This window comes from Podarcis erhardii (assembly GCF_964252035.2).
Source record: "Podarcis erhardii genome assembly, chromosome: 7".
Taxonomy (NCBI): domain Eukaryota; kingdom Metazoa; phylum Chordata; class Lepidosauria; order Squamata; family Lacertidae; genus Podarcis; species Podarcis erhardii.
The window spans coordinates 6,526,353-6,666,290 of record NC_138511.1 but is presented as its reverse complement, the minus strand read 5'-3'; the positions used below and the strand labels follow the sequence as shown (position 1 = coordinate 6,666,290).

General features: G+C 45.9%; 7 protein-coding genes and 2 long non-coding RNA genes across 19 annotated transcripts; 3 read left to right on the top strand and 6 right to left on the bottom strand.

The window, feature by feature from the left end:
• Positions 1 to 8,651: 8,651 nt before the first annotated feature.
• On the top strand, positions 8,652 to 16,993 carry LOC309345431 (low molecular weight neuronal intermediate filament-like). The gene is made up of 4 exons (XM_081868485.1): positions 8,652 to 9,396; positions 12,537 to 12,854; positions 13,511 to 13,635; positions 15,843 to 16,993. Exons 1-4 carry the CDS (start codon positions 8,665 to 8,667, stop codon positions 16,093 to 16,095), a joined length of 1,428 nt encoding a protein of 475 aa, XP_081724611.1. The 5' UTR covers positions 8,652 to 8,664; the 3' UTR covers positions 16,096 to 16,993.
• A 12,567-nt stretch (positions 16,994 to 29,560) lies between these two features.
• Positions 29,561 to 51,694, top strand: LOC309345452 (aldo-keto reductase 1B-like). The gene is made up of 10 exons (XM_081868528.1): positions 29,561 to 29,718; positions 40,507 to 40,674; positions 41,405 to 41,521; positions 43,497 to 43,574; positions 44,283 to 44,399; positions 45,063 to 45,169; positions 46,447 to 46,534; positions 48,775 to 48,858; positions 49,663 to 49,751; positions 51,136 to 51,694. Exons 1-10 carry the CDS (start codon positions 29,647 to 29,649, stop codon positions 51,176 to 51,178), a joined length of 963 nt encoding a protein of 320 aa, XP_081724654.1. The 5' UTR covers positions 29,561 to 29,646; the 3' UTR covers positions 51,179 to 51,694.
• Positions 40,636 to 47,351, bottom strand: LOC309345512. Its single transcript, XR_014158274.1, has 4 exons — positions 46,903 to 47,351; positions 45,191 to 45,329; positions 41,067 to 41,130; positions 40,636 to 40,746 (listed from the first exon to the last, which is right to left on the bottom strand). It is a non-coding gene; the product is annotated as an uncharacterized lncRNA (long non-coding RNA).
• Positions 51,695 to 54,431: 2,737 nt separating the features above from the next.
• Positions 54,432 to 64,912, bottom strand: LOC309345417 (uncharacterized protein C2orf42). Of its 4 annotated transcripts, none has more exons than XM_081868469.1 (9): positions 64,671 to 64,912; positions 60,787 to 61,621; positions 60,377 to 60,487; positions 59,891 to 59,992; positions 58,988 to 59,092; positions 57,745 to 57,852; positions 56,021 to 56,121; positions 55,239 to 55,401; positions 54,432 to 55,061 (listed from the first exon to the last, which is right to left on the bottom strand). In XM_081868469.1, the coding sequence occupies exons 2-9, from the start codon at positions 61,607 to 61,609 to the stop codon at positions 54,853 to 54,855; spliced, it is 1,722 nt and encodes a 573-aa protein (XP_081724595.1). In that variant the 5' UTR covers positions 61,610 to 61,621; positions 64,671 to 64,912; the 3' UTR covers positions 54,432 to 54,852. The 4 variants fall into 4 exon arrangements, with proteins under 4 accessions (XP_081724595.1, XP_081724596.1, XP_081724594.1 ...); XM_081868470.1 differs by lacking the exon at positions 64,671 to 64,912 and adding an exon at positions 62,610 to 63,924; XM_081868468.1 differs by lacking the exon at positions 64,671 to 64,912 and adding an exon at positions 62,657 to 63,923.
• A 2,328-nt stretch (positions 64,913 to 67,240) lies between these two features.
• Positions 67,241 to 93,161, bottom strand: TIA1 (TIA1 cytotoxic granule associated RNA binding protein). 7 transcript variants are annotated; one of them, XM_081868505.1, is made up of 13 exons: positions 92,917 to 93,148; positions 84,915 to 85,011; positions 84,333 to 84,431; positions 83,879 to 83,933; positions 83,673 to 83,705; positions 82,367 to 82,454; positions 76,210 to 76,285; positions 73,564 to 73,672; positions 73,066 to 73,161; positions 72,891 to 72,975; positions 72,084 to 72,207; positions 70,617 to 70,756; positions 67,241 to 70,190 (listed from the first exon to the last, which is right to left on the bottom strand). In XM_081868505.1, exons 1-13 carry the CDS (start codon positions 92,940 to 92,942, stop codon positions 70,043 to 70,045), a joined length of 1,176 nt encoding a protein of 391 aa, XP_081724631.1. In that variant the 5' UTR covers positions 92,943 to 93,148; the 3' UTR covers positions 67,241 to 70,042. The 7 variants fall into 7 exon arrangements, 6 of the variants coding, with proteins under 6 accessions (XP_081724631.1, XP_081724630.1, XP_081724633.1 ...); XM_081868504.1 differs by having other exon boundaries at positions 70,617 to 70,759; positions 92,917 to 93,145; XM_081868507.1 differs by lacking the exon at positions 83,673 to 83,705.
• On the bottom strand, positions 77,799 to 80,805 carry LOC309345513. The gene is made up of 2 exons (XR_014158275.1): positions 80,163 to 80,805; positions 77,799 to 78,798 (listed from the first exon to the last, which is right to left on the bottom strand). It is a non-coding gene; the product is annotated as an uncharacterized lncRNA (long non-coding RNA).
• A 3,752-nt stretch (positions 93,162 to 96,913) lies between the features above and the next one.
• Positions 96,914 to 110,907, top strand: PCYOX1 (prenylcysteine oxidase 1). Its single transcript, XM_081868483.1, has 6 exons — positions 96,914 to 97,055; positions 100,232 to 100,438; positions 103,207 to 103,381; positions 105,645 to 105,856; positions 108,587 to 108,742; positions 109,057 to 110,907. The coding sequence occupies exons 1-6, from the start codon at positions 96,953 to 96,955 to the stop codon at positions 109,704 to 109,706; spliced, it is 1,503 nt and encodes a 500-aa protein (XP_081724609.1). The 5' UTR covers positions 96,914 to 96,952; the 3' UTR covers positions 109,707 to 110,907.
• On the bottom strand, positions 110,865 to 113,972 carry SNRPG (small nuclear ribonucleoprotein polypeptide G). Its single transcript, XM_081868589.1, has 4 exons — positions 113,839 to 113,972; positions 113,474 to 113,496; positions 112,759 to 112,883; positions 110,865 to 111,023 (listed from the first exon to the last, which is right to left on the bottom strand). Exons 1-4 carry the CDS (start codon positions 113,868 to 113,870, stop codon positions 110,973 to 110,975), a joined length of 231 nt encoding a protein of 76 aa, XP_081724715.1. The 5' UTR covers positions 113,871 to 113,972; the 3' UTR covers positions 110,865 to 110,972.
• A 1,121-nt stretch (positions 113,973 to 115,093) lies between these two features.
• On the bottom strand, positions 115,094 to 121,786 carry FAM136A (family with sequence similarity 136 member A). 2 transcript variants are annotated; one of them, XR_014158250.1, is made up of 4 exons: positions 121,626 to 121,786; positions 119,187 to 119,327; positions 116,319 to 117,554; positions 115,094 to 116,255 (listed from the first exon to the last, which is right to left on the bottom strand). XR_014158250.1 is itself a non-coding variant. In XM_081868577.1 (3 exons), the coding sequence occupies exons 1-3, from the start codon at positions 121,710 to 121,712 to the stop codon at positions 117,366 to 117,368; spliced, it is 417 nt and encodes a 138-aa protein (XP_081724703.1). In that variant the 5' UTR covers positions 121,713 to 121,786; the 3' UTR covers positions 115,094 to 117,365. The 2 variants fall into 2 exon arrangements, 1 of the variants encoding a protein (XP_081724703.1); XM_081868577.1 differs by having other exon boundaries at positions 115,094 to 117,554.
• Positions 121,787 to 139,938: the final 18,152 nt, after the last annotated feature.

The following is a 139,938-nucleotide window of genomic DNA, read 5'->3' as shown; positions in this document are numbered from 1 at the left end:
GGACTCGATGGCCCTTGTGGTCTCTTCCAACTCTATGATTCTATGAAAACACCAAACAAAACAATCTAGAATAAAACATTACTGGATGAAGCTAAGTATAAAGTATGTATTCAGAGCAGCATAATTAACAGGGAACTAAAGTATTATCTTAAAGATTTCAAAATAAAACATTACAAAGGCTGTCAACTACAGAAGGCACATTTAATGCAGCGGTTAACCAAATATCTCAAACATTTCAAAGGAGAACATTACTAAAGGAAGTCAATCGTGTCCCTCTTTTTCTCCGTCCCTCCTCTCCTTATTTTTTTGTTTTTTGGAGGCGATAGACATTGCTTAACATTGCTATAATAAGATTGCTTGCAATCGGCTACTAATTGCTAGATTCTGGGAATTCTTAGAGGGTATGCCATTGATCACATGGTGTAAAAAAATCAATGTATGGCTGATAGAAAAACTAATCAACTGAACTAGAAATAGCAAGGGGAATGAAACAAAAAAAGCCTTTATTATGTGCAGTGCAATAGAGGAGAATTAGGGATCTACGCTATATTACTGAACATTTTAGTTGCTGCGATTGGAAATATAAGTAATTTTTTTAAAAAATATTTTTTTATTAGGAATTTAAACAAAACATAATATCTTAAAACATATCATCCTTAATTCCCCATTTCCCCCTCCCCCATAACCCCCCCTCCCCGCCTGACTTCCCTCAGTCCCAATCTCTTGTTTTCTCTATAGATGCTATTCTCTGCATGTTACAAAATTGTATTAATCCTTAATTCATCTGACTGGCTATTATCAATAAAAAGTTTGTGAGTGTTTATCCAGAGCCTGCCAAGGAGTCCAGTTCACTTTGTTGCTTCTTTAAATACTTTGTAAAAGGTTCCCATTCATCTTTAAAGTCACAGTTATCCTTGTCCCATAATTGTGTGTCAATTTTGCCAGTTCTGCATAGTCCATCAGTTTCTCTTGCCATAGTTCTTTAGCTGGGGTTTCCTTGTTCTTCCATCCTCTCGCCGCCGTTGTCGCATACATGAAGATAATTTTCAACTTCCTTGACAGGTCTTTCCATACAATCCCCAACAGAAATGCTTCAGGTTTCTTAGCAAATGTTAGATGGAACATTTTCTTCAATTCATTGTATATCATTTCCCAATTTTTTTAAAATTTCATTACAATCCCACCACATGTGGTAAAATGTCCCCTCCTTTTCCTTACACTTCCAACATATGTTTGAACTAGTTTTATACATTTTCCCTAGCTGCACTGGAAAGATAAGTAACTTAAGGGATGCTCCAGAGAGCAGGACCCAAAGCAATGGATTCAAGAAAGGAGATCTGGAAGATCTTTATGGTGGTAAAAGCTGTTTGACTGTGGAACCAACTCTCTTCTTCTTTCATTCAAGGTTTTTAAAAAGAGGTTGAATTGCTACCTGCCCATATTGCAGGGGGCTGAATTCAATGTCCCCTGATGTCCTTTCCAACTCTACAATTCTGAGATTCCTCCAATGGGGGGAAATAGTTGTGGTGCCCCGCAAGACGAATGCCTCGCAAGACGAAAAACCCGCTAGACGAGAGGGTTTTCCGTTTTGGAGGTGCTTCGCAAGACAAATTTCCCTATGGGCTTGCTTCGCAAGACGAAAATGTCTTGCGAGTTTTTCCGACTTTTTTCCCCTCCCCCCCTTTTTCTAAGCCGCTAAGCCGCTAAGCCGCTTATCCGCTAAAAGCCACTAAGCCGCTAATAGCGCTAATCCGCTAATGGGCTTGCTTCGCAAGACGAAAAAACCGCTAGACGAAGAGACTCGTGGAACGGATTCTTTTCGTCTTGCGAGGCACCACTGTAGTTCTGGTAGTGGGAGTCTGATATAGCAGCAGAGGTAGACTTCCCTCTCCCCCAAGCCACCCAACTGATAATATTGTGCTTTTTGCCTCACAAACCTTCCTGTCCCCCCACTGTGGATCATCTGAAAATTGCTGGTGGTTCTTCTGCCTGTGGCAGCAGTTGTATGTATGCCTTTGCTGTATGCATCTGGCTATATGATTTTAAGTGAATTCAAATTTGCTTCTTTTATTGCTTACACTATATCTTATTGTATTGCTATTTGCATTCCATAGAATTCAAACTGTAATGCAATAAAATACATATGGTTGGCATTCGTCTGTCCTGGCAGACAATGGAGGGGTGCACCTTTGGGGGTGAGACTGAGCTGTTGGAAGGTTGTGGCGCTTGCTGTGGCTGCAGAGACCAATACGGGAGAGACATGTTTTGTTGCAGCTGGGGCAGGTGAAGGCGTCCCGTTGTGCTGCACCATGGTGTATCTTTTCTCTCTTTTAAAAAATGTATTATTTATTAAATTTTCCATTTTAGCAATCCAATAAAAACCACATTAAAACATTCCAAATTATAATACAATTTTTAAAAAGCCAAATATTCAATGCCAAATTGTATTTCTTTTGGGTGACTTCCCATGCTCTGAAGTTTGGGGAGTGATGATCTAATATCATACTGCAGTTCTTTTTTTTTATAATAATATTTATTAAGTTTCAAATTAACACATATAAACACAAATACAAACAACAATAAAAACATACAAAAACCAACAAACAAAACAGAAACAAAACAAGTATAAATTCAGATCTTATTTTCAAAACCTACTTTCACCGACCTCCTCACACCTCCCCCTTCTGTATTCTAATCTCATTTTTTTTTTGTCAGCAAATACATTCCCATATTTCCCATAGTTTTTAATAATTCTATTCTTTTTCCTTAATCAACGCCCCTGCAAACCACTAATTTTTAAACCCATATCTTTTTAGCCTTCATTAATTTTATAATGTTTGTTAAGGTAGTCTTTAAACTTCTTCCAATCTTCTTCCACTGTCTCTTTGTCCTGGTCTCGGATTCTGCCAGTCATCTCTGCCAGTCCCATATAGTCTGTCATCTTCATCTGCCATTCTCCCAGAGTGGGTAGATCTGGTGTCTTCTCTCATACTGCAGTTCTTAATTAGTCCAACTAGTCCAAATAAAACATTTCCGATGTTGATCCTTCATTTTTAGCAGCCTCTGAATTAGTTTAGCAAGCGGGCAGGTTAGTCCATTGTAGTTCTGTGTGAAATATTTTTAGTTTTCTTCTTCTTTACTTTTCTGTTGTAATCCAAAATCCTCTAAGACGCCACTTTCGATTTCTGCACACAAGGGCAAATCTCAGTGCGTCACATCCAAGACAAAGGGAGATCTAGACTTCTGCCATTAGCACCGGGCAAATATCCCAGATTCCCTTCTGTGATCTCGTTCCAGCAGCTAACTAGCTGGTGCATAGTGTGTTCTTTCTCTGCGCTCCTCCCAGTGGTCATTCATCCTGTGGTCACTGCTATGCATACATGACCTGTCTCCAGGCACCTTGGACGTCTGCAAGGGATTCCCACATGGCAGGTGTTGCTAGCCTTCAAGTCATGTTTGCAGATATCTTTGTAATGCAGAGGTGGTCTGCCAACTGGCCTAATGCCTAAACTCAGCCCCCCGTAGATCTCGTCCTTGGGAATTCTGCCATCATGTGAACATGACCAGGCCAGCATAGATGTCGCTGAGACAGGACTGCAAACATGTTGGGAATGGGGCTTGGGAGAGCACATCTCTGTTTGACGCTGTCCTGCCATGTTGATGCCCAAAATCTTCCTGACTCAGCGCATGTGGAAGGCATTGAGGCGTCGCTCCTGATGGTTGTAAGTTGCCCATGACTCCATAAAGCAGTGTGCTTAAGATGCACAATATTAGATATAAAGGAAGCAATTAAAATGCAATTAAAAATACAATTTAATGTAGACATGCCATGGGTCACCTGAATGAAGCTTAGGGACTGCACTAGTGGTCCACAGACTACCAGTTTGGGATTGCCTGGTACATAATTTAAATCAGTATGTATTGCGCAACTTTCCAGGCGCTGTTTTTAAAAGAAATCAAAGAAGTATATTGCATCTAGCTTTGCCAACCTGTGCCCTCTAGATGAAGGAGCGTCTCCACCCCCATCATTCAACCCGGACACTGAGGTCCAGCGCTGAGGGCCTTCTGGCGGTTCCCTGGCTGCAAGAAGCCAAGTTATAGGGAACCAGGCAAAGGGCCTTCTCAGTAGTGGCACCCGCTGTGTGGAACGCCCTCCCACCAGATGTCTAAGAGAAAAACATCTGACATTTAGAAGACATCTGAAGGCAGCCCTGTTTAGGGAAGCGTTTAATGTTTAATAGACTATTCTATTTTAATATTCTGTTGGAAGCCACCCAGAGTGGCTGGGGAAACCCAGCCAGATGGGCGGAGTATAAATAATAAATTATTATTATTATTATTATTATTATTATTATTATTATTATTATTATAAACTAGAACACCCATCAGCCCCCGTGCTGGCTGGGCCAATGGGAGTAGGTTGGCAAAGCCTGGTCTAATAGTTTGCAAGTGATTCATCGCATGTGGAATGAACCTCTGGCCAGCCCACCAATGCTTGCTAAGACCCCACCATCTGCCCCTCCTGCTTAGTCACTCAGCGCTCCAGGAAGATGCTCCAGGTGCCTTTTCCACACAGATACTGCACCAGGATTCCAAACATAGCCGAGTTCATCCTTTTGCCCTCTCACTGCAGTTTATTTTCCTGCCCTGCTGAACAAAGCTGTTTCAACATCCACTTTTGATGCTTTTTAGATTCATCAACCTGACAGCAGACGGGGTCATGTCTGGTTGCTGGTGTCTTGATTCTGTATTTTTGACTCTCTCTCTCCCCCCTAAAAAGAAAATCTCTCGGTTCAAAGCTGGAATTATTTCCCTCACTTATTAAATATAAGAAATAAGAAGTGACCCCAGCTTCCAGTGAGAGAAGGATAATAATAACGATGCTGATTTAAATTATGTATATCCTGCTTTTTAAAACAGCCAATGATCTAAATGGCTTACCAAAAACGTGAATACAGTGGTACCTCGGGTTACAGACACTTCAGGTTACAGATGCTTCAGGTTGCAGACTCCGCTAACCCAGAAATAGTACCTTGGGTTAAGAACTTTGCTTTAGGATGAGAACAGAAAGAAGCAGGAGGCCCCATTAGCTAAAGTGGTACAGTTTCAGGTTAACAACGGACCTCCAGAACAAATTAAGTTCTTAACCCGAGGTACCACTGTAATAGAAATATACTAATATTATATATGAAATGCAGAGCACACATACCCTGGGCTACCAGAAAACACTTCCGCTGAGCCTAATTTCATCAGGGAGGGGTGACTCTAGGGGCCCCAAGGACGGCTTCTGGGGGCAAGCACTACTCCTGGGTAGGCCCTGCCTCCGGGGGGGGGGGACGAGGGTGGTTGTCGAAGGTGGGAGAGTTAAGCTGTCTTTCCGCCATCTCTCCTTGCAATGAGGCTTCCTCACTTAGATTTTTCCATTCCAAGGAACAAGGAGCTCTCTGGCTTTCCAGCCCATTAAATCACTGGTCCATCCCCTCCACACCCCGGCCAGGCTCCGGCCATAATGAGCAGGTGCAACCGATATGGCTGATTCAGCATTAGCTAAAACCTCCTCTTCCCACCCCCACCAAAGCCAGGCTTTGGGTGCGTTCTTGAAAGGAGCATTGATTTATTGCACAAAGAGGAGGAAATTAAATGGGGAAGGGACAGATGGTGCCGGGTCGTGGGGGGTGGGGGCGGCGCCATCGGCCGCTGCAGGGAAGCAGGATGTGAAGAAGCCATCTTTTCATCCTCGTTTTTAAATAGTATTGATTTCTTGGTTGCATGGTAAAATCGTTTGTAGTCGCTCACACACAAAAAGAAGAAAACACCCCTCCCCCCCCCCCAGGATCTTTCCTCTGATCCTGTGGACATGGGGAGATACAATGGGCCACAGATTAAACACACACACAGTGACACCAGCAGGTTCTGCAAGGGCGAAGAACATCAGACCAGGCCAGTGGCCCATCTAGTCTAGGATCCTGTTCTCACAGGGGCTGACCAGGTGCCCCAATGAGAAACCTGCAAACAGGATCCAAGCACAAGAACCTGTGGTTTCCAGTAACTAATATTCAGAAGGATTTACTGTCTCTGACAGTGGAGACAAAGCAGAGCCATCATGGCTTGTAGCCAGGCCCTCTCCATCTCTATTAAAGCCCCCTAGTTTGGTGACCATCAGCATAGCTGTCATCTTTTCCCTTTTCTTGCGAGGAATCCTATTCGGAATAAGGGAATTTCCCTTTTAAAAAAAGGGAAACATTGGCAGCTATGGCCATCAGTGCCTCCTGCAGGTGTGGGTTCCATAGTGAGGAGGAATTAAAGAACCTTTTAATGAGGGTGAAAGAGGAGAGCGCAAAATATGGTCTGAAGCTCAACATCAAAAAAACGAAGATCATGGCCACTAGTCCCATCACCTCCTGGCAAATAGAAGGGGAAGAAATGGAGGTAGTGAGAGATTTTACTTTCTTGGGCTCCATGATCACTGCAGATGGTGACAGCAGCCACGAAATAAAAAGACACCTGCTTCTTGGGAGAAAAGCAATGACAAACCCAGACAGCATCTTAAAAAGCAGAGACATCACCTTGCCGACAAAGGTCCGTATAGTAAAAGCTCTGGTTTTCCCAGTAGTGATGTATGGAAGTGAGAGCTGGACCATAAAGAAGGCTGATCACCGAAGAATGGATGCTTTTGAATTGTGGTGCTGGAGGAGACTCTTGAGAGGCCCATGGACTGCAAGAAGATCAAGCCTCTCCATTCTGAAGAAAATCAGCCCTGAGTGCTCACTGGAAGGACAGATCCTGAACCTGAGGCTCCAATACTTTGGCCACCTCATGAGAAGAGAAATCTCCCTGGAAAAGACCCTGATGTTGGGAAAGATGGAGGGCACAAGGAGAAGGGGGCGACAGAGGACGAGATGGTTGGACAGTGTTCTCGAAGCTACCAGCATGAGTTTGACCAAACTGCGGGAGGCAGTGGAAGACAGGAGGGCCTGGCGTGCTCTGGTCCAGGGGGTCAGGAAGAGTCGGACACCACTAAACGTCTAAACAACAACAACGGTGTAAAGAAGGACTTCCTTTCATCTGCCCTGAATCTCCCAGCATTCAGCTCCACTGGGTGGCCACAAATGGCCTTTAGCGCATTCAGGGCAAAACCAGTGGCAGATCCTGGAGGAATCTGGCAGCCCAGAGCAAAGGCTTCCAAGGCACATCCCAGGGGACGGGTGGTGGCGGAATCCCCTGGGTGGCTCTGGCTTCTCAGACCTCAGGAGTGGTTCCCAACAGTTTTGTGAGTAGAGAAAACCTGGCTGACTAGTTGGCACATCAATGGAAAAATGGGGCAGGCAATATCCTTGGTCCTGCTGCCCCATGGAAAAGGGCTGGGGCCATCTCTTAGGCACATGCTGGTAGTATATTGGGACTTTGCCACCTCCCTTCCACATGCCCCCAGCTCCATTCTAAGCACCTGGGAACAGACTACAGATGTTTGTACAGTCTGTGTGCACAACAGCTGGGTGGCCAAATCAAGCGTTTCACACATACATTTGTACATGTGTAGAGACAGCTTGTGCTTGTGTAAACCTAATGTGGGAACAAGCCATTGGTGATGTGGGAACAACACTCTGTACATGCTCAGATGCACTACACATGGTTCTGTTTTCTTGAGATGAGCAAAGAAGTGGATGGAGGGGATCAAAGTGTGAGCCTGAAAGAACATTTAACAGGCAGGATTCCTGCCTCCCCGGAACATATCAGAGGCACCCGGCTGGCAGCTCTTGGGAGCAGGAGGAAATCAGGACCAGGAGGAAATCAGGACCAGAAGGAAATCAGGACCAGCTTGTTGCCTGTGTCCCAGCAGGGCTTTAGGGGAGCTCGGATTCCCGGCAGGAAAAGTGGCAACTACAAGCAGGTTCCCTTGGGAATATTACTAATCCCTGCCACGCTATTATCGCTGACAGAGCAACGCTATGCAAAGGCTCACTGGGAGTCAAGTCTTGGGTGCCCTGGACGGACCACAGCTCAGCAGGAGAGCATCGGCTTTGCAGGCAGGCAGGTGCAGCCCGGAATGGACAAACCCCGTTGTGCAAGCCGGGAGAGCCCAGAGGACACTGCGCGAGGTGCACCAACGTAGCCTGATTCGGTAAGGGAGCCCCCGATGCTCCCACGGTTGCGATTTCCGCCTCGGGGCCCGATCCGCCTTTCGCCACGCAGCCGCATGGGGAGACCCGAGGGCTCGTCCGCCTCCTGCCACGACACCCCCTCCCAGTGGCGTAGCGTGGGTTGTCAGCACCCGGGGCAAGGCAAGTAATTTGCGCCCCCTAACCCATGGATTTGCGCCCCCTAACCCCCAGATGTTGCGCCCGGTGCGGCCGCCCCCCCGCCCCCTCCCTCTCCATCTAGATTTCGGGGTTCGGTCAGGGCTGATCTCCGCCACATTTGCTGATGAAGCTCTTGGCGGCGGCAGACGGCGAGAAAAACCCTCCTCCTCCCCCCCTGCGCCCCCCTCCTCGCCTTTGCAATTGGCCGCCCGACGTGACTTTGTCGCCGCTGCGCCGCTAGGATTGGCGCCGGCCCGGCGATAAAAGCGCCGACGTGCCGCGCTCCCCGCCCGCTGTCGAAGAGCCTCCGCCGGCGCCGCGACCCTCCTCCCTCCGGCAGGATCGCCCCCTCGCAGCCGCGGCCATGAGCTACAGCCGGGAGCTGCTCTTCGCCGCGCCGTCCTACGGCAAGAAGCCCCTCGCGGGCCGCAGCCTGGCGTACGGCTCGACGGCGGGCCGGGCGGGGGCGTCGGGGGCCGCGGGTCCCTCGGCCTTCTCGTCGTCGTATCGGAAGCTGCCGGCGCCGAGCAGCTCGCTGGACCACCTGGAGGCGCGGCGGGGCGGCGTCGGGGGGGCGGCGGCGGCGGCGTCGGGGCCGAGCGCGCTGAGCAACGAGCTGAAGATCGTGCGCACCAACGAGAAGGAGCAGCTGCAGGGCCTCAACGACCGCTTCGTCAGCTACATCGAGAAGGTGCACCAGCTGGAGCAGCACAACCGGCTGCTGGAGGCCGAGGTGGCGGCGCTGCGGCAGCGGCAGGCCGAGCCGTCGCGGCTGCAGGCGCTGTACGAGCAGGAGGTGCGCGAGCTGCGCTCGCAGGTGGAGGCGCTGCGCCACGACGGCGACCAGGCAGCGCTGGAGAGCCAGCAGCTGGGCCGCGCCCTCCAGCGGCTGCGCGAGCAGGCGGCCCACGAGGCGGCGCGGCGCCAGGAGGCCGAGCTGGCGCTGCGCGAGGCGCGCAAGGACGCCGACCGCGCCGCCCTGGCCCGCCTGGAGCTGGAGAAGAAGGTGGAGGCGCTCCTGGACGAGATCGCCTTCCTGCGCCACGTCCACGACCAGGAGGTGGCCGAGCTGCAGGCCGAGCTCCAGGGGGCGCAGGTGAGGCGGGGAGGGGGCGCGGCGGGGGCGGGCAGGAGGCGGCGGGGGCTCCCGGGGCGGCGCCGTCTGGTCCAGCATCGTGCGCGCACAGTGGAGGGCATCGGGTGCACACTCCTGTCTAAAGGACATGATGGTGGAGGAGGGAAGGTGAATGTAGTGAAAGCAGCGCCCCAAATGTCCTGCTTGAGGAGGTAGAAGAGCCTTCTGACCTGGATCAGGCCAATGGTCCGTCTAGTTCAACATCCTGTTTTGGAAAGTGGCCACTTAGATGCCCCTTTTGGGAAACCTGCAAGTAGGATTTGCGCACAAAAGCCCCCTCCCCTCCTGCTGTTTCCAGAAATTGTAACTGTGGAGACAGAGCATCGCCATGGGTGGCCCTCTCCTCCTTGACTTTGAAAGCCATCTAGGTTGGTGGCCATTCCTGCCTCCTGTGGGAGAGAGTGCCCCTAGTTTAGCTGTGTCCTACTGTTGAAAGAAATACTCTTATCTGTCTTCCAGCATTCAACTTCACTGAATGTCCCTGAGTTCTAGTCTCAGTCCTTTCCCAAGAGTCAAGGCTACATCCTAGGAGGCGCTTCCAAGGATCCGCGTGAAAGATTTAGAAAACTAACCATGGTGTGGACAAAGTAGATGGATGGAGAGAAGTTTACTTAGGGTTGCCATTTCCCCCAAAGTGAAAAGCCAGATGGAGTTGTTGAGCTTTTTCTGCGAACAATTCCCCCCCTCCAAAAACAAACAAACAAAAAAAATTTTTTTGCGCTTTTAAATAAATTTTGGGATTATTATTTTTTAAAATAACCCTACTTGCCACATGTCTGCGTTTTCCTGCACATTTTGCAAATTCAGCAAAAATCCACCTTTGCGCCATTTTCAAGCCCGATTCCCAGATGTGTCCAGGAAAACCTGGACATATTGTGGGCCTAATTTTACTCCTCTTAGCATAATACTAGGACTTGAGGTTGGCCAGTTACCATTGTCTGCCTACACACGATTCATTTAAAGAACGGTTAAGGCAAGTTTTGCCGCCTCATAGAATTGTGGGCAGTGTAGTTTTTTCGGGCTTGCCAGGAACTGTAACTCTGTAAGGAGTAAACTTCAGTGTCTGGAATTCTTTGAGAAGGATCATTGCGCTTTAAAGGAATTGCGTGTGAGAGTCAGGGCAAGCGAAAGCTTCTTTGCGCACGGTGCAGTTATTTGGGGAATTGGTTGCTGCTGCCAGATGTAGCAGTTAGTGGACATCATCCACAGGTGCAGAGGACTCGGTGGGCCTTTGGTCCGATCCAGCAACCTGGCTCTTCTTACCTTCTTCTGTACAGTTGGGAAGCGACATGGATTGTGTGCTTGCGAGCACAACTCCTGCCCTTTAGGGTTACGCAGTGAATTGTTTGACTGGGAGTGCGGCTTCAAGTGTCAGCTGATCAGTGGAACTCACTGCTGCAGGGTGTGGTTGTGGCTGTAGGTTGAAGTGGATTTGGGAAAGAAGTGGTGCCTTCCAGATGTAGTGGACTGTGGCTCCCAACTAGCTGTGACCATTGGCCATGCTGGCTGGGAGCGATGGGACTTGGGAGTCCTGGGTTAGATACGTGGTGAACAGGGCTGTCTGCAGCTTATTGGGAGTGGAGTTTGGAGAGCAGCAACAATGGCTGTGCTATTCCTCTACAGCTGGAGGCAGCAGTGCTTCTGAATACCGGTTCCTGGAAGCCACAGGGGAAGAGTTTCTCTTGTGCTCCGATCCTGCTTGCAGGTTTCCCACTGGAGCATCAGGCTGGCCCCTGTGAGAACAGGATGCTGGACTAGGTTGGCCTGATCCAGCAGGCACTTCTTATGTCCTCATGAGACATTTGCTCAGGCTTTTTTTTTTTTAAATAAATATTTTTATTAAGTTTTAAAGATAACAACAAACAAGAAAAAGAAAAACAAATACACAAAAATACAAAATTATAAAATACATGAAAAAAAGAATAATTTCAAAAAAGAAAAGAAAAAACACATTTAAAAAGAAGAAAAACCCCCGCAAAAATCCCTCTTTTTACTTCTCATCTTTGATTCACTTATTTTCTTGACTTCCTCGCATCTCCCTTTTTTGTATCCCTGTTAAAAATTAATTCAGCAAATTCATATCCAATTAATTTGTCTAGTTATCCATCTAATCTTATTTTTAGCCTCGTTGCTAGAACCCCTTCAGTTCATTTCAATGCCATTAGCATTCAAAAATTTTACAATATTTCTCTAAATAAATTTTAAATTTCTTCCAATCTTCTTCCCCAACTCTTCTCCCTGGTCTCGGATTCTGCCAGTCATTTCCTGACATTTGCTCAGGCTTTGACATCAGATCCCTGGCTGTGGCAACTCTGCTGCCTCCTGAAGCACATGTGATGAGCGACCAGCCTTTCTCCCAGCTTTGAGGCTGCAGGTCAGCGGAGATCACCCCTTGCTGAGTGCCAGGTGCCCCTCCCCCCACCCCCGCTCCTTGGTAGTCCAGTGGCTCTGCATGCAGAAGGTCCCAGGGTCAGCTCCAGGCAGCATCTCTGAGTAGGGCTGGAAATGTCCCCGGAAACCTCCTCACGAAAGCACACTGAGCTCAGTGGACCAAGGTCTTCATAAAGGCAGCTTCCCCCTTCCCTAGGGGTGGGGGCGTTTCAGTTGCTTGGAAGCACAAGGCCTCAGAGCAGCCAATCTGGCAAGCCCTGTTGGAAACAGGAGGGGTTAGCGGGGGCATTCTTGACCTCTGGAAGAAATTTAATTCTGTTCACAGTTAAAGGTGAAATTGCCCAGGTAACCGTTTCTGAAACAATATGCCAGCCGAAATATGCCAACACCCACCCATTGAAATTTGCACCTCTCTGAATTTTGCCTTGCAGTTCTCTATGTTCACCAAAATACATACAATGGAGGAAAGTGTACTTAGGAATGCATATATTAGTGAAAATCTGAGCTTATCCACACAGATCTCACCTTAAGCTCCTTGGAGGGAAAAGAGGATATGACTGTAATCGTAAAGCATGTAATCGTAAAGCATGATAATAACTGCAATCCCAGCCACCACCATAATGAATAGAGCAGATTCCCAGGTCCTCTCATTAGGAAGACTGAACCTCTTCCTGCCGCTGAGGGCCTTCCGTCTATCTGTTCCCCTCCAGGTCTCCGTCGAGATTGACATGAGCAAGCCTGACCTCACGGCTGCCTTGAAAGAGATCCGCACCCAATACGAAGTCCTGTCCGCCCGGAACCAGCAGTCGGCTGAGGAGTGGTACAAATCCAAGTTTGCCAACTTCACTGAAGAGGCAGCTCGCAGCAGCGACAGCATCCGCCAGGCCAAGGAGGAGATTTCCGAATATCGCCGGCAGCTGCAAGCCCGGAACATCGAGATTGAGTCCCTGCGCGGAGCCAACGAGTCCCTGGAGAGGCAGCTGCAGGAGGCCGAGGAGAGGAGCAGCAAAGAGATGCGTGACTTGCAGGTGCGTCACACAGAAGCCACGGTTTGTTGAGCTAAGAGGCGTTAACAAACCGTGGTTTGGTCGTTTTCCAGCTGCCTCTTTAAGTTAATCTGCATAACTCTCTGCCTGTTGCCTTTTTTGTGCTAAAGGCCTCAATGTTGAGTTGTCCTCCACAGATCAGTCAGGGAACATTTGTAAAGATTGTTCTTGCTTTTACTTGTCTATTGTTTTCCTTCTGCCCTTATTTCCCCATCTTCTCTCTGACAATGAACTCCATTCTCCAAGCCCTGCTCTTCCTCTGTCAATTCTCACTTGCTGTCCCAAAGTTCTGCACACCTTAAAATCCGCTTTTTCCAGACAGTCCCCCTGCCCACAGTTCATGATCACATCCCCCCATGCCTGTCTCTTCCATCTTGTCCTGTTCTCTCCTCTGACAACCAGCCAGCCTCATCTTAGCGTATTCAGGAAGGTTAGACTACAGTTCCCAACATCTAGTGCAGTTGGCTGAGGCTAATGGGATGTGTAGTCCACAGCTGGAGTCCACAGTTGGAGAGCACCTGGTTGGGGGAAGGCTGGTTTTGATTGGCAGCACCTCGGGGATGGGGAATCTGCCGTCCTTGTTATGCTTTAAAGTGCTACAGGTATTGATGTTACGTAGAAATTGTGATACATTTCAGGAGACCATCAGCCAGCTGGAAAATGCCCTGAGGACAACCAAGGGGGAGATGGCCCGTCACCTGCGGGAGTACCAGGACCTGTTGAATGTGAAGATGGCTCTGGATATTGAAATAGCAGCGTACAGGTAGGAGGGCCATCTCCCCCTTCCTGCTCACCTGTTGTTCCATTCTTTGGGCTGTTTGGGGTAGAAACGCAGGTTGGGCATCAACGTTTTAGTCTCCAACATGCAGGCCCCATATAAAATAACCCTAATTTTGGGGTGGGGGTGGGGAACCATCCACCAGGAACATCCCCTGCACAAATCATTGAATTATCGAATGGTATAGTTGGAAGGGACCCTGAGAGTCATCTAGTCCAACCCCCTGCAATGCAGGAATCTCAGCCAAAGAATCCATGACAGATGACTAACCCACCTCTGTTTAAAAACATCTGATGAAGAAGAAGAGTCCACCGCTATTGAACAGCTTTTACCCTCAAAAAATTCTTCCTGATGTTTGAGTCCTACCTTCTGTAGCAGAAGGGAACAAGCTTTCTCCATCTCCCATGGGACATATAATTATTGATATTATTTAAATTGATATGCCGCCCTTCATCTGAAGATCCTCACAACAGAAAAATACAGAATGAGTACACAAGATACACAATAAAACCCAAACTAGCCAATGACCAACCTTCCACAAACACATTTTAAAAGCCATAGAATGTTAATCAGCCCAGCACCCGGTTGAAGAGGAACATTTTCACCTGGCACCTAAAGCTGTGTAATGAAGGTGCCAGGTGAGTGTCTCTGGGGAGAGCATTCCACAAATGCGGAGCCACCACAGAAAAGGCCTCTTCTTGTGTTTCCACCCTCTGTACTTCTTGTGGAAGGGGCACACAAAGAAGGGCCTCAGAGGATAATTGCAGGGTCCTTGCCGGTTCTTACAGAAGGAAGTGGTCCTTGAGGTATTGCGGTCATATCCCCTCTCAATCTTCTCTTCCCAACTTCCTCAACTGATCTTGGCTTCTTTTCCAGGCCTTCGATCATCTTGGTTGCCCTCTCCTGACTTTTCCCTTTTTTTAACCTTCTATTTTTAATTGTGGAACCCAAGGTAGATAGCTGTGGTTTCTAGGTAGGTTTCTGTGCATGCGCTGAGAAGACCCAGACCTTCTTAGCTTCAGCAAACTTGCCTGCCCTCTGGCTGCTCCCTGCCACTGTCCTTGGTGCTGACCTTGGCAACATGCTGCAGGGTTTATTTCTCAAAAGTACTTGGTTGGGTTTCTACAGCAGTGGTTCCCAAGCTTTTTGGGGGCCACTGCCCCCTTGGTTCCCTAAACCCATCCCCAGTGACCCCTACCTTATTAAAAGCATTATTTCAGAATAGCAGCTTGAACAAACCACTAAGTAAGATTCACAGAAAATCTAAAAACCTAGCCAGAATTCAACAAAACTGATGCATTTGATCCAGATTTTCAAAGGCTGATAGTTACTGACACCTCCAGTGTCCCCTGTGCCACCCCCTACCCCTTCATACCCCCCTAGGTCATCACACTTTCGCTGCATGAGAATACTTGTGTGTAGGCACCTCGTTAGAAGCTTTTGTCCATTTAGCAGAGTTTCTGGAAACAGTGGTCAGCAATTGAAGTTAGACTCCCAGACACTGTGCAACTCAGTGATTTATCACTTGACTGGTCATAAATGCATCACGGTAGCACTATTTACAATCGTTACAGCAATAGCTGTAACGGCACACTTAAGTTTCAGTCCCTCTTTCTCTTTAGCAGTGACGTAGGCAGACACAGCCCATCGGCAGTCAGGATGCAGCAGTTTGCAGACAGCATTTGTTGGTCAGTTGTCTGCAGAAAGCTAAAACAAAAGTTCTCTTTTTATCAGCGCTTCCAGCTGAAGCTGCGCATGCTCAGAGTGCCACTCCCACTTATACAGTGGTGCCTCGCAAAACGAAATTAATCCGTTCCGCGAGTCTCTTCGTCTTGCGGTTTTTTCGTCTTGTGAAGCATGGCTATTAACGGCTTAGCGGCTTTAAGAAAAAGGAAACAAACTCACAAGACGTTTCGTCTTGCGAAGCAAGCCCATAGGGAAATTCGTCTTGCGGAATGACTCAAAAAACCCCGGAAAACTCTTTCGTCTTGCGCGTTTTTCGGCATTCGTCTTGCGAGGTACCACTGTATACACCTGTTCTGCAATCTTTTCCATGTTTCTGGGTGAATGACTCCCTGACACCACGGCCCCCAGGGGGCGCCACCACCCACTTTGGGAGCCACTGCTCTAAAGCATCGGTGGTGGATCCGTAGTGTTGTTCTGACGTGGTTTGTGTGTTTTTGCCCCTGCAGAAAATTGCTGGAAGGGGAAGAGACCCGCCTGAGCACCATCAGCAGCAGCAGCAGTGCATTCGGCCTGGGCTACCCCTTCTCCTCAAGCCCCCTGGCCGCCTTCAAGGGGTTCTCGGCCAGCACACTGGTGATCCGGAAGGACAAGAAGGCAGAGTCCCAGGACAGCCCCAAGGAGTCCAATGACTCGGGAGAGTCCAAGGACGAGGATGATTCTGGAGACGAGAAGTCTGCAACGGGCGTGCCCAAAACCTAAAACTGTGTCCCAAAGGCAGTCCTCCCCACTCGCCCTCTCACTGAATTTCCTCAGAATGGGGTGAGGGTGTTGCAGGTTTTTCAGACATGGGATGACTCTCGGGATGAGTCCGTCAGGCAGACCACGATAACTGGACACCAAATTACTCCCGCACAGATCCACAAGCCTCTGGCAACTCTCCAGGAGCCAGCATCACACAGATCTGCCCAGAACTCAGTTGCATATCACAAGCAGAGGCTTTAGAGCTCTTGGGCAGCTAGCTGGGCCTCTTAGCTCTCTGGCATCACAAAGCTCTGCAAGTTTACTTTGGAGTAAATCCCACTGTGTTTGTCTGTGAGCGACACACAGAAGCCTTCCCCTGTCTGAAACACTTCCTGCAAAACGTAATCTTCCAAGAGGGAAACTTGGCAGGGGTGTGTATGTGTGTTCTTAAGATTAGCCTGCCCTCCATTCCCCCCCCCCTTGTTGACCATCTTCAGTCTTCTGATCTGGAGGGCACCAGGTTGGGGAAGGCTCATTTAGGTTACATTAGCATTGCCCACTTCTGCTCTGAGGCTGACCTGACTTCAGACAAGGTCCTTGAATGCTGAAGTGCAGCAATTCCCAAATGTTTTTCAGGCCGCTGCCCCCTTGGTTCCATAAATTCAACCCCCACTGCCCCCTCCCCTATGAAAAGCATTATTCCAGAATAGAGGTTTACATGACCCACTAGGGAAAATCACTATGTAGTTAAATTGATTCAACAGAACTGATGAACTGGATCCAGTGAGACCAGCTTTTCAAAGTCTGCTTGTCATTTACACCTCCAGCACCCTCTTCCACCCCCTTGCCTCTTAGTCCCCCCCCCCCAGGAAATGCCACTGCCCCCAGGGGGTCATCCTACCTACTTTGGGAACTGCTGCTCATATTTAATACTCTTTTTGTGCCTCTTTCTCATACAAAACCTCTGACTTTAAAAGCCACAGGGCAGATCATTGTGCTTATGTGATCTCCACCCCTTTGTCTGTCTGTCTGTCTGTTCAGGAAAAGCTGCAGTCAGGAGGAGTGGCAGTCAGTTCCCAGGGGAGAACTGGCTGTTTTACTCTTTCCTTGACAGCTTCTTACTCATTCAAAACTGGTCTTCCTCCCTGTTCTCCAGGTGGACAAGCAGTTTAGAGTGGCTGGGTGCTGACTTACAACTGGCAGGGAAAGGGTTAGGGTTACTCAGATCCTTTGTGGTAGAACTGTAGAGTTGGAAAACATCCAATGAGCTCCTCCCCACCAAACCCCACCACCTCTGCACTTGTAGATTCCCTGCCTGCAGTTAAAGGCGCAGTGCCTTTGGGTGGGGCAGACAGGAAGCCCTCCCTCCTCACCTGTGCATATTAAAATTTTCCTATGTCTTTCTACAGCTGCCGCAGGTGGTCCTCTAGCCATGGAGGGTCAGGGAATTAAAAACCCACCACTGGGCCCTTGTTTTTCCCCACAGGTTTTGCCCTTTTTAACAACGGTCCTAGCCTTGAAGTTATTCTCTTTACCTGTTAGGCTTCCTAAGGTGTGACCGATCTCTGACTTTCTAATTCTTTGTTATCTATTTATAAAAAAAAAAATTAAAAATGGAGGGAGTTTTGGGGTAAACTGATTCTGAAACAGAAGGTAAGTCCCCAGAGGAATATGGATGGCACAAAAGAATTGTTCCTGAGCATCTGTAATGCTTCTGCCTTGATATTCCCATTGTTGAGTCCAGCCTGCCCATTTAACAGGGAAAGAGCAGAGAGGCAGGAGTGTTTGCGTGCTTAAAGCCAGGCCTGCAACTCCCATGATCCCTAGCTAGCAGGACCAGTGGTCAGGGATGCTGGGAATTGTAGTCTCAAAACATCTGGAGAATGTTTGAGGTTGAGGAAGCCCGGCTTAAGCTTTTCCCTGTCCACCATTATCCTGTGTTGCAGTTTACACACACAGTTTGAAATGTGTTTCCCTTTGCAAGCACACATTTGAATGCCATTTGTATCTTGGCTCTAGGAATGTACCCATTGCATGCTGAGCAATTTGTAGGAAGGGTTAGTTGGGTATTCTGAATGTAAAGCCTGTGGTGACTGGTCCACAAGCAACACTTAGAGAGCTGCTAAAGGAGTTGAAGAATTTAAACCACCCATTTTGGGTCCTTTTTAGAGAAAGGAATTAGGCAAAGACATTTACTGGGCAAATGTCATCCCTCTCAGCTGTTTGGTGGCAGGCGCAGTCTGCAAGGAACATCTCCCGGTGGCAACTCAGAAAAGTGGGAGGCAAGGATCAAATTGGAATTAAACATTCCTATTGTAGAATGCCATTTAAATAGGAAGGTGTCAGATATCCAAAAGCATTTAAATAAGAAAAGTTTGTTTTCATTGTGCTCTACTAAAAGTTCCTATAACTTTCTAAAACATAGTCATGTTGTAGAATAAATAGATATGTTAGAAGGATGGATAGTCAGTCTGCCATAACTTGCCTGTACAGTCGTACCTTGGATCTCAAACGCATTGGCTCCTGAACAAATTGGCTCCCGAACGATCAAAACCCGGAGGTGAGTGTTGCAGTTTTTGAACGTTCTTTTGGAACCCGAACGCCCAACGGGACTTCTGCGGCTTCCAATTGGTTGTAGGGGCTTCTTGCAGCCAATCAGAAGCTGCGCTTTGGTTTTCAAACGTTTTGGAAGTCGAACGGACTTGCGGGACGGATTCCGTTCGAATTCCAAGGTACGACTGTAGTAGTATCTGAAGAAGTGTGCATGCACACAAAAGCTCATACCCAGAACAAACTTAGTTGGTCTCTAAGGTGCTACTGGAAGGAATTTTTTTATTTTGTAGTAGTGAAGGTGCCACATAAAGTTAAATACAGTACAGTGGCATCTTGTGTGCATTTAACCTGCGCAATTTCAAGCATATGCAGTTGAAATTGCGCAAGTTAAATCCAAGCAAAGCGGAGAGCTCAAAAGCGTTTTTTTGCGCCAAGTCCTTTTGTGGTTACCCACTACGGAAAGAGCATTTAAGCCTTGCTTTGATGGGGCCAAGACCCAGACAGTGCGCTAGCTCTGGGATGCTCTTGCAAGATCTCGCAGGGAAATCTGAGGTCCGGTGAGATCTTCCATGAGCGTCCCTGGCCTTCCAGAAGTGGTGCGTTGAGCAGGCCTTGTCGCTTCCCCTCCCTCACGCAAGGTGGAGATCTTAAAAGGTAACCCCAAATGAAAAGAGACTTTGAGCTCTCCACCTTGCTTGGGGGGCAAGGCCTGCTGCTCAGCACACCTACTCTAGGAGCCCTGCGGTTCCCCCCCTCACCTGCTGGCTGGGTATGTGCGACCTTTGTGGTATACACAAAACCCTTGGAACCAAAACTCTGAGTAAGATGTGATTGTGCTGTAATCCCATTGGCCGCCTGCAGTTGATCGTGGTCTTCATCTTAACTGCACGAAATTCAATGTCCCAGGTGTTCCTCTGGTTGGGCGTTTTCACCCAAGAGATGCTCCCCACAGATTCTGCCCCAGCTCCCTTTTGAGTGTCCAGAAATACGCAATGCCTATTAGAGAATGCAATGCATGTCCAGATAGAGAGAGAGTTATAAGTGTCTGTGTATAAATGTAGAGGAATGCAAATTGAATGTAAGACAAGGAAGGTCATACAGTCATTTCAGATGCTGCTTATTTAATCATTGGTGTTACCTGTGCATGAAACTACACTCCAGTTGATGTCCTGTGATGGTTATTTATTTATTTATATATTTTCATTGTTTGTTAATTTATTTGGAAGGCAAAAATAAAATGGAAATGAAAAGCCCCGATGAACAGGATTGTGCCTTTCCCCCCCTCCCTCATTTGCCCCGAGTGAAATCGTGTTTCAATGCTGCCAGTATCAATATCCCTTTGGTTTCAAGGGGGGTGGGCTTTAAAGTTCTGCTGGATAAATGTTGAAATCGGCAGGAGTTGGAAATTGCCTAGATTTCCCTGGATTATGCCCCTTCTGCTTTAACCACTGAAATTCAATTGATATAGGCAGAATTTAGAATGGTTATTGAGGCTCAACCCTGGTGCAGAACGCTCGTTCATGGGGCCTGTTTAGGAAATGTTTAGGTGGTGCCTAGTTAATCTACGGAACTGCCTGCCACAGGAGGCAGTGATGGCCACCAACTTGGATGGCTTTAAAACAGGAAGAGACAAATTCATGGAGGAGGTGTGCTCTGCCTCCACAGTTGAAGGCAGCAATGCTTCTGAATCCCAGGTGCTGCAAACCAGAGGAGGGGAGAGCATTGCTTTTGGGCTTCCCTTGGTAGCATCTGGGTGGCCACTGTGAGAACAGGATAATGTGTCAGGAGTGAATGCAGGAGCCAGGCCCTGAGACCAATAGGACTTTGCAGGACGGAGGCCTTCCTAAGTTTGTTCTGAAGAGGCAAGGCGTGGCCCCACAGGTGAGGCCGATTGGTAACTCAGCACCTGGTGGCAAGAGCCGGGAAGGGATATAAGGTCAGCATTTCCCTTTGGCTCTTTGCCACAGCAACACGTTCCCTGCCTTGCTGTGTTTGGCTGCTTGCTTCTTGACCCTTGAACCTTGGCTTCTTGACTCCTTGATCCTTGGACCCTTGATTTTGTGACTCCTTGTTTCTTGGTCCTCGGACCCTTGATTTTGTGACTCCTTGCTTCTTGGTCCTTGGACCCTTGACTTCATGACTCCTTGTTTCCTGACCCCCGGACTCTTGGCTTCCTGACTTTTGGCTTCCAGACCCCCATTCCTGCTCCCACCCCGCCATCATAGAATCATAGAGTTGGAAGAGACCACAAGGGTCATCGAGTCCAACCCCCTGCCAAGCAGGAAACACCATCAGAGCACTCCTGACATATGGTTGTCACGCCTCTGCTTAAAGACCTCCAAAGAAGGAGACTCCACCACACTCCTTGGCAGCAAATTCCACTGTCAAACAGCTCTTACTGTCAGGAAGTTCTTCCTAATGTTTAGGTGGAATCTTCTTTCTTGTACTGTAGTTTGGAACCATTGCTCCGTGTCCGCTTCTCTGGAGCAGCAGAAAACAACCTTTCTCCCTCCTCTATGTGACATCCTTTTATATATTTGAACATGGCTATCATATCACCCCTTAACCTCCTCTTCTCCAGGCTAAACATGCCCAGCTCCCTTAGCCGTTCCATAAGGCATCGTTTCCAGGCCTTTGACCATTTTGGTTGCCCTCTGGACACGTTCCAGTTTGTCACTGTCCTTCTTGAACTGTGGTGCCCAGAACTGGACACAGTACTCCAGGTGAGATCTGACCAGAGCAGAATACAGTGGCACTATTACTTCCCTTGATCTAGATGCAATACTCCTATTAATGCAGCCCAGAATTGCATTGGCTTTTTTAGCTGCCGTGTCACACTGTTGGCTCATGTCAAGTTTGTGGTCAACCAGTCCTGACATCCCCTGCCAGGACTTGGATCGCCCATGAACTGGACCATGACATAATGGATCAGATGGTGCCTCTGGCCTGATCCAGTAGCTGCCTCTTACATCCTAATGCAACTAATGCCGATAGCCTTGGCCTGATTCCTGTATTACTGGAAACTTCTTCGAAGATTATTGCATTAAAACTCAGGCTGCGTTAATGAAATACTCCTGCAGAGGGAAATATATCTCTGGCAAGAAAAAGAGGTGCTTTTCCAGAAACTAATAGATCAGAAAGTGGCCCCCAGTGAGCCATTGGTAGAGCAGCCCAGGAGAGGCAGCTAATGAAACGAGGGAGGTAAGTTTATGGATTATTGATATGGTAGAAGCTGCTTGCCAAAGTATGTGTAGGGCTGGATAGATTAGATAGATAATGGCATTTATTTAATTATTCATTTATTTCCTCCCCCTCCCCCCAAACACACACTTTTTATTGCATTTGTATCCCACCTTTTCATCAGAGGAGCTCACTTAATCTCCACAACAACCCTCAAGGTAGGGTTAGGTTGAGAGGCAGTGACCAGTCCCCAACAAGTCACCGGGTGGGCTTCATGGCCAAGTGGGGATTTGAACACAGGTCTCCAGCTCCTCAACTGACACTCTAAATCACTGCACCACACTGGCTCTCATGTATGTATGTATGTATGTATGTATGTATCACAAGAGTGAAATTGGTAAAAAGCTGGTGGCTTCTGGCGTCTCTCCATGTGCAGCCCAAATGAACATTTTCTACCTGCTATTGAGCACTCTTCCACTTCAGGCCTGGGAAGGCAAATGTGGTCTTCCTCTCCTAAGCAGTAAGGAGCCTGCCCTAAACAATCTGTTTAATGCACACAGACTCTGCCTAATTGAAGGAGACGGGAGCCAGGCTATTTGCTACTAATGCCTGGAACCCAGCGCTGTCAGGAGCCTGCGGCAGAATTGAATCACAAATGTATTTTCCAGCCTTAACACGGGTGCTTTGCTAGGCAGAACAGGCAAATGAGATTAGGGCCCCCAGTCAGGATCCTTGATTCTCCTCTTCTGTGAGATGCCTCCTATTATAAATTCAAAAAGCACAACAAACAACAATTCAGGTTTCCTGCAGATTGCTGTTTGCTCTGATTCAGCGTTAAAGAGCGGGTTTTTGTGGAGGAAGCTCCCGGGCAAAAAGAAGAAGGCTTGGACATGGAGCTTTGCAGCCCAGAGGAAATATGTGTGGACAAGCCCTCAGTGGATGTTGGTGGAAAAGGCAAGATGTGATGCTGGGCGATCCTTCCATTTGGCCGCTAGAGTGCACTAAAGACCTCTTGGAATCCGTTGAATCTCAATACTGGTTGGGATGTCTAAAAATTAGCGCATGTACTAGAGATTAGTACATATATTATTGCAGTCTTGTCACACACATCATTAAACCACCTTTAAAACAAACCAACCCTGTTTGTTTATAATATTGTGAAAACCAAGAAGAAAAAAATTGGGGGGAAAAAATAAAACAAACAAACCCTATACCCATTGGCAATTTTACAGACCCCCATACATTAGAGAACTTGCTTCATTTTGTCCAATTTCTAGCATAAAGGTAAAGGGACCCCTGGCCATTAGGTCCAGTCACGGACAACTCTGGGGTTGCAGCGCTCATCTCGCTTTATTGGCCGAGGGAGCCGGCGTACAGCTTCCGGGTCATGTGGCCAGCATGACTAAGCTGCTTCTGGCAAACCAGAGCAGCGCATGGAAACGCCGTTTACCTTCCTGCCGGAGTGGTACCTATTTATCTACTTGCACTTTGATGTGCTTTCAAGCTGCTAGGTTGGCAGGAGCAGGGACCGAGCAACAGGAGCTCACCCTGTCATAGGGATTCGAACCACCGACTTTCTGATCAGCAATCCCTAGGCTCTGTGGTTTAACCCACAGCACCACCCGCGTTCCAAATTTCTAGTGTATCTCCTCCCTATTTGACTTGCAAATCTGTTCCTTGTGTACTTTTATGGATGAGAACCAAATTGGATAATGTGCAAAAAACCCCACAACCCTATGAATTTTCTGCAATTCTTAGGGATGCAATAGAAGGTCCAAATACAGTGGTACCTCAGTTTACGAACTTAATCCATTCTGGAAGTCCGTTCTTAAACCGAAACCGTTCTTAAACTGAGGTGCGCTTTCCCTAATGAGGCCTCCTGCCACTGGTGCCCTTCCACTGTTCGGCTTCCGTTTTTAGACTGAGGTAAGTTTGCAAACTGGGACACTACTTCTGGTTTCGCGAAGTTTGTAAACCAAATTGTTCTTAAACCGGGCTGTTCTTACACCGAGGTACCACTGTATGTACAGGAGCCTCGCAATATCAAGGGCAAAGTCGTCATTTCAGCGTGTAATACTGTTTCTCCCCACCTAGCCTTGGCAAGAGATAAACAAATCATTGATCCCCTGGAGAGCACAGTTTTAATCATGCACCAGATCTCAACTCCAAGTGCAGAGTGGGCACTGAAAGGAATAGCTGTGTTGGTAGGTTTCTTGTGCTGCACAGTAACCCACTTGTTCTTTTTTAATCTAATTACGTTTGAATGAGGAGAGGGAGAGAAATGCCCTCTGCCATCCCCTTGAATGGTTTTAAATGCTGAAGAAGCAATTCAGTGTTATTGCAACTCCTCAGAGTGCTCAGCTCCCAGCCATCAAGCCTCTGGATCCTTCTGGAGGCTAACAAAAGTGGCAGATTTGGGGTGTCACGAAGGACATCGGAGGGAGACAGATGGGAGCCACCAGGGCAAGCCTCTTTACAACGGCTGGAGGGGGGAAACAACTGAAGAGACAAAACAAGGCAGCCGCAGGATACGTTGCGGGGAAATGGTATCCTGCAAAGTGAGAGAAAGGAGAATATGACAGGAACCTCACTGGGGTTGCATGCTTTTCCTGTACAGGACTAAGCGAATGCATTTCTAGGCTGTATCAACAAAAAGTGAGTGTCCTGATGTAATACTAGTCCCGCTCTATTCTGCCTTGGTCACATCCCACTGGCATCCTGGGAATCAGTTGAAGATGGATATTGACAAGCTGGAACAGATGCAGAAGTGGGCAGCCAAGATGACAAAGGGTTTGGAACCTAAGCCTCGTGAGAGTGATGGAGGCAGTTGGGTATGTTTAGCCTGGAGAAGAGAAGATTGAGAAGGGATAGGATAGCTATCTTCAAATATCTGAAGGGCTGCCATGTGGAAGGAAGAACAGGCTTGTTTTTTGCTGCTCCAGAGGAACCAAACCAATAGATTCAAATGTCAAGAAAGTAGATTAGGAAGAACTTTACAACTGGAAGAGCTGTTTGATAGTGGAACGGACTCCGTCGGAAGATGGTGGAGCCTCCTTCATTGGAGGTTTCTCAGCAGAGGTCCAATGGCCATCTATCATGGGTTCTTTAGCTCTGATTCCAGCAGTGCATGAGGCTGGACTAGATGGTACACGGGGTCACTTCCAACTGTACAATTCTATGGTTCTGTGAATAGTGCAATAAAGTTATTACCATATTTTTTGCACCATAACACTCACTTTTTTCCTCCTAGAAAGTAAGGGGAAATGTCTGTGCGTGTTATGGAGGAAATGCCTACGGGTGGCATGCCTATGCATTTTCCTCCTCTAAAAACTATGTGTGTGTTATGGTCAGGTGCGTGTTATAGAGCGAAAAATACGGTAATTGTTTCTCACCCATTCAATTGAGTGGGTCGGAGCTTTTAAAGTTTAAATCTTAACATGGCCTGTCTTTTTTCTTCCTTCTCTTTTCTTCTATTCCTCTCTTATATAAATTTCCTCTAGGAGTCAAAATCATCTGCCTATTTGAATGGGAATCAAAGGTGAATTTTGTTCTACAGACACTACAGTATTAATATAGCAAGCAGGCCTGCTCTTGATATTTATTATGAAATATTCCAAACTGCCACAGGCTAGCTTCAGCATCTTGATCAAATAACGTGGTGGGGCTGACGATTCGTTTGGCACAATTATCCCGCAATCTGTATTCTCTCCCTCCCCCCTCCCCCCATGGGCACTGGAGAAAGCCCCATGTTGACAAGGTGACAGGCTTGCCTTGCTTGCTTTGATTTCCATCTCTAAAGTGCTTAGAGCTGCAATGAGTGGAGGTGTCAGCAAAGTAAATGGCTCACTCTTACACAGATTGGAAAATAGAGTTTTAAGCAAATGCCTTTGACCCAGACCTTCGCTCAGGGAAAGCGCCAGTGGCTGCAAGGAGGCCCCCCAGAATGGGTTTGATTGTGGGTGCCTTGGTTTTAACACAATAATTGTGCACTAGTGTTGTTGTTGTTGTTGTTGTTGTTGTTGTTGTTGTTGTTGTTGTTGTTGTTGTTGTTGTTATGCTTTAGCTTTATTCTGAGATGCTTCCCCAGTGTTACCACATACCGTATTTTTCGCACCATAGGACGCACCGGAAAATAGGACACGCCTTGTTTTAGAGCGGGGAGAACAAGAAAAAAAAAATCTCCCCCTCTCTGCCCAGCGCCCCTTCAGCGAAGCGGCAGGAGGCGCTGCACAGAGAGGGGGAGAATTTCCCCCCTCTTATTTTCCCTCTCTAAAACAAGGTGCCTTTTAAGGTGCGTTCAGGCGGCTACCTTGGAAGCCTGGAGAGCGAGAGGGGTCGGTGTGCACCGACCCCTCTTGCTCTCCAGGCTTCAGGTTCCTTTCGACCTGCTCTTTGGGGCTGGGGGGGGGGAGCCCACCACCAGCCCCAAAGAGCAGGTCAGGGAGCAGCGGAAAGGCACAGCGGAGAGGCTGCTGCCATAGTCACGCGTCACCTCTCCAGCTGGGAGAGGGTCGTGGGGGGCTGCTTTAGCCCCGCGTGCGCTCTCCCGGCTGGAGAGGTGGCGCGCGGCTATAGAGGCTCCTGCCATAGCCACGCGTCACCTCTCCAGCCAGGAGAGGGTCGCGGGGCTATGGCGTCTTCGCTCCATAGGACGCACACACATTTCCCCTTCATTTTTGAAGGGGAAAAAGTGTGTCCTGTAGAGCGAAAAATACGGTACATAGAATCAAATCATTATAGAGTTGGACGGGGCCCAGAGGGTGATCTAGTCTAAGGTTACCAGACGTCCTCGTTTCCCGGGGACAGTCCCTGGATTTACAAATCTGTCCCCTGACAAAATCCTATCATTCCTATTGAAGTTGAAAAGTGTCCCCGGATTCATTGGAAAAAAATCTGGTAACCTTAATCTAGTCCAACCCCCTGCAATGCAGGAATCACAGCTAAAGAGTCCAAGACAGATGGCCATCCGACCTCAGAAAGTTATTCTGAATGTTTACTTGAAGCCATTGGTTCAGTATCTCCCTTCTGGGGCAGCAGAAGACAAGTCTGTGCCACTTTCCATGTGACAGCCCTTAGATATCTGAAGGTGGCTGTCAAATCTCCTCTGTCTTTGCATCTCCAAGCTAAACATACTGGGTGTCATGAGCCAGGAGTCAACTTCACCTGTTGAGCAGCAGCCTGAAGGAGCAGAAGTGACTCCATCTGCTCCATCAGCCTTCTTGTTCCATGATGAGAACCAGCTGGCTCCAGCTTTCTTAAGCAAGGTTTCCAGCCTCAGTCAGTTGCTGGAAACAACACCCGTTGTTCCTGGCCAGACCTTGCTGCTGCTTGCTTCTCAAAACCTTGGGCCCTCAGTTTTCTTGACCCCCAGATTGTCTGACTACATGAACTGAGATACACCTGACCTTTGGACTGGACTGAACCTTGCAGACAGACTCTGCCTCACTCGGCTCCCTCAACCGTTCCTCATAAGGCCTGGTTTCTAGACCCTGATCCTCTTGGTTGCCTTGCTCTGCACACCTTCCAGCCTCTCAGTTCTGTGGTGCCCAGAACTGGACACAGGACTCCAGCTGGGGTCTAACCAAGGCAGAATAGAGTGGGACTGTGACTTCCCTTGAGCTGGACACTCTACTTCCACTGGTGTAATTTAGAATTGCATTAGCACTTTTGCTGCTGCATGGCACTGTTGACTCGTGCTAAGCTTGTGGTCTACTAACACCCCTAGCTCCTTTTCACACATCCCGATGTCGAGCCAGCTGCTCCCCATCCTCTATTTCTGCATCTATTTATTCCTCCTTGATGCAGGAGCCCTGAACCCCCAGAACCATATAGTTGTGCCAGCTAGGGCTGATGTGAGGTGTCATCCAACAGCACATGGAGGGCACCAGGTTGGGGAAAGCTTCCATCTGGGCTTGGCCTAAATGGTTTATCCTGGTCTGGCAAAATACCAGAGTCCCACCCTGAAAGGATCCCTTGGTTTTATCCAACCTATTCATGCCTCCTCCACATTGATGACAGTTCCTCAGGCAGTTCTTTCAACATTCAGAACCTTAAAGGCGCTTTACAAAGGGATTAGCGTCTCCCAGGCAAGAATCATGCACCCCACAAGAGAGAACTTGAGAATCCTAAGCACTAAGAAAGCACTAAGCTTTCTTTGGAGGCATTCAGATTAGAGGGCGCGGTTGGGTTCCCACAGGCTTAGTATTGTGACTCGGGTAGGGTTCAGATTTCTAGTGTCAACAGATTTCTACTGTAACAAGGCTCTTTCAAAGCCTGCCACTGAATGAAGGGCTGCAAGTTCAGACTAGTAACGGAAGACAGGAGGGTAAAGGGTAAAGGGTGACATGAGAACAGACCACCCTTGGTGCTCAACTAACTTGCCTGGCTAAGGTCAAAGGCCCACCTAGTCCAGCACCCTGCTTGTGGCAGCGGCAAGGCAGAGGCAGCTGGCTAGCCTGCAAAGGAGGCCTGAGGGATACTGCTGTTTGTTCCCCAGTGACTGGTATTCAGAGACAGAGTGCCTCTGAACATGGAGGTTTCCACGCTCCATGAATTTTCTCAAAAATACATCTAAATGAGTCGCAGGGTGGGATCCCTTTAAATCACATTTGTGGCACATTTTTCTCTGCAGAGAATTATGGGCACTGTAGTTCACCCCTCACAGAGTCACAGTTCCCAGCAACCCTTAAGCAAACCGCAATGACCAGAATTCTTTGCACTGAATGAACACAGCCGACGCCTGCCATCCTTCTGGAGAGTTCATGGCAATGGTCAAGGGTAAAGAGGCCCCTGACCATTAGGTCCAGTTGTGGCCGACTCTGGGGTTGCGGCGCTCATCTCGCTTTATTGGCCGAGGGAGCCGGCGTACAGCTTCCGGGTCATGTGGCCAGCATGACTAAGCCGCTTCTGGTGAACCAGAGCAGCGCACGGAAACGCCATTTACCTTCCCGCCAGAGCAGTATCTATTTATCTACTTGCACTTTGACGTGCTTTTGAACTGCTAGGTTGGCAGGAGCAGGGACTGAGCAACAGGAGCTCACCCCATTGTGGGGATTGGAACCGCCGACCTTCTGATCGGCAAGTCCTAGGCTCTGTGGTTTAACCCACAGCACCACTCGCGTCCCATGGCAACAGTAGTTACGGCCAAAGGACCGACTCTGCCGCAAGGCAAAGTGAGGCGATTGCCTCGGGTGGCTGACACGGACAACAGCCCCTTGGCTGCTCCTTCTAAGCTCTGGGACCATTCCTCTCTCTATCAAAGGACAGAGTTATTTACGGTACAAGGGCTGTCAGAGCTGTGGAAAATGCTGTCCGATTCCCAGTACTGAATTAAGACTCAACTGTCAATCCACTTGGCTTCTGTGCAAGGAATAATGAGGGGCGTCGCCTTGTACTGTGCCTCAGGCAGCAAAATGTCTTGGGCTGGCCTTGCATGGCCAATGCAAACACACACATGCATGCAAGCACAAAGCTTTCTCTCTTTCATTGTGATTCCTGCTTTGCAGGGCGTTGGACTAGATGACCAATGGGTTCCTTTTCAACTCTACCGTTCAATGATTCACTGACCCTCGCAGGCATGCCGTCACATGCACACATCCCACCTAAAATGTATAAGGTCTTTATGTTTTTTCAAGGGTGGGGCTTCACGGTCCAGCTTCAGATAGTTATGTAAAAGTTTTCATCCTCCAGCCTTGCATTGGCTGAAAATGTAGCCAATGACTGGGGAGCATGTGGGTGTTGCAAATCCCCCAGTTTCCTGGATCTCGTGCATAAAAACCCATCGCCTGGAATGGTGAAAGGCAACAGCTGAGAGAAACCAAACTCCGAAGAGTCGCAATGGCTTCCACTACGTTCCTGACTCTGCCTTCCGGCAGGAAGATGCCGCAGCTGGGCCTGGGCACCTGGCTGGTAAGCAAAAAGGATGCTTTGCGCATCCAAATTGTTGTTCCTCTCTCGCTGTCAGGAAACTGGGTGGGAGGCTGAGAGCCAGACCTCCTCAAAACTTTCTCCCAATTTAGGGGTGGCTATGGGATTCTCTTGAGAGAAATGTGCTTTTCCTCAGTCAGTGGCAGTTTGTTTTATTTATTTACAAAGGCATTTACATACCACTATCCAGAAAAGGTATCGGAGCCATTTACAACAATTGAATGTTAAACCACACAATCAAAACCACATTTTAAAAAGTTTAAATCAGAAATCGGTGAACTGTTTTGGAAATATGGATTCTTACTTGCCTTGCATAGGCCTGGCAGGAAAGTAAAATTTTCAGCAGGCACTTAGAAGTTGGCACAGAAGGCACCTGCTGAATCTCTTGTGGCAGAGAGTTCCACAGCACCAGGCCAATGAGACTAAAGGCTCAGCTCCTTGCTGTTGTCAGGTGCACCTCACCAACTTGAGGAATGGCCAGTGATGTTCCTGCAGATGATCTCAGTGATCGAGCTGGGATTTGAGGGTTCAGGAGGATCCTGATGTACTCTGGACCTAAGTTGTTAAGGGCTTTGTAGATTAATATAAGGACCTTGAACTTGGCTTGGCAATAGATGGGGAGCCAGTGCAAATGCTTGGGGGGGGGGCATTAGGAATGGAAAGAGGGCCATTGGTCTGGTTCAGCAGCCACCATTTTCTCACTTATTATTATTTTATTTACTGCATTTATATCCCCCCCCTTTATCTGTGGAGCTCAAGGTGGCAGAGCATGGTTCCCCCTCTCCTCATTTAACCCCCACAGCAACCCTGCAAGGGAGCTTAGGCTGAGAGGCAGTCACTGCCCCCCAAGGTCACCCAGTGAGCTTCATGACCGAGTGGGGATTCGAACCCAGGTCTCTTGCAGGTTCTAGTCCAACACTCTAACCATTACACCACGCTGACTCAAGTTCTTACCTGTAGCTGTGATCTTTTGTGGGTGGTGAAGGGATGAGCTAGCTGCGAGGGAAACTGTTTTCTGTTAATAATTTTAATATTTCTTGTAAACTACTTGGAAGCTTTACTATAATCAAGTGGTATATAATTTTTTAAAAATGATTTTTATAATCTTGCAGACTAGAAGTTAGCTATCCCTGTTCTGAACTTTGGAGGGAGGGGAGAGACTTCTGAGTTTAGCAAATAAGTTGACTAAGAAAAAATCAGGATGGTTTATTGTAGGAAGACAGAGCTTTTACTCCTTTCTAAACTCTACTACAAGATTCAATAGAGGCCACCAGCTTAGATAGCTTTGGGTAAGGAAAAAAAAACCTTTCCCCAAATTCATGAAGGATTGATGGAGCTTCCATGTTCAGGGACAGTCTACCTTTGAATACTTGCTGGGAGGAAAGGAGAAAAGAGATTTGCTGCCTTCGTGCATTTTTATAGGGCACGGTGGGGGGCACGGGAGATGAGTTCATGGAACCAAGGGCCCAGTGGCCCAAAAAAGTTTGGGAACCAATGATCTGCAAAGTGGGGGTTAGTGGCAGCTGGGAATCCTATCTCAAATGCCCAAAGCATGATTTTGCTGGTGAGCACAGCTTAGCAGTTCCCATGCTATTGATGCTCATTTTGAGCTTTTGATAACAGGTGACAAAGAGCTTTCTTAGTGGTCCTTTAACCTAAAGAACAAAATGCTTTGTGGTTTTTAATGATAACAGTGCGGCGGGGGGGGGGCATTGCAAAGCAAAACAAATCCACTTTGGGAGATGGCTTACAAGCACGCCCCTGTTTTCAACTCTGGGGTGTAGGAGCCCCCATTCCTCAATCAGATGCCCTCTGCCTGTTTGGGGGACTAAAACACCCCTCCATTGCTAGCCATCCTGGCCCTGCCAGATGGGTCTGTTGGAAGCTGGGTCTGCAATTGTAACCACCGTTATAATTATCCATATCCTTTCCCCCAGGCTGGGACTCAAAGTGAGTTGCCCAAATTAAAATGACACAGATAAAAGGCAAAAAGCTTTAAAGTTATAGAAGACGATCGTTGAAAAGTAACCAAGCTCTAAAACAAACTAGTAAAATGCAAAATAAAATAAAATAAAATAAAATCCTTCTAGTAGCACCTTAGAGACCAACTAAGCTCATACCAATACCAAACTTAGTTGGTCTCTAAGGTGCTACTGGAAGGATTTTTTTGCTTGTTTCGACTACGGCAGACCAACACGGCTACCTACCTGTTATTAAAATGCAGATGTTAAAAACAGTACAGCACATCTGGGCCAAAGCTCTGAACTTTCAGATTTGAAAATAGGAGATCAGCAGCCTTGAAAATGAGGGATCAGCAGCCTCACCTGTCCCGGGGACAGTCTACGGGATATCTAACAATCCGGGGAAGCAGCGGGAAACGGCGCTGGAATAAGGGAATTTCCCTCAAAAAAAGGGAAGGCTGACAGCTATGATCTGGGTGGGGGGTGCCCAGTTTGGAAAAACTGCTCTGGAGGGGGAACAGGCCCCTCCCAGGCCTGCTGCATTCGGGGCAAGTTGGCAACTTTCACCAGCCCCATCTTGCCCCGCAGCAGCTCTCCCTGTCTAGAAGAGCCAGACCTTTGCAGGTGGGAGGAGTCCGTTGGCTGGACGGAGAGAGGAAATAAGAAACATTTCGCTCTGGAAATCTTATCCCATCCTGGGCAGCCAGGAAGCGCCTTGGGGCAAGGCAGGGGAAGGCGAGGAGATGAACCAGCTGCTGGCCACCTTCCTTGTCCGACAGAAAGGCCCCTACTTCTCCCCAGGCAACCAAGCCCCGGCTGAGCTTGGGAACATCCACCCTCCCTGTCTCCCGTCCTTTGGGGGAAGGAACAGCCAAGCACAGCATTGCAAAGCAGGCACATCAACACCCCTGACAGCTGGCGGTGACCCCAGCAAATATTACCGTGATTCATATAACTGTAAAGTTGGAAAGAATCCCAAAGGTCAGCTTAGTCAAACCACTCAGAATGCAGTTAGATAGCACTTATATCGTGACCAAGGCTGTTTCAAGACTCCAACAGCCCTGTGGGGTAGGCCACATTGTCCCCATAACTTTTCTTTACGCTTTAAATCCTCCAGCAGGCATGTCCAAAGTTGGTTTCGGGGGCCTGATCCGGCCCGCCAGTTGGTTTAATCTGGCCCCTGTAAAATCCTACAGAAACCTCAACAACTTCAATCCTAAAAAAAAAGGTCAACAACTCTGGCTGGCCCTCATGGCTCTTCACTTCATCAAATCTGGCCCTCCCACTGCGGGAACAAAAGGCAGGTTCTCTAGAAGAGACAGGCATCTCACCTCCAATACCGGAGACAGCACATGCCCACCATGGCTGGCAGACACTGGTCCTCATATTTGCCATGAAATTGCTCACTGAAGTTGATTTGGCCCAACCTAAGGTGCTTCGTGGCAGAAGGGCGGGCATCTCTTTCAGGCCCAGGCTGCTAGTTTTTATAGTGGAGGGTGTCGGATATACAGTGGTATCTCTGGTTACGTACCTAATTCGTTCCAGAGGTCCGTTCTTAACCTGAAACTGTTCTTAACCTGAAGAACCACTTTAGCTAATGGGGCCTCCTGCTGCCGCTGGGCCGCTGGAGCATGATTTCTATTCTCATCCTGAAGCAAAGTTCTTAACCCAAGGTACTATTTCTGGGTTAGCAGAGTCTGTAACTTGAAGCGTATGTAACCTGAAGTGTCTGTAACCCGAGGTACCACTGTACACCATAAAACTAATTTCAGGGCAGCCTGCATCATTAAACTATATAAAATCAGCAAGAACAACCTTATGAAATCTATAGGGCAAGAACATAAAATAAAGAAGTCCATTCCTCCCCTGGTCATCCTGTGATAAATAAGCCATTCTTAATTCAAGAAGAAACTCTGGCAGAAGAGGGGTGTTTTAGTCTGTGTTCTTCAGTAAATGGGCTCCTTGCCCCCCCCCCCCCAGCTCAGCTTAATGCACGCCAGCCACTCCTCTCCCCTCCTTGCCAGAATACCAATTTCCTTTGTTTACACAAACACAAAATTTCTTCCAGTCGGCGTAAACCTGGCTCCAGGCAGGACTTCTTTCAGGACAAAAAAACAAACCCACTTACGTTCTGCCTTTGAGAACAGCATAACGCAAAGCAGACGTCTTGCCTGCTTGGCAAATTGAAGTCAGGTTCGCTGGGACATCCGAAAAAGAGAGAAAGAGGGTCTTCTTAACAAAGACATCAAAGAATGGCAGCAGCTTTGGGGCAGTTTTTGGTGGGCAGGCTTAGGGTAACAGGGACTGGGCGTGATGTGAGGTGAACTACGGTTTGTGGGCTACAGTCAACTTAAATGAAATAAATATGTGAAAGGATTATGGTGGGGGGAGGGAGAGGGACCATTTTCAGGCAGAGGGTCAGATTACCTGAATGGAATAGGGATGGACTGGGTCAGATCCAAAAGTGGTTGGGGCCACATTCACACAGCCATACACATTCCCAGTACACAAACACACACAAACAATGGGTATAGTGAATGGTTTCTTGGGACTGGGTGATACTCAGAGAACAGTGGTTTATTCAATGCTTTTAACTTTAAGTTACTGCAAAGTTACAGAGCTGGTAAATTCTAATCTGTTTAAGCACATTATTTTTTAAAAAAATATGCAAAAGAAGAATGAATTATACAAAATGTACAATGGAGAGGGAAAAAACCAGATGTACAGAGTTTGCAAACAGGTGTTCCAAAAGGCAATAATCAATATCTATTTCACATTAAATCTATACACATTTGTTGCATTAATTTGTTTTTTTAGAAGTATGTTCTAAAGTGGTTTCTTATGTACATTAAGGATACATATTTAGAATCCGATTGTGGTTATATTGACGGGTCTTTTTCTTATGTTTGTACATCTAATTAAATAGTAGCAATATACTATAGGGTGTGTGTTTTACTATTAAAAAAAACTTTTACAAATATTTTTACCCATGATGCTCAAAGTATCAATGAGTCTCTTGTGCGCTCCCTGCATAATCAAGTGATTGTTCTTAATGCAGGGTGGAAGGTGGCAAAGGGCCTCTTGCAAAATCATATTTTACATTCTAGTCAATGAGTATTAACACAATAGGCGTGGGAAATGCAAAACAGGTGTATGTTTAGGTATGTCTAGCCTGGAGAAGAAAAGACTGAGAGGTGCTGTCATGGTCATCTCCAAACATCTAAAAGGCTGTTAGACAGAAGATGGAGCAAGCTTGGTTTCTGCTGCTCCAGAGGGGAGGACACAAAACAATGGCTTCAAATTATAAGAATGGAGATTCTGGCTAAACTTTAGGAGGGTGGTGGACTTTCATTGGAGGTTTTTAAATAGAGACTGGATGGCGTTCTGTCAGGGATTTTAAAGCTGTGTGTTCCTTCATTGCAATGGGTTGGACTAGTTGTCCATTGGGTTCGCTTCCAACTCTACAATTCTATGAGTTAAATACACATGTTGGAGTTGAGTATCATTTAATTTGGTAGGACTGACTTCTGAGCAACATGCATAGGATCAGGTTGTCCAAATTTTCCAAAGTGCCAGTTCTTACAGAAAGGCAGATAAGTCCTTTCTTTTTAAACCCCGTGAAAGTTCTAATCTACAGGGCTCTTGGATTCATTTTACAAACACTGGAAATTCCCAAACGGTCCATTTGGACTTTTGAAGAACTTATTATGGGCAGCAAAACTTTTTTCTTTGCGGCCAAGGGGCCTGCCTTAATGTTATGCATTTTGCAGAAAATTGTGTATTTGTTCTTGTCCTCCCACACAAAGGGCTCCGTTCCACACACTGGCTCCGTTCCACAATTCAGAATTAAGATGCCATTCGCTTGACTGACACAGGTTTCGAGTTGTATTTCCTGAGGCCAAGCCCAAAATTAAGCCCAGATGGGAGGCTTGGAAGCTTCAGTTCCCTCCTCCACCGTCCCCTGATGCATAACCAATTTAATCTAGCTGAGATGCAGAGAGGGGGGAAACTTCTTCACGCAGCACAGAGTTAAATTATGGCACTGGCTCCCACAGGAGGCAGTGATGGCCACTAACTTGGATGGCTTTAAAAAGACATGATGGAAAGGGCTATCAATGGCTGCTAGCCAGGATGGCTAGCCTCTGCCTTCATGGTCAGAGGCAGCAATGCTTTTGAAGACTAGTTGCTGGAAACCACAGGAGAGGAGAGGAGAGGCCTCTTGTGCTCCATTCCTGCTTGCTGGTTTCCCGCCGGGCCGGCATCTGGTTGGCCGCTGTGAGAACAGGATGCTGGACTTGATGGGCCCGATCCAGCAGGCTCTTCTGATGTTCTTATATGTGTGCAGCAGGTGAAGCCAGCTGCAGTCATACAAGGCTGGATTCTGCAAACTGGGAAACCTTGTTATGCTTCCAGTGGCTTCCTCATGAGAGGACTCCAACTGCCCGCCCACTGCAGAATAGGAAACGGTTGGTTGCGCCATCTCAACAGAAAGGGAGCCATATCTGCCAGAGTGCCCATTAAGTGGGACACAATCTTAGACAGGCTTCCTCAGACTTGGCCCTCCAGATGTTCTTGGCCTACAACTCCCATGATCCCTAGCTAGCAGGACCAGTGGTCAGGGATGATGGGAATTGTAGTCTCAAAAACATCTGGAGGGCTGAGTTTGAGGAAGCCTGATAAGCAATGCACTGTGTGATTCCTTGAAGTATCCCAGAGGTACAAACACTTATGACACATGGTGTGGCTTCTGGTAAGAATAGGACAAGATCCCCCCCCCCTCTCTCTCTCCTCTCATTGCTTATTTCACTTCTTCTTCTTCTTTTGTTCATCTGATAAATATAAATTTATCAAGCATTTCCAGGGCAGCTCACAAAATTTAAAAAGGATGACAAGAAGATTGTTAAATGAAGTTAATCAACCCAGTCCGTTGCAGTCTCCCTCACAGGGTTGTGGGGTGGGGCAAGTCTAATGCACAGCACTTTTTTTTTAAAAAAATACTTTTTTATTCGAGCTTTAAATAATACACATGTCTATATAAATATACATTGTACAAATCATCATATCACTGAACGTATAAACATACATATAAATAAATTATTGTTCATTTTTTCTTTTTTACAAAAGAGGAAAGAAAAAAAAAGGATCAAAAAACAAAAATTTCTTATCATCAAAACAAACAAAAAAACAAAAAAAAAACCCTTTGGACTTTATTTAGTCCTGGACTTCCCTCCACCCTATTGGTAAGTATCAAATAATCCTACATTCACGTATTTTCTCTTAATCTTAAATATTAGACATTCTCTGTTAGAGTTAATCCAGGCCCACCAGTGTCTTCTACTATTTATTTTCAATATATTTCCAGTATTTACTCCAATTTTTATGAATGTACAGTCCTTTTTTAATGATGTACAGTCCTTTCTTGCAACTTGCTTGCATTTGACTTGCACAATTGCAGCTTCACAAACTTGGCAGGTCAGAAAGATTAAAATCTCTTTCCACTGTGGGCTTTCCTGCCACAGTGATTGCTTTTCATCTTACTGCTTTTCATGCTTACTGGGCTCTGGGGGCTTCCCAGAGCCTGGGAAGCAAGGTGAAGAGCTTAAAACCTTGCCGCTTTGCACCGGGGTGGGTGGGACAAGGCCTGTTTGGTGCACTGGCTACACAAAAGTAGGGTTGGTCACGCAGGGGCGGTTCTGGAGTGGTTCTAGCTACACTCAATTTCAGCTTTACACACAATCTCAAAACCTAACCCCCTGCGCAAGTCATGAGTTGACTGTCTCTCTCTAGGGTGGAGAACCCTCGCAGTCAGAATGAGGTGGGCTGGGAAGGAGGAGGTATCTGCCATGGCTAGTTCTTGCAAGCTGCTTCCTCAGCTGTGCCTCCGGGGTGAAGGCCCCTTTCTTGCTCAAACCATTTGGCTTAAATCTGCACCCCAAATTCTTGGCGCAGGTTCCCCGTTATTTCAATTTCCACCCAGAATAATGTTCGGACAAAAGTTGAAATGCAGATGAAGGCCAGCCTCCCAGCCTGGCTGTTTACAGGAGGCGGCCTCTGCCGTGTCACGCAAGGCCCCTGGCCACGTTGCCAGCCCTGAGGCTGCCTCGAACGGGCAGCATCTGTGCCTCCAACACAGAGCCAGCCTGCCCAACCTCTCGCTCAATGCTTCCTTGTTCTGCAAAGCTGGCAGCCATCTCCGTTGGGCGTTATCATGCCAAGATCACAGCCACAGGCAGAGGCATGTGACGACTGTTCTGCCAGCTTAATCCCATCCACACCCTGCAAGCTAAGTGGAGCGTTGAGCCAGCTGTGAAACTTCTTGAGAGAAAGCCACCTGAGGGCACATCTGCACAAGCGACTTACATTGGCCTAACCCTTCCTCTCCCCGGGGAGCAGGGAGTTCTGAGAGGGAGGCATGGAAGGAATGTCCTCTACCTCTATGAGAGAATTTTTGGCAGAAGCCAGCTCTCTCAGATCACTTCCAGATGACCTGTTTCTTGAGCTTTCGTCCTCATTTGTTTGCACAAAGTCTTTGAGGAGGATATAGAAACATCAAATTGTAGAGTTGGGAGGGAGCCAAAAGGCCATCTTGTCTCAATTATGTCCATTGCTTATTCAACAACAATTGCTTTGGGCAGAGGTCATGCAACAGGCGTCATCAACACAGTGCCCATGGACACCAGTGTGCCAAGCAGCATGTTTCATGTGTCTTAGTATATATCTCCTCAAAAATTCACAATGCACAAGAGGTCATTTATTCTTCCTGCTCAGATCCTGTTTGCACAGCCTCAGCCAATCCAACAGCATGCCCCCTTAGCTATGCCTTCCTTTCACTGGTTGCCAGGATTGGCACTGGGTGTCCATCTTCCCACAAGTGTGGCAGCTGATGTAGGTTCCTTCCAACCCATTGAGGAAGAAGGCTGTGCTGGGGAGAGCATGCCCACACAAAGATGTGGTCCTCCTGTCTCTCTTTTCTGCTCTTTTACATGTGGCAGCCATTTTGTGCTGTGCTACACCTCCAGGGCAGCCATTTTGTGACTGACGCCTACAGCACTTTCTCCAAACTTTTGGTGGGGCCCCCCATTAAAATGTCACATCAAGTAACCACTATTGTACACTTGTCACTTGAAACCATTGGTTCAAGTCCCACTTTCCAGAACCAGGAGAAAACAAGTTTCTTTCATGTAACAGCCCTTTATATATTTGAAGATGGCTGTCACACCTCTTCTTTCTGGAGTTCTCAAAGCTTTCATACATACATGTCACATAGAGGAGGGAGAAAGGTTGTTTTCTGCTGCTCCAGAGAAGCGGACACGGAGCAATGGTTCTAAACTACAAGAAAGAAGATTCCACCTAAACATTAGGAAGAACTTCCTGACAGTAAGAGCTGTTCAACAGTGGAATTTGCTGCCAAGGAGTGTGGTGGAGTCTCCTTCTTTGGAGGTCTTTAAGCAGAGGCTTGACAACCATATGTCAGGAGTGCTCTGATGGTGTTTCCTGCTTGGCAGGGGGTTGGACTCGATGGCCCTTGTGGTCTCTTCCAACTCTACGATTCTATGATTCTATGACTATTTTGTGTTGTTTTGGTTGGCCTAATTAAGCCTATTGGCCTAATAATGGCTTGGGGTTATATTATTTTTATTTTATTTATTGCATTTATATACCACTGTTTCCTCCAAGGAGCTCAAGGTGATCTACCTGGTTCTCCCCTTCTTCACAACAGCCCTGTGAAGTAGGTTAGACTGAGAGGCAGTGGCTGGCCTCCAAGGATACCCAGGGAGCTTCGTGGAGGAGTGGGGATTCAAACCCTGGCCACCCAAGACCTAGTCTGAGGCTCTAACCACTACACCACACTGGCTTTCATTTGAACTCTTGCCTCTTTCTTTCTTGTGAGGCAGGACAACTGAGCCTGGCTGATAAGACCAGAAAAGGTGCAAAGCAAGGGAGCCTGGCTAGGGCAGGGGGTTATGGGTGTTTCTTCAGAGCACCTTCCTGCGCCTCGCCTTGCCTGAGAGCTGGGGTTGCCTGAGGGACTCGGCCACAAGGCAAATAAAGCCTTTCTTCTCTGTTCAAATAGGCAGAGCTCAAATTCTCATCCAGCCCTTGTTGGCGTGAAATGGAAAAGGGCGAGTTCAAGATAATGGATTGTGCTATCAAGTTATTGCTTAACAAGGAAAATAAATAGTACTCAGCCCTTGTGTACACCCCTCTCAACAGGCGGACAGGTGTTTTGGTGTCCAGTTAATTCATCCGGGTCTGACAGCTGCCCATGAGCTTCATTCAGGTGGTCATAGGGACTCTGTGGATTTGGGGTTGAAGACAGCAGGCAGCCCATCCATCACGCTAAATGTTCATGTTGATTTTTAATTCTTGAAGTCTCCTTGTCTCAGACCACTTGAAACTTGCTCAGTGGTCTTGGTGGACCACTCAGTGCTTTTTCTGTCTTTTCCAGCAACTGTGCTGCGCTGTGCTAGATTAGTCATAGCATCATGGAATCCTAAAATTGGGTGGGACACCCAGGGACCATCTAGTCCAGCCCCCTGCGATGCAGAAATCACAACTAAGGAATCTCTGACAGATGGCCATTCAACCACTGTGTAAAAACCTCCAGTGAAAGACGGTCTGAGATGCCAAATGATTTCCAATCAATTTTTTTGCTGCTTTTATTTATTATGTATTGCACTTAAACCCTGACTTCCTCTCTCACTTCCAGGCACCACCTCTGCTTTCCATGTGTGTTTGTGAAAGGTGGGTCTTGAGGTCATGATATCTGCATTTCCAAGGGTCAAACGAAGTCTTCTCTTCCTGTCAGTCTCCTCCAGGTATCGTCCAGGGGGCCATTGAAGTGGCGATAAAAAACGGCTACCGGCATATCGACTGTGCCTACTTTTACGACAACGAGGGGGCCATCGGGGAAGCTTTCGAGAAAGTGTTGAAGGAAGGGCTAGTGAAGAGAGAGGACCTTTTTATTGTCAGTAAGGTGAGCTGCTGCTGCCAAGAAGCTGTGAAGCTATGAATACAATTCCCTGGGGGAGGCTGGGTCTGAAATAAGCTTTGAAAGCAAAATCCAAAAGTCTGAAGTTTCTAGTTCAGAGCTTCAAGTTCAAATTTCAGAGACTGGATATCCAAATTTGCATCTTGGTTATATAAAATAATAATAATAATAATAATAATAATAATAATAATAATAATAATAATAAATATTATTTATACCCCACCAATCTGGCTGGGTTTCCCCAGCCACTCTGGGCGGCTACCAACAAAATATTAAAATACAATAGTCCGTCAAAGATTAAAAGCTTCTCTAAACAGGGCTGCCTCCAGATGGTTCTTTTCCCATCATTTGGTAGATACAAAGGCAAGGAAGTTTACCTTGTTTATTGCTCCTCATTTGTCTCGTGTTTTTCCAGAGAAGCTCCCACCATCGTATTTAAGCCTTTGGGGGGGGGGAAGCCTTTTTTTTAAAAAAAATAATAATTACAGCAATATGTAAATGAAATTTCCAATTATTTTGAATTCATGCAAACTTTTAGACATGCACAAATTCTGGTTGGGGAGACGGCCTGTGCCCTGTGATGCTCTGAGGAAGAAGAACAGCAAGGAGGGCTGCTGTCCTAGAGGAGCCTCTGGCCTGATGCAGACACAATGCACCTCTGATGTTCTAAATTGCATGTCTCCTCAGCCTCACTTGAATGCTCTTCCTTTGGCAGCTGTGGAATAGCTACCACGCTCCTGAAGATGTGAAGCCAGCTCTCCTGGAAACCCTGAAGCTGCTGCGCCTTGATTACCTGGATCTATACCTGATGCACTCTCCCATGGGCATTAAGGTGAAATGGAAGTCCGCCTGGCTGTGCTGAGCAGCTCATTCTTCCAGCTGTTTCCCCAGAAAGGTCTCTCTGGAAATGCCCTGCTCTATCTAATCTGGAAGCCCCCACCCAATAGTCCTGGACTGAGCCAAGTTGGCGGGGGTGGGGGGGACACACTTTGCAGCCACACAGGAGTCAGGGAAATGCACTCTGCATCTGCTCAGGGGCATTTATGTCTATTTGTGTTTCGTACGTTTCAGTAGCACCGATACTTGCAACGCAGAATGAAGGCTGCCTTTGGTCTGCTGGCAGGTTCAGTGTGGGAAGTTTGGATATTCACAGGTGGGGCTCACCTGAAGCAATGAAGCAATATGCAGGCAGATCTGCCCCATGGAGAGTGATCCATGGGGCAGCTCGTCTGCACAAGCCTTGCAGAAATGAACAGGACCCGTGCAAGAGGCCGGCAGTCGTGTCCCATTCATTTCAGTATGGCTCTTGCTCGAGCAGAGCTTTCCAAACGTCGCGACACGTTCGTGTGTCGGCTTCAGTGTAAATATGCCACGTGAATGCTCCCCGTGCTGCTCCTGAGGCTGGAAAGGGGTTTAACCTCTAGTTTCCTTGTAAAACTGAATTGCCGTGTCGCCGAATGATGCAAAACTGAATGATGCATGTCTAAAAAGTGTCACACCAACATGAGAAGCTTGGAAAGCTCTGTGCTAGAGGAATAATCTGTGTCTCAGGTTCATCAGGAGGGAAGCAGGCGCCACCTGGTGGCAGCAAGATGATCCTGCTGCACATTTTGCATGACTAAATACATTGGTGCTCCAATCAGTTCACATTCTATTTGATTATTGATCTACTAAATTTATATACCGCCCTTCATCCAAAGATCTCAGGGCGGTACACAAAATACATCATAAAGACAAGAACAAGGAAAACCCATAACGCCCCTCCACAAACACATTTAAAAGCACATAGAATGTCCTTTTAAATAGCGGGGGGTGCGGGTGGCGATAGCGGGCCAAAGCGTGGGAGCATTAGGGAGGGGGGTTCCCTGGGAAGGCAGGCGAACAGGCAAGCAGACCGACAGATGAGGAGGGGGAGGAGGAGCAGAGCAGCCCCCCCCCCCATGGGTGTGGAGGAAGTCACTGGCAGGGTGCAAAAGTTCAAAAGAAAAATAAATAAAGAATAATAAAAAAGCAGTGCACTCTCCCCCTCACACAGAACATCTCCCAAAGTTCATGTGGGCAGATTGAGGAGCGGATTTTGGCGGTGCCCAGTTGCTAGGGCACCTTCCACACAAGCTTTAGAAAGATACCCGCTGCTCAGTGGCGTAGCGTGGGTTGTCAGCACCCGGGGCAAGGCAAGTAATTTGCACCCCCTAACCCGTGGATTTGCGCCCCCTAACCCTAACCCCCAGGTGTTGCGCCCGGTGCGGCCGGCCACCCCTGCACCCCCCACGCTACGCCACTGCCGCTGCTGACCAATCCTCTGTCCTGCTCTCTGCCATGCTCAACGCTCATGGGGCACCGCGACTGCCCCTTAGGTAGGTTGCCGAGCCGTTGCCCCTTCGTCCCAGCCCATCGGCAGGTGGTGCCATGGAGCTCCACCCCACCCCACACTGCTCTCCCCCATTGCCAGCTGGTGCTGCTGGTCTCTGGGGTGCTGCAGAGGTGAGTGGGGGGGCTGCTGGGGCAAAGGTCTCAAGGGGTTCAATCTGTGCCCATTGAAGATAAGATAAGAAGTCTTTGTGGTACTTTCATTGACTTTATTCAGTACTGGACTGGTGGACTCAGGGAGTGCTCATGGTCCGTGGGTCAGGGGGCACAATACTTGCCTTGCCCCTAGCCCTGGCAACCCACACAATGCCCCTGGCACCGATACGTCTCCTTGCCAAGGGCGCAAGGGAACTTAGGTGCACCTGCTGGGGGGAGGGGATGCCTTGATGGCTAGCGCAGTCTCTCCCCCCCTCATGCTCTCATTCTCCTTCGTGTAGAACGTCAAGGGTGATACCTTGCCCCAGAAGGATGGGAAGGTTCTGCAGACTGATGTCGATTACGTGGACACGTGGAAGGTAAGCGACAACCACTGTGCCTCTTGCCACAAGTTGCCTGCTGGATCAGAGTCCTGCTGACAGAGACACCGCCAAGGAAAGGGGCTCCTGACTTGGCAGAAAGCCCCACTGAATTCAGTGGGCCTCACTTCCAGGTAGTCATGGCTAGCCTTACATTGTCTTGTTCCTGTCCTAGGGACTAGTTCATACACAGAATCATAGTAAGCAAGAAACACAGGCGGCTTTTTAGAAAGTCCAGCTTGGATCCCTGGTGGTGAGAGAGAACAGTGCTGCGAGGGCAGCTCACCTTTCTAAAGTCTCTCTCCCTCCCCCCCATCTTTCGAGGGTTGTGACTTCTGACCAGTAAGACGCTGAGTTTGTTGGTCAGGTCCTGCACCTCTCCCACAGGCCTCCTAAGCACCATTTTTGCAGAGACTGGCAGGAGATAAGTGACAGACTAGCCTAGAGAAATGACGGGGGCAGGTTGGGGCCTTTCTTCACAGCCCACGCCACCTCAAAACACACAGGGCTACCACTTCACACCTTTGTCTACCAGCCATCGTGTGTAGAGAAAACACAACCGGATCTTCTTCCCTCCCATGTCCCTGTTGCCTCTAGAGTGACCTTTGCCGACCTGGTGCCCTGCAGATGTTTTGGACTACAACTCCCATCACCCTTAACCAGGGACCAGCTGCTCTTAAACATTTGGACTTGTCCCTTTTCTTGCAGGCTATGGAGAAGCTGGTGGATGAAGGCCTGGTGAAGTCTATTGGGGTGGCCAACTTCAACCAGTGCCAGTTGGAGCGGCTGCTCTCCATCGCAAGGATTAAGCCAGATGTTCTCCAGGTACCGTTCTTCTTCTTCCATTTGGAAGTGTCAGAATTGTATCCAATAAGAGGGAGGCCATGTTAGGACAGCCTTGGCCATGGGTTCAAATTCCCACTTGCTTGAGGATGCACCTGGTGGCCTTAGAAGCTCATGTTATGATCTCCCAGCATTTGCTCCCTGGCTTTATTGATATGTGCCACCCCAATCTCCAAGCAGTGAGAGACTCCAGGGGTTCCACATGCGTAGCCCAGGTTTGGTTTCCTTGTGGTGTTTTTAGGATGTATGGTGTAATTTGCACATCTATACAACCTGAGCATAAGATGGAGGAGCTCACAGCATCAGCACCCCAACAGATCTTGCTTCTCCATCAGTCACAGCTTTGGATCCAGCACAGAGCAAGCTGGTCTCTGTTTCTCTATCTTTCAGCCTGCTTCCAGCTCAGCTCTGTCTCTCACACTCTGGCTACTGTTCTCTTACCTAGCAGCTAGAGAGCAGGTGGAGGAAAGGCCCACCATCACTTGTAGTTCTTTCAACCTAGCCCATTCTTTTGGGATGCTAATGAGGACACTTAAGTGGCCAGCTAAGGTCTTTGTCTTACAAAAAAGCTTGCCTGATAGGTCCAGCAATCTCTTCTGTTAGTTTGCCTACCCATGCTCTAGGCTCTCTCTCTTTCCTCCACAGGTGGAGCGGCATGTATACCAGGTCCAGCGTGCGCTGATTGCTTTCACCAAGGCCAAAAAGATGGCCCTCACAGGATACAGCCCCTTGACATCCCCCAAGCGTCCCTTGTAAGACACTGTCTTTTGTACCTTAAGGGCCCCCTGTTTGCATCTTCAGTAGTTCCTCTGGCAGGCAATACCGGGTTGGGGGTGGGATGGCTAGCCTGCGAAGAAGGGCCTCTGCAGGTGGCATGTGGACTTGGCATGCGTCCTGATTTCCCTGCACAGCCTATGGGAGAGAATAGATTATACCCAGTCTCTATAGAGCATTCATTCTGTTTTCTTTGGGTTGGATATTTATATGACAATAAGCGCCCTGCCTCCATCCCAGTCCCTCTTTCCGCGTGTCATTTGGTCACGCCACACTTTCCCATCCTCACCATGTTGCAAACCTCCCCCAGCAAACAACGCCCCCCCCCCCTTAAAGTGGATTGTTGTGCTAGGGCAACAGAACCTTTCAACTCACTTTAATGGTGCAGACACACCCCTACAGTTTGGTGGTGTGCTTGAACCCCTCCTGAAAAATAGCGAGAGTCTGGAGGCACCCTGAGTTCCGTCAGGACACAGTTCTCCAGTGGAGCTTCATTCCTAGAATAAAGGACCAGGTGGAGTGGAGACGTCTTTAAGACATCCTCGCTTGCACTGAGCTGTTGGGAGTGAAGGAAGTGTCCTCCAATCTGGTCAGCTCTTGCATGTAAAAGGTACAAAACCAGAATCACTGGAGCAGTCAACTCCTCAAAGGTGTTGTGACTTGATTTACTGACACAGATAGGTAGCCGTGTTGGTCTGCCATGGTCAAAACAAAATAAAAAAATTCCTTCCAGTAGCACCTTAAAGACCAACTGAGTTATCTGAAGAAGTGTGCATGCACACGAAAGCTCATACCTAGAACTAACTCAGTTGGTCTTTAAGGTGCTACTGGAAGGAATTTTTTTATTTTGTTTTGATTTACTGAGTTAAAAAGCAGATGATTAATCAGCTGATTAGATTCAAATGTGTGTTCATATTACTCTTCTTGAGACAACAAGGAAAGGGAAGATGATTTGTAATTTGATAAACAAAAACAACCATCTGTTAGACCTCTAATAACCTCATTTTCTCTTTAATTCATTGCTACAAACATTCAGCACAAGCAGAGTAGATTGAAAACCAGACCTATCAATTAAGATATTTCCCCTCTCTCAACCCTCCCCCCTCCAGATTAATTAGCTAAAGCTTTGGTTGCTTAATCCACATGGTGATAGCCCCGGGCTCCTTTGGAAGGGAGGCATAGACACTTAAAAAACTAATTGATTGAAAATGCAAAAGAAAAACAGCCTTAGTTTGAAAGGCTCTTTCCCCTCTAGCCCTCCAGGTCCTCTGGATCCTAAGAATGGCATGGAGGACCCTGTGGTGAAGGAGATTGCTAAGAAGCATGGGAAATCCCCAGCTCAGGTAAAGTGTTCCAGGTGTGCAGGTGTGTGTGGAGGTGTGTGCAAATGGTACCTGTTCAAACAGAAAACTTCTCCTTTTTTGCAAGTTGGCTGCTTGTGTCAGGAGTTACGACCCAAGATCAGAGGTGGGTGGGGAATACAGAGAGCAAGGCAATGGTACCAGTTTCGAAAGTGTTGTATTAATTTTACTTGTCAAATAATTCCCAATCATGCAACACAGGCACTCAAGCGCTGCAAAGATTGTTTCCTCTAACTAGCCAGCCAGCCTATTAGCCCAGAGGGATGGCTGGAGGAGGGCATTGGAGGGTAGCTCGCTGGGGTGCCACAGAGCCCTTTCCCTCAAAATGTCTGTGTCTCTAAAGTACTTACCATTTTCCTGCTGTTAGTTGTTCAGCCCAAGTCTCTTTGTTGACAAAGGCCCAAGTTGCATGGCAGGCAAGCTGACGTTGCATAATCAGGATGCTGTTGCCCTTTGTGGAAGACCGCTGCCCTGACTAGGCAATTTCAACCAGTCCTTGCCTTGACAAGCTGTAACTTCCAAGGAAAGGAGATCGCCTCTTGGTTTCCCCAAGTCAAAGCCCTGCTTATCTGAGATGGTTCAAATTGCTGAAAGCTGTTGTCGGCTGAGTTAACATCCAGTCAGACAGTTTCTCCTTCATTCAGCATGTGACTGATTACATTTAAAAGAGTTGTATGATAGAGATAATGGAAGCAAAAGTGTCGTGAATACATGAGTCCACAAGGTTTATTGAACAAAATAGCTGTTTTTTATCATGGTTCTTGCATGTGCAGTTTTTCTTGAGCTACTTCTAGGGCTTCACGTGTTTAAAAACATAACAAAACACCATAATGTTTCTTCCTGAATGGCCTCCTAATAAACAGCTTCAGTACCTTGGTCAGGCTCTGACTTTGGTGGATCTCTAGAAGGCCCCTTCCTAAACCCCCTCTCTTTGAGCCTTTGCTCTCTGAAGTCAGTGCAGGGGCAAGGAACGGCCTTTGCTGTTGGTCTAAGGATTGGGGAGGGACCATAGACTCAGATATACAGCTGCAAATAAAACATTTTAAGTGTGCTTTAAGTGCAATATACTGTGTGACACTGGATGGCGATGACAAGCCTTAGGGAAAATTCAATGTATTTTTAAAAACACTTTAAAAAAAAGCATTTTCAGACCATTTTTTGTATGTGTGTAGATTTCACACATGAAGAAGCTCCCATGTTCAGTCCCTGACACCTCAGTTAAAAGATCGGATAGCAAAACTCGGAAATACTCTGTGGGCAAAGCAGATGATAATGGGCTATATCATCTCATCTGATCCTGTATATAAAACAGCTCCGAATCTTCACAAGGATGCACCAGGGCACAGAAGCTGTAGCACTAAGATAGGAAGGGGATGGTAGATTCTTACATGGAAGCTGAATTGACTGGCGCTGCAGAACTGCTACTTGCAGTATCTTGGGGACATGAATAAGAATCTCTCCCAGGTCACCAGGTGGGGGGAGCTTTTTCTACAACTGACAAAGGAAGATAAGCAAAGCTGCCTTTCACAGAGTCGGACCACTGCTCCATCTAGCTCGGTACAGTGGTACCTCGGGTTACAGACGCTTCAGGTTACAGACTCCGCTAACCCAGAAATAGTACCTCAGGTTAAGAACTTTGCTTCAGAATGAGAACAGAAATCGTGCAATGGCAGCGGGAGGCCCCATTAGCTAAAGTGGTACCTCAGGTTAAGAACAGACCTCCAGAATGAATTAAGTTCTTAACCAGAGGTACCACTGTACTGGCAACACTGGCCAGCAGTATTCAGGCAGAGGCATCTCTCAGCCGTACCCAGAGAGGCCGGGGATTGTACCTGCAGAGACAGTGACTGCTTCTATTCATGCATCACTAACAATATCCACGGACGTATGCTGGCAGGCTATATTATTATTACCGATAATATTTATTTCTAACCACCTCCCTTTTCTGTTTAAAAACACACACACGAAGCGCTTACAGCGAAGGCACAGTAAAAATATCTGCAAGGCCTTTATGGTGGCTGTAGTGTTGACAGTGGAGGGGGCACTGACCGTCCCCTGGGTGAGGGCAGCTGGTTCAAGGCAAACTGGGTTGGTGGTCCTGGCTCTTGAAAAAGGCAGGTGTCCAAGTTTGTGATGATGAATGTTGCCAGTTCCCGGACACAGCAAGTACATGGAGAGTCCAAATGATGACCAGTCTCTCCTTATCGCCAATGTCTCCACAGATTCTGATCCGCTTCAACATTCAGAGTGGCATAGCCACTATTCCAAAAAGCCAGACACCTGCTCACATCATTGAGAATTCAAAGGTAAAGTAGACGTCAAGCTCTTTCTGCTAACACCTTTAAACGCTTCAAGATGCTGCAGACTGGAGCCTTAAAGGGCCGAAGTTTAGGATGCTACTTGAAGTATGAATAGTGTGATCTCGCTGTTAAGGGGGCTAGTAAGCCCATAGATATCAAAGCTCTTCTTTTGAAAAAGTGTACTTGATTGTTTAAATATTTGTTCCTTTGGGCTATTAAGCACTGAGAGTATACCACATATTTTAAATTCGCATGAAAATAAATATAAAAATGCAGCATTAAGCTAAATCTTGAAATGCCATGATCCATAATTCAACTATCTTGTATTCTAAGCAGATAAACTGGAAATTAATGGACACGTCCATTAATCTCAGTGGAAATTACTTAGATGGTTATCACCCAAAAAGACCAGTATCACAGTTAAACAATATCAACTTAAAATGTCTAATTTTTTTTTTTACAAAAGGGAGGGAGGGGTTCGCCTTTGTAACCTCAGCCAAATGGAAGGCCAAACACTGAGTTTTCAATGAGTTTTGAAGCATGGGTTGTGAAAGTCTCTTATAGCCCCACATAATTTGCCTCCCTCTGACTGGTGTCAAAGGGTAGTTGGGGTGCAGGAGAAAGCTGTTTTTTAAAAAAATCCATTAATATCTTTGCTACCAACTTGAAAGTAAGGGGGTTTAAAGTTTCTGTCTTGGATATCAGGCCTCAGATCCTTTGGGATTTTCTCCTTTTCAAAGGCTGCACCTACTTGCACTGTGCCAAGCCAAGTAATTCCAAGCAAAAGTCATTGCTTCTGTTCTTTTATAGGTTTTTGATTTCCGACTGACGGATGAAGAAATGAAAAAGCTGGAATCGCTGCACTGTGGGGCACGGGCTGTGGCCTGGGACATCTTAGGGTGAGTCTGTGTGCTGAAAACATCAGACACTTTAGGGTGTGCAACATGTAATTATTTTATTGCCTTATATCTCACCTTTTTCTTAAAGATGCTCAAAATATCTTTAACCCCCATTTAATCCCCACAACAACCCTGTGAGGTATGTTAAGCTGAGAGGCAGCGACTGGCACATGGTCACTTATGGCCTAGTCCTAACCATGGTCTCCGAGGTCCTAGTCCAACGCTCTAACCACTACACCACACTGGCTTCCCAGCACAACGTGGAGATCAAAGGTGCTGTCTAGGTGGATGAAACACCCACATTGGCCTCTGTTTCACCTGTAAATGGGGGAAATGTGGCTTTCCTGAGCACTCTCCAGCTCAGTTTCCCTCTGTAGGACCATTGTCATGAGGTTGCTGACGGTCAGATTGGTCAATGAAGACGGGCCACAGCTCCTTAGCGATAAACCCACGCACTGCATTCATCTGATTTGCCAGAGCCAGCAACTCAGGTCTTCCGTGGCCTCATGTGATGCCAAGGGCAACGCAGCTGGGAAAGACTAAGCAGAGGCTTCACCTCTGAACTCACATGGGGTGGCCAACTTTTTGGGTGAGCGCTCTGCAACTCAAAACCACAGGAGGCAGCACTAACTTTATTGGGTGCTTTGTTTATTTATTTCATAAGTTTTGTACCTCGCTTGATTGTTAAAAAAACACACCAAAAACCTCAAAGTGATTTACAACAGAGAGAAAACAAAAAAAATTATCAGTAACAACAACTCCTTAAAACATTCATAAGATAAAACCAGCAATAAACCAAAAACAGATTAAAATGCACAGCAACATTCTACATGTCTGGTTAGCCTTGTCTAAACAAAAATGTTTCTAGCAGGAGCCAAAAAGAGCACAGCCATGTTGCCTGCCTGATAGCAATGGGCAGAGAGTTCCAGAGGGTAGATGCTGCCACACTTAACTTTAGCATCTTCACGCAGACACGAGGCTTTGTAAGCATTGTTTATATTTGGAAACAGCTGTATGTGGTAGGAACAACCAGCGGTTTTTTTGTTTTTGTTTTTGTTTTGGAATCATAATAATAATTATTTATACCCCGTCCATCTGGCTGGGTTTCCCCAGCCACTCTGGGCGGCTTCCAACAAAATATTAAAAATACAATAAAACATCAAACATTAAAAACATCCCTAAGCAGGGCTGTCTTCAGATGTCTTCTAAAAGTCAGATAGTTGTTTATTTCCTTGACATCTGATGGGAGGGCGTTCCACAGTGTCAGTGCCACTACCAAGAAGGCCCTCTGCCTGGAAGAACGACCAGCCTTCACAGCAAAGCTTTTAGGTAGAAGATGCTGCAGGGCTGTCATTGATTTAAGGAGTGTTGCTTTTCCTTGCAGGATGGGGACCCACAAGCACTACCCTTTTACCAAGGATGAGTGATTCTGCAAGCAACAGCGCTCACCCCTCCCGGGCTTCAAGGCATGGAAATAATGGAGACGGCTTCTGCATTTTGCATCTAACCAAAGCGAGTTGATTCTGCTCTCCCAAGGCTGACTGCTCCATGTCTTCCCTGTGTCTCATGGGGCATAAGTGAAATGAGGACGAGTGGTTTGTCTGCTTCTACTTCCGCTGGACTTGACCCTGCCCCACTGGCAGAGGAAGGGGGCGCGACAGGTGCGGCCTGCCCTAGGTGTCATCCCTGAGGGGGGGTGACATCACCGTGCCACCCCCCTGGGAGGCTAGCCCCACCCCCAAGAAAACAGCTAGCCCCGCCTCTGCCCTGCCCCACATGTTGGAGTTTAAATGCTTGACTTTATATGCACGCTCAGCTTTCTGCATCGCACCTGCAGTTTGAAAAGTTCTGTATGCTTGGGGTGAGGGTTAATGTTGTGTGTTCCATTTTCCCCACTCTGAAAGTTCACTGAATGAAAAAAATAAAAATATTCTCCCATAGTACGATTACACGAGTCTCATGATTTATTTGCAACTTCACTTTATTTCTGATTTGTAATTTGTTAAGTTGTGGGTGAACATATCAGACGACATAGCGATGCTTCAAACAGCTCTTGTTTATTCAGAGGCCAGAACAGAACTGAACTGAAGGGCTCAGTCAGTCTGCTTATATAGAGCTCCAGTACAACGTAACTGTAACAACTTTCTAAAACTATCCAATCACTGAACGTCACTTTCGATCCCTTATTTGCATAACGATCTACAGTATCCCCCTGCTGGCCCAGGGTGAGAACTTCAGTACATAACATAATTAATACAGAATTATTTGACTTTTCATGTCAAAGTGCAAGTAGGTACCGCTCCAGCGGGAAGGTAAACGGCGTTTCCGTGCGCTCCTCTGGTTCGCCAGAAGCGGCTTAGTCATGCTGGTCACATGACCCGGAAGCTGGACGCTGGCTCCCTCGGCCAAGAAAGCGAGATGAGCTCCACAACCCCCGAGTCGGCCACGACTGGACCTAATGGTCAGGGGCCCCTTTACCTTTATTTGTAGAGTTTAGAGATTTAACTTGAGGCTAAAGAAGGTATGATTGGACTGAGTCTCTGACCTGTTACAGAAATAGTAGCTAACGCCTCAGTCTAGAAAGCATTATCAGCATTCGGAAGGACTGGCTTCTATATAGCAGAAGCTGCAGCCACAAGCATAAACGTCAAGGCATAGGAGCAGAACTGTTACCTCGGTATTCCACGCATCCAGCAGGGCTTTGACCATTTATGCAGCCAAGGACCAATGCTGAGCTGGGAAAAGGGGTTGTGGTCATATGTTCATTTAAATAGTGTAAATGGCAGGGTTAGAGTTGTTTGTTCAACAGCAAGTTTGAAACCATGCTCTTTTCTGTACTGCGCTGGGACAAGCAATCCTTTGTGAGGAAGTAAAGAAGAATTGCAGCCTTTGCTTCTCCCAGTCCTCTTATCAAAAAGGCAGCCTGGGATGTTGAATGTACCTCCAACTGCAGCCTTTGTGGTTCCTGCTTAGGGCAACACTGCCTCCTAATGTTGCTAAGCAGTACTTGATTTTGCTTACAGTGGACCTAGTCCAAACAGCAGGGGTTGGAAGGCCTGTTACAAACCAAGGTCTGCTGCTGCCAGAAATAGTAGCCTCTGGGTCAAGTTCAGTGTTCGAAACTCCCATTGTTCTAGACACATTTTGCAACAGGGAATTTCATTAGCACGAACAATTTGAGCTCTGGGCGCAGAACTGTGCCTAACATTTCGGAGTGGAAGGAGGACCTGTTTTTTGCCTCCCCACTTCCAGCTACTCTCTGAAGACAGGAGAAGAGACCCTCTTAAGAATATTAGGGGGGTGGGCAGGTGAAGGACCAAACCATGTGAAAAATGAACGTAACATTTTAGCTGCAGTTCATTCCTTTTCAACCTTGTATTCTTGTTATAAAAAAAGAGCAGCTAGACGTTCCATTGTTACACTCATAACACAGGTTTAAGGTGCCATTCAGCTGCTAGCTTTCATATCTCAGTCAAGTTCTTCCCTCTCCTCTCCCTAACATTTAATGCCATCGTGCCACCTATTTTCCTATCAATTTGCTTCACAACACTGAATGGTCTAAGATCATTTGTACTAGAGAAACGGGTGTTGATGTCCTTGGGAAGCTGTAATTCTGCCTGATATCTTTTTAAATGCCACTGGTTGCTCACAGTACAGTGTGTGCTTAAATCATGTCCATGCCATGAGTAAGACTTAGTGCTCTACTTTGGCCTTTCTCCTGGGCATGGTCGGCCAACTGGTGCGAAGGGAGGATAGAACCTTTTTTATGTACGCTACAGCAGCAGCAAGAATACTCATTGCAAAGTATTGGAAGACACAAGAACTACCCACCCGAGAAGAATGGCAGACGAAAGTGATGGACTATATGGAATTGGCTGAGATGACTGGCAGAATCCGGGACCAAGGAGTAGAGTCGGTGGAAGAAGATTGGAAAAAAATTAAAGCATATCTTCAAAAATATTGTAAAATTAAGGAATGTTAGAAAGATGTTGGAAAAAGAAAATTAGGTGGTTTTGGTAGAAATAACATAAAGGATTAAGTAAAAATGAGTTGATGAACTTGATGAAAGAGAGGACGTTAAATTATAATATAATAAATTAAATTACTTAAATGAAAATAAGGTTGGAAGGATTTGCTGAAATAACGATTTGAACTAGAATACAAAATTGGGAGGTGAGGGGAGGTCAAGGAAATAAGTAAAGGAAGAAAGTTATGTAAAGGTTTAATCAGTTCTTTTTATATTTTTAAGTGAATGTATTTTTCATTTTTATTTTTATTTTATTTTCCTTTCTTTGTTGTTGTTGTATTCTTCTTGACTTAGTGCTCTACTTTGCCTGGACCCTGCTTGGTGTCTCTATTCAAGTGCTGAAGAATGCAGTACTATCGTTTGCAAACTCCACACATCCTTTGTCCACAAAGAAGTCTGAATTTGGTTCCCGCTGCACAGACCAGCTGATGCATTCAACCTGTGCAAAGTCAGTTCACTTGCAGGAGTTTGCAGTAATTGCATAGGTAATAACTGGATACAGACCCAAACAACCCAGAAATTCCAGCCTCAGTTTTGCTTTTGTGTTTTTTGAAAGTACACTCTAGGGGTGACTCAAAGCAGAAACTGCGTGAATGGGAGAAGGCTCAAGCTTGCTGGTGTTTATCTGAGAGACTGAACTCAAAACATTGGAATTGGCTCAATTTAGTTTATTGTAGAAATATATTGCAAAATATGCCAGTAAGGGGGTAGTAATTAGCCAAGGCAGCCGAGCACCTGGACACTCTGCTCCACCCTCACCTGTAATCTGTCAACTGTGCAAAATAGGGTGGCGGAAAAAACCAGCAATCATAGTGAGTCTCAGAGTAGAAGTGGAGAGCGCATGAATTAATTTTGTCCCAAGAAGCGACTGAAAATGCTGTTTGAAAGGCAAGAGGCAGAAGTTTCTAGTGCAGCTGCTTAAAAAGAAGAAGTGGGTCATTTGTAGTGAAGCCCCGCTGCATTCCGGCTCCTGGTGTGTTCCCCAGTCAAATGGCTAACTGATACCCACAAAGGCTGACCAGCTACAGGGCAGGGGTTGTGCAAACCAAGCTGTGCAAGAACTGCATGACGAGTTCAAGGGAAGGTGATGGTGGTGAGAGGCATAAGCTCCAGGGTCTGTTCAAGGGAAGTGCGCTGCTCCTGGTAGTCGGTGGTGTGACCATTTCTGTAGTGGCCATATTCAAACTTAATCCTCAGTTCACCAATTTTTGACTGGGGGAGGATATCTGGAATCCACTCAATGATGAAAGGTGTCGGTTCCTTCTGATCAGGGGATGTGTTGCCTGGGAGGAAGGAAGCCACAAAGAGGAGCACTTTGGACCTTATTTCCCCATTGTGTGTGAGAAAAACCCAAGTTTCTCCAAGAGGAGGGTTGGATTAGCTTCCAACTCTACAAATCTGTGAGCTGGTGGGAAAAGAAGGCTGCTTTGAGGTGCAAAGGGATCAGCTTATACACCTACCGACTTTCAGGAAGGTTTTCAACTCCAGAGGCCGGAGGACTGGCTGCTTCTCCAAGCGCCCGTAAGTGTCTGGGATGCTCTCCACCTCAACCTTGGGGCACTTAAAGGGCTCGTAGGTGCCATCCTGGTTCTGGATGAAGCTGCGTGTGATTTTCAGAGGCATCTGGGAAGAGGAGTTGGGAATGGGAGATGAAAACACAGGATTTCTGAACAGGCAAATGAGAGCGGCATCCCTTTGCAAGAGGCCCTTTGTAAGCCCAGAGTTTGATCCTCACCCTGCAGAAACCAGGATGCCAAAGTTCTGGGAGTTGAGTAAGAACCTAAGAAAAGCCTCGCTGGATCAGGCCAGTGGCCCATCTAGTCCAACATTCAGTTCTCACAGTGGCCAACCAGATGCCTGCGGAACCCTGCAAGCAGGATTTGAGCAGAAAAACTCCCCTCCTGTAGTTTCCAGCAATTGGTATTGGGAAGCATTGCTGCCTCCGACCATGGAGGCAGAGTTGAGCCATCAGGGCTAGCAGCCACCAGGAGTCCTCCCCTCCATGAATTTCTCTAACCCTCTTCCAAAATCATCACAACCAGTAGATCATAAGAGAATTATTCTAGGAAGCTCAAGCTAACCCCCAGAGGCCAGTTCCTCGAACTTTTAATCCCAGGATGCAAAATAAAATGTTATGCCTAGCGCTGGCCCTTCCTTCCCAACCCCCCAATGAATGCCCTCCCATCTGTTCACAAAACAGAGAAAAACCGTAGACAAGAAGGAGGAAGGGGGGGTGTCTTACCTCAAGGGTATCAAAGATCTGTTTGACTTGCAAGATGTTTGTGATGTGCCACGTATATTTGGAAAAGGTGCCCAGGGGCAAAGCATCTTTCCGGACAAAAGCTGGAAAGGAAGAAGCCCATCAAGGTGGTGTGATGGCGGCCACATTCCTCCTCCTTTGGCCAGCTCCAATGGCAGAGGGAGCCAACACGGCACCCTCGAGCTGCTGCTCCCTACAATTCCCATCATTCCTGACCTTTGGCCACGCTGGCCAAGAGTGATGGAAGGTGGCGTCCAACAACAACCAGAGGGCATCTGTTGGCTATCCCTTTCACATGGTGTTGAGAAAGGGGACAAAATGTGATCTCAAGGGAGTCACAGAAACAGATGAGTTGTAGAGTTGGAAGGGACCACAAGGGTCATAATCACTGTGGCATAAAGTTCTTCTGAGGCCACAAGGAGAGGCTGCGCAGAGAGACCTTTCAGCCCTGCAGCATGCAGTTACAAGGGACTGGTCCCTTTCAGCTGCTGCTCCCACTGTCCCTGAGAGTTCATAGAATTTTAGAGCTGGAAGGAGACCTAAAGTAGGCTTCCTCAACCTCGGCCCTCCAAATGTTTTGAGACTACAATTCCCAGCATCCCTGACCACTGGTCCTGCTGGCTAGGGATCATGGGAGTTGTAGGCCAAAAACATCTGGAGGGCCGAGGTTGAGGAAGCCTGACCTAAAGGGTCATCTAGTCTAACCCCTGCAAGGCAGGAATCACAGCTAAAGAACCCCTGACAGGTGGCCATTTGACCTCTGCTTAGAAACCTTCAGTGAAAGAGAGTCTATCAGCTTCCTAGTGAGTCAGTCTCACTGTCTTACAACTAGGAAGTTCTTCCTAATGTTTAGTCAGAATCTTGTTATTTGAATCCATTGGTTCTGGTCCTCTCCTCTGGAACAGCAAAAACAACAACCTGGCTCTATCTTCCATGGGACAGCCCTCCACATATTTGAAGATGGCTCTCATATCACCCCTCAGCCTTGCCTTCTCCAGGCTAAACATCCCCAACTCCCTTAACCGTTCCTCACAAGGCCTGGTTTCCAAACCCCTGATCCTCTTGGTCCTCTTCCTCTGCACACCTTCCAGCTGGTCAATATCCTTCTTAAACTGTGGTGCCCAGAACTGGACACAGGACTCCAGGTGGGGTCTGACCAAGGCAGAATACAGTGGTGCCCCGCAAGACGAACGCCTCGCAAGACGGAAAACCCGCTAGACGAAAGGGTTTTCCGTTTTGGAGGCGCTTCGCAAAATGAATTTCCCTATGGGCTTGCTTCGCAAGACGAAAATGTATTGCGAGTTCCTGCGGGGGTTTTTCCCTTTCCCCCCCTTTTCCTAAGCCCTAAGCCGCTTATCAGCTGATCCACTGATAAGCCGCTTATCAGCTGATCCGCTAAAAGCCGCTAAACCGCTAATCCGCTAAGCTGTCAATGGGCTTGCTTTGCAAGACGAAAAAACCGCTATACGAAGAGCCTCACGGAACGGATTAATTTCGTCTTGCGAGGCACCACTGTAGAGCTTCCCTTGATCTACTTCTGCTGCAGCAGCCTAGAACAGTATTAGCTTCTCTTGCTGCTGCATCACACTGCTGACTCATGTTAAGCTTTCTTACGCCTCAATACAACCTTTCTATTACAAAGCATCAATGTGCAGCTAATATCCCAAGTGGCTTCCCACAGAAAAGATGCTCTAAAGGTTGAGTACCTGTGGTCGAATTTGGCATCCGCTTCTTGATGCTCCCAACAGAAATCCTCTGCTGGAGAGCCTCAAAGAAAGCCTGGGGGATGTGGAACACCAGTGGCTCTGGTTTGCCTGGGTAAAAACATGGACAAATGAAGAAATGCTTTTGAGAGGAACAACGTAATAATGTTTAGACATTTCAACAAGGGCCAAGGCTCAAGCTAGATCATAAAAAAGGAAGGGGGGGAACCTATTGAGGTGAAAACTCTTGAAATAATTCACAAAGATAACCAAAGAGGAGGTTGGATGTTTAAGAGTGAAAGAGAGAAAAACTCACAGCTATGGGATAGCTATGTAGGATTTCCTCTGGGTGAATATTTTGTGGGCAGCCAGGGAAGAGATGGAGACTGGTGTGTGTGAGAGAGACGAGAGAGCTCAACCATCCCAAAGTTCTGATCTATGGGGCAGTTTTTATCAGTTAGTCCAATTCTCTTCTATGCTCAAACACATACATATATATTTTATTGACTGGCTCGTAGAGTTAGCAGGCATTCTGCTTGCAACTGCCTAGGTGAAGTGATGGGAAGTCCTGGCCAAAGCAAGGTGTTCTGCTTTCTGCATAAAGAATACATGAATGGTTGCTTGGTCCATCTCCTTGCTGCAGTGTCGGTCCTGCGCCTGTAAAGGCTGGGAGATCAGTCAGGCTGATTTGCAGTAAGTGTACACAATTTCTAATGAAGTACTAGAACTGGCCATTTTGATGTTTTTGACATCTTTCTTTGGTACTCCTGCACCCAACCACTCCCACAAGTCCTCTTTTGGGTCTGCAGTTCACAACAGCACTACGTTCAGCTGGGAACCAGGAGTGCCACTAAAGATTGAGTCTGTGACTCCAGAAAGCAGTGTAGGAGTACAGGAGGAGGTGGCAGGAGGTTCTTGATTGGCTCCAGTCAATCAACCTTGTCTAGATCTGGTTTCTGCTGCTGCCAGTTTATTTGAGCCCAGCGTGTAAATGAAACATAGTGAGAGGGCTTCTCTGCCAGTTTCATTTAACCATAAATCCTCTCTCTCTCTCTCTCTTTCCCCCTAAGAAATTAACAGTGTCGAGTGCAACCTGACACCAATCATATCAGTACCATCTGAGTGCTACTGGAGAATAGCCTTACGCAGACAAAAGCCACTTACACAAGACACTGCAGGGCATTCCATCCGATGATCCTCTTATAATATGAACAAGGATTCAAGGGTGAGATCAGAGGAGACTTACCGTCAAACTGGTAATGCATGGCTTGGTGGATGCGTTCAGTGACACTGGCCAACCACTCTTGGAAGGACAAGGTTACTTGCGATTCATCAAGCAGCTGACTGCAAGCTAAGGAAAAGGAAAACTTTTCACCTAAGCACATCAGGCCAATGGCCACCTAGTCCAGCCTCCTGGCTCACAGTGGCCAACCAGGTGCCTCTTTTGGGAAACCTGCAAGCAGGACCTGAACCATAGCTGTCAACTTTTCCCTTTTCTTGCAAGGAATCCTATTCGGAATAAGGGAATTTCCCTTAATAAAGAAAAAATGTTAACAGCTATGACCTGAAACGCCCCCCCCCCACTGGAGAACAGCCTCTACTAAAGGCCTCGTAAAGAAGCACAAATTTGGGAACAAAGGGAGAAAAAAACTAAGAGGAAGGTACGTTTGGCAAATCCTCATTGTGATCAACTCCCACCCGGAAACCTATGTCCCCACTGTGGAAGGATGTGCAGATCCAGAATTGGCCTCCACCACCTTTTACAGACACACCCCTAAGGCTGTGTTCATGGAAGACAATCTTACTCGGTCACAAGTACTCACCAAGAGACAATCTAAAAATATGTGAATGACACAAAAGGAAAAAGGGATAGAGAGGGGAAAAGAAAACAAGCAAACACTAGTTTGCAAACAAACAAGTCTTTAATTTCTTATATTAATTTATTTCCTCATGGAGAGGAAAGGGAGTGTAATACAGTTCCCCAGACATGCATATAAGGCAGGAAGACCAAAAAGCTGAAGGAACTAAAGAACACAGCTGGAAAGTAGAGTGTAGGCTGAGCAAAACTGGCCTTTTGTGGAAAACCCTCTCAGTCCATGTCTGCTTTGCGTTCCTTGCAGCTTGCTGAGCTGGCAGAAAGAAAACTCACCTTGCCTTTTCAGTGAAGCAACCGCTGGCTTTTTCAATCCACTTTTGCGCAGGTTTGTGTTTGCCACGTCTTGAGACAAGAGGGGGCCACTTGCTTGTGTGCCTTAAAAGTAAAAGTTGCAACAGCTTTAGAATGAGTAGCACTGGGAAAGCAAAGATGGTGCCTGCCAGATGTTGTTGAACTACAACTCCCATCAGTCCCAGCTAACATGGTTAACGGTCCGGTCAGGGCAGGGTGATGAGAGTTGTAGTCCACAATGTCTGGAGGATATTGCCTTGGTGACCCCAATGCATTTAAAATGCTTCCCATGGGTCTCTTCTAATTGTGGGAGTATCCAAGCCACACAGGACTCAATGAAGGCTCTAGCACTATAACAAGTGCTGCTAGTAGCCCGAAAGGCAAACTCTGCACTATGAATGCAGGTAAGAATCATCCGTATCAAAGTGGAACATGTAACACAAACAAGTCAAAATTTAATATTCTCACCCATTCCTTCATCTTTTTTCCTCTTTTTGGCCTTGGAGGCAGCAGCCTCTCCAGAGCTCAAGGCGGATTCAGGCTGACAGAGAAGCTGGGCTCCTACTGTTGACTTCAGACCTGGAGTTGCAGGAGAGAAGAGGTTGAAGGTTTGAGTCTTCACTCTGCGTTTCTCGCCGTAAAATGTGAGCTTAAATGCAGTGAGCTCCCTTTGCTTCTAAGCCTGCCTACAGGGACTGTCAGTGGTATTCCCAGGGTGAGCTGCAGGGGCCCAGCCCTTCCAAGGTATTCCAGTCTGCGCCCCCACACACCCCACATACAGGCATGACAGGGGATTCTTTACTTCATGCACTTGGCCACACATGTGGTCTGCTGACCACATCCTTTCAGCCTCACTCATGTTCTCTGACCTTACCCACCGCTGGAATCATAGCTGAGGAAATCTGCAAACTCCTGGGCCAAGAGATCATCGCTGGCAAAGGCACAGAGGCAGGCAAAGAAGTGATTGCATTTCTGGCTTGCCTCTTCCTTAGCAGAGGCCGCCTTGCTGGACTTCAGCGACTGGCAGGAGCAGAGGAAACGGTGTTCCGCCCTGCTCTTGTGGCCAGCCTTGTGGGAGAAGGAGATGTGGAGGTAACCCAAGCTATGCTTCTGGCTGGCTTTGCACTTCACAACTAGGATGTTCTTGGTAATCCTCTGAACTAGGGGCCCTGTGGACTCCGTGGCCAACTGCCATAAGGTTTGCTTTGTCTCAGCAGAGGCCTGCAACGAGTTCAAGACTGAGCTTTTCAGGGGCAACGGGGTGGCCTCTGCCTGACAGTTCACAGCCAGCTTAATGTGCTGGCACTGGTTTTCCACCACCCCTTGTGCAGCCGCCTTCAAACACGATGGGACGTAGCAGCGCCCAGAGCTGAGCTGTGTGATGATGGTCCCGTCTACTGTCTGGATGGTGGTCTCCGAAACTCCCAGCTCCACAAAGCACCGGTACTCTGGCCCCCTGTCCCTCTGCCGCACTGAATAGACCTGTAGATCAGAGCCAGTGTTGATTTTGACCGCGTCGACACCGGCCTGCTTCCGGGTGCCGTAGCGGAAGATGGTGCCGCAAGTCTTGTTCTTGCAGCTCAGCCCACGGGTGCCGTTGTAGGTGCCGCACCGGGGGCATTTCCTGATGCCTCTCAGGGTAGCTTTCCCCAAGTCTGATAAGAAAGCTGGGACTTTACTCCTGGCAGGGTTTGATTCCATCCTTCAGGCAGCCTGGACAAAAGGAAGGCACAAAGAAATGAGAGAGCTGATCAATTGGAATGCCTTGCTCCAAGTGCATTCAAGCAATGGTACTCTGTAGGGGCTTTCAGAAGCAAACATGATGTCAGAGATGATCTACCTGTTTGTTGTTGTTGCTAAAAAGAAGCTGCAAGGGGGTCAGTTTTGAGCAGCTGTGCAGGAAGCACAAAAAAGAGCTGCTGTTAGCTATGGACAGACAGAACCATATAGACATCATAGCTCCCTGTATATTCACATCTCAGCAGCAGATACAGCTACAGCATGTGTGTGTGTGTGTGTGTGTGTGTGTCGGGGGGCAGGTTAGCCCCCTCCACCGCAGTATGACCTAACACTCTGCTTTCAACAAAAATTAAAAAATGCTTCTGAGATGTCAGGTCTCGTTTGTCCCTCAGGTACACCTGACCTTTTCAACCTTATGAAACACACACAGCTTGGTTCATCTTGTCTTCATTTTCCCTATATGCCCTTTTAAATCTGGAGTGATAAATATGGCATTGGAAGCAAAGGACCCCTATTAACATCTGAACTCTGTTCAAAACACTAATCACTTCAGACATTCATTTTCCAGGTTGCTAACCTTAGGTGACCTTTCCTGCAAGGAGGATCAGATTAAGCAGAACTGCTCCAAAACTTAGGCATCTCAGTCCAGTTCGACTTGGTGGGCCACATTATCAATCAACAACAAAAAATGTGTGTATGTGGAGAGGTATCTGTACTGTGCAAATCAAAGCCTCGGTTTCCCACCTCCTAAAATGGGAGGAAGGAACCTTCCTTACAGGACAGCAGAATGAATAAAGTGACCTAAATAAATAAATTAGGTGCAGTGAGGCTGTTGGACTCCTGACTCCCAACAACTGAATCCAGTGTGGCAGCAGGTCAAGAATGATAAGAGCTCTCCTCCGGCAACACCTGGAGGGGGGGGACCATGTTGGCTGTCCCTGATGCACAGCATCAAACATACCAATCCCCACTCCTGCTTCCCCCAAAGTCCAATGGAACATCATTAACCAGTGCTGTTCAGTCCAATGTCCAGCTATCCATGTTGAAAGTAATATAATCTGTTAGGTGCCTGTTTTACATGACCCCAGAACTGAGGATGGACCAAGAAGTGGTGGGATCTAGTGATGCCATGAATCATTCTCAAGATTCTGGGAAGAACTCGGACCATCAGCCCAGTGGTGTCACAATGCAGCATTTTCTGGCAAGGAACCTCTGCTGTGATGTTCCAGTGAGGTCATAAAGGGGAAAAGATGCATGCGAAATGTGCATCTTGCCACTAGCCCTTGCATTTTCAGATTGAGTCAGAGGAATCTTAGGAAGTTACACATATTGGGACTCACTGCTGCTGCTGCTGGAAGACAAATGTTGATTTGGGGACTGCTCTCTCTCTCTCTCCTGATCTCTGTCAATAGTGCAGGAGGAAAGGACTGATCAGATTCTGTCTAGGTCAAGGTCCAGTGGACAGCCAGGCAGGCCCTTTACCTACTTAGAAGCATCACCCCCCCACAACCCAAATGCATCATCGCTTCCAGCATACTTTTAGCTCTAAGGGATGCCCTGCATTTCAGATTATTCACAACACATCTCAAACTATAAACAAATGCAGAATCGTGAAAATAAACAAAACTCTTCAATAATTAGTACAAAAAGGTGAATTCAAGGGGGAGGCAATCATTTAATTATTATTTTTATATCTCACCTTTTTTTCTAAGGAGCTCAAGGTGGCGTATATTGTTTCCCCTCTCCTCATTAATCCCCACAACAACCCTGAGAGGTAGGTTAGACTGAGAGGCAATGACTGGCCCAAGGTCATGCCAAGTGAGCTTCCTGAGTGGGAATCTCCCAGATCATAGTCAGCACAGAGGGCTGGATTGAAAGCCCCTGATTCTTGATCCCCAAGCCACACCAATCTTGAGGTACACTGGAAAAACTGCAAAATGCCCACCCTACCTGATATGAACCAGTGGGAGGGCTTAGAATGTGGCTGTAGATTTGCTGTCTCAATCCCCTCAACCCCATTTAGGATTGCTCTGCCCTGCCCCAGTACCTGCCAGAACTCATAATTCATTTCTCCTCCCCCCATTCCATGGTTCCAAGAAGTCTTCCTAGTTCATGAACTATTCCACAGTCCATCAAGTTGTCTGGTCACCTGCCAGCCAAGTGATCATTAAAATGAGAGTTCAGAGCTAGGAGAGTGGCAGTTTTGTTTTTTTTATCTTTTGCCCACTCTTCCTCCAGGCACCAGAAAGCAGCACAAACAACTCTCCTCTTACCTATTTTATTCTCAGAACAATCTTATGAGGTGGGCTACATTGAGAGAGAATAACTGGCCAGATGTTTTGGACTACAACTCCCAGCAATGGAAGCTTAGCCATATGATTCTGGGGCTAATGGAAGTTGTAGTGCAAATGATCTCTAAGACACCAGGTTGCGGAATGGTGCTCTAACCACTACCTAACAGTCCCCAATGTATTATTTGTAGAGGTTCAAATCAATTCGCATATTTTGTTGTGAAACTTGCAAAGGTTTCCACCTCTTTAGCCGCCCAGTAAGTCATCACATAGCATTCCTTTGCAAGTAGTACTCCTGAAACAAGCAGCAAACCAGAAAGCAGTGATTCAGGCATTTTTTAAGAACATAAGAAGAGTCTGCTGGAAGTCACCCAGAGTGGCTGGGGCAACCGAGTCAGATGGGCAGGGCACAAACAATAAAATCACCATCATGGTTGTTATTATCATCATCATCAGGCCAATGGCCCATCCAGTTCAGCACCCTGCTCTCACAGTGGCCAGCCAGATGCTTGTGGGAATCTGCGGCGAGCAGGATGCGAGCCCAAAGAGCAGCCCTCTCCCCTCCTGGGGTCTCCAGCAACGGGCACGCATTGTTGCCTTCGGCGGCGGCGGCAGCAGCAGCAGCAGAGCCAGCCTGGCAAATCGGGGCAGCGGCTTCCTGCCCCCTCGCCGCCGTGTGCAGCCCCCCCAGCAGGCGGTGGCAGCAGCTTCCAGGGACGAAAGAGACTCACTTGGACAGAGACCGGGCAGGGAGGGAGGCCAGGAGGCATTCGTTCCCTTCACAAAGGGAAGGCTCAGGGCCACGTGGCCCGTGCGAGCTTCTTCAGGGAGGCAGGAGAAAGCACTCTGCCCATGTTCAGAGGCACCCTGCCTTCTCAGAAGCCAGGCTGCGTTTTGAGAAGCAGAGAGGCGGCCCCACCCCTCCTGCGCCCGCTTGGACGCGCAGCTCAGCCGGCCCGACAAGCAGCCATCCTCCGACTCTGCGCTTGACACCTTCCGCATGGCGTCACCAGCAGCGCGACGTGCGGCGATGACGTCACGGGCCGGCAGCGGCCGCGCCCCCTCCTCGGTCGCATGGCAACCGCGGGCGGGCGGGCGGGGCGGGAGAGGTGAGGCCTAGGCCAGAGAGTCTCCCTCCTGCCCGCCCAACGTCACTTCCTGCCGCTCCCTCCGCAGCGGGCGCCCAGCAGGACCCTTCCCCTTCCCGCCGAGGCCCCCGCCGCCTCGCCTTTTACCTGGGCGGCCTCCTCAGCCTCGGGGCCCAGCCGGGCGGGCGGGCGGGCGGCCGGCGGAGGAAGTCGGCGAGCGGCCTCCGCTATGGCTCCTTACAAATGGCTCGCGGGTCTCGTCTGTAAGAGCGGCTCCCATTGGCGCAGCGGAGGCGCCGCTGGCTCGCGAAGCACGACGGGAAACGCAGTCCGGCTGCCTGCCAGGGTCGCGGAAGTCCCGTGCGGGGCTCCTCCTTATGTAAAAGGACCCGAGAGCTCTAGGGCAGTGTTTCCCAACCTTGGGCCTCCAGCTGTTTTTGGACTACAATTCCCATCATCCCTTGCCACTGGTCTTGCTAGTCAGTGATGATGGGAGTTGTAGTTCAAAAACAGCTGGAGGCACAAGGTTGGGAAACACTGCTCTAGGGCAGTGTTTCCCAACCTTGGGCCTCCAGCTGTTTTTGAACTACAATTCCCATCATCCCTGACCACTGGTCTTGCTAGCTAGGGATGATGGGAGTTGTAGTCCAAAAACAGCTGGAGGCCCAAGGTTGGGAAACACTGCTCTAGGGGAAAGGATGGGGCGGGGGGGGGGGATATGAGGCGGATGCGTCAGGGCTGCACTTTATTCCTTACAAGCGTAGCACGAAACTGCACCTACCTGGCTTTTGGGGCGGCGTGGGCTTTGCAACGGTCTCGCCTAGTTTACTTAATGTTCTTTCGTGTTAAAAATGCCCTTGAAGGGCGGCTTGGATGCCCCCTTGCGATTCCCTCGCTGAGGCGAGCCCTGGCACGCCTTTAAAGGACGGCTCTCCGTTTTCTCCCTCTGAGGCTGGGTGACTAGCACTGAGGCAGGATGTCAAACCTACTTACTAAAGTGGCAATTGTTGTTTAGTGGTGTCCGACTCTTCGTGACCCCCTGGACCAGAGCACGCCAGGCCCTCCTGTCTTCCACTGCCTCCCGCAGTTTGGTCAAACTCATGTTCGCAGCTTCGAGAACACTGTCCCACCATCTCGTCCTCTGCTGTCCCCTTCTCCTTGTGCCCTCCATCTTTCCCAATATCAGGGTCTTTTCCAGGGAGTCTTCTCTCCTCATGAGGTGGCCAAAGTCTTGGAGCCTCAGCTTCAGGATCTGTCCTTCCAGTGAGCACTCAGGGCTGATTTCCTTAAGAATGGATAGGTTTGATCTTCTTGCAGTCCATGGGACTCTCAAGAGTCTCCTCCAGCACCAGAATTCAAAAGCATCAATTCTTTGGCGATCAGCCTTTATGGTCCAGCTCTCACTTCCATACATCACTACTTGGAAAACCAGAGCTTGAACTAGACGGACCTTTGTCGTTAAAAAAAAGTGGCAATATCACTCCCCATAAAGTGAAGCTCGGCCACAACTGCAAAGTCTCAAGAGTGCAATTTATTGAGAGGAAATAAGCAATAGCTGCATGGGTAGCTAGAGGCAGTGAAGGCCTCTATTCAGTATGTAGCCTTCTTTGGGTCTAGGTTCTGAAGTTTCCAAGAGGCTGCACACCAGAAATACCCCTTAGGAAAGGCTCCAGAGAATATGAGCCTTTGGTTGGTTACAGATACTTCTATTTCATAATATGCCACAACTCCCCATTTTCTATGAAGTGGTTGATGATCTCTGAAAAATATGACCTTATTACATTTGCACATGATGGTCAGCAAACAAAGCAATGTGCCACTGAAGAGTTCACCCAGAGTTGGAAAAACACAACCTGTCCAGTGTGAAGTAAAGATGCTGCAATCAAAAACCAAAGGAGTTATGGGTTTGGACATTCACCTCTATGCCTGGTGAGAGATGCTCAAGGAAGAATTGCAGGCAAGTGCCAAATGCCCACTCTTTATTTCTTAACACACATAAGAGGTGGTGAAATAAGGTCTCAACAGCCCTTCAATTGATTAGGATGGCTACCCAAGACACTGGTTGCTCTTGCTAAGGCCTCCTTCAGAGTCTCATCACCCAAGAGAAAAAGGCTGGCAGGTAATTTAGATTTGGCAAGTCAAGAGACCTTTTCCAGTTCCACTTTTCTCCCAAACCTGTGCTAGAATATCTGAACAGTAAAGTAAACGAAAGGTTAAGGATGAAATATGCAAGCTCACATCTTTTATTAACATCTTAATGGCTTTCAAAAGTCACGGTTTCTGGAGTGAAGTTCTTGAACTTCTAAACACAAGTATCAAAATACATTAGTTCAAACGAAGCTTTCAATGTTCATACAGAGACAAAAATGGGCTGCTACTTTTAAAAACAAAATAACCCAAAAACAATACCCCAGGCAGCTTTATCTTCCTTTGTTATCTGTATGGGGCATTACTCTCCTTTACATTTACCGTATTTTAAGAAGACTCCCTTTTAAAACTGAAAGGCTGCTTAAACTAAAAACAAGAAGGAAAAGGGCAATAGTGAGAGAAAGAAATAGGCTCAAATGCTTCACCTACATTTTTTGTAGGGCCACTGGAGAAGTTACAGCAGAAGAGGCTGACACTTTGTAAGCAACTAGTTTTTAATGTGGCTTATGTAGCAGAAGTGACCTCCAGAAAAGTATGAAAAATCCTAGTCAGAAGTAGCTTAGCAGTAACAATTGTATAACTGGAAGGGCCTCATCCATTCATTTTTCTAAAAGCATTTCTAAGTCTGAGGAACTTGAGAATTTTAAGCCTTTAATTATGCTCAACAAAAACAACCTGAAATTCATGTCTTTCCTGGATGCCCAAACAGAGAGTAGGGGAAAAGCAACCAGCACTGACATAATATTAAAAGCCTTGTTTGTGTGTTTTTTAAACTAGGTAACAGTATCTCAGACAGTTCCAATGACAGGAATTTTATTTAAGACAATTAAACCTGGGCAGTTCTATTGCTGAAAATACACACATAGAAATTCCAGTGCGGCACCAAACTCACCTCAAACCTATTCCTGTCCTCTTTTGAAAGAATTGTACAGGCAGAGGTGGTAAAAATAATTTTAAAGATATGTTTATGTAAGTTTAAAAGGCAGCAAGGAGGCAGAAATAAGAGTGGTCTATGAGTTAAAGCTGTCTTTTCAGTATACTTCACTTTTTTAAACATATGGGGGGCCAGACCCTGCTTTCAGTGTAAAAACTGGTTTTTGATTGTTGTTTTTTACAGCCAGGTTTCACTGAACTCAAGCCATCTGGTTCGGCTTCCTTTACAGAATTCCAGTTGTTAAACAGAGTCAGGGACAAGAGTTTCTCAAGAGTCACCATAAGTTTTCTTTTGTCTTTTTCTCTACCCCCTCCCACTGCAAATTATATTTGTAGCAAACTTTCAAATTTTAGAACACCATTCACACCCAGCAAATCATGGAACACTTCCCAAAGGTGAGGCGTTGAAATCAAGACAAATAGGATTTTAACATCTCCAAAGCCAACCCTCTATCATAGGGTCACTTATTTCCATAAAACACATTTGTCATAGGACACTCCATATATCATAAACTCAATAATCCCTTGATACATTGCTCCACTACAACCAATGCAGAATAAAAAGCATACACCTCCATGGGCCCAGACATTAACTGGGATAAATAAATATTACACCTAGGGGTAGCTTTCTTTTTTGCACTCTCTGAAGGCTAAGTCAAGGAGGTAGGATAGCAAGGTTTTTTTTTTGGCCTCTGAACAATTAAAAATGCTTAATCCAGCTGGTCCTTCAGGCTTAACTGGAGCATTCCTCATACTCCTGGCCTGATCCGCACAATGCTACAAGTAATCAGAGCTCTACCTGTACATGCTAAATCAAGTCAAATTTACTCCACTTGAGTAAGAAGTTGCTAAGACCAATGTATTCTCTACATATTTGAAAAATGAGAGCATGACTGGTGTATTCAAAATCTAATAATGTATTTGATATTCACATGCAAAAAGCCAAAGTTTAGAATCATACTCGTTAAGTCACACAGACCTCTCTGCCTTTTACCCTTTCAAAGAAGGAGACATACAAAAGCTGACCAACTTTTGTGAAAAATATTAATTTGCTAAAATAGTTTACATGGTATAGGATACATGTAAATGTAAAAACTGAGAGATTTAGAAAAGCTGGTTCATTAGAATGTGTCACATTTTTAATAATATCTGAAACTGGGTTGAAGTTCATCGGTGAAGATCTTTGCGCAAACCCAACAGGGATTTCCCAGGCACCTTCTCACGTCTAACAACAGGAAGAGTTGGATCCATTGGAGAGCTCTGAACAACTACTGCCGCCAACCACCACTTCCCACCGCCACCTCCATTTAATAATTTAACAGCTGACAGTAAGGCAAAAATCACTTTTTGAAAAATGTCTAGATACAAAATAATGTAAACCAATAAGTTATATTTGAAACCCCAGTATAACAAAAGTGAGGAGATGGGACACTTTATACAATAGGCTCTCTTTAGAACAGAATTGTGCACAAGCTGAAGATCACAATAAACCTTCAGAACTCACACAGTTTTGGCGTGTTTTGTTTTTGTACAACTTTTCATATACATTTTCAGTCATACTAGGAATGCAACTAGAACTGCACACTACTACAGTGGAAAAAAAGTTTGATATTGTGCAATATTCTGCCCCAATCTAAAAGTGGCAGAAATCCCTGGATTAGTTGTGTTTCAAACAAGGATCTTAAGAAACACATCTCAAAAGAGGAAAAGAAGGCAAAAGTTGGCAGATATCCAGCATCTAGTATTTCCTGTGTGTGTGTTTTAAAAAAAATGTGGACAACATAGTTTCATGATTAAAAATAAATACTGTTTTCTGACTTTTGCACTGACTTGATTGGATAGGTTTTTTTTAAGTAAACAAAGGGTTTTACAATGCTCCATATATAGCCTCAAAGCCACCAGTTGTTCTATTCCAGAGTCTTTCTCTGTTCCTCTCACTGTGTTTCAAAACCTGCCATTCGATATCCAGTTTGACTAGTTAGAACGCTTCCATTTTGCCCCTGGGGTGGGGGCGGCGGCGGTGGGGGCGGGGGCGGCACACCATAATTTGCACCCATCCATGCTGCAGAAGACTGTGTCTGACTGAATGAAAAAGGAAATGAAATAAAGCTTAGAAAGTTTACACAGACATAATGAACTGGAATCAAGACAACAGGTGAATGTTAAACCAAATATTTTATCACTTTATCCACCACCACTAGTGGAGGCCCACAAAATTAGACCACACAGGATGCCTTCAGAAATTCATTCCCATTTTCTGCACCAAATAAACCATGTGCAAAATAATTTCTAAGATAGGTTAGTTTGTTGAGTGACCGCTGACTTCTATCATTCTACACACATCAATGTGGATCAAAAGGGTCTATATTTTGCTTAGAAAGGACACAGAACTGCAAGTCCAATGGCCTGTTTCAGAATTCAACATAATATGGTCCATATGAGAAGTTTCAGAATTAAAGCCTTAAAGATTCCTTTGCACAGAGCCTGTGCAAAACAGCAAACACTTACTTGAATCCCTGATTCCATGCTTGTCCATACATTCCATACGCAGGGACCTGCCAGCCATTAGGCATGTACTGGCCAATCTGCTGCGCATTTCCATACCACTGACCCCACTGTCCATAAGGCGGTGGGTATCCCACTTGATTCTGCTGAAAAAGTTCAAATTAAACAAAGTTAGTACATTGGTACAGGGAAGACACACAAAGGTGGATGGTTTTCAGTTACACTGCCACATGCCCCTTTGCCTTTTGCATCCTAAAGCTCATGTAATCACAAACACCAAAGTGTTTTAGTTCGTACAACAAAGCTCATTCCAAAGACATGTATGGACTGTATTTCACAACATTAAATAATTAAATCACACCATGTTGGGGAGCTGAAGAATTTGTTATTTGTTCCATATGAAACTCAACCGTAGGAGTCAGACCAGTGGTACATCAGTGGCACATCTGCTCTGACATTGGCCTCAGGCAGAGCCAGTGTCAGAGGTAACAGAAAATAAATCGGGGATCTTACAGATGCAAAATATGTTCTCTACCATTAATTTCTGACCCTCTCATAGGAAAACTATTGTAAGAAAGCTAAACAGCTTAATTTTCAGGCAGCACAGTTAAAGTGTGGAACTCGCTCCCACAGGAGGTAGTGGTGGCCATCAAATTGAACAGCTTTAAAAGAGGATTAGACAAATTCATTGAGTAGGTGCCTATCGATGGCTACTAGCCCTGATGGCTATGCTTTGCCTCCTACGGTTCTGAATACCAGTTGCTGGAAACCACAGGAGGGGTAAGGGCTCCTATGCTCAAATCCTGTTTCCTGGTTTCCCATATGCATCTGGGTGGCCACTTTGAGAAGAGGGTGCTGGACTAGATGGGCCATGGACCTGATCTAGCAAGCTCTTATTATGCCATCATAACTTCTGCTGCCCACAAAAATACACTGATAACTCTAGCTTGTGCTTGGGTACCTCTGCAGCACAAGCAGGGGCTTGGACCACAAAAGCTAAATTAGGTAACTGAGGCACCAAGATTCGGCACTCTCCCACTTATTTCTATACAGCATGCCACCTCCACTCCCCATTTTCCAAAAAAACCCAAGTTTGTGTCAGTGCTATAGCAACGGTACACACACCTTAGGATGTGCTGCTAGGTCTGTGGTTAACCCTAAGATTATTTTCCTTAAATCCTCTTAAATTTATATCTTTATTCCAAGAGTTCCACAGCAAAGAGAGCACAATAACTGAAGAAAGATCAACACATTTTCTAATGACCTTTTACACCTCCAGCCCCTATTATTTGTGTATGTTTTACAGTTGGATCCCATGTTAAGCAACATGTGGAAAATGATGCATATAAATGAAATGAACAACCAGTAAAGGGATTTGTGGTCTAACTATTTAGAATGAAGAAATCTACCAGAACAGAATTATTTTTGGGGGGGAGGAAAAAAAATCCATTTTTTTTGGTAGACGCTTACCTGTTGAATTGGATTTATCATATCTGGTGTTTCTTTGCCCCAGTAACATTTCACAACATGTCCTTCTATAGTTGTGCCATTGACTGAAACAATTGCATGTGCAGCGCTTTCATGAGAATTGAACCTGTAACCATTTGAGAAAATTAATCAATAATACAAAACCCCGTCAAACAACCAAGTAATTCAAATCCCTCTCCCCAAAAAGCCATCCAACAATTCATTTCAAGGGATAATCTATCCAATATTGCAAGCCCACCGTGTGTAGATCCTTCACAATGTATGACACATGCACAAGGCCATGGGGGGGGGCACATCTTTAGGGAGGAAGGGCAGGATATAAATTCAACATGTAAGTAAGTCAAGAAACTTGTGAGGGCTCCAGGGAAAATTGCAGGCCTGATGTATTGGGCTGCTCAGCAATCATGGCATAGCAGGAGCAAGGCTTTTTTTAAAAAGGTCTTAGTGCAAGACAATGCCTTCCAGAAAGAGAATGAAGGTGGCCACCATCAGCCGCCCCTCCATTAAGCCGCTGTATTGAGTCAGAATACTGAAAAAAGAATATCGGAGTAGCAGCTGTGATGTCAAAATCAGGTGCAAAACACCCAACAGCCCCAAGATACGCAAATGAAAGTTTTATGTGAATGATTGCAGGTTCCTGTTTCTTAGAAATAATCAACATGAATGGCAGGACACTGGAAGGAGTACACTTTAAGTCACAGTTTCAAAAAGGGATTGCAATACTTTAAACTGTACACTGCGGCATGGGCTTGCTAAAAAAACACACAGGAAAGACAAACAGTATCATACCGTACAAAGGAGTATCCTTTATCTGGGAAGACCCGAATTTCCATTATTTGCCCAAATGGAGAAAATGTCTGGCGCATCAGCTGTTCTGCAAATCAGGAAGACAGAAATAAGGATGTCAGGATATGGAGTTATGGACAACTTCCTAAGGCTACTAAAAACTCATGAGGTGCCGTACCTGTTAGCCCTGAAGTAACACCTCCACAGTACACTGTGCAGTTGCTTGGACTGGACTGATTCACAACATCATCATAGGATAGTTGTTTGGCGTTTGCTGTTTAGGAAAAAAAAGGTTACACAAGTCTCTAATTTGCCCACAAATAAAAAACCCAAACATTTGTAGAAAGAATTGGCTGTCCATTCCCCACAACTACCATGGCTTATGCTTTGCAATATATAATTACTGTTTCAATTTACAGCCACATTCTGCCCCAAAAGCTTACAATTCTATGTGGCCAGGGCTCCTCTCCCTGAACAATTGACAATCGAAACCTGATTGTAAGGTGTTCCACCCAAACAAAATTCTGTTCAGAGCATCAAACTCACCACCTAATGGGAGGCAGCACATCAATTAAATATACTGGCTGTCCGTAGCCCTAGACTGTCAGTTCTAAAAGCTTATTCCAGGCTGGAGAGGAAATATCCCCATGTGTGTTTTGGAAGCTAAAATACTCACACTCGTATGTACTCTTTGGAGCTGGAGGTTTACGTGTTGCCCAGTTTGTCCTGATTTGTCTTCCACCAAGCCACTGTCCCCCCATCTGCTGAATCGCGTTTTCTGCATCCTACAGAGAAAGCAAAACACTTTCAGAAAGCAGCTCTGTAAGAAAGAAAACTACTAACAATGCTAATTTATAGAAAAATATCTGTTTCAATTACAGAATCACTTTACTACACAAAGGCTGCAAAAGCATCAGATCAACAATTATATGAGGTCTCTTTAAATTTGCAAAAAAATAAATAAAACAAAAAAAACCCCTCCAAATACAAAGGCAGCTTACAAAAGGCTGTTCTGTGAATAGCCCTTTTGTCCATAAATTTTCTCCAGATGCTCCAAGTACTTCATTATGCAAATGAATGCTAAATGGCAAATGAAAATAGAGACAAAAGGTGCCTCCAACAACCAGAAAAATGGGCTGGATCTGAAGTTTTATTCAGTGTGGATCCATTGTAGTGAAGTAACCTAAGTCAGTGCCATTTTAATATTAAAAATATCAACTTGCAGGTATAAAGATATGAAGCTCTATCATTCACAGGTAATCAGCTATCAAATTCTGAAAGACTACAATTAGACTCCCAACCCAAATCGTACACATTGTGTGAATTTTCCTATTGTGCTCCAAGAACCTGCAGCTCCATGCATAGCCATGGCCATTTAGGGCCAAATTACACATGCGGGGCAACTGCATATATGCTACTCTGATTTAGTCTGGTCACATATATAATGGGGTTAAGTTGGTCTACTCTCCACATAAAAAGGAGCATGGGGGTGTGGAAGCAAAGCTCCCCACTCTCAGTTCCTTTGCCTTACCTTACTACACTTCCAGCAGTTTTCTCCCTGGGTGGCTGGTATCAAAGCAAGGCTCGGGGAGAAACTGCTTATAAGCAGCAGAATGTAAGGTGGGGGGAGATTGTACTTTCCTGCTTCCCCACATTTGTGTAAAGAGTACCCCCAACCATGCTTTGTATATGAATGGCTCAAACAATTGTTTTAACATGTGGCAATTCTGCCTCCCCTCAACCAATCTTAGCTGTCAGGAAAAGTGAACTGTTACTACAGTTTTAGTATACTTTAAGCACAGTACGTTAGGGCATGTCTTCCACAAATGGAGAACAAAGGCTGAGGTTTTTTGACTGTAGCCTCCTCCCAGAGAGAGATCAAAAGGACAGAGGCTCATGCACTGGCTCCTAGATGGAGAAACAAGTGATCTAACTCAGCGGCGTAGCGTGGGTTGTCAGCACCCGGGGCAAGGCAAGTAATTTGCACCCCAACCCCTAACCTGCCGCCGCTGCCAGCTTCTTCTTGCTGCTGCCTGGGCTGGGGTATTTACGGTAAGGTAGCCACGGCGGCGGGTCCATGTCAGGTGATCTGAGGCGAGTTGCCGCTGGCGCTGCCGCCCAAACGGCGCCGCTTGCCCGGAGGAGGAGGGCAGAGGCGAGGAAAATGCAACATGGCCCAGCAGCTGCAGCAGCAGGGCTGTGAGGAGGGGCTGCCTGGCGCGCCCTCCACGGCCCTGACGTGCGGGGACCGCGGCGAGCGCTGAGAGCCGCTGCCTGCTGGACGCCTAGAGCCCGGGCACGTGCACAGCTCGTCGGTTCCGCGAGACATGGGGCTCTGCTACAGCCTGCGCCCGAGGCTCTTCGGCGACTCCGGAGGCGGCGAGCGCCCCCCCCCAGATGTTGTGCTGGCCCCCCCTGCACCCCGCACGCTACGCCACTGATCAAACTCAGAAACTCACTGCTTTTGAGAAAGTTATGCTGCTGCAAACCATTTAAGACATAGAGAGCTGATAACCACTTTTGTAGATTTTTTACCACCACAAGGTGATATGACTGAAAGATACCAATAGCAACTATTTTAGCATTTCAAGTTAATGTGCACTTCCATGTGCACTTCCATTCATTAAGCTTCATTCAGTATTATTGGCAGAATATTTTCAATTAGCTCTCCTAAGATCAAAGCAAGATTTAAAAGTGTCATATTAAAGATGCACCATTTAATGGAACTACATACAGTACAAAAAAAAAAGTCCTGACAGTGGAAAATGTAGTCTAAGATGTTTTCCCTTTACAAAAATCTTGTTCACAAAATAAAAGTATCTTCAAGATGCTCTAATATTTACTTTAAAGTAAATAAAAAACCTATACAACCCAAGAGCAGTTAACAGAAATCATCTAAAGAGATTCTTATTCAGCCATTTCATAGGATGATCTTAAGCTGCCCTGAGTATGCTGATTGTTACACCAGCACATAACTATTTAATACTTGCAGATCATTAGAATTTATCAGCGATTGCAGAAACAAGGGTAAGACTCTGGTACCATCTCCCTCCAAGGAAGAATAGATCAACTAGCCCCCAACAGGATTCAGATGCCCGGTAACCCCCATCTGGCATCATCAAACCCAACTCCATCCTCTTTCTTTCCCCATCCAGTCCTCTTTCCTTGTGATTCTTATATTTTAGAATGCAAGCCTGAGCACAGGATCTGTATCTTATTCTGAGTTAACTTGCCAAGTTAGTTCAGAACTCTAAGAACTCCATTAGAGTCTGGCAATGTTCATTTCTGGAAGAAGGGTTCTTAAGAATCAACATGCACTCACCCATTTATTGAAGAAAGAAACAAAGCCATATCCTTTAGATTTTCCTGTTGCCATGTCCTTAACAACCCGTGCATCCCTAAAAAGCAAAGAGAAGGCCAGTTAAACATAAAGAGAACAGAATCCAAGTGAAAATGTCTCACACGCAGCTCCTTTAATAAAATGAACTTCTTAAATGCACCAGCAATACATAGTCAAAGCAATTCTCCCTTTTACTAATGTTTTATCACAATAGCAAAAAAATTAAACTTAATTGTGTAAACATGCAAAATCAATAGCTCTTTAAAACAAGTATTTTACAGTCGTTGGTTCACAGTTCAAAATGCTCTTACATACTGTTAAAAATACTACGCATGGTCAAAGCAGCTATTCAAAGGAATAACTGAGGGCATGTAGCTAACTAGCATATTAGCGAACGGCTCTCTTTAACCATGCAATTTATAAACTTACTATTGGCCAACACATTCTACCTACTTATTAGAAATAGAAAATAGAAAAAATGAAAAAATAGGAATTAAAAGGCATACGTCGCCTGTTAACTGAATTCTTTAATTTTCTCAGGTCAATTCGTTACCCCCTTTTTGGACTTGGGCAGCTGTAAATTTTGAGAAATTGACATTTTCAGAAATGGTTGCATTATGGAAGAAAATAAACACTAACATGTTTTTTCTTTTTTACTATACACTATTAAATAATCTTTTAAAGACTGCATTCGTAATTAACAATCATACAGGACTGATTGAAAACTACAAAGTATATAAAGTAAAAAATTTATAAAAGTAAATAGAAAAACTACAACGTTTGTCCACTGTGAACTGTAGCTTGCAGTTAGCCATGGCAATGCTGTCCATTCTTCAGAGACATTCTGCAAAATAACCAGAGCCCTATTATTTGAGATTGAGTGAAAAAAGACAAAAGACCCAGCTACAATAGCTAAACCCCACTGGTGAAAACTCTGTTTCTATTAGCTATATGCTTCTCAGGCAATTTGTATTCATGACTAAATGGTCAATAACATTTTCAAACACACAGGCCTACTTTGCCCTCCCCAACCCACAAGAATCAGGCATTTATTACACACAAACACACACAAACATAGTAAGAAAGTCATGCAGTGTAACTAGTGTCACTATACAGCAATAATACGCGAGGCTGTATGATGTCAGACGCTCATCAAGGGAATTTCAACACACACTACTATTGCATCCTGTATGAAGAAACCTGATTTAACGAAGGGAGCTAAATAATGCTGAGATCACTGAAAGTCCCAAATAAAATTTTAAAATGTCACTCCATGGAAAATAACCTAATTTTAACAATGCACATATGCTTTAAAGAGTTCATTAGTCTAAGTTAAGGCTATGTTACAAATTGCCTGAGAACAGCTACTTTAATCATTACATGGATGGTTCTCTCTGCACATCTTAAAGGGGGGGGGGAATCCTCTATACCAAGGATAACCAACTCCCATCAGCCCCAATCAGCATGGCCAATGGTCAGGGGTGATGGGAGTTGTAGTCCAGAAAAATCTAAAACACTACCCGTGGCTCTATACTTACCCCTCAACTGTCATTCTTGAAAATGACTCAAGAACTTAAACAATTATTTTCTCTCAGATTTAAAAATGAAAAGAAACTTTGGCCTATATTTTGTCTTTTAAACAGTGTGACCATTTGTAACATTTAGAATTATAAACCAGCTATTCAAAAAACAACTTTGAACACTTACTATTGGAAAACTTTTAAAATGAGGGGTTTTTCACTTTGATCTGTGTCACGTTTGTTTTCTATAGATTAACTTGATAGGATACAGTTCACAGGCTTAAAGTAATGATCTAAGTGACAAACCACTATGAATCCATAAAAATATGTCAAGTCCCAGTTCTTCCTTTCCCAGCAGCTGCTTCAGAGGTAAGAAAGTGCTCATGAGAGACAGTGAGCCAACACAAAACCATTCTCCCTGATTAGGCTTAGTGCCTAATTCAAGGCAGTAAACTTGGCTCACTCATGGCCAATTTATTTTTGGAGGGTTGAGGGAGGGGTGGGGAAGAGTCTGCGGGCATTTTTTTCAACCCAGTATTAACTCTGCTTTCCATGCTCCTAGTATATCAGCACACATTAGTTCCACCGTACAGATTAGGCTTAGATCAACAGCAACCAGTCAATGCAGCTGCATCACTAAGCAGGAAGCCAACCAGAAGGTCTTAGTGTTTTGCGGACTTATTCCAACAGAAATGTAGTGTAGAATGTCATCAGAATACTAGCAGAACTCTTAACTTTAAGAAGGAATCTTGTTAATGCAAGCAAAGTGGATTTTAATTTTATCAAATTAAGCATACCAGAAGCACTCTGATTTCAAAGTCACACAGATGCTTAAGCCAAACTAAAATTCATGGGACTAAAATATTTAGCACTTGCTTTGCTATCACAGCCTTTGCTGCCCTAGGCCTTCACTGGTAAGACTTCTGCGAACTACTTTGTACCACTTTGTGTATGAGCAGACAGCTATAACCCAGAGAATTTCAGGTCTTACTCAAATATGGAAGTACATTCTGGGCAGATGCTACACAGAAGTGGGCTGGCCTCATGTGGCCTTTCTGCAGATGAAGTGGCATTTCTTGGGAGCAGGGATTCCAGATTCTCCTACCCAGCTGCCCCCACCTTTTCACTCCTATGGTCTGAAGCCCCTACTAGGAGGCAGCAAGTATTTACCGTATTTTTCCTTCTATAACACGCAGATTTTTTCTCCTAAAAAGGAAGGGGAAATGTCTGTGCGTGTTATTGAGCAAATGGGTGGTCCCTGGAGCCAAATGGCGAGAGGGGAGGCAAAAAAAATCAGGCAAAAATCAAATCGCGCGTCTCCTAGAAGGGAAACCTGAAAAGAGGAAGCGGCTGCTTTCCTGCATTCTGCCTCAGGGTCTTACTGCCCACCCACCTCTGTTTCCTTGCTGTGTTTGCTCAAACGGAACAAAGAGCAGGGAAAGCCCCTCCCCTCCAGGCAAGCAGAGGGGAAAGCAGAGTGAAAACATGCAGGAGGGAGAGAGGGAGAGAGGGAGAGAGGGAGAGAGGGAGAGAGGGAGAGAGAGAGAGAGAGAGCGCGCGCGCGCGCGCGAGCTGGCTGGCTTGGGTGGGTAGGTGAGGGAAAACTTTTGCCTTCCTTTCCTCCCTCCCGTTATACCCCTCTCCTGCATTCTTAGCCAGCTGCTTCTCTGCACACCCCTCTCATGCTCCTTGTCCGTTCTGTGTTTCTCCTTCCCTCCCCACTTAAAATGTGGTTAAAAAGCATGGATCCACATGGATCCTCAGGATCTTTGCTTTCGGTCAGCCCAAATTCACCATCAGATCACATAGCATGTCCATGGCTACAGCCTGCCCCCCAAAAATCACGCACCCACTGTTGCCTGGGGCTGCAATGGTGCAAAAACGTGGTTAAAAAGCATGGATCTACATGGATCCTCAGGCTCTTTGCATTGGGTCAGCCCAAATTCACCATCAGAGCACATAGCATGTCCATGGCTACAGCCTGCCCCCCAAAAATCACGCACCCACTGTTGCCTGGGGCTGCAATGGTGCAAAAACGTGGTTACAAAGCATGGATCCACAGGGATTCTCAGGATTTTTGCATTGGGTCACCCCAAATTCACCATCAGATCACATGTCTGTGGCCACAGCATGAAGCACAAAAATGATACATCCACTGTTTCATTCAGAATGTTTTTTCCCTTGTTTTCCTCCTCTAAAAACGATGTGCGTGTTATGGTCAGGTGCGTGTTATAGAGCGAAAAATGCGGTAATGTAGCCTTAAATAAGATGACTAGGGTAGGCCACCTTTTAGTACTGAGAGCCAAGTGTTGAGTTTCATAAAAGGGTCTGTGAAACTGATAACTTTTACAGTTTGTATATCAACTGTATTATTTCCTTGAACAAGGCTGCTGTCATCGATTGCCTTGATTCTACAGTACTCCAAGTTACTATGCTCAAGCACCCTTTAAAGGTTTTAGTGTTTGTGAGTATGATTAGGACTTATTTACTTACCCTCCTTGTTTCTGATCCTTAGTGTTTGAGACATGTTTTGAGCAAAAACTCTTCTTCAAAGAAGGCTAGCAAGAATATCCACTAACCAACATTTCTTTATATGATTGTCCAGCTTTTCTGATCTTCCCCTGAAGCAATGCTTCTCCTCAAAACATGTCAGCAACCTGAAGTTCCTGCTGTGTTTGGAAACCCCCAAGGCCTACCAGTCTTGCAGCAGTAGTTGCAAGCCCTTCTAGCTGTTGATTACATTGAAACAGACCAGGTGACCACGACAGCTGTTAGGCTAAGTCAAACCTTAGGGAATCCAGGAATACATTCAGGCTCCTGCCTCCATGTCCCAACACCTCAAACACAGGTATAACCAGGGAACCTCTTGGGAGGAGGAACTTTAAACAAAGAAATTCCATTCCCCCTTCATTTGGCCCAGGCTTGGTAACACTCCTTAGCTCTTGGTTGTAAGGACAAATCATGTACACAGGTACTAACAACAGGCTTTGGAAGGGTAAGTTACCCTCCCATCCCCCTTTTTTGCTAGGATAAGGAACCTTTTTGACCACCCATATAGAATGTGACTCATATGTACAATAATGCATCTCACAAAGTTGGCTTGAGTGCAAACACACTTGTGCCATAATACATTCGTGAATCTTCTAAGATGCCACAAGGCTCTAAATTGCTTTTGTTTCAAGAGACTTACATGATTACCCCTCTGGAAACTGATACATATGAGGCTACAATCTCATTGTGTTATCAGTTTTGAGATTACCTTCCAACCAGTTCTGAGAGTTGGTTGATATACTTCACAGCAGTAAGCAACACTTGGAAGAATTAGTGACAGATAAGAACAAACGTCCAAGAGATACAGTGGTGCCTCACAAGACGAAATTAATCCGTTCCGTGAGGCTCTTCGTATAGCGGTTTTTTCGTCTTGCGAAACAAGCCCATTGACAGCTTAGCGGATTAGCGCTATTAGCGGTTTAGCAGCTTTTAGCGGATCAGCTGATAAGCGGCTTAGGGCTTAGGAAAAGGCGGGGGAAAGGGAGAAAACCCCACAGCAACTTGCAAAGCAAGCCCATAGGGAAATTCGTTTTGCGAAGCGCCTCCAAAACGGAAAACCCTTTCGTCTAGCGGGTTTTCAGTCTTGCGAGGCGTTCGTCTTGCGGGGCACCACTGTACATTACGTCAGGGGTTGCCAATATGGTGCCTGCAGATATTGGGACTCCAACTTCCACCAACCCCAGCAGCCAGCATAGCCAATAGGACAGTTGTAGTCCAACAAAATCTGGAGGACACATTATGTATCCCTGCACTACATCTTGCTTCCATTTAAGCAGGTCTGCCTGCATACTAAAACAAGTAATTCATAACATGCTACACTGATCTCCATACAGAAATCTTGTTCTCAAGTTGCTGCAATTATAATTCAGTCACTGATGAGGATTTACATCAGATCTATCAGGAAATGCTACCAATGAAGTATTTACAATATACAAATATTACCTTGCAACTCAGCCTAATTGGTCATTGCTATCAACAGCAAACTTCCAAGTCCTAAAACTAAAAAAATGTTTCTCCACGGAAACAATACAGCTGGTTCCCTGGTATGTTACACACACTTTCACATGCCTTCCAAACTAAGATAATGACAATGACTGAAACCGAGAAACTATACTGGAGGCCGATTTCTAGTTTATTTTATTTAATAGAGCACCCATTTCACAAAAAGCCAAAATCTTATAGGCCATAACTTCTATGAAATCTGATATTTATTAAAGCTGCTTTTATAAGACTACGCAATGCCTTTTCATTGGTGTAAGTCACCCAGAAATCAGCTTTCCCTTAGAAAACCCCTTCTAGATTATCTAGTAATTGGATAATGAAATGAATCAATACTGTTTTTAAAATTAAGTTGCAAGTCTAAAATACAGAAATATAAATCCAAAGTCTAGATATTCACATTCAAATAAAGCAAGATGAACTGTTTGATAGCTCTGATTAACTACAAAAATACAACTCTTTAGAGAATATAGGTATCCTTAAATATACTGACACTCTTAATCAGCACATTTTCCTTAGTTTTAGCATCAAATTCTTGCCCCCATTATCTTTCATAAGGCATTACTTACGATATTCTTCCAAATGGTGCAAAAGCTGCTTTAATATCTTCAGTTGTAATTTCTGGGCTGAGGTCTCCAACAAAGACATGGAAGTGGTCTTACCAAGAAAAAGAAAAAGAAATGTACAAGTTTGCAGAGAACTCATGGAAATACAGGATAGGTTTGCTTTTTTAAAAAAATAATCTTGTATCAATTTCCATACATCTGGAAACTACATGAGAACTAGAATCTTTTTACCTAACAGATAACAAAATACATTATGGTTTAATATATAACCATGAACAAGACATGATAGTACGCAATTATAGAAAATTACATGTAACTAGAATTTTTCATTAAATTATATCTGTAGTTATTCATAACAGAAGCTATACTTCCATGAGAGCTAAGTCCATTTAGTCCAAAGCCAAAAAGTTATATTACAGCCTTATTTAATAATGCTAGAGTTTAGCCTTAATTATACACAAGTTTAACAATAATTAGCTGAATATGTCTACTGGTTCTGTGAGCAGAACAGAGTAGGATTTACACAAACCAGTATGGACAATATAAATTACAAGCAGCTCAATCTTAGTCATATTTGGTGAAGAACAGTCAAAAAGATACCTTGCATTGCAACAGTTTGATGTTAAAGTATTTGACAGTTTTCTGAAAAGCCAACAGTTTTGGTTGCCCAGCCTTTACACCATGTGAATCCATGTGAATTCAAAGTATGTGAAATCCATGAGCAAGTGAACTAAGACTGAAGGCAACAGAACGGAAACAGTAATCCCTTCACAGTTTGTTAGAGCCATTTACATAAGAACTGGTTGATACAAAGATCTCATATCTAAGGACTTTCTTCATACTCACATAAAGCCCATTTTAATTATCATCACCTCTAACTGATTTCAATGCACACATGACACTTTACATCTCCACCTTGGAAAGTCTACTTTAATCCTTCCCCAAAGTTTTAAAGTTCTAAGGCCAGACAAGTAGAGAAGCAACACACTGGGTTGCATAGGAGCAGAAGGGAAAATGATCCAATTGGAATAGCAATTTTGATATACCACAAGGGGGGCTTATGGCCCAGCACAGCCAGCAGCCTTGAAGGAAGCTGGTTATCTTACCCTCACAGAGAGGGAAAGAATTCTTACAGCAATAGCAGCTTAATGGGGTCAAAGGGCTTAAGAGTCAGCAACAGTCGACATCCTGATCCATTGAGAGAGGAGGGAGAAATCTTGTGACAACAGAACAACCCCCCCAAATAGCTTCAGGCGGTTAGTGAATACCCCTGAGAGATTTCATTTTATGTTTAAGAAGATACAATTACCTTGTGAACGCAGTGTGTTGACAACGGTACTACCTGATGACAAAGATTAGATTTGTTCTTAAGTTTATTAACACAAACACATTAAATAATATCTTAGGATAATGATCAAAACAATAGGGCAAATATTTGTATGATGCTTATTGCTTAACATTTAAAACACTTTTGTGCAAATAAAAAGTAATTACTAAGAATTGTAAGGAACTTACTGCTGGTATCTTTCTTCTGGCTGCTGGGGGTTGTTGCCCAGTTCACTTTGACCTCCTACAAATAATATTTGCTAAAATTATATTCAAGGAAGTTATGTTTACATAACCCACAAACCCTCAAAATGTAGTGTGTTTGACAAATTTGTTTTATGTTATTTTGCCATAATTAATGCAAAATATGCTCCCACCCTAATGAAGTTGAGTGATATTAGGTATTAAATAACCCTTATTACTTTGCCTAGCTATTTTATTTGCAAAATGCAAAGAATTTCATGATAACTTTTCACTGTACTTATATTTATCTATATGGTGTGTGTTTTTAAATTTAAAGTTCTACTATATACAACAGGATAAAAGTTTACCTTTAGATCTTCTTCTTTTTACAAAAGCGGTTTCATCCACAACCTAAAGCCACACTTCTGCTCCAACTCACCCTTTAGACCTGAGAGCTTACCTTACCCATTATCTTCCGTCCATTCATAGCCGCTAAAGCTGCAGCTGCATGTCGATGCTCATAGAACTCCACAAAACAGTATGGATCATTTCCAGCTGTCTGTGTAACACAGAAAGGAAAGCTATCAGAAACCATTGCTGAGCCATCTCAATGTCTGTGTTTTGTTTTATTATATCTCCCAAGCAAGCAACATCATTTAAGTCCACAATCCTAGGTACTATTACTATTATTTTGTGTTTAGGATTAGCAGAAAAAGAGAGTTCCACAGCAATAAGTAAGATTTTATGCCTAAAGTGTTTAAAAAGTGGGTTGAATCTTTAGACCTTGTAAATTATACACTGATTATTTTTAGTGGAAACAGAGTAACTTGAAAACTACTTTTAGCTTACTACTTTTTTCTTAGCTCTTTTACTTGTTAGTTACCCTTCAGTTTAATTTGTTTTACTGAAATTTCTAAAGGGAGGGCAACAACCTGTGAAACTCCTGGGGGAAGAAATCTAAACCTTGTTAGCATCCTCAAAACCACAATTTTTATATTAAAATACATTTTTTGTGCAGAACATAACCATTGCATTAACTTACATCCATGATCATTTTGCAATTTTTGCATGGTCCAATCTGGCTGAAGAGCTGGAGAATTAGGGCTTCGGTAACATCTCTTGACAAATTCCCCACATACCTGCAAAAATTATCCAAATTTTAGATCCATGGAGGTCTGAGTCTCAAACAACGAAGACCTGTTTGCCCTGAAGGGAGAAGTGAGGAAGTCTAGGCCATACCACTAGCTCCTGACAGAACTATCAAGGAGAATTGTTGGGGCAGCCCTCACCCATCTTCCCTGGAGCTACCTAAGAAAGACCTGTGTGAGCAACACATAGCCTGAAGGACTCTGTCACACTACATTTTATTTGTTTTCGTATTTTAAACCACTTTGGATTCCTTGGCAGAAATGTAGTAAGTAAACTAACCATCATAGTCAGACTTCCTTAATAAAAGAAAAGTAACTATACCTTCCAAAGCTAAAACAAAAATAAGCACTCAATCACAAGAACAGGATGCTCAGAAGTTAACAAAAGAGGGAGAAGCAGGCTTGAAAATGTGTGCAGAACAAGGGAGGATTTTTTCACTGTTACTAAACCTAAAGGCTGAGAACAGGTGAAACCACAATACAGTATTACTCAATATATTTGCTGCACAAATTACAAATGCTATAAAAAAGTTTGCAGAGCAGTAGTACAGTGCATTTATAAGAAAACTAAGTAAGGTATTTGCATCCCTTTCTCCATTTACATCCCTCCACAAAATCCTTCCTAAGACTCCAGGTTTACCTGACCACTATCAGCATCAAGTGACCAAATTTAAAATTCAGCACCAAATGCAACCCCATTTTCAGCAGGCATAAATTCAATTCAGGCTTACCAAGGAAGAAGAGAAAAATAGACAGCGCACTTAATAATGTGCACTTGATTCTTCCTTTGAAGTATGAACCATGTGATGTCAGATGACTGACAGTTGTCAACCCCATCAACATGTCAAAAGTGACCAGGGGTGGGTGGGCCAGATCCATCCACCACTGTTTATGCTTAGGTTGCCTCTAGACAACAGGCAATCCTTGTTTTGCATGGGGGTTACATTCTGAAACCCTACACGCTGGCGGGGCCTTCGTAAAGCATTCTGCCTCTCCTCCATGCTGCCCTTTTAGTGACATTTTAGGGTCACTTCTGGGTTTGACCCCAGGCACACATGTGCAATCGTGGGTCAATCAAATGCACATAAATCAACCCTTGCCTGGTTATGTACTTAATTCGTTCCGGAGATCTGTTCTTAACCTGAAACTGTTCTTAACCTGAAGCACCACTTTAGCTAATGGGGCCTCCTCCTGCCGCTGCAGCTGCCGTGCCGCACGATTTCTGTTCTCATCCTGAAGCAAAGTTCTTAACCCGAGGTACCATTTCTGGGTTAGTGGAGTCTGTAACCTGAAGCGCACGTAACCTGAAGCGCATGTAACCCGAGGTACTACTGTATATGTATTCAACACATAACTGCCTTTGAAGATGGTTCAGAATTTTCATGTGATACAAAATGCACTGTCTTAATGGTTAATGGGATCAATACAATTTTCATATCTAAAGCCTATTTTAAAACAGTAGCAGTGGCTACAGAACCAAAATCACAGTATTGATTTTAAGCTTTAATGACCAAGATAGTATGAGTTCTGATTATCTCAGAGGCCACACCTTGTCTGTTATGTGCCTAACCTGAATTAAGAACTACCAGTAAGGCTTTGCTAAAACATTCCACCATATGTGGGGGTTACCGGTAGTTTAAGGAGGTCAGAGCCGAAACATCCTCAGGAACTTGGTATGATTTCCATTTTTACTTCTTTATCAAGTTAAAGCTTTCTCTTTTTCATTCTGCCTTTGCGAGTTAAATTATTAGCCTACACCGCTTTATTATCTGATGCACACTTAAGCTGGTGTATATTATTTTGTTCACCATTTTGATAATTTTGAATTGAAAAACTGCATTAAAATGTTTTGAAAACCAAGAGTTGCATTCCATCTTTGCCAACCCTCTCTGGGTCTGCAAGCTGATGGTGGGTGAGACCAAAACAATAATGAGCAGGCCATTGCACCCTCTCACATGCACACACTGCAAGTAAACCCACCAGCACACAGTCTTAATCCCCAAACAACTGTCCAAGGGGATATAATTTTTATGGGGATTTTGGCTAGGGAGGGTTAACCCTTTTCTTACCAGTTACACAAAGATTATCCACCTGCATTGCAATTAGGCTTGAAAACAACCTTCCAATGGTACCAACAGAAGGTTGCTTTCAAGCCTAATTGCAGTGTGGATAGATAGGATGGTTAACTCTTTCTTCTGCAGCTGGAACCCAACCCACAGAACAATCTCCAATGCCACAAATAGGCTTTCAACCCTGCCTCCTACTGGCACTAATAGAGCAGCAAGGCAAGTCCCAGCACCATGGAGAGCTCCAAGTGAACATTTTGCTCCAAAAAGAGCTGCAAACCTTCTGGGGAACTTTGAGTCACTGCTTTCAAACATGCCTCTCCTCCTGGCAACCCAGTGTCTCCTGAAGGGCCAACTCTCTGGCAATTCTCCTGTGCTCCTGTCTCCCACCTACTGCATCACTGGAATGGTGAGGTACTATGTGAGTAGCTTAGGTCCTCATGCCCCCACTTGGCATCCTGATCTCAACACACTTGAACTTACATACTCTTCTCTCAAATGCCTTAATTTGTACTTTCTCTGAAGTGGGATTCACAATTAATCAACTATTTGAAGGCCAATACTTGCCATATAACCTAAACTTCTTTTCAGTGTTGAATGTTTAAGAAAAATAAAAGCAGTTTATTTTCCCCCCAGTTCAAAACAGATGGCTTTGCTTTTTAAAATGATTAGGTTAATATTAAATAAACTGGATATAAGCATGTCAGTCATACAATTACTCTCTTAACCAAATCAATGCTTCCACCAAATATATTAAGTTAAATGAGGCTTTTTTATATAGAGAATCAATATGATCAATCCTAAAATTTAATTATTTATACCTACTAACATAGGCATTTCATTTTCGCCTCGTGAAAACAAACTGCTTTAGTCTCTCTAGTAACTACCAGGCCTTCATTTGACCTAGGCATTTAACTTTTGTTGCTACAGAGTGCAGCAGAAAGGAGCACCACTGGAAAGAAGAAAAGACAAAAATGTCCAGTGCAATGGTTCCTGCATTTCCTCACAATACTAGTCATAAGACATTGTTATGAACCTATTTTCAATACACCCCCCAAAGGTAAAAAAGAGAAAAGTGCATAAAATGTGTAAAAAAGTAAGGCAAAGGACCATTGAAATGGGACATACAGTCATGGGGGGGAGTACACCCTCTTTGAATTATGTAGTTTTACATATTAGGACATAATAACAATCATCTGCGGCCTGACAGGTCTTAAAATTAGGTAAAAGAACCTCAGATGAACAACACATGCCATTACACAGTATCATGATTTAATTAACAAAAATAAAACCAAAATGGAGAAGCCATGTGTGAAAAACTAAGTACACCCTTACTGCTTCCATAGGAATAAAGAAGCTAAGTAGCAGAAGGTGCTGCTAATCAAATGCACTTGCTTAACTGATCATCAGCAAGTGTGGCCACCTCTATAAAAGTCAAAGTTTCAGCAGTTTGCTGGTCTGGAGCACCCAGGTGTGTTTTCACACAATGCCAAGGAGGAAAGACATCAGCAGTGCTCTTATAGAAGCAATTATTTCTGCCCATGGAACTGGGAAGGGCTATAAGGCCATCTCCCACCAATGTAAAGTCCATCATTCTACAGTGAGAAAGATTATTCAAAAATGGAAAATAGATGCCCCAGCAAATTCACCCCAAGGTCAGACCGTGCAATGCTCAGAGAAATTGCAAGAAACTCAAGAGTTAGGCTCTACAGCCACAGGAACTGGGAGCCTAGCAGTCACGGAGTTGACCATGAATACTGTATACCAAAGTATTTGAGAGTCAAATGTGAGGCCATCTGCCCAACAGCTGAAGCTTGGCCGAAACTGAGTCATGCAACTCTACAATAGAATGGCTGAAAAAGAAAATAATCAAGGTGTTGCAATGGCCCAGTCAAAGTCCAAACCTCAACCCAATTGAAATGCTGTGGCGGGACCTTAAGAGAGCTGTGCATTGACAAATGCCAGCAAACCTCAATGATCTGAAGCAACGTTATAAAGAAGAGTAGGCCAAAATTCCTCCACAATGATGAGTGACTGATGAAGTCATACAGAAAACAATTACCGTACTTAAAGTTATTGCTGCTAAAGGTGGTTCTACAATCATAGGGTATTCACACATGGCTTCTCCATTTAGGCTTTATTTTTGTTAAATAAATCATTACATGGTTTAATATGTCATGTTTTGTTCATCTGAGGTTGTATTTACCTAATTTTAAGATCTGCTAAGGAACAAATGTTTATGTCCTGGTATGTAAAACCACAATTCAAAGAGGGTGAACTTTCTTTTTCCCATGTAGGTAGCCTGAGGAAGTACCATCCACCTTGGGCCTGCCTATAAAAAGAAAGTCTTCTAGAGTGACTGACTAGGGCAATGTCCACTGTTTCCAAGAACTCTTCTGGTTGTGAGATTTTTGTGGGTGAACTAAGAGTTTGTTTTAGACCCTGGGTGAGAACTCAAGAGGCTGTTAGGGAGGGTGTCAGAAGGAAAATGAAATGATATTGATATATATTAGGAACTTTGTATTAATGTGACATTTTTATACGTAACTATTTTTGTAATATTATAAAGTTGTCACTTCAGTTTTCTGTACAATGCTTAAATATATTTTAATATATTAAGCGGTCCAGAAACTGTGCAAGCAAGCAAACAGTCCAAAGGGCTGAGGAAGGCAATAGTGCTGCAAAACAGAAAATGGTGATGGTGGAGAAGAGTGCTGATATAGTACAGAGGTTAAAAGACAATAAACAAGCCACTAGTAGTTCAGCCACAACCCTTATCCGCAGGTCTCCTTTACAGAGTTAGTCTCTAAGGATTATTCATGTTATTTAGAAAATATAAATATGTCCCTTCAGTATTTATTGCCAGAGTGGCTGACAAATTATAATAACAGAATAAGCTACCAAAACAAACAGCAGACAGCGTAATAAAATAGTTGATTAACAGAATTAGCAAAATTCATATGGTATTTCATAACACCAAATAAAAATATAAAAGGTCCTGACACTCTGGGGACAGTGTACCAATAATGGTGCAGAACTGAAAAGCCCCCCCCCCCTCTATGGCCATGACCTGCCTCACCCTCAAAAGGTGGGGGCACCCAGAAAATATCATTACATTAATAAACAAGCAGTAGGGGACACTTCCCTGCCATTCCATTGGGGAAGCCCAGTTAATAATTGATCAGCTACATTTTGGACTAAAGAAACACCTTCCATTGGTGGTTGCATACTGTTGGAGAGAGGGAGATGAAAGATGATGGTCTCCTCTACTTATGCAGTAAAATGAGGCCTCTGCCACTCAGAGCTACAAGTGGATAACACTTTATCATTTTTGAATGCTGCTGCATATTTTGTTTTTAAACTGCAAGTAAAAAATCAATTACTGTACCCAAACCTAACTATGGGCAACAGGTTTAATCTGACATTCTTCCTCCGTTTACTCCTGCCTTCCACCCCCTTCATCCACTGGCTCTCTGTCAGAAAATATAGTCTGTTTACTAGTACTGTAGCCACAGGAGATCAAAAAGTGCAAGTAGGTGAATGGAATTCCATGCAAATAAGGAGTGGGCTAGCAAGGCAGGATGGAGAGCTCTGTCACAGGAACACAGGCTAGCGCCTTATATAGTCAGACCACTGGTTCACTTAGCTCAGTACTGTCTACACCACAGGTCTTCAAATGGTGTGTCAGGACCCTAGTGGTTTGTGGCCTAATTGAAGGTGGTCGCAACAGTAGCACTGCCACCCTGCAAATATATTGCAAAAGATTAAGAAATTGATCCCCAAAGGCATGTTTGAGATAAAAGTGGGTCCTGGGTCTTAAAGGTTTGAAGATACTTGGCCAATACTGACTGGCAGTTGCTTTCTAGGGTTTCAGATGCTCCACCTCTGTGTCCACTATAGAAACCAAGCAGACTATCAGAAGGAAAACCTCCTCCAATGTATTCAGCACAGAAATTAAGCTGTCCATGGTGTTATAAGGTTTTGGGAGGTGAGGTGGGTAAGTTGCACGCACCACTAAAGATGGGTCGCTAAGGGAACAAAGGGAGTGGCTCTGTGCCAGAGGGGAAATGGGGGGGGGGCGCTACCTCCCTCAACTGTCTCTTTCTTAGAAAGACAAAAGGCCAGCGTTGAGAGTGGAGTTATGTGAGCTTAGAAACTGGATGCAAAAGCTGTAAAATGGAAAGGCAGAGAGAGCCAGGCCTGATTTCTGCTGAGAGAGAGCCATGTTTAATTTCTACCCACAGGCTGTGGCTATGGGAGAAGCAGGACTCTCTTGGGATGTTAATGCTATGAACCCATCCATCATAGGCTCAGGTTGTATATTTGCGTAAATAAAGCATAAATATGCCACTGTCTCTGCTGTTCCTCACTCTAAAAGGAAACACGAACTCTAAATAAGCGTCTGGAACCCCTAGAATCTCACACCACTCACGGGATTGGAGTAATATGCAACAATACGTTCTATGCAAACCCTCAGGCAGGCTTATAAGACATTCTAGTCACTTCTTTAAGTTCCCTGGGGACCAGAGACTTGTAATCCTGCCTATGGAGCATGCAGTGCTACAGAGATAATAACCAGTGCAAGGATTCTAGCTATGCACACACTCATTGTACTGCTATCAGCTGCTCTGTTTTTCACAAGGAAATGTTTTTTTCAAATCTGAAATGGAGACTAGATTCTATCCTAGAACCGGGAGATGTAGGTTCAAATCCACACACTCCATCAAGCTTCACTGAGCGATCTTCAGCCAGTCACACTACATGCACCCCAGGCTCTCTCTCTCTGAGCCCAGCCAACCTTACAGGGCTGTTGTGGACAAAATGAGTGTGCTGTGTGGGGGGTGGGAGAACCATATCTGCTGCCCTGAGCTCCTTTCAAGAACAGCAGAATAAAATACTGTATATATATTAACAGTCATTAACACAAAAGAGCAGGCCAAAGTGGGCCCATCCAGTCCAGCAGCTTTTTCTCACAGTTGCTAACCGGATGCCTCTTTGGGGAAACCCACAAGCAGGATTCAAGCACAAGAGCAACTCTCCCTTCCTGTGGTTCCCAGCAATGGGTATTCAGAAGCACTGCTGCCTCCAACTGGGGAGGCAGAGCATGGGCTGGTTAATAGCCATCTATTGCCATCTCCTCCCAGAATTTGTCCCACTCTTTTAAAGCCATTTAGGTTGGTGGCCCTCGGTGCCTCCTGCGGGAACGAGTTCCGTAGTGCCAACATTAGGCTTCGCTAAGGCTGTACATGAGCTCTCTCCGTGTTGAGAGAGGGGGGCAACTTCCCTCGCTCCGCTTTCTCCACGCCATGCGTGGCTTTTCATGAACTTGGCGCTTCTTTCCTTCTCCTTTCCGCCACAAAGCTAAAAAGGCTCAAATGCTGCAACCTTTCTTTGGGGGAGGGGGCTCGCTCCACCCTCTTGATCATTTTGGTTGCCCTTTTCCATCCTTTCTCGAGTTGAGGCGAGCAGAACTGGGCAGCAGAGTCCAACTGCGTTCGCCCCATAAGATCCATCTAACAGTAATTTGTGGTACTAGCGATTTTCAACACAGAAGCTCGCCCCGCTGCCTGAGAGGAGAAAAGGCCAAGGCCACCCCCCCCAAAAAAATACAGTAATTCAAGAGGGGCGAATGCTTCCCCCTTCGCCTCCCCCCGCCCCGGTTGTTATGGGGAGCCGAAGGGTTTTATTCGCCCGCACAAAGGGAGAAAGAGAGGCAGCGGGGGAGGGGAGAGCAGGCGGGAGGGAGGGAGGGAGGGAGGGGGCGCAACGTGGCTCGACCCCTCCCCCTCACAATAGGCCTCCTCACAGCCTCCCTGCCGGCCCAACTCACAGCGTCTTGGGCATTTCGTCCTCCATGGCGGCGGCGGCGGTTCCTCTCCCTCCTCAGCCCTCCAGCCAGGCCTGGTCACAGCCGCGCCGGGCTCGCCGCAGGCCAAATCCGCGCGCGGGTGCGGGGCGGGAGGCCTCCGGGGAGCCCCGACGACGGCGCGGCGGACAACAAATCCGCCGCTGGCCTCTCAAGATGGCGCTGGTGGGCAAAGAGAGGGCCCGGGCCGGCCGACGGAAAGGACCGTCGGCGCATGCGCCGCAAGAAGGCGACCGCGGCGCCGCCGACAAACGCGCACGCGCGCTGGCGACTCCTCGCCAACCGCGGCCGCTCTCTCGCGCCCGACGTAATCCTCCGCCCGGCCTCTTTGCAGCTTCTTCTCCTTTCTCTTGCTTACTCTCGCGAGATTTCTAAGCCAGTCCGTGCCTGTTAGGTACGGTTTAAATCTTAGGAAAGCTTAACCCTCAGCCCCGCGCGCGCGCCAATCCCGCTTCGCGTCTCCTTTACAAATCAAAAGAAATGCAACTCCGCCCGCCCCGCCAAGCTAGTGGAATACTGAAGAATAATATTGCTTTGATTAGTTGTGGTGGTGGTTTGGTTTTGTGTTTTTTTTACACAAAATGCTTTTGCGCCGCCCGGGAATCGAACCCGGGTCGCAAGAATGGGAATCTTGCATGATACCACTACACCAGCGGCGCTGACGAGAAGAAGGGTGGGAAATAGATCTTAGGAAGCCAAACATTGAACAACAAATCACAGGTATGCAAAGGAACGGTGAAAAAAATGGCAATGGACACTCGCCACTCTCTTGCCAATACTAACTCTTCATTGTACCTGGGAATAAACCCCGCTGAATTAAATGGGACTGACTTCAGAGCAGACATCTGCAATCCTACATTTGGAGTATGATCCAGGGGGGTCTCACCCCCCCCCCAAAAAATGAGGAAAACAGTGTTTATCTGGTTCTTTGATTATTTGCAAAATGCATACAGTACTTTTTATGCAAATCCAGTAGCACAAGCTATCTGTGCAGCTTCCACTGACAATCAAAACAAAGGAATGCAAAGCAAGGTAAAAGACTATGAAATTAAGACCAGCATAAAATCCAATACTTTACACTTTTCAAAAACAGCATGAAACGAGCGCAGAAAATTAAACTAGTACAAGGAAACTCTGAGTAGCACCCAAAGGAAATAAATCTTAAAATTCTAAGAATACCCAGAATATTCTGAAATCAGGAAGTTTTCCCCATTTATTTCAGTAGGTTTCATTAGTAGAACCTTCAACAGTTAACATTACTAATAGCCACTATGGTTCATCTTATTCAAACTTGTTTTCACTGAGTATGCAGAGTAGTTTAATATATTACAGCAATCTCCGTTGCAGGCACACACAAAATATTTTAAATTTTCAAAATGTGCCAAGGGCTGCAATCCTTTGCAGAAGTAGGGTCTAGTGGGACTGAAGAAGAATTGGTGATACCCAGCTTCAAATCTGCATTCAGCCATCAAGTTCACAGGGGAGACTTGGGGCTAGTTGCTAAGTTTCAGTCTAGCCAGGCCTACCCTATAGGGTTGTTGTTCAACTGAGATGTCCCCAATATGTGTGTCTCTCCATTTCATCAAACCCAGGGGAGATAGTTGTGCAGTTCTGGTCCCCTCATCTGAAAAAGGAGCTGGGAAAGGATTTGGAAAACGGAAACCAAATTGGCCAAAGGGATGAATCAGCTCACCTAGGAAGAAAGTCTGTTCCACCTGGCCTTTGGTTTGGACTCGGTCTGACTCTTATGTTTCCCTCCCCTTATGGTCTTGATTTATCAGCTATTTTAAAATGAGGCTGTATTTTAAATTGCATTTTAACCTTGTATTTTAAATTGGTTTGGGGTTTTTCTCCCTCTCTTTTCCCCCTAATATGTTTTGTTGTTGTTTAGTCATTTAGTTGTTTAGTGGTGTCCGACCCGCGTGTGTGTGTGTGTGTGTGTGTGTGTGTGTGTGTGTGCATATGTGTATTGCTTTTATGTATAATTTTTTAATTGACACCATTACTCCCCTTGTAAACTACCGTTGTTCTTTGTTTTCTTTCTGGTCTACGACCGTAATAAATTAATTTCATTTCATTTCATCGTGACCCCCTGGACCAGAGCACGCCAGGCACTCCTGTCTTCCATTGCCTCCCGCAGTTTGGTCAAACTCATGCTGGTGGCTTCGAGAACACTGTCCAACCATCTCGTCCTCTGTCGCCCCCTTCTCCTTGTGCCCTCCATCTTTCCCAACATCAGGGTCTTTTCCAGGGAGTCTTCTCATGAGGTGGCCAAAGTATTGGAGCCTCAGCGTCACAATCTGTCCTTCCAGTGAGCACTCAGGGCTGATTTCCTCAAGAATGGAGAGGTTTGATCTTCTTGCAGTCCATGGGACTCTCAAGAGTCTCCTCCAGCACCATAATTCAAAAGCATCAATCCTTCTTTATGGTCCAGCTCTCACTTCCATACATCACCACTGGGAAAACCATACCTTTTACTATACGGACCTTTGTTGGCAAGGTGATGTCTCTGCTTTTTAAGATGCTGTCTAGGTTTGTCACTGATGTTCTCCCAAGAAGCAGGCGTCTTTTAATTTCGTGGCTGCTGTCACCATCTGCAGTGATCATGGAGCCCAAGAAAGTAAAATCTCTCACTGCCTCCATTTCTTCCCCTTCTATTTGCCAGGAGGTGATGGGACCAGTGGCCATGATTTTAGTTTTTTTGATGTTGAGCTTCAGACCATATTTTGTGCTCTCTTTCACCCTCATTAAAAGGTTAATTCCTTCTCACTTTCTGCCATCAAGGTTGTGTCATCTGCATATCTGAGGTTGTTGATATTTCTTCTGGCAATCTTAATTCCAATTTGGGATTCATCCAGTTCAGCCTTTCGCATGATGAATTAAATATAAGTTAAATAAGCAGGGAGACAATATACAGCCTTGTCGTACTCCTTTCCCAATTTTGAACCAATCAGTTATTCCATATCCAGTTCTAACTGTAGCTTCTTGTGCCACATAGAGATTTCTCAGGATACAGATGAGGTGATCAGGCACTCCCATTATGTTTTAAAGTGATTTTATTTTATTGGTGTAAGCTGCCCTGAGCCTGGCTCTGTCCGGGGAGGGTGAGGTATAAATAAAATTTATTATTATTATTAAAGAAAAAAAGTAAGAGGTGAAATGATAGAAGCTTATAAAATTAAACAACATGTAAAAAGCAGGTAGAGAAAAGTTTCTCTCCCTTTTTCTCATGGGCATCCAATGAAGCTGAATGTTGAAAGGTTCGGGACACCTAAAAGAAAGTCCTTGAGCAGCACACAATTGATTATTATTATTATTATTAATTAATTAATTAATTAATTAATAATTTATACCCAGCCACTCTGGACGGCTTCCAACAGAACACTAAAATACAATAACCTATTAAACATTTAATATTATGATGATGGTGATCTGGGGAACTCGCTTCTGCAGAAGACAGTGCCGATGGCCACCACCTTGGCTCTGCTCTGCCTCCAGGGTCCGGATCCCAGGAGGGGAGATTCCGAAGAGTTGCTCCCGCGCTCGAATGCTGCTTGCGGGGTTTCCCTTGGGAACATCTGGCTGGGCCCCGATCCAGCATCCCGGCTCTCCTTATGGAGCCTCCGGGCCCAGAGGCAGTCTACCTGGACCCCTAGGTGTCCTCGCGGGTATTTGGGAGGCTGGACCAGATGCGCCCCAGCAGGCGCTCTAAGCACGAGGACAGCAGCCGGCTGAGATGAAGCTCCTCGCCCAGAGACAGTCTACCTGCCAAGAGCAGATGCTTGGCCGGAGGGAGCCACCCCTTGCGGGCTTTCTTTCCAAAGAAAGGAAACGCGGCTCAGGAGGCTCCTCGCCAGAGGGATCCTCCCGGCGCAGCGGCAGTCTACCCTTCGGGCGCCGCCTCCCTCCCGTTTCCGCCCAGAGGCCGCGGGGCGGGGCGCGGGCCCCGGAGAGTCCCTCCCCGCTTCCCTCCTTCCATCTTCGCCCAGCCGCCGACGCCATGGCCGCCCGACGCCTGCTCCGCGCCCTGCCGCTCCTGGCCGCCCTGTGGCAGGGAGTCGCGCGGGGGAACCAGGAGCTGCGCCCCCCGCCCGCCAGGATAGGTAGGGAGGGGCGGAGGGGGGGGAGGAAGAAGGGGACCCTCGGCCGCCTCGCTACTTTTCTTGCTGAAGGGCAAAGACGCAAACACACCCATATTTGCAATTGCACCGACGCGCGCACTCGTGCAGTGATGCAAAGGTGCCTTGGAGCATGTGCAGAGCGCTCAGCTGCCAGAGCGTTACACGCATAAGAGGGGAAAGGCGCACTGCATCTTGCCTTTAGGATCTTGATTGCAATAGCCTTTGTTTTTGAAAAAAACAAAATAAAAAAATTCCTTCCAGTAGCACCTTAAAGACCAACTGAGTTAGTTCTAGGTATGAGCTTTCGTGTGCATGCACACTTCTTCAGATACACTGAAACAGAAGTTTCCAGACCCTTCTATATAGTGAGAAGGTGGGGAGGGGTATTACTCAGAAGGGTGGTGGGAATGGGTGATTGGCAGATAGCTGCGATGAGCCTGTTGACGACTCTTAACGACTGCAATAGGTCTAACAGGAAAAAGCAAGGGGTGAGAAGGTGAAAAATGGCTTTGTCATGTATAATGAGATAAGAATCCAATGTCTTTGTTCAAACCAGGTCTCTCCATAGTTTTAAGTTTGGTAATAAGTTGCAATTCAGCAGCTTCTCTTTCCAGTCTATTTCTGAAATTCCTTTGTAATAGAACAGCTACTTTGAGATCTTGTATAGAATGTCTTGGGAGATTGAAGTGTTCTCCTACTGGTTTTTCTGTCTTGTGGTTCCTGATGTCGGATTTATGTCCGTTTATTCTTTGGCGTAAGGTCTGGCCTGTTTGTCCAATATAGAGAGCTGAAGGACACTGTTGGCATTTTATGGCATATACAATGTTAGACGATGAGCAATTAAATAGTCCCGAGATGGTATGTGTGATGTTGTTGGGGCCAGTAATGGTGTTATTGAAGTTATTTGTTTTTGAAGTTGGGGTTCCCCACGTATTTTGACAAAAGATTTCATTTCAAAGGGGGCTGGCTCCCTGGCTACACAGTCGTCCTTTGAGGTGCATCTGCTTTCAGGAACACCCAACTAAGTTTGGAAACTGAGTTTGAGATCCTCAGATCTTGCGGAGAACTTCAAGCAGATGCAAATTCTCAGCCCTGTGCCCCATTGTGATAGGAAAAACTCTGTGGGGTGAATTTTCACATCCATACATCGCTTCAGCATCTCATTAATGCAGACAAAATGCCACCTTTAAAATTCTAGTTTCCTTTCTAGGAGACGATGGGCAAAAGGGGAGGCCTTTTTACTGGGCCATGGCAACCAGCAGAAAATAGGGAAGTGGGTTTTTCTTGCCCCCCCCCCTCCTCCTGAGCCTGGCATCATGTACTTGGGAATTCACCCTTTGAGGAAACTCAATTCCCAATAACCGTGAGCTGCTACATGTGCTTGTGCAGACATGCATTTCGCATGAAATTTCAGTTACGGTAAAGTTAAAAATCGTCTTGAAGCAAATAATGGTTTGCCACACAAAGTTCCGCCAGCCCTATTGGGACATGACTTTCTGTGCGCCATTGACTCATGGGCCTGTGAAACATGTGCTGACCCTAGTTGGAAACCCACATGTGCCTTTTTGAAACAAGCTAGTCCAGTTTTTCCTTTAGAAAATGCTTACACCAAACTGCTTACACCAGTTGGACAACTTATATGGGAGAAAGAACTGCACGTGCAAATAAAGGATTCTAAATGCTATGTACCATGATGATGATGATGATGATGATGATGATGATAATTTGATATTTATACCCCGCCATCTGGTTGGGTTTCCCAAGCCACCCTGGGCAGCTTCCAACAAAATTTTAAAATGCAATAAAATGTGGTATCTGAAGAAGTGTGCATGCACACGAAAGCTCATACCAAGAACTGACTTAGTTGGTCTTTAAGGTGCTACTGGAAGGAATTTGTTTTGTTTTGACTATGGCAGACCAACACGGCTACCTATCTGTAACTTAAAATGCAATAGTCCGTCAAACATTAAAAGCTTCCCTAAACATACTGTTTTTTTTATTTTTGCATTTATGTTTGAAAAATCCAAATAAAATATTATAAAAAAAATATAAAAAAAATAGATGTCTTCTAAAAGTCTGGTTTTTCTCTTTGACATCTGGTGGGAGGGCGTTCCACAGGGCAGGTGCCACAACCGAGAAGGCCCTCTGCCTGGTCCCCTGTAACTTGGTTTCTCACAGTGAGGGAACCGCCAGAAGGCCCTCTGCGCTGGACCTCAGTGTCCGGGCAGAATGGTGGGGAAGTTTTTAATGTTTAATGTTTTATCATGTTTTTAATATTCTGTTGGGAGCCGCCCAGAGTGACTGAGGAAACCCAGCCAGATGGGCAGGGTATAAATAAATTATTGTTGTTGATATTATTATTATTCTCAGGGACTCCTGGGACATACCGGTACTTTTATGGTAGATTGGTGATGCTCTTAAATGGCATGCAAGTTTTTCACAGTGCCCTTGGCATCAAAATGCCAGTCTGCACCCCTCCCCCTGCTATTTAATCTAGATCTACTTTTTCCTTGAAATATCCAATAAGTTTTTTAAACAAACAAACTGTTGCCAGAGACCTTTTAATCCGTTCTGGAGGTCCGTTCATAAACCAAAACAGATTGTAACCTAAGAAGCGCTTTCGCCAATGGGGCGCTCAAAAAAAACTTGTTTGTAATCCACAAAAAGAAAAGAAAGGGGTTGTAATCAAAAAAAGTTCGCAAACTGGGACACACACTTCCGGGTTTGACGTGTTTGTAATCCAAAACGTATGCAAACCAGACTGTTTGCAAACCAAGGTACCACTGTATTAAGCCTCTGCCTGAACTTCCATTGCTCATTACAGTTTATTTTATTTAAGTGGTTCTAAAACTCTCTCAGGCCACTGTGCCCTTGCTTCCATAAACACATCCCTTGGGCCTGATCCAGCAGGCTCTTCTGATGTTCTTACAGAATTCCAGAATTGTAGAGGAGGAAGGGACCCCCGAGGGTCATCTAGTCCAACCCAGTGCAATGCAGGAATCTCGACTGAGGCATCCATGACAGATGGCCCTCCAACCTATGCATAAAAAGCTCCCATGAAAGAGAGTCCACCGCCTTCCGAGGGAATCTTATGCAGGTTACCTTATTCTGAGTTCTGTTGAAAGGAATTAAATACAGGAAAATTAACTTAATTCCAGGTGTGATTGGAGCTGGTGTCGGGGGCACATCTGCAGCCTATTTCCTGCGCCAGAAGTTTGGTAAAGACATCCAGATTGATATCTTTGAAAGAGGAGAAGTCGGAGGCCGTGCGGCTACTATCAATTTGGAAGGGAAATACTACGAAGCGGGAGGATCTGTCATCCACCCCCTTAACCTGCACATGAAACATTTTGTGAAAGAGCTAGGTATGGACACCTTATTTTCCCTAGGAGCAGGTTTCATCCCTGCTCCTTTGTTCTTATGCCAGTGGAAACTGTTTTGGTTCCATTTCACGCCAGTGAAAAGGCTACAGTGCAGCCTTCTCTGCCCAGTGGCGTAGCGTGGGGGGTGCAGGGGGGGCCAGCCGCACCGGGCGCAACATTTGGGGGGGGCGCGCTCACACTCGCAGCTCTCTGCCCCTACCTGGCTCACTCACTCACTCTCACTGCAGTGCTGGCTGTGCGAATCCGGTCCGAGCTGCCGGGTCGCCGCCCACTGTGGAGGGGGAGGGTGCCAGGCGTGCGTTGCGGTGCGGAGCGGAGAGAGAGCGAGGGAGGGACTATCTGGGAGAGGGACAGTGCAGCGGCCGCCCAGAGCGCGGGAGAGAACCACACCCGACCAGCCCAGGCAGCAGCAAGAAGAAGCTGGCAGCGGGGGCAGGTTAGGGGTTAGGGGCGCAAATTACTTGCCTTGCCCCGGGTGCTGACAACCCACGCTACGCCGCTGTCTCTGCCCACCAGATTTTACCCACCTCCCAATTCCTATCCACTCCAGCCAGTTACAGTCTAAAACATCTGGAGGGCCCAATGTCTGGGAAGGTAGCTATAATTAATTTGGAGGAAATGGGAGGGGCATTTTCTTTCTGGGGGTGTTTGTGCAGGGCCGTCTTAAGCATATCCGGTGCCGTGGTGCAAAGATCCCTTCCCAGAGTTGACCTTTTTTTAGGGCTGGAGGAGGCGGGCAGCGGCTGGAAGGTGGCTCCTCCGGCGGGGAAGAGGCGGAGGCTGAACGCGGTGGCTCCTGGCTCAGCTGGACGCTTTGTGCTGCGGTGGCCACAGCAGGCAGCACACCGAGCAAGCTGGCCTGCGCCGAGCAAGTGAGGGTGCATGCACCGCTCCCGCCAAGCATCGGCTCGGTTTTTTCCCTTTTAGCCCTCTGGCGCCCCGCAGAATTTGGTACCTGCAGGCTAAAAGGGAAAAAGCAGAGCCGACGCTCGGTGGGAGTGGCGCATGCACCCTCGCTCACTCAGCGCACTCATTTGGTGTTCCCCAGACTCTCGCCTAGAGCCATCCAGAACTTGGCGCTCTGGTGCCCCGCGCCACTAGCCTCAGTGGGTAAGACGGGCCTGTGTTTGTTTGTGTGACAAGTCTGGGTATTGCTGGTATTTACTTCCTCTCAAAATGTAAGCTGTAAGCCACAGTCACAAGAATAAGATGGGTACATCTCAGGTGTCAAAAGCCAAGGTAAAGAGGTGTGTCTTCCACACTTGCCAGAAGCTTCCCTCCTCCACAGAAAAGGCCCCTTCCTGGACTGCATCTCCCTATGCCATTCTTAGCACCCAAGTGTGTCTGTAGGGAAGGAGGCAATCTTTCATGTACCTGGGGTTTTTTAGTGAGTAGTTTAGGGCTTTAAACACCCATGTGAGCACCTTGATTTAGGCTCGGAAATAAACCAGCAACAAGTGCTGTTGTTTTAAAACACTGGTTTTATGAGATCTGAATCAGATCTACATAAAGTGTGACAAGTTCCGCAATGCAGTCGTACCTTGGATCCCAAATGCCTTGGTGCTTGGATGTTTTGGCTCCTGAGTGCCACAAACCTGGAAGTGAGTGTTCCGGTTTGCAAACATTCTTTGGAAACCGAACGTCCAACGTGGCTTCCGCAGCTTCCAATTGGCTGCAGGAAGCTCCTGCAGCCAATCGGTAGCCGTGCTTTGGTTTATGAACGTTTTGGAAATCAAACAGACTTCTGGAACAGATTCCGTTCGACTTCCAAGGTACGACTGTAGTCACATGGCAGAAAGGAAATGAACATTCCCCATTGTCTCAAGATTTCCGAAAAAGACACAAGTGAACAGCAGACTTAGGTAAAGGTAAAGGGACCCCTGACCATTAGGTCCAGTCGTGGCCGACTCTGGGGTTGCGGCGCTCATCTCACTTTATTGGCCGAGGGAGCCGGCGTTTGTCCGCAAACAGCTTCCGGGTCATGTGGCCAGCAGGATTAAGCCACTTCTGGCGAACCAGAGCAGCGCACGGAAACGACATTTACCTTCCCGCTGGAACGGTACCTATTTATCTACAGTGGTGCCTCGCAAGACGAAATTAATTCGTTCCGCGAGTCTCTTCGTCTTGCGGTTTTTTCGTCTTGCGAAGCACCCCTATTAGCGGCTTAGCGGATTAGCGCTATTAGCGGATTAGTGGCTATTAAAGGCTTAGCGGCTACGCGGCTATTAGCAGCTTAGTGGCTTAGAAAAAGGGGGGAAAGGGAAAAAAATCGCAAGACTCGCAAGATGTTTTCGTCTTGCGAAGCAAGCCCATAGGGAAATTCGTCTTGCGAAGCGCCTCGAAAAACGGAAAACCCTTTCATCTAGCGAGTTTTTCGTCTTGCGAGGCATTCGTCTTTCGGGGCACCACTGTACTTGCACTTTGATGTGCTTTCGAACTGCTAGGTTGGCAGGAGCAGGGACCGAGCAATGGGAGCTCATCCCGTCGCAGGGAACCACCGACCTTCTGATTGGCAAGTCCTAGGCTCTGTGGTTTAACCCACAGCGTCATCCGGGTGCCAGAACAGCAGATTTACTGGAGTTCAGATTTTAAAATACGGGTTCCCACCAAATCCTGTGTCTGATAGAGAGGCCTGTGTGCACCCATCCATCACCCACCAAATCTCAAACAGATGCAGAGTTCTCACCCTGCTGCCCCAATGTCAACTCAGACTTTCTCCCAGTTCACAAGCTGTGCTTTCAAACCTGCAGGTCTTAATGTCCATCAAGGTCAAGGTGGCCTTTTGGGCATCTACAATGGAGATGAATTTGTCTTTGAGGAGAGCAGCTGGTACATTTGGAATTTTCTTAAGCTCCTCTGGCATTACGGACTGAATCCTGTGCGGATGTACATGTGGGTAGAGGATGTGCTAGACAAATTTATGAGGTAAGTCTGCCTGCCTCAATGCAGGCCCCCTCCCCACCCACCCTGGCAAGGCACCTATAGCCACTGCATCTTTCTCTGACACCTGTGGAGCTCCAGCCCTTGCCAGTACAGTGGTTCCTCGCAAGACGAAAAGAATCCGTTCCGCGAGTCTCTTCGTCTAGCGGTTTTTTTCGTCTTGCAAAGCAAGCCCATTGACGGATTAGCGCTATTAGCAGCTTTTAGCGGCTTAGAAAAAGGGGGAAACAAGGGGGAAAAACCCGCAGGAACTCGCAAGACATTTTCGTCTTGCGAAGCAAGCCCATAGGAAATTTGTTTTGTGAAGCACCTCCAAAACGGAAAACCCTTTCGTCTAGCGGGTTTTCCGTCTTGCGAGGCATTCGTCTTGCAGGGCACCACTGTACTTTTGAAACACCTGGAAGGCGCCAGACTGGCAAAGGCTGCCTTAACTCCAAATTGGAATGGTTTACTCATTCTGGCTAGGAAGTTAGATGTCGCCCACCTTTTACTGAAAAATAATAATAATTAAGAGTACCAATGGGGTAGGCAACCTAAGGCCCAGGAGCCGGATGGAGCCCAATCATCTTCTCAATCCAGCCCACAGACAGTCCGGAAATCAGGGTGCTTTTACATGAGTAGAATGTGTCCTTTTATTTAAAATACATCTCTGGGTTATCTGTGGGGCATAGGAATTCGTATATTTCTTACCAAAAAATATAGTCGTCCCCCCAATAAGGTCTGAGGGACCGTGGACCGGCCAGTGGCTGAAAAAGGTTGTTGACTCCTGCCAAATTCTCAGTGACCCTGTTAGCTAGCCAAGCTAGGAATGTTATCTCATAGGTTTATCCTGTGATCAAGAGGATTTATTGATTACACAAATGTAAAGGATACTGCCTGCCCAATGCACTCTAGACTATGGACTTGTCAAGCTGGTTTCCCCAGCCGCTCTCTGATACCTGTTTCTGACAGCCATTTCAAAGCTTCAGGAGAAAGCAGAAGAACAAGCCTGCAAAATGACTATAACCACCTGAGTATCCAGCAAGGCAGTTAGATACATGATCAGATGCACAGTGAAGTCTGTTTTTACCTGGGGCCCCCAAATGGAAGACGCCTACAAAGAAGAAATTATATACTTAAGGAATCAATTGCTTTACTCCAGGCCTGTTAAAATATGCTCTCCCTTAAGCCTCGATTCACTGCCAGTATTTTTTGTCTCATTAAGCCAGTGTGCATCAGCATTATTAGGGCCCCTTTTTTATTTGCTATTTACAATCAGGTACAAAGTGGGAGAAAGAAAAAAAAACCTGTCCTATCAACACTGCACACAGATTCCTAAATAAATACCTGGAAGCACTAGCAAAGCAATCTGGGGTGCAGGCTTCTTAGCTATCAGTCCTGTGCATTGGAATAAGTTGCAATTAAATTAGGGTCAGTATTCTTAAGAGGTTGTGCATACTGGTGGCACTCAGCAAAGCAATCATGAACGTCAATTTTTTTTCTGTTTGAGAACAACACAAAGCTTCTGAAAGGGCACCACCCAATATACCGTATTTTTCGCCCCATAGGACGCACAGGGCCATAGGACGCACCAAGTTTTTTGGGGGGGAAATAAAGGGAAAAAAATTTATTTCCCCCCAGGCGCTTGTGGGGCCGGCAGCGGGGAGAAGCGCTCTTCTCCCTGCCGCCCACCTGCAGACCAGGTCCGGGGACAGCGGGAAGACGCGCTGCGCCTCCCTGCTGTCCCCGGAGCTTGCGTTTTTTGGGGGGGGGGAAATGAATAAAAAAAAATTATTCCCCCCCCAGCCGCGGCTGCCGCCCCAAGCCTTGCGCACACCTGCCAGAAGCACGGGGCACCCTTCGGAGGGCTCCACATGCTTCAGGCTGCAGCCCCAAGCCTCGCACGGGCGTGCAGGGCTTGCGGACACTCGCCGGGGCTGCAGGCTGCTGCCCGCAAGCCTTGTGAGCCTGCGGGAACTCCCACCAGGCTTGCAAGGCTTGCGGATAGCTCCCTGAAGCCTGGAGAGCGAGAGGGGTTGGTGCGCACTGATGCCTCTCGCTCTCCAGGCTTCAGCGAAAGCCTGCATTCGCCCCATAGGATGCACACACATTTTCCCTTCATTTTTGGAGGGGAAAAACTGCGTCCTATGGGGCGAGAAATACGGTAAGTAAAGTCTTATCAAAAACAATACTAGTCACTAACTTTGTCTTCCTCCTGCACAGTCTTTGCTTTCACATATCTTAATTCTTTCCCCCCTTTTACACAAAGGATCTATCGGTATCAGGTTTACGACTATGCCTTCAGTAGCACCGAGGGTTTACTTCATGCCCTCGGAGGGGCTGACTTTGTTCAGATGCTGAATGTTACCATTGATCAGGCCTTGCAGAAGACCAGCTTCTCTCAGAAGTTCATCAATGAGATGGTGACTCCAGTTATGAGAGTCAACTATGGCCAAGGTGCCAACATCAATAGCTTTGTGGGTAAGTGGCAGTGCTTGTTTGCAGATTTGTACCTTGCCATATCTTGAAGGTTCAAGGAATTGAAAATAAAACCTGCTGATTTTCATAATGCTGTTATACAAATCCATATGGTGTGTCTGCATTTGCAATTCTGGTCACCTCACCCCAAAAAGGATGTTGTAGACTTGGAAGAGGTGTTGAGAAAAGGCCAACCAAAATGATCAAGGGGATGGAGTGACTCCTGGTTCCAGCGTTTGGGACTTTTTAGGTTACAAGATTATGCAGGGCACAGAGAAAGTGGATTGAGAAAAGTTTTTCTCCCTCTTCCTTCCACAGGGCCTGTAAGACAGAACTATTCTGCCTGGCTTTCAATTTGAACTTAGCCTGATCTTTTATTCCCCTTCCTTCCCTCCCCTCCCCTTTTTATGAAGATTACCTGCTCTGGGATCCCACAGCTAATTCTCCCCTGGTCTCCTCACTGGCCCAAATAGGACTGATTTAGCCAGCTAGCCCTGGTGATCATCTAATGTTTATTGGATGGCTTTCTCCACAAATTGATTTTTTATTTTATTGTTATTCATGTTTTATACCATATTCATGTTTTATACCATACCAGTTTTTTGTAGCATCAATTAAGTGTTTTAAATTTGTTGTTAGCTGCCCTGAGCCTGGTTTTCTGAACTGGGAAGGGCGGGGTATAAATAAATTTTGATGATGATGATGATGATGATGATGATACTAGAACTTGTGGACACCCAATGAAGCTCAATGTTCTTTTATCTGTCCTGAAAGGACTTCCTCATGCAGTGCATGGTTAAACTGTGGAACCCGCTCCCACAGGGATAGCTTGGATGGCTTTAAAAGAGAATTAGACAAATTCCTGGAGGAGAATGGGATGCGGGTGGCGCTGTGGGTTAAACCACAGAGCCTAGGGCTTGCCGATCAGAAGGTCAGCGGTTCGAATCCCTGTGACGGGGTGAGCTCCCGTTATTCGGTCCCTGCTCCTGCCAACCTAGCAGTTTGAAAGCACGTCAAAGTGCAAGTAGATAAATAGGTACCGCTCTGGCAGGAAGGTAAACGGTGTTTCCGTGTGCTGCTCTGGTTCGCCAGAAGCGGCTTAGTCATGCTGGCCACAGCTGTATGCCGGCTCCCTCGGCCAGTGAAGTGAGATGAGCGCTGCAACCCCAGAGTCGTCCGCGACTGGACCTAATGGTCAGGCGTCCCTTTACCTTTACCTGGAGGAGAGGGTTACCAATGGCTCCTGCTAGAGGCCCTAGGAGGGGAAAGGGCTCTTGCACTCGGTCCTGCTTGTGGTGGGCCACTTTGAGTAGAAGATGCTGGACTAGATGGGCTTGTGGCCTGATCCAGCAGGCTCTTCTTATATTCAGGGATAGATTACAATAACTCAGTATGTCTGTAAAGCACAGCTTTTAGAAATTTCATTGAAAGATGCTGAAGGGGCAAATTCTCACGGGGACACTTCTGTAATTTTTAATAAAAAATACCCAAATTCTTCTTCCTGATGGCCACAACCAAATGAAAGGCATTTTGCTGCCTGATATAATCTGCATGAAGGGGTATTTGAATGATGATCTCACGGACAAAATTCACTTTCTAGTACCGTATTTTTCTGTGTATAAAACTATATTTCCCCCCTATTTTTTCAAGTTTAAAATAGGGGGTCATCTTATACACGGATAGTGCATATGGGAGATTTCTTTATTTGGAGTCCCAAAAAATAGGGATCATGTTATACACAGGGGCGTGTTATACACAGAAAAATACGGCATGTGTCTGTCTCACTATCCGAGTCAAGAACAGACCTGCTGCAAACATGTCCAAAGTACATGAGGTGATTTGCATGGCAACAGGGGGCTGGCTATGTGAGCAGAGGTTTTGGTTGGAGCCAGCCTGCCTGCTGTGGCGTCTTGGTGTCAAAAGCACGAATGACAGAGAATTCAGCAGGAGTCCTGTGAGTAGGATCAGAGGCCTGATAAGACACAAGGCCTTGTTAGTCATTCTGGTTTTAGGTAAATACAAACACCTTTCTACAATCCTCTTTCTTCTGCTCTCCTGGGATATGACTGACATTCTCTAAGCTGGCCTTCACAAGCCTGGTGCCTTCCAGGTGTTGCTGGACTGCAACTCCCATCCACCCCAGACAGCCTGGACCATGGTCAGGGATGATGGAGATTGTCATCCAGAGGGCATGAGACCCAGGAAGGCTGCTCTGTGAGTTACACTCTCTGATTGGGCCTGCTACATTGTGTTTTCCTCAAGGACATCTATACAGGGCCTGCGTGCCCGTGAGGTGGGCTGAGGCAGCCGCCTTGGGTGGCAGAATCCCTTGGGCAGCAAAACCCCTGAAGGTATCCTGCCCGCCCCTGCCAGGGAAGCAAGGAGCAGCAGCAGCGGCTTGTGACGAGACTTCACTGAAAGCCCCTGTGCAACTTCAGCGAGCGAGGCTTTGGTGGTGGTGGCACCTTCCCATGTTGCCTCAGGTGGCAAAACAGGACAGGTTGCCCCTGCTCCTTATTTTGTTTTTTACACAATATACATTGTGTAAAGTTTTATTCACACTTTTGTACACCCTCCCCCCAGGAATCTTCTGGTGATAAAGAAATAATAAAAAGAAATATTCTAATATTAGATATACAATCTTCAAATGCTTTTTTCTTCACTGTTAGTTGTAGAGTTCTGTAGAGTTAGTTGTAGAGTTTGTGTGAAATTTTATTATTGCCTCCCTGGTAGGTGCCGTATCTTTGGCAGGCGCCGATTCTGGACTTTGGTCAGTAGAAGGTGGCAACAAACTGGTATGCACTGGCCTTATTTATGCTTCTAAAGCACAACTGATTTCTGGCACTGTTATTGCTCTGGAAGAGAAAACGCTGAAAAGGGGACGCTTAGGTGAGCTTGCTACAACATTCTTACACTTGGGGTGCAGTAGAAAAAAATAATTGCATTAGAATCTGCTGGTTGAGATATATTGGTCTGGACAGGAGAAGTCAGAACTGGCTGGGTAGATGAAAGGAAGGGGCATAGATGTTGATAATAAAAGCCAGACAGACTACTTGTAGTTTCAACTACAACTTTTTTCCTCTTCAAAGCCACCTGAAATCTGTTGGAAAACTGGCCTAGTGCTACATCAGGTGGATTACTCTTGATTATGTTTTAAATAAAGAAAGTGTTGCTTTTTAAAAAGTACTTTCTTTGTCTCCCAGGAGATACTGCGAAGCTGTATGAAGTCACCTACAATTCTACGTCAGGATTGATGTCAGAGCTGTACGACATCATTCTGATTGCCACCCCATTGCAGCGTAAAATTGCCAACATAACTTTCCGCAACTTCAAGCCACCCATTCCCGAGTTCTCCCAGCCCTACCATCAGACTGTGGCAACATTTGTCCATGGGCGCATTAACACTTCCTACTTTGGCTACCAGGATCCTTCAAAGTTCTCTTTAACTGCCATTTTCACAATGGAGCACCCAAAGTTGTTTATCAATTGTATTGGCATTGTCTCTCCAGTTGAAGATAAAACTAAGCCGCTTCTGAGCCCTGCTGTTTGGAAAGTGTTCTCACCCAAGCCTCTCACCAAGGAGCAACTGAATTTGCTTTTCTCGTCTTACGATTCTGTTGCAGTGAAGACGTGGCTTGCCTACCCACACTACAGCCCCCCAGAGAAATGCCCCCCCATCATTCTCCATGACAGAATGTACTACCTCAACAGCATCGAATGGGCTGCAAGTGCCATGGAAATGAGTGCGATCGCAGCCAAGAATGCTGCCCTTTTAGCCTACCATCGCTGGTATGATAAGGCAGACATGATTGATCAAGAAGATTTGCACGAGAGACTCAAAACAGAACTCTGAGTTAGAATACACACGGCTGGGGAGGAAATCTAGGTTGGTATACTGTATTTGGTGGGGTGGGGGAAGAGGAAAAGAGTGTGGATCTGAGGATTTAGCAAGCTGTATCAGACCATGTGGTGCATCTCCTACTGAAAACTCTTTTACTATATTTACAGGAAATGATAGCAACGAGGCACAGTGGAGTGAAAGAATAGCTGTCTTTGAGCCATGCAGCTTAATTCAGGATTTTACTTTGTTAGCAACATGCAAGAGCCACCAGGTGCTGGGCTGGGGTGGATTAGCAACTGACAGCAAGTAGCTGAAAGAAAAAGAGGGGTAACATTAAATGAAATTGTTACGATTTTCCCATCAGTATACTGATGCCCACGAATTGTGTATTGTCATACTGTCCAATTATGTATCTCCCTTTCAGAAGTCACAATCTTATACACTGTGATAATGGATAACTCAAGCCATATTATTGCTAGACAAAGTAAGATTTCTGATGTTTAGCTGCGTCTGATATAAAATACAAATGTAGCCCAAGAGAGGGGATTGTGTGTATTTAGTTGCATACTAAGGGAGGCTACTTACAGTTGATCCGGTTGACAGCCTTTTGCCATGAGGCACAAGACTGCTTTAAGCAGTCTAAATCCACTAAAAGTACGTAGTAGGAAATTATCTTAAATGCACCTACGGCATAGATGCAGTTTATCTGATTCTATGTATTTCAGACTGCTTATGCTGCCCACTATTTGCACATCAGGCACAATAATGTCGCAACATGCCTGGTAAAAGAGCACAAAGCTAGCACTGAATACCATTCTGTAAAATTATGTGCACTGACCTTTTGCTAGTATTCAGAAATTCTGAATGAAATCTGGCAATTTCTTTTAGTCTCTCAGCAAAAGGAAGTATGTAATGGGTTCACCTTCGTTATCCCAATGTGCTCTAGTACAGTCTCTTCAAAAGGGAAGGTGCCTTAACTGATGAGCCTTACTGCCAAAAGTTTAGTTTACTGCTACATACTACAACAATTCGTTCTGTTTATCAGATGAAAGTATTACATGGAAGAAAACAGAAGAAGCCCTCAGTTTTAACCTGTTAATGCATTGAGAAGTCAACCATGTAGACTTCAAACCACCCTGAATTTACTTTCAAAACGGTAGAGTAAGTTGATCCAGTTTTAACAATTTATTAAAAAAAAATCACAAAGAGTGTGTCATGCCTGTAAAATCTACAATACAAAAACAAATGTCCACATTGTAGCTTGTCCCACTGGTTTGTTTATACTCGTTCCAAAGCTTCTAGCATAATGATGCTGTTTCCACGTATTACCTAGAAATAAAAACACTGAAAGTTAAACACCAACCAAATACTGCCAAGTGGCTTAAGGAAGAATATTACAGACTCACAAAAGGGACCTGTTTCCCACATCACGAAAGACAGCTGCAGAAAGTCGCTACACTTCAGTGCTTAAGCTTTGTTATTATTCCTACATTATTTGCTCAAAGCCTTTTAAAGGGCAATAACAAATAATAATCATACTCGGGAGTTAACCCACTGACAACTCAATTCATTATAATTAGTCTATTTATGATTATGACTAACAGTGAACATCACCCAAAGCACTTTAATCTTCTAACTTAAAATACCAAAAATTAAAGGCAAGTCATCACCTGGTACTGAAAGGACAAACTCTGTGCCAGATGAGCTTCCTTAGGGAGAAAGATCTGAAACTGCAGCGCAACCACCAAAGTTTATCTCACGTGTTCCTACCCAGTTAACTAATGGGAGGAGAGAAAGCAGAAAAGGGCGCATCTAAGATTTGACAAGTTCATGTGGAAAGAGGCAGTTCTGAAGGAGTCTAGACACAAACCATACACCTTGGCCAATCTCAAGGTACCAGCTGTCCCAGGAACATGGGACAAGAAACCAAGGGGTTATGGAGAAGTCAGAGAAGAGCCTTCTGCAAGGGTTAAAAAAGATCCACAGCTACACTTAAGAATGTAAGAAGAGCCTGCTGGATCAGGCCAATAGGCGTCTGGTCCAGCATCCTGTTCTCACTTGAGCACAAGAGCCCACTCCTCTTCTGTGGTTTCCAGTAACTTGTATTCAGGATTACTGCCTCTAATATTATTTTAGGTTGGTCTCTTTATTTTCCTCATAACTCTTAAGTACACACACTTACTGCTCTAGGTGACCTCATTTTAAGAAAAGGATGTTGCCAAAGATTCAAAAGTGGTGTAAAATCCTTGGGGCTAAAAAGATATTTTCATGAAGAAATGCAGTTTGAATAGTCATCTAGAAGAAGCCTTTCAAACAGATCCTAAAATTCTTACTTTGATGTATGAGTTCCAAAGCCACTGTACCACTTTTTGCCAAGTATGAGTAGAGCTTTGGTATACTCTATTGTGAACAAGTGACATTTACAAAAGAATATGGATATTGCCTCCCTTCAGTGCAAACATGCCTTGGGAGCAGTATCCTGGCATTCTTCAGAAGTGTTCTGTGAAAGTGGGTGGGGTGGGGGAATTATCAGGTTTATTTTGTCTACCTCTTTAGTTTAATTCTTGTTCTTTTTATTATAGTAGCTTTTGTAAGCTTTGAAAATCAGTATAACACAATAAAAAAGTACTGCAGGATTTTGGATTATAGTTTGATACAGTACCAGGCAAAACCACATAGATGAACTCCTGCATATATATTTTTTTTAAAAAATCTAACTCAAATATATTTTTCTAGAAAATGCTTTTCATAAATTCTCAAGTGCAATGGATGACATTAGCTTAGCTGCCTTTTTCGGTTTCAAGTACAGTGGTACCTCGGGTTACATACGCTTCAGGTTACAGACTCTGCTGACCCAGAAATAGTGCTTCAGGTTAAGAACTTTGCTTCAGGATGAGAACAGAAATTGTGCTCCGGTGGTGTGGCAGCAGCAAGAGGCCCCATTAGCTAAAGTGGTGCTTCAGGTTAAGAACAGTTTCAGGTTAAGTACGGACCTCCAGAACGAATTAAGTACTTAACCCGAGGTACCACTGTACTTTTAAAAGGTTAATTAATTTCTACTTACCACCATCCCTATGTTGTTCTGTTGTCCTCCTGGTGCCATTTCCACACACTCATCTATTACAAGATTCATAAATGGATCAAATCCTCTTAAGATTCCTTGGACATGCCGGCCACCATTTAATTTCACTGTAAGGAACAGTCAGGTTAGTTTACTTCCTCTTGGTACTTTATCTTGATTCTACGTTTGCTATGTCCAAGACAACATTTATGGAATTAAGATGGACAGATGTGTAGGTAATCTGTCTTTAGCCTTTCTTGCTCACAATTGTGGAACCCAGTTTAATCCAGGGGAAAGATGTACTACTCACTTTCATACGTTTGTTTGGCAGCTGGCTGTACACAGGGAATCTAGGCTACTTTCCTGACTAGATATATGGGATACAGTCATACCTCAGGTTATGAACGTGATCCGTGCAAGGAAGCACGTTTGCAACTCACGCGTGATGCGATTTGGCGCTTCTCCGCATGCGCCGAAACTTGGAAGTAACCCATTCCAGTACTTCTGGGTTTGGCGCGGTCCGTAACCCAAAAATGTGCAACCCGCAGCGTTCGTAACCCAAGGTATGACTGTACTGCCACAGAAACAAAGAATAGGGGAAGTGAGTGCAGGTTGCCATTCAGCACAAGTTAAGACGACAAGAGACAAAGTACGTCCCAGTAAATTTTTCCTCCCAAAATGGAGCAAACAAACAAAAAAAAAAAGCCATTCAACTTACATGACAGCTTCTTGTCCATAAATCTGAAAATTAAATAAGAGTGAATAATTAAGCATCACTGCAGTCAAATTCATCTCAACACATGGAAAGGGTGAGTTATATGTCTTTAGAAAGAAAAATAGAAATAGATATACGGCCTCCCTAGCTCTATGATCAATTCGCCCTAAGGAGGAAAACGACGACGGTCCCGAGCCATGTGCTGCTCTACTTTTTCGTAGCTCTATGACACACACGCGCGCGGCGCATGATGGGAGCGAGGAGGCCCAAGCGCGCGCTCGCTAACGACGGCCGTCCCCCGCTTGTTCTCGCCTCCTTCCCATCGGGCTCCCCAGCCCCCGCCGCCCCTGCCGGGCTCCCGCGCTCACTTCTTCAGCTCCGGCGGGTGTGCTTTGCTCATCGTGTCTCCTCACAGGCAGCTCCGGCGACGAGCGTCTTCCTCCCGCCTTAGCACCGTTCCGGCGTATGACGTCAAGGCGCCGCTTCCGCTCTTCCCCAATCAGGAGGTGCCTGTTGCGCCGGCGCGGACGACTAGCTTAACGCAAGGGACGCCTGCAGGGCGTGGACTACCTCGTCCTCGCAACCAATCAGCGCAGAGTAGAAGGCCGCGGTCTGCCCTCGGTTTTCCGCCGCCAACCAATCAGCGGCCGAGCTGTTCCCTTTGCGGGTGGGTCTTATCGACTCGTTTCCACCACGTGTAAAGCAACAGGCCATGCTTCATTTGCATTTAGGGTTTATTTGCATATATGCTAATATGTTTATGTATAGGGTTTAAGTATTTTATTTCAGACTTCCCAGTGCATCCCAGCTAGTGGACAAATAAGGACTCCATTATGCCCTTGGGAAATTAAGCCACACGTTTACCTGAGAGTAAAACTCATTTGTGCAGTGGGTTTTACTTCTGAGTAGACAGGCAAAGAAGAGAGTCTGCCTAGAATCTTGAGTAGACTCAGTGCTTTTTTTCTGGGGGTATGCAGAAACATTTTGTGAATCTTTGTACTTTTGTCCATTTACTGTATTTATTTTTCCCGATTTGAACTATAATTTTTCTTGAGTCAAAATGAGGGTACCCCTAAATATTTTTTTAGGAAAAAAACACAGAGTATGTTTATTCTGAAAGCAAGTCATATTGACATCATTAGTACTTTACAGAAAAATCACACAGGATCTCTGGCTACACGCGGTGGAAGTTAAACTTAGAAGCAAATGTATTTACACGGAAACCGTTTCTATTATCGCATCCTTTTACCGCTGCTGCCTGGAAGAATTACCATGCTTAAAATGCTGTCCCTATTCCTGTGATTGTAAACTGTTTTAACTGTTATTAATTCTAGATTCTAAATTATTATAGCCTGTCCTGAGATCTGCTGGTGAGGGGTAGGTAATAAATATAATAATAATTCCCCTAAATGCAATCCTAGGCTACATTCACACCATACATCTAAAAACATATGGCTTTCCCCAAAGTAAACCAGTTCCCAATCCCAGACCTCTTTGTGGGGAATTGGGTGCTTTAAATTTATGTTGTGGCTGTGACCACAGTTTATCTCCCATGCATCCACACCCACCCACCCCAGTACCCATAGCACTTTTCAACACAGCTAAAATACCTACAATACACAGTTTTCATTTTTAAAAACCATTTTTAATTCAACTTTAATAAAATAATTCATAGTTTAAAGAAAGGAAGGCAGAAATAGGGGGCTGGGGCTTTGTTAATTCTTGGAACAGTATTCCTGCAGCCCGAAAGGGTCATTGTCATTGGAATGAGCACACCCACATTCACAATAAATGTGGTTTGCTGGTTAGCATTTTTCTGGTTGTTGGGTCTAATCCAAGCACTCACAGCTCTACCGCCTACATCCGAAGGGGAAAACATTACTATTGGATTGGAAGGATGTAGTGCTAGTTGGTTCTGCAGCAGGGAATCCAAACCCTAATTAAAATTGTTAAAGAATTCAGACGTAATTGAGGAGAAACTGTTTCAACGCAGCAGCAATACTGTTGTTCAGCACACATAAATTTAATCACATATATAATGCATTAAACAAAAAAGTATGTTTTCAATGCAAGGGTAGGAATTATTGTTTTGCTTGCTGAGGAGCCAGGTGGGGCTTTTATATGTCACATTGTACTTGTCCCACTGGCATCTTTTAGTAGAATTGTTCTGCATAAACTTGAACGTGACACCTGAGTCTTCAAAGGCTGTTCCATAAACAAAGCTTCTCCATCCAAATTTTACAGCACTCCAGCCCTCTACAGTTCCCTGCATCCCTTAGAGGAAGACACAAAAAGCTGTTGGCCTTACCTCCTCTTTACCATGATATACCTTTAAAGTCATATATCTGAAGTTATTTTAAATATTACAAGATAGCAAAAGCAGCCATGAGAACTTCCTCCCAGGGACAACTTTGTCTGCTAGATGCCTTATTGTAACATCTCACAGGAGTGTACAGGGGCAGCCTGCCTTTCAGATGTTTTGAACTACAACTCCCATCACCCTTTCGGCTGGGGCTAATGGGAACTGTAGTCCAACAACATCCAAAGGGTACCACGCTGGCTGCCCCTGCCTTACCACAATACATTCACTGCTTCTACAGCACACAGGTCAATAGCTGCCAATGAAAAAAAGGATGGAATAATTATTTTGCTTGGGTTGGGATCCCACAGTAGGTTCCACTGGGAAAATGTTCCTCACAATTGCTGAAGGTCTTTGAGCAGGGAAGAAGAGAAGGGAGTTGAAGGACTGTGGGTGCTTTGTGGCCAACGAAGGATTTCCCCCCAGCTGAAAAGAACTTGGGAAATGGCTCAAGCATTCATGCCTAGACTTCAAATGAAACTGAGAAACAATACAAGGTTTTAATTTAAGAATCAAGTTTTATAAGTGTTTAGTTTGGGGCTGACTTTCAGAGTGAGGAGTGCCCAATAAAAACAAAAAAAACAAATGTTGCCGTGTCATTCCAATGCCCAACAAAACAAAACAAAACAAAACAAAACAAAACAAAACAAAACAAAACAAAACAAAACAAAACAAAACAAAACAAAACACAGAGAGGTCTTTAAAAATCCATTGAAAGCCACATTTCTGATTTAATTAGCAAAATCCAAGTGGTTTGCTTTACAGGCTGCATTTTGCATGGTGGGGAGGTGTCATAAATGCCCCCTTCCTCACTGGGTCAGTAGAACTTCCCCTGCACACTGAAAACTAGCATTTCAGTGAGAAAAATTGAGCCTAACCTTCTCCCAACCTTCCCCATATGCATGGTTCCAATTTGCTCTTCTTCCACACTGGAAGCCTTTGAACAAGCAGTCTGAAGTGGTAATGTCCAGAAGAAGGATTAATACTAGATTCTGCGGAAGGCATAAGGATCCCCTCAGCTTTGGGGAATTCCTATTTGGGGGCAGTTTGGTTTCAGCACTGCTATTTCAAAAAATGTAATATCAAACCACCTCCTTCCGAAGAGACCACAGAGACAGAACTTCTGTGTGTCTATATTTGTAAGGCAGCTTAAGAAAGAGGTGGACAGCCAGTAGCTCTGTCTTGTTGAGACACCAGGTAGCACCTTCCGGATTCCCCTCCCCACACCCAACTTTGCTACAAGGTGGGGAAGAACCCGAACAAAAGGGTTTGACACGGGTCTGTGCACACACACATCACTGGTGCCAAAGGAGCCTGTTTTCTTTTACACCATCTGACAATCTGCAGCCTTTCTCCCAAACTAAACCCTAAATTCTCAAGCACTTCAGGAGGCCATGAGTATACAGTCACACCATAAAAAAAGTCACTCTGGACACACCCCATGTTTTCTTTCTATGTTTCTAGAAAGGGTAATCATGCCCATCTTAATTTTAATTGATTATCTCCCTTTCCCGTTCCTCCGCAAAGCCAGGGCGTTTACTGGGCAATGCTGGCCAAGTTCTCCTTCATCTTTTTGGTCATGCTGGGGATAAGGTGCATGTGGTCGTCCACACACTTTGTCACGCAGTTGTCCAGCTGCAGTTTGATCTGCTTCTCTTTGCTCCCTGAATCTAAGGAGTCCTTGGCCTGGTCATTACAATGCATCGTGCAGCGGGCAAGGCGGTCCTATAATTAGCAAAACAAACAAGCAAACACAGAAATCAGAGGTGGGCAAGGCTAAGAATAAGTTACATTAACAGTCTTCCTCAGTGGAACAAAATACCGTATTTTTCGCTCTATAAGACGCACCAGACCATAAGACGCACCTAGTTTTTGGAGGAAGAAAACAAGAAAAAAATATTCTGAATCTCAGAAGCCAGAACAGCAAGAGGGATCGCTGCGCAGTGAAAGCAGCAATCCCTCTTGCTGTTCTGGCTTCTGGGATAGCTGCGCAGCCTGCATTCGCTCCATAAGACGCACACACATTTCCCCTTACTTTTTAGGAGGGGAAAAGTGAGTCTTATAGAGCAAAAAATACGGTAACTTGAAAGCTGGCATCCAAACAGGACTCTGAAAGAGCTTTTAAATTATTGTTTCAACAACAACAACAACAACAACAACAACAACAACAACAACAACAATAATAGATTTGTAGAATTGGAAGGTATCTCCAAAGGTAATCTAGTTCAACCCCCTGCAATGGGAATCCAGGAATAAATCAAGGCTACATTCACCACTTTAAACAGTCCTGCCTCCCCCCCCCCCTCCTGAATTCTGGGTGCTGTAGTTTGTCAAGGGTGCTGAGAGTTGTTGGGACACCCCTAGTCCCCTCCCAGTGCTACAGTTCCCAGGGTGGACCACTTCTCGGGGAACTCTGGGAACTGTAGCTCTCCTAGGGGAATAGGGGTTCTCCTAACACAGGTATCCAGAAGGCCACATTTGATGAAGTAAAGGGCTGTGAGGGCCGACCAAAGTTATTAACCATTTGTTGTTGTTGTTGTTTTAAGGACTGAAGTTGTTTTCTGATTTTACCCCAAAGTCATTGAGCTTTTTTTAGGATTGAGGTTGTTGAGGTTTCTTTTTAGGATTTTACCCCAGGAAATAAGCTGCCACAGGGGCCAGATTAAACCAACCAGCAGGCTGGATTAGGCCTCCAAAACAGACTTTGGACATGCCAAACTCGGCCCTCCAGATGTTTTGGGACTACAATTTCCATCATCCCTGACCACTGGTCCTGTTAGCTAGGAATCATGGGAGTTGTACAGCGGTACCTCAGGTTACATACGTTTCAGGTTACAGACTCCGCTAACCCAGAAATAGTACCTCGGATAGTACCCAGAAATAGTACCTGAACTTTGCTTCAGGATGAGAACAGAAATCGCGTGGCAGCAGCAGTGGGAGGCCCCATTAGCTAAAGTGGTGCTTCAGGTTAAGAACAGTTTCAGGTTAAGAACAGACCTCTGGAACGAATTAAATACTTAACCCGAGGTAGCACTGTAGTCCCAAAACATCTGGAGGGCCAAGTTTGCCTATGCCTGTCCTAACAACTCAGCATTTTAAACAAACTACAGATCCCAGAATTCTTCGGGGGAAGCCATGACTGTTTGAACTGGTATGATAATGCTGCAAATGTGACCCAAGACATGCATTTGTTTAAGATGCTAAGCACATGAATCTGGTGGTTGAGCAATCCAGACCATTGCCCTCTCGAAAGATAAGAGTGCAACCCTGGAGGGTCTGGCAGATCGAGACCAAAGTCCAACTTCCCGCTGACCAGCTACTCTCCCACCTACATCCACCCCCCACTTTTCTCCTCACCTGAAATCTCTCCAGCTCTTGGGTGACCACTGCCTGCGCCTGAGCCAGAGGCGCATGGCAGCGCTCAATGCACCGGTGCACTTGCTGCATGGAGGCCTTGTTGTTCTCACAGCAGGTCGCGCTGCACCGGAACATGATTCCCTGGAAAGAGCCAGGTGTCAGTAAGATAACCACAGAAGAGCCACGCTGGGTCTGGCCCTGCGACCCTCATTTCCCAGCCAGTGGCCAGCCAGGCGCTCCTGGGAAGCTCACAAGCAGCAAGGGATGCGGGCGACGGCCCTCCGCTGTTTGCCCCCCAGCAACTGATATTCAGAGGCGGACTGCCTCTAAACATGGTGGTTCCACTTAGTCATCTTTCTCTTGTCCACAAGATTCTCTCTAGCAGCAGGGAAGAAGAAAATCCTGCTCCGTAGCCCAGTTTTCAAAGAAACAGTCCAATGGAAAGGAACTTGTGGAACAGTAGGGTCACAGGGTGAGCAGAGGGACTACTAGCAGGGGTCAGCAAACTTTTTCAGCAAGGGGCCGATCCACTGTCCCTCAGACCTTGTGGGGGGCTGGACTTTATACATATTTGGGGGGAGAATGAACGAATTCCTATGCCCCACCAATAATCCAGAGATGCATTTTAAATAAAAGCACACATTCTACTCATGTAAAAACACGCTGATTCCTGGACCATCTGCGGGCCGGATTTAGAAGGTGATTGGGCCGGATCTGGCCCCCAGGCCTTAGTTTGCAGCTTTGAGAGCAATGGCTCTCAGACTTTTTTCAGGCCACAGCCCCCTTAGTTCCTTGGTTCAATCCCCAGTGTCCCCTACCCTATAAACTGGCCTGTATTAAAATCTATCCCCAGCAGCAAAGCTCACTGAGGCCATCTGCGACTGGGGAGCCTGTTGCAAGGTATAAGGGGGGGGGGCAAACAGACCACCACAACCACTCTGGAGGAAGGGCAGGGTTGAAATTGTCAGGAGCTCACCCTACACTCGAGTAGGACCCTGGCAGAGACACATGCCTGACTGGCATGTTCTCTCCCTCCTGGTCGATCGTTCGGGAGCTTCAAAAGCTTTCTTCTGCCCGAACATCACAGCGACCGATGCCAACAGACATCGGCACACTTAGGAATCCGCCGAGTCTTTGCAGCTTGCGTGACAGACCTCAGCAACTCAGCATTTTGGCTAATCTACTTTATTTACATATAAACACACATGGAGCACTGCAACATGGCTCCCTCTCTCTCTAGCATCAGAAAGCAAAGAGAAAAAGAGAAAAAGGACAATAGTCCCACTTCACGGAACACAGTAACACAAACATCCTGTCTCCGTCACTTCCCACTTTGTGGAGTCAAAACACACATTGCCACGTGAAAGACAAAAATCCCATGACTGCAATCATGGAGCAGGAATTCTAACAGAAATGTGGCAAATAATGGCCCATTCTTGCTGGGGTGCCTGCCCAACCTGGCGCCCTCCAGAACTTGCAGACTACAGCTTCCATCTGGAATGGTTCAGAACTGGACTATGCAGAACTGGACAAATTGACAGGAAAGATTAGATATCTACGAGACCAAAAGTTTATCGAGGACTGGGGAAAGTTGGTGGACTATTGGGAAAGCATAAGTGATAGAGAAATAACGTTAGTGGCATTTAAAGAAGCTCTGTAAAAGTCAAAGAAATATTGCAAAAAAGATAAACAGGTTTCAAAGGGTATATTGAAAGGCAATAGTGAATTTAAGAAATGTGTATTTAAAAATTAAATTTGGATGATTATCAGAGAGGCTGAAGGAAGTCTAAAAGTGAAAAATTTGTTAAAGTTGAAATGTGGTGTGTTATGTATTTTTATTTGGAAATTAATAAAAAATTATAAAAAAAGAAGAAGGAATGGTTCAGCCACACTTGTTGCGGCTGATGGGAGTTGTAGTTTAAAACACCTGGCGGGCATCAGGTTGGAAGGCTGTTGCTTGGGGATTGCAGAACACCCACCCGCCCCCTGCCTCTCTGCCCTCTGCCCCCTTCAAGTGGATCACCAGGGAGGGACCTAAAATCAGCACAATATCTATTATGCATCGCATGCACACTCCCATTTCTGAACAGAGATGATTTGAGAGCCTGCTGGATCAGGCCCAAAGGGGCCTCCTGTTCTCACAGTGGCCACCCCCATGCCCCAAAGGGAAACCCGCAAGGAGGACCCGAGCACCAGGGCACCCTCCCCTCCTGCGGTTCCAGCAACTGGGGTTCAGAAACATCGCTGCCTCCTACCATGGAGACAGCGCAGCCTCCCTGGCTAGCAGCCCCCGACAGCCCCCTCCTCCTCCTCCTCCTCCTCCACGGATTCGTGTAGCGCTCCATTCAAGCCTAGGCTGGTGCCCTGAGGCAGCGAGTCCCCGCGTCCCGCCGCCCTTCCCGGGGCGCATCCCCACGTGCGCTCCAAGCGCGGCCCGACCTGCATCTTCCGGATGTTCTCTCGCTCCAGCCCCTGCACCATGCCGTCGATGGCCTCCTGCACGCGGAGCTGCTGAGCCTCGGCCATGCCGCCTCGCCCCGCGCAGGGAGGAAGGTCGCCTCGGCGGCGGCAGCCCGGCCCTCTCCCCGCCCCCGGCCACTGCTTCCCGGGTCAAGGCGCGCCGCGCTTCCGCGGAGATCGCCCGCCCGCCTGCGCAGCTCCGCAGCAACCGCGCGCGCCCGGCGCCCGGCACTGCACGGCCCCCGGGAGGAAGGCAGGCAGGCAGGCAGCCGCTCGGCAGGGGAGGCCGCTCGCCTGGCCCAAAGCCGCCGCGCCGGTTGGATTCCTGCCAGCCGGGCTCCGCTGCCCCAAGCAGAGCAAGGAAGGTCCGGGCGCACCGGGAGCGCGGTGGTCCGATGGCTCTGCTCCGCATCCAAGGTCGGAGGCAGGAATGCTTCTGAATCGCAGTCGCTGGAAACCGAAGCGGGGCAGAGGGCTCTGGTGCTGGGACCCTGCTTGCGGCTCTCCCAGTGATGCATCTGGCTGGTGCAGGGTGCATTAAAAGCAATGATGAAAAAAAGAAATCGGATATTTTTTTTAATCGGATATATATATATAAAAATTAAATCGGATTTTTATAATAAAATGCTTTTGAGGAAAAAATATTTCTGTTTTCTGTTTCAGTTACATTATAGTCCAAAGACTATTCATCAGGAAATAAGGATTTGTTTTAAGTTTTTCATGTGTGCTGAAACTCAGTCTAAGTTGGTTTTTAAGGAAATTGTTATTAAGGAAATGATTGTTTTTCTCCTTCCAATAAAGTACAGCAGAAAAGTTGTCCAAATATAAACAGTTAACTCGTTAAACCTAACAATAATTTCATAATTATCTATGTATTTCTAATGGTATAACCAAATCAGTAGATTTTAATATAACTGTAAAAACTACCCTGGAAACTTATTGTTTCAAAAATGAAACCTTCATCTGGTTGTAAATATTAAGATTATACCAGCAGGAACGTTTTTCTGTAAATATATATATATATATATATATGATTCAAATCAAGTCTTACTGGCTAGTAATTTAAATCATGATTTAAATCAATTTGATTTAAATCAAATCCACCCTGGGCTGGCCACTGTGAGAACAGGACGGTTGCACTGTGCATAGGGATCATGGCTAGCAGCCATCAATAGCCTTCTCTCCTTCTCTTTGTCCAATTTTCATTTAAACCTCTCCAAGTCATTAGCCTTGCTTAGGCTCTCGAAAGGGACTTCTGTGTGTGTGCGTCGAATGGAAGTGGCATCCTCTGGACCTCTCACAGTATCATTTGCACAAGACTGCACATGTGCACACTCAAACACACAGGATGTTTCACATGGTGCAGTGGCCAGGGCAGCCTTTGCCAACCTGGTGCCCTCCAGAGGCTTTGCACTGCAATTTCCACCAGCTCCAGGTTGGCAAAGCCTGGTTCAGTGTCACGTGGACAGCGAGATCTCCACCTAGCCATGAATCTGACTGGGGCAACCTTAGGCCCATCGCGTCTCACACCCTAAGCTACTTTGCAAGGTTGTGGTGAAGATGAGCAGTGAACCCACACTTGTCTTGGACAAGAGTGGGTCCAAAAAATGATTGACTATGCTGAATTAGACAGCCTATCCGAAAAATTAAAGAACAAACCAAGGAAAGAATTTATTTCAAAATGGGAAGCATTTAAAATATATCCGTTGTGGCATTTGAATAATACCAGCAATAGGTGTATTATATAATACATTTTGAACTGATTTGAGATGATAGCAATAGCATGTATTGGCAGCAAAGAATGATAATTAGATTTATGGAGTAGATAGGAAGTTAGATTTAAAAGGAAGAGACCCTTACAGTTTATGGATTATGGAATTTATATTCTTTGTAATGTGTGACTGATGATATTCTTATTATGGTGTAATATGTCTTTTTGTTGTTGTTTTTGTTGTTATGTGTTGAGCAAATAAAAAAATTAAAAAAGAAAAGAAAAGAAAAAAGATGGACAGTGAACCCTGTGCTTGAGCTCATGGGATAGAAATGTATGAACAAATAAAATGGATAGATAGCTGCAAATAAAATAAAAAAAATGATTGGTGGAGATGGCAATGACTGTCCCGTACATTTGACTGGTGTTGATGTTCTAACTTTAGTTTTATCTTTGTTATGTTTTGTATTATGTATCCAGTTTTTTTAGAGATTACCTCCTGCACTATCTTTTGACAAGGCATCTGGTAATAATAATAATAATAATAATAATAATAATAATAATAATAATAATTTTTTATTTATACCCCGCACTCCCCAGCCAAGGCCGGGCTCAGAGCGGCTTACAAGCAAAATAAAAACAAGATGAATGATTACAACTTAAAAACAAAAATAAAATACAACATTAAAATAATGGAACATTAAAATGTAGCCTCATCGCAGGAGGAGAAGGAAAAGAAAAAAAAAGAGAGGGAGGGAGGGAATCAAATTGGCTCCAAGCCAAAGGCCAGGCGGAACAACTCTGTCTTACAGGCCCTGCGGAAAGAAATCAGATCCTGCAGGGCCCTGGTCTCATGAGGCAGAGCGTTCCACCAGACCGGAGCCAGAGTTGAAAAGGCCCTGGCTCTGGTTGAAGCCAATCTAACTTCCTTAGGGCCCGGGACCACTAGGTTGTTGCTATTTATGGACCTTGAGGCTCTCCGTGGGACATACCAGGAGAGGCGGTCCCGTAGGTATGAGTGTCCTAGGCCGTGAAGGATTCTGCACCCGCTGGAGTTTCTGGGACAGCTTCAAGGGCAGCCCCGCGTAGAGCGAATTACAGTAGTCAAGCCTGGAGATGACCGTCGCATCACATACACTGGAAAAAGGGTGTGTGTGTTTACAACGTATTACAGCAACACGTCTCTCTTAGGACTCATCCACACTTCAGTTTCCTGCTGAATCGGAACAGATGGCAAACAGGTTGTCCATGGATTGTTGTTTCTTCCAGTCGGAATGCTTGGACCCAACCCTAGGAAGCATGGGACAAGTGGGGATCTGGATGAGACCTGGATGTCTGTGCTTAGACCCCTGTGCAAATGACCCCTTGGAGATCAGGTGCAAAGCTAGTGGCTGTGACCTAAATTCTGCCCCCCCAAAACCCCCACCAATTTAGGCACAGAAATAAATATCTGGCTGCATAGGGTGAACTTCCTTTCTGTTGGTGCCAGCTACCTGATGAAGCCAACCTTGAACGCAGGACCGAAAGTACATTGTACACCAGTCTCCCACTGGGGGGCAGGATTGCCCTGAAATAGGCACAGAGCGGCTTTCCTCTTGAGTTCGTACCATAAACTGCTTTCCAAGGAGAGGATTAGGCTGCCCTGGGAATAAAAAGGTAGAAAAAAACGAGGAAAGCGAGCAAGGGCCAGAGACCCAGCCTCTTCCTCCCAAGTATTTTGGAAACATCCTCTCTGTCCAGCTGCAAATGCTTTTTACACATATATTGCACCTCACAAGTTGTGTGTGCCCATATTCAACTCACACTGATTTGCCAGGAGTTATTATCTACATTATTATATATTTATTATTTGCTGCATCTATAAGCCCACCTTTTTTCTCCAAGGGGCTCAAATGGGGTGTGCATGGCTCTTCCCCCCAACACACACTTCATCCTCACAACAACCCTGTGAGGTAGGTTGGGCTGAGAGGCAGTAACTGGCTAAAGGTGAGCTTCATGGCTGAGCAGGTCTCCTAGGTCCAATACTCTTAACTATAACATTTCCAAATGGCGGGTGGTTTATACTATAATAGCGCTCCTGATTTCTTTTCTGACAGTCTAGTTTCTAGCCCTCATGGGTGTGATGCTAATAGACCTGAGAGTGCGCATGTCAAAATTTCAGAAGCTGGAAGGTTGGCTAAATATTATTTCCAGTGTGGTGGGTGGGTGTGTTTTCCTGCCATGGGGGCAGCACTGTAAAACAAAACAACAAACTCAGCAAATCTGATTTGCAAAGATGTTGCAGGTTAATTTCTGTAAACTGCAGAGGGGATGGCATGTGTGTGTTCTTGCTGCAAAATCTTCTCCAACCTGGTACCATGGTGATGTTTTGGGCTACGGCTCACATCAGCCCCAGCAGCATTAAAAATCGAGGGTACCAGGCTAGGGAAGGATTATAGTCACAAGGAATCTGGCCTGGTCCGATTCCCCTGGGCCAGAGGGCAACAAGGAAGGTCAATTGCCTAGGCACCATGGAGAACGCCAAGTAATCCACCTGCTCCTACAATCAAGTTGGGAGTGAACTGAGGCCTTTTGAGCCTCTACCTCCTACAAATTCATCTCTCCTAGTTTCTGGAGAGCAAGTCACATCTACACTGTACATTCAAAGTGCATGCCTTCCCCGAAAAAATCCCACCATGTGCTTTTAATGTGCTTCAACTTTATGGTGTGGATGTGACACTAGAGTCTCCTAGAGGGCATGTCTTCTGTACTCCTGGCCTCTTGCCTGCCGCCCTCCAGTTCAGGGGTCGCCTGATGACCAGCATCCAGGGCAAAGGCCAGAAATGATGGAGTCTTCGATCCACTGTCCTGGTCACTGTGAGACTCCAGGGTCACAAGAGCCACTCATGCAAAATAATGATTCTGCTCAGGGATTCTAGTAGTGGGGATTTCAGGAAAGGCATTAGTCAGAAAACTATGTGATAGGCAGAGGAAATGAAGTCAAAGGCAAAAGAACCTGATACTACAGAAGGGGATGAATGAATGAACGAACGAACAAAGGAAGGAATGAATCACAAATGCATGTTTTCATGATCAAATAAAGACTTAACTAGGAAGAGGTGGATGCCCCACATTGCGTCACAGACTGAGCAAGACTAAAATAGAGACGGGTTGAATCAGCTGCCTAAATCTAGAGGAGGCTTTCCTCTTTCTAGGAAAGGTTTTGGTTCCTGCTTCAAGTGAGATGAGCGGAAGAGAAGAAAATGTGAGCCATGCAGAATCGCAGGAACTCCTGAATCATACTCCTTAGCATAGCAGGAACTCCTTAGCATACTCAAGTTCTTCCTAATTTTGTCTTCAATACTTTCACTTCTTGCCTGCCCTTTGTATTTGAGGCTCTCAAATTCCAAAAAAGGCTGCTCTGTGTGTGCACCCTGATACACACAAGGGGCAGAGACTGGCGGTGTTTCAAATCCTCAGTGATACACTGGGCCATAGATATTGGTCATAATATAAACATGGAAGCATGGGGACGATTGTGGAATTTGGATATAAAATTTACAGCATGTTATGGTTTAAGAGAAAATTGTATGAAAATGAGATATTGTTGGTACCTAACACCAAGTAAATTGGCAAAAATGTATAAACCTAAATCAAACAAATGCTGGAAAAGTAAAGAGAAAGAAGTAAAGAGAAAGAAGGTTCTTTTTATCAAATGTGGTGGTCTTGTAGTAAGGTTAAAGCTTACTGGGAAATGATATATTATGAATTGAAAAAGATGTTCAAAATAACTTTTATTTAAAAAAAAGCCAGAACCTTTCTTTTGGGAATTATAGGGACAGAACTACCTAAATTGTATAGAAATTTATTTAGGTATGCTACTACAGCAGCAAGAATGTTACTTGCCCCAAAATGGAAAGAAGAGGAAGTCCCTGTAAAAGGAGAATGGATACAAAAACTTATGGAATATGCAGAAATGATGAAACTTACTGGAATAATAAGAAACCCCTGCCCCACCCTGCCTCCCTCCCTAAGGCTCCCCACTGGAGTGGAGAACCTTGTGGTGTGATCAACATCTTCCATCACTTTGTGTAAAGGGGGTGGTAGCACAACCATTGCAACAATTTAGCTGTGTCTGAGCTCTTCCTCATTGCTCCACACCTCTAAAGATAAGAACCTAAGAAGAGCCTACAGGATTAGGGCACTGACCCATCTAATCCAGCACCCTGGTCTCTCCATAACCAGCCTGATGCCTTTGGGAAACCTGCAAGCAGAATTTGAGCACAAGAGCCCTCCTCTGTGGGCCTCCCTGTGGTTTCCAGCAACTGGTCTTCAGAAGCATTGCTGCCCCTGACCATGGAGCCTTTAGCCCTCTCCTCCTCCACGAATTTGTCTCATCCTCTTCTAGAGCCATCCAAGTTGGTGACCATTGCTGCCTCCTGTGGTACTGTCCATGAGGTCATATGTTGGGAGAGGGGCAAGGAATTTGCTACGGTCTCTCCTCCTCCCTGGGACGCGGGTGGCGCTGTGGATTAAACCACAGAGCCTAGGACTTGCCGATCAGAAGGTCAGTGGTTCGAATCCCCACGACGGGGTGAGCTCCTGTTGCTCGGTCCCTGCTCCTGCCAACCTAGCAGTTCAAAAGCACCTCAAAGTGCAAGTAGATAAATAGGTACCGCTCCGGTGGGAAGGTAAACTGTGTTTCCATGCGCTGCTCTGGTTCGCCAGAAGCGGCTTAGTCATGCTGGCCACCAGTGGCGTAGCGTGGGGGGTGCAGGGGGGGCCGGCCGCACCGGGCGCAACATCTGGGTTTAGGGCAAATCCACAGGTTAGGGGGCGCAAATCCACGGGTTAGGGGGCGCAAATTACTTGCCTTGCCCCGGGTGCTGACAACCCACGCTACGCCACTGCTGGCCACATGACCTGGAAGCTGTACGCTGGCTCCCTCGGCCACAACCCCACAGTCGGCCACGACTGGACCTAATGGTCAGGGGTCCCTTTACCTTTACCTTTACCTCCTCCTCCCAGAGGGGAGGGGTCGTGAGCGGGAGCAGCTTCCCGCTGGGGCAGGGAGGCATTTTCGGCTCCCTGCTCCTGATTGCCTCTGCTGCCGCGGCCAAGCCTTCCAGCCAACCAATAGGGCCGGCTGGGGGGGGGGGGAGGGCTAGCCGCATTTAAACAGCCGCAGCAGTGCTCAGCTCCCAGTCTGTTCCTGCTTTCTTCGGATCTCCCGCCCTCCCTCCCTCTTAGGTCAGCTTCTTCTTTTGTGTATTGACCTTGCTATGGACTTTGGTTGGTTGCCTTGGTTGCCCAAGGGCCCTGGTAGGACCTTTTTATCCATTTGGCAAATTGGCACCAGCCTCTTGGTTTTTCCGCCTACCTCGTAGCAATTCGTCACAACTTTCTGGTATTGGCGATTAGGCATTGGAATATGTGTGCTGTGTTGGAGGACTGGGTATGGGCCATCATCTACCCCTCCTCTTTTGGGTATTCCGGTAAAGGAATCCAGCGGTCGTGGATCCTGTCCGATGCCTGGCTAGGGCCATGGCACGACCCCCGGTGATGTCATGGGGGAGCTTCCAGTTGTATTTGCATCAACAAGCTCCTCCCATTGGTTGTTAACCCTGATATGACTCCTGTGGAGTCTTGTATTGCTGTTTCATCCAATGCCAATATTGGTCACATGCTGTAACCAATAAAAGTTGTGGCCTAATTTTGCCCATTAACCTACAATAATGTGTCTTTGTGTCTTATTATACTGCTATGCGGGTGGCGGGTCCTCAACTCACAATCTGTTGTATAGCAGACCTTCCTGCCTTTTCAAAGGTTATTTTGCCTCCCATTTGGTACCCTTCTGTTTTTATTTTCTTCCTTCTCTATAATATTTAGTCATATATCCCTTATGAGTCACTCCATGTCATTCAGGCCAGAGCCATCTAGCGATTCTTGTTTCACTGGAATCAAGTGCCGCTTCTTCCCCCCATCTTTGGTTTGTGACATTTTAGTTCTTCAGGTGAAGCTGCTTCCCATCCCTTTCCCACATCATTGCCAAGTGTTTCCTCTTCCGTTTCCATTTCTTCCTCCTCCCATGGAACGGGCAGTTGCAACAGGGTGAGAATATGAATCAGGTCTATTTAAAAACCAGTGCTTTCTGTTGTACACTATCAGTTCCTAGGCAAAGGGGAATTCCCACCTGGATTTCATCCCAGCTTCTCTGATTAGGTATGGAGTTGGCTTGAATAATTTTCCTCACCTAAGAAAGGCTGTTGTAGAGTTGGAACAGGTTTGGAAAAGAGTAGCTAAAATGATCAAGGGGGCGGAGCAACTCCCCCCTACAAAGAAAGGTTTCAGCACTGGGGGCATTTTAGATTAGAGAAAAGGCAAGAAAGAAGCAACGTGATAGAAGTATGTAAAATTATGCCTGGAATTGAGGAAAGTGAAGTTTTTCTCCCTCTCTCAGAACACTAGAACTCATGGCCGTCCAAGGAAGCTGAATTTTGGAAGATTCAGGACAGATAAGAAAGTCCTTCTTCCACGATGAATATTTAAGCTTCCCAGTTTCCCACGGGAATCTGGCTGGCCAGTGTGAGAACAGGATGCTGGACTAGATGGGTCTCTGGCCTCATCCAGCAGCCTCTTCTTATATGTTCTTCCGCTTAGAGTTTCAGCCCTTAAGCCATTGCAAGAGCATTATTTGTTTTTCTTCATATATAACTTGTCCCTTGATTCTCACTTCTTTCATTATATCCTCCTTGAAGGCATAGTTAGCAAAAGTTTTTATTATGTTCCCGGGGAACATTTTTTATGTTCCCTTTGGTTTTGCTCCCCAAATATAGTGGGCTCTTTCTCAATCTGGACGCATTACTTGTATACCACAAAATATTTCCCTCCACCAGTTGACTGGAAAACCAATTAAGTCTTTGATCTTAATGATTTTTATAATAAGGAGAGAAAAAAGTTAACTAGGAGGATTTCTCATATTAACAAGGAAATCTGGGGCCTCATAGCTTAAGGTAGTGATGGCCAGACTTGGCCCTCCTGCTGTTTCGGGACTACAGCTCCCATCATCCCTAGCTAACAGGACCAGTGGTCCCAAAACAGCTGGAGGGCCAAGTTTGGCCATCACTGGCTTAAGCGGGTCTCCCTAGCACAACCTTAGCAAGTTCCTGGAGACCCAGTTCTCATATTCTTACTTTTAAACGTGGAAAAATAATCACAAAGCTAACTGACAATGTTGATTCCTGGTGATGGGCATGAGGTCCAAATGCACAAATTTCATGAACATGGGGTTCATATGCATTGTTAAGTGCATCCCACTTCCTTTGGGTTCCATAGTAGAAGAAAATGAGAGAAATAAAGTGACTATGGAGGCCAGTTCTGGATCCACACATCCTTCCACAGTGGGGACATAGGTTTCTGGGCAGGAGTTAATCATGGGGAGGGTTTGCCAAGCGTGCCTTCCTCTTAATACATTTCTCCCTTTTGTCCTGAGTTTGAGTGTCTTCAAAGCCCATGACACCTTTGGTAAAGGCTGTTCTCCGATTGGAGCACTCGCAGGCAAGTGTTTCCCAGTTATACTGCATTTTTTTAGATTTGCCTTGCGAGAGTCTTCAAACTTCTTTTGTTGACCACCAGCATTACGTTTTCCATAAGGTGATCTCATGGGTAACCTTTTCCCAAGTTGCTAAGATCTTTATATGCTAATAGTAACAGCTTTGACTTGGCCTGGGATCAAATTGGCAGCCAGCACATGCTACAAGGGTGCAGGCAACCAACGAGACATCTCCAGACAGAATTCAAAGGCTGGTGATCATGAACCCCAAGATGGTCCTCCACCATCACTTGAGCCTTACAGGGAGAGATCATCTCCCAGTGCCTCACTTCTTGCTTGTTATCTTCTTTGGATGAGCTGTTGCTCTTTATCTCCCCAGGGGGCTCTGAAGGAAGATGCCAAGTGTCTCCCTGGGCCAGACTGATATGAAAACTGATAATTCTGCTCTGTGGGACCTGCCAACATTGACAGCATCTTAGTCGATATTAGTTGAGCACTTCATATTAAAAACAGGATGAAGGGGGCCAAAAGCAGCAGCCCTGAGAGGGTTCATCAGGTCAGGGAGACATCTGGATGGAAGTCTTCCCGGGGGATCCTTTGAAGATTAGCTTGCCTCTCATTTCTTGGGGTTACAAGTGGTGGAAAAGGACCGAACTCCAAATTCCACCCTTTGTACGTAGCGGCTGAGTCGCTGAGCCCAGATGTTGGGTTGGATGCATCTTGGAAGCTGTCTAGAGAGAATCGTTTTGATGTGTGATGTCGGTCTTCTGCTGCTTGTCAAATCAAAGGTGCATTAACTGGGAATGTCCCCAAGGCATCAGATATACAATGATCATCACACATGGGTGATCCAAAGATTCAGTGTCCAGAAAAGAAACCCAAATACTGGAGACACATAATCGCTCGGGGGAGGGGGGAGTTGAACAGGGCTGGCCTGCAGGACGAAGCAGTTGCCTCAGGTGGTGGAAGCGGAAGAGACTGCCACCCAGGGCCGGATTTAGGTTTGACGAGGCCCTAAGCTACTGAAGGTAATGGTGCCCTTTATATGTCCAGCTGTCCTCTGTTAACAACAAATTGTCACTGTTTTTTGTGTTGAATATATGCTATAAGGTAATTTATGGACCTAATAAATGGATGAGGTAATACATTGGGAGAGGGGAGAGGAATTTGCTACGGCCTCTCCTCCTCCCTGGGACATGGGTGGTGCTGTGGGTTAAACCACAGAGCCTAGGACTTGCTGATCAGAAGGTCGGCGGTTCGAATCCCTGCAACGGGGTGAGCTCCTGTTGCTCGGTCCCTGCTCCTGCCAACCTAGCAGTTCAAAAGCACATCAAAGTGCAAGTAGATAAATAGGTACAGCTCCAGCGGGAGGGTAAACAGCGTTTCTGTGTGCTGCTCTGGTTTGCCAGAAGCAGCTTAGTCATGCTGGCCGCATGACCCGGAAGCTGTACGCCGGCTCCCTCGGCCAATAAAGCAAGATGAGTGCCACAGCCCCAGAGTCGGTCAGGACTGGACCTAATGGTCAGGGGTCCCTTTACCCTTTACCTTTAATAGGTATCAGCACAAGGAGAAGGGGACAACAGAGGACGAGATGGTTGGATAGTGCTCTCAAAGCCACCAGCATGAATTTGACCAAACTGTGGGAGGCAGTGGAAGACAGGAGTGCCTGGCGTGCTCTGGTCCAGGGGGTCACGAAGAGTCGGACACGACTAAACGACTAAACAACAACAAAGCAATTTGCACATAACAAACTATGTATTTTATCAAAGTAATTGTGGAACTGAAATACAATTAAGAAGAAGTATATTAATAGTGAAATACAGATAAGAAGAAGTATATTTTTCAGGGGCCCCAAGCTATAGCTTGCTTAGCTTATACGTAAATTTGGCACTGCTGCCACCCCACCCAGTCACCTTTACCACTGGTTTCTGGGAATATCTCACGCAAAACCAGCAGCACTGCTGGTGCCACATCCCCACTGGCGACGCTGCTTCCTCGGCCTCCCAGGTGAGGGTGGCGCAGGGTGGCAGCAAAATGGGACAAACTGCCTCTGGAGTTGAAGGCAGTTTGAAATGGGGACCACCTCTCACGACTTCATAGAACTGTGGACCTGGAAGGGACCATATGGGTCAGTTAGTCCAACCTCCCGCAATTCAGGAATCTTTTGCCCAGCATGGGGCTCAAACCCACAACCCTGAGATGAGGAGTCCCAAGCTCAGCTGACTGAGTTAGGGAGAGAGGCGGCGTCTGGTTGTGCTGTTGCAGATGCACCACAATGATTCTTCTCTTTGCACTCTTCCCAGTGGGGTCATTCCTCCTCTGGTCTCTCTTGTACCATGCGTTCAAGTTTGCCTTTTTTACGTCCTTCCAGAATGTGGCTATAACGATGCACTGCCAGTATGAGAAATCCAATTATTGGTTTACCCACCAAGACCTGATTCTCATTTGCATACAGATTCAGCAAAGCAAAGCAAGCTCTGGAGACTTTGTGATATGTTGATGTATAATTTTATTTATCTTAGACCAGGGGTAGGCAACCTAAGGCCCAGGGGCCAGATCCGGCCCAATCACCTTCTAAATCTGGCCTGCGAACAGTCTGGGAATCAGGGTGTTTTTACATGAGCAGAATGTGTCTTTTTATTTAAAATGCATCTCTGGGTTATCTGTGGGGCATAGGAATTTGTTCATATTTTTTCCCCAAAATACTGTATAGTCTGGCCCACCACATGGTCTGAGGGACATGGAATGGCCCACGGCTGAAAAAGGTTGCTGACTCCTGTCTTAGACACTTGTTCTCCAAAATTTGCTATCTTTAGTCTTGCCCACTGCAAGTGCCTTGGGCTGCCCCTGTCCCCACACACTTGTCAGTGCATAGAATCATCGAATTCCAGAGTTGGAAGGGACACTGAGGGTCATCTAGTCCAACCCCCTGAAATGCCGGAATACATAGGAGAGGTGTGTTAATGCATATATGGAAGTTTAACTGCTGTTAAGTACCATTTCTGCATTGTCTTCAGCACTGCTTCTTTGAGGCTGGCTGAGATGGTTGGCTGCTCCAAAGTGCTTTGGAATCTGATGTGGTCCACAGACAAGCAGATGGACATCCCCACCCCGTGCCTGCCTACTGGGTGGGAGGGTCCTAAAGACTTCAACAGAGAGGTGAGCTCCCTATGCCTCCTTCCACAGCAAATGTGCTTGCTTTCTGCTGAAAGTGATGCGTGGATCAGGGACCTATCCAACCTCAGCACGACTCACTGACTGACGTCAAGCACTTTGCAAACAAAGGCAATGCCCTGGTGTTCTCCTCCTCCTCCAACAAGACTGCTCATGTTGAGTTTTGGTGATGTGCAGAGGCTTACATGAAGGTGGATCAAATGAGGGTTAAGTACCAGCCATTCTGGTTCTCACCCCTTGAAAGGCATTGCTGTTTACACTAGTTATTTTGGGACTGAGCTGGAGCAGGGGGCAAGCACACCTGAAGAGGCCATCTCCTGTTACATGCATAAGTTTGTTTGTTTTTTGGATGCAGGTATTAATTCTACTGGAAGACGTACTATTGAAATCATAGCAATACAGTCATACTTCGGGTTACAGACATTTCAGGTCGTGTTTTTCGGGTTGCGGACTGCTGAAACCCGGAATGGGTTGCTTCTGCGTTCCGGCGGGCGCAGAAGCGCTAAATCGTGCCTTGCGCAAACGCACCGAATCGCAACCCACACATGCACAGACGCGCCACTGTGGGTTGCAGACACTATGGGTTGCGAACGTGCATCCTGCATGGATCTCGTTCGCAACCCGAGCGCCCACTGTGTAGGAATCAGTATACCATTTCGGACCACTGGAGCATCCTGTTCAGTATTGTCTACACTGACTGGCATCAGCGAAAGGGAGGTCATTAACAAGGTTTAATCCTGTGGATTGTCTCACCTTTACTTTGAGTCTATGACGTACAATCAAGCTAGAGATGTGATCTCCTGGAGACTGAGTGATATTGCCAGACAAGAGGACATAGCCCAGGTAAAACCTGGGATGTTCCTAGGGGACCAGATTTATCGGACCATACCAGCCCCCTACCTTGCAGAAATCCACTATGTGGAATACCGCAGACTTCTTACAGCGGCTAGATTAAATGTCATTGACTCTGCAATATTGTGGGGAAGGTACAGGGGAGTACCATACGCCCAGAGAACCTGTCATTGTGCTATCGGTGTGGTTGAGTCCACCGAACACATTCTCTTGACTTGCCCTTCTTATGCAGAGCTTAGACAAAACTTTATAGACCCACTCCTATGTCAACTTAGTTTCCTAACCGGAGAAAACCAGGTTTTATACTTGCTGAATAATGTCACTAGAGCTATACCTTTCTTGGTAGCCAAATTCCTTTTTTTAGCCTTTAAGCGTCGCAAGACCATAATTGATTGTATTGACATGGGGCTATCTGTTTAGCCCTTTTAGTGTTGGCTAGGCTCTAAAATCTTCTTGGATGTTTTAACTGTGTATTGACAAATGTATTTGTATTCTTTTCTCTGACTGACGGTCGAATAAAAAGATTGAAGACTGGCATCAGCTCTCTGGGATTTCAGACTGGAGGCCAAAAACCCCCAAACTTCCAATCCCACTTAGACCAGGCATCTCTGCCCACCTCCAAACCAGCAGCCCAAAGCTCCACTCCCACTCTGGCCTGGAACGCACTGGTTTCGAGGGGCGTCTCACCCCCCCCCCCAGAACAGGAGCATCCAACTTGTTGAGCATCCTCTCTCCAATGCTTATAAACAGATGCCAGTCAGTGGGAGTCCAAAGGCATGAGAATTTCCAGCAGACCTGTAGGAGGAAATCAGATGCACGGCTGATTTAATAGCTGGGCTGCTTACAACAACAGCTTTGTGCTGCCCATCTCTGAGGCGTTCCTTGGACATTTTCACCCACTGCAGCCTCTGCAGGATCTCACAGGCCTCTTCCCAGCTGGTTTTGCTCCCGTTCAGGGAAAAGGTCAACCAATTCTGGGTCGAAGCCTCCCTTCTTTTAAGAATATGGGTGGTATGCAACTATGTTTCACTCAGAGTAAACCCATTCAGATTAATAACCGTGACTGAGTTAAGTCCATTAAGTTAGGTTTACTCTGAGTAAAACATATCTGAATACAGCCTACTCAGACGTATAATTTAGTCATCTGTATTTGTTTTTTAAGACTGCTGTCTTTAACTGTGCTTTATTGATAATTATTTTATTATTTATTTTACTCTCAATAGATATTCTTCTGATTGAGCAGCCGATACCTTTTCCTAAATAATAAAATAAAATTAAAATCAGATTACCTTCCAGCAAGACCGAATAGAAGTTTCTTTCTGCAAAGCTTTGACAGAGAAAGCAATTTCTGAGTCTCTAACATGAACAGTTTGCTGCTTGAGAACACATTACATCTTCCAAGTACTTCTTGCAGACATGAACTAATTCATGATATTTGCAAAAGTTCCATCCCGGTAAAATAAAACAAGGGGTGACAGCTCGGAATGGATGGAAAAGTCCCCCGTTCAAAGGCCGCAGTGTGTGAAGGTAGGGTCAAAGAGTTTAAGAGACTCCAGATGTACACAGCTCACTACACACTGGAAAGACTCAAAGGGAGCCAAGGAAGAAGGCTGGTCGGCTCGAGAGAACGATTTATATTGATTCTGTTTGAAAACCCTGCCTGGGAGACTCCAATGAATGCAATTCTTCTGAACTACCAACGTGAACACTCAGTGACTGATCTTCAAGCAAACATGCCGATTCAAGCGAGGCGTATCGATGCCAGAAGTGAAGGGTGCTCCCGTAGTGGTGCAAATATAATTGGCTGGTTATATTTTGCTCCTCATCCAACTAAGCATTGCTAGCTGCTTAAAGGACTCAGGGCATAAGATCGCGGCACAAATCTGCACAGGACAGTGGAAGCCTCTGGACAAATTGAGGTGGCAGGAGGCTGATGAGCCCTCAAAACCATTGTGCTTCTCCATATTCCCAGTGTTGTAAACCAAAACTGCTCCCTTTCCCTTATGGGGTACACAAGAGCCCTTATAGAGTCCTTTGTATGTTCTCCATCGGTAGGAGAAAATAACAGAGGCCAACCAGATAATATTGAGAAGCAAAGCAGCTAGTAAGCCTGATCTTTATTAGAGCTGTTGCAACAGGGTCTCCCCCCACACACAGGATAGAGGATGACGACCCGAACCATCTGAAGAAGTGTGCATGCACACGAAAGCTCATACCAAGAACTGACTTAGTTGGTCTTTAAGGTGCTACTGGAAGGAATTTGTTTTGTTTTGACTATGGCAGACCAACACGGCTACCTATCTGTGACCCGAACCATGTGCACAAGCCCTTATATAGACATTTTTTTTTATTTTTTTAAATAATATTTATTAAAGTTTCAAAACAGTTACAAAAATCAGAAAAAAAAGAAAAATACAAAATACAATAAAATAAAAACAATTAAAAACAAACCAACTTTTCCATATCTTGTCTTTCATTTACTTGTTTCCCTGACCTCCTCACACCTCCCTTTTTCGTATTCTAGTTCAATCAGTTATTTCAGCAAATCCTTTCCATTTTTACTTTTATCTTACTAATTTATCTTAATATATTATAACTTTACATTCTCACATGTTAATAATCCATCTTTAAATACTCCTTTATAACATTACTACTGAAACCACATAACTTCATTCCAACATCCTTCTAACCTTATATAGACATTTTAAATGTCCCTCCCTGGAGCCCAAGACCACCCCCCATACATCATACAAACATCAGAGAAGGGGCAGTCTAAAACACAATCCTGAGTGTGTTGTTTATCTCCTGTCTGCCACGTTACCTGATCGCATCACCTGGGGTTTTGGCCACTCTTTTGTTATGATAACTACTTAATTCCTGAATCCAGGTCACAGGTCACAGGCTCACCCTATTCACACCTTAAATGTGCCCTTGAAGCAGGATTTGTGAACAAAGAGACAATGGGGAAGCTTCCCATTTCCTTCGAAGTTGCAGAGCAATATTTGAGGTCAATTTGGGGAGAGACAAAATGGTTTCAGGACTTTTTCTGTGGGTTTCATGCATGTGATTCGTATATTTATGTATGTGTTTGCTTGGTACATTTATGAATATATATATATATATATATATATATATATATATATATATATATCTCATATATAATATATGAATGACCTTAACATTCTTATAACACCAGCAGCAACCCTTTGAGAAAAAATAATCATGAATAGTCTTTTCTGCTCTCTCGGAATCTATGTACTTATTCATGTACGCGACGACAGCAGTGAGGGTACTACTGGCCCAGAGATGGAAAGAAGAGAAAGTTCCAACCAGAGAAGAATGGCTGATGAAGGTGATGGACAACACCAAAATGGAGAAACTGACTGGGAAAATCAGAAACCAGGAAGAGAAGAATTTTAAGAAGAAATGGTGTGTGTGTGTGGAAATCACAATGTATTTAAGAGAACATTGTAAACAACTAAAAATTTTGGCAGGATTTGAGTAATGCTTGTACAGTTTGGGGTAAGTATTTTTGGGTTATGTGCTGCGGCGACCGGGAAGTAATGGAGCGTGTTACTTCCGGGTTTCGCCGCTCGCACATGCGCAGACAGTCAAAATGACGTCACACGCATGCGCAGAAATGGGTTGTGTTTGCTTCTGGATGTGAATGGGGCTCCGGAACGGATCCCATTCGCAACCAGAGGTACCACTGTAATGGACCAAAAAAAAAGAAAAAAAAAAAAGGAAAAAATGGACAATATTCTTTCAACAACTTAGAGGAAATAAGATAAGCAGGTGGAAAATTGGATTGATAATGGTAACCATGGAAGGGCAGAGGGAAGTCAAGGGATTCAGAGAATCCTAAATGAGGAGGTGATTGAGGTGTTTGAATTTAAATTTGTTATGTAAAACTTAATTTAAAAAATTACAAAAGAAAGAAAGAAAGAAAAAGAAAAGATACAGTGGTACCTTGGGTTAAGTACTTAATTCGTTCCAGAGGTCCGTTCTTAACCTGAAACAGTTCTTAACCTGAAGACCACTTTAGCCAATGGGGCCTTCTGCTGCCGCTATACCGCCGAAGCACGATTTCTGTTCTCATCCTGAAGCAAAGTTCTTAACCTGAAGCACTATTTCTGGGTTAGCGGAGTCTGTAACCTGAAGTGTATGTAACCTGAAGTGTATGTAACCTGAGGTACCACTGTAATTGCTTTATGAGGAAAGAAACCTGGTATTGCAGGGGGATTGGACAGGATGACCCTTGAGGTCCCAATACTGTGAAAGGAGGACAAGATCCATGGCCTGGCATCAACGGTCTGGGGCTTGGACCCCCCCCCCTCAATAAAGCATTTGATAAACTGGCAGGGACTGCCATTTGCCTCTTTCAGAACTGGGACCAGTCCACCTAGCTGCAGTGGAGGGGGACACGAGACAGCAAGACCCCCTCCATCGGTCTGGCCTGCAATCAGCCGCCATTGAGGCCCCTCCTCTTCTGGAACTGTCTCCTGCAGCAACCACTCTGCCTGGCCGTTTGTTATCCCCAGAACAGCTGCATGATGGGAGTCATAGTCCGGAAGGCTGCTGTGGGTGAAAGGAGATGAAAGGGCAGGGGTGAGGTCTCCCCCGGCGGGCACTCAGGAAACGGAGATGTTGAAAGCAAATATTGGACAACAACTTGGCTGCATGAAGGGTAGGCGATGAGTCAACGATGACAGCAAGGCAGTATGGCTGTGAGACATGAGAGGGGAGCCCCTCCAGGAATGAGTGGCCAAAGTTGCAAATCTGTATCGAGCAGCAGGTATGATATACACCCAAAGGAAATGGTGGTTGAATGTGCCCACATCCTTTCTGCGTAAGTGTAAGCTTGCTTTGCTAATAGAATTGTTACGGCAACCTCCTTCCTAAACTAGAAAGGTGGAAATTAAGCGGAATCCGTGGCAAAAGGCAGTTTGGGGAGGCGGGTCTTAGCCCGACTCTGTGGTGTAAATAACCTTTGCAAAGCAAGTTGCTCCTTGGGAATGCAAAGC

Bases quoted from the DNA above. Each gene is read 5' to 3' on its own strand.
- PCYOX1 (XM_081868483.1), top strand. From the start codon at position 96,953: ATGGCCGCCCGACGCCTGCTCCGCGCCCTGCCGCTCCTGGCCGCCCTG. The intron at 97,056-100,231 runs GTAGGGAGGGGC...ACTTAATTCCAG, and splicing joins CCCCCCGCCCGCCAGGATAG to GTGTGATTGGAGCTGGTGTC. The intron at 105,857-108,586 runs GTAAGTGGCAGT...CCTCCCTGGTAG, and splicing joins CAACATCAATAGCTTTGTGG to GTGCCGTATCTTTGGCAGGC.
- LOC309345417 (XM_081868469.1), bottom strand. From the start codon at position 61,609: ATGGAATCAAACCCTGCCAGGAGTAAAGTCCCAGCTTTCTTATCAGAC. The intron at 60,488-60,786 runs GTGGGTAAGGTC...CTGCAACTCCAG, and splicing joins CCTCAGCTATGATTCCAGCG to GTCTGAAGTCAACAGTAGGA. The intron at 59,093-59,890 runs GTGAGTTTTCTT...CCTTTTCCTTAG, and splicing joins TGCTTCACTGAAAAGGCAAG to CTTGCAGTCAGCTGCTTGAT.
- SNRPG (XM_081868589.1), bottom strand. From the start codon at position 113,870: ATGAGCAAAGCACACCCGCCGGAGCTGAAGAA. The intron at 113,497-113,838 runs GTGAGCGCGGGA...TTTAATTTTCAG, and splicing joins CACCCGCCGGAGCTGAAGAA to ATTTATGGACAAGAAGCTGT. The intron at 112,884-113,473 runs GTAAGTTGAATG...TGTTCCTTACAG, and splicing joins TATGGACAAGAAGCTGTCAT to TGAAATTAAATGGTGGCCGG.
- FAM136A (XM_081868577.1), bottom strand. From the start codon at position 121,712: ATGGCCGAGGCTCAGCAGCTCCGCGTGCAGGAGGCCATCGACGGCATG. The intron at 119,328-121,625 runs GTCGGGCCGCGC...GGCTCTTTCCAG, and splicing joins AGAACATCCGGAAGATGCAG to GGAATCATGTTCCGGTGCAG. The intron at 117,555-119,186 runs GTGAGGAGAAAA...TGCTAATTATAG, and splicing joins AAGAGCTGGAGAGATTTCAG to GACCGCCTTGCCCGCTGCAC.
- LOC309345431 (XM_081868485.1), top strand. From the start codon at position 8,665: ATGAGCTACAGCCGGGAGCTGCTCTTCGCCGCGCCGTCCTACGGCAAG. The intron at 12,855-13,510 runs GTGCGTCACACA...GATACATTTCAG, and splicing joins AAGAGATGCGTGACTTGCAG to GAGACCATCAGCCAGCTGGA. The intron at 13,636-15,842 runs GTAGGAGGGCCA...TTGCCCCTGCAG, and splicing joins ATTGAAATAGCAGCGTACAG to AAAATTGCTGGAAGGGGAAG.
- LOC309345452 (XM_081868528.1), top strand. From the start codon at position 29,647: ATGGCTTCCACTACGTTCCTGACTCTGCCTTCCGGCAGGAAGATGCCG. The intron at 44,400-45,062 runs GTACCGTTCTTC...TTTCCTCCACAG, and splicing joins TTAAGCCAGATGTTCTCCAG to GTGGAGCGGCATGTATACCA. The intron at 46,535-48,774 runs GTAAAGTGTTCC...ATGTCTCCACAG, and splicing joins ATGGGAAATCCCCAGCTCAG to ATTCTGATCCGCTTCAACAT.
- TIA1 (XM_081868504.1), bottom strand. From the start codon at position 92,942: ATGGAGGACGAAATGCCCAAGACGCT. The intron at 85,012-92,916 runs GTGAGTTGGGCC...TAATTTTTGCAG, and splicing joins GACGAAATGCCCAAGACGCT to GTATGTGGGGAATTTGTCAA. The intron at 83,934-84,332 runs GTAAGCTCTCAG...TATTATTTGTAG, and splicing joins GACGGAAGATAATGGGTAAG to GAGGTCAAAGTGAACTGGGC.